Source organism: Onychostoma macrolepis, chromosome 04 (assembly GCF_012432095.1).
Source record: "Onychostoma macrolepis isolate SWU-2019 chromosome 04, ASM1243209v1, whole genome shotgun sequence".
NCBI lineage: Eukaryota > Metazoa > Chordata > Actinopteri > Cypriniformes > Cyprinidae > Onychostoma > Onychostoma macrolepis.
Window position 1 is genome coordinate 7,974,248 of NC_081158.1, and position 133,497 is coordinate 8,107,744.

General features: G+C 37.4%; 5 protein-coding genes and 1 pseudogene across 7 annotated transcripts; 2 read left to right on the plus strand and 4 right to left on the minus strand.

The window, feature by feature from the left end:
- Window positions 1-6,112: 6,112 nt before the first annotated feature.
- On the minus strand, window positions 6,113-7,886 carry LOC131538470 (general transcription factor II-I repeat domain-containing protein 2-like; annotated as a pseudogene).
- A 1,433-nt stretch (window positions 7,887-9,319) lies between these two features.
- LOC131538836 (C-type lectin domain family 17, member A-like) lies at window positions 9,320-11,077 on the minus strand. The gene is made up of 2 exons (XM_058772987.1): window positions 10,291-11,077; window positions 9,320-10,201 (listed from the first exon to the last, which is right to left on the minus strand). Exons 1-2 carry the CDS (start codon window positions 10,322-10,324, stop codon window positions 9,801-9,803), a joined length of 435 nt encoding a protein of 144 aa, XP_058628970.1. The 5' UTR covers window positions 10,325-11,077; the 3' UTR covers window positions 9,320-9,800.
- A 3,073-nt stretch (window positions 11,078-14,150) lies between these two features.
- Window positions 14,151-22,196, plus strand: LOC131538771 (gastrula zinc finger protein XlCGF8.2DB-like). Its single transcript, XM_058772877.1, has 4 exons — window positions 14,151-14,198; window positions 14,351-14,430; window positions 14,917-15,059; window positions 17,688-22,196. The coding sequence occupies exons 3-4, from the start codon at window positions 14,996-14,998 to the stop codon at window positions 18,710-18,712; spliced, it is 1,089 nt and encodes a 362-aa protein (XP_058628860.1). The 5' UTR covers window positions 14,151-14,198; window positions 14,351-14,430; window positions 14,917-14,995; the 3' UTR covers window positions 18,713-22,196.
- A 10,588-nt stretch (window positions 22,197-32,784) lies between these two features.
- LOC131538706 (NACHT, LRR and PYD domains-containing protein 12-like) lies at window positions 32,785-79,194 on the plus strand. 2 transcript variants are annotated; one of them, XM_058772750.1, is made up of 14 exons: window positions 32,785-32,840; window positions 38,209-38,347; window positions 38,623-38,875; window positions 41,178-41,316; window positions 41,592-41,873; window positions 42,791-42,853; window positions 43,954-44,001; window positions 50,191-52,009; window positions 52,477-52,644; window positions 54,861-55,034; window positions 55,179-55,352; window positions 70,328-70,501; window positions 77,387-77,433; window positions 77,720-79,194. In XM_058772750.1, the coding sequence occupies exons 5-14, from the start codon at window positions 41,612-41,614 to the stop codon at window positions 78,238-78,240; spliced, it is 3,450 nt and encodes a 1,149-aa protein (XP_058628733.1). In that variant the 5' UTR covers window positions 32,785-32,840; window positions 38,209-38,347; window positions 38,623-38,875; window positions 41,178-41,316; window positions 41,592-41,611; the 3' UTR covers window positions 78,241-79,194. The 2 variants fall into 2 exon arrangements, with proteins under 2 accessions (XP_058628733.1, XP_058628731.1); XM_058772748.1 differs by lacking the exon at window positions 32,785-32,840 and adding an exon at window positions 36,564-37,247.
- Window positions 79,195-83,887: 4,693 nt separating this feature from the next.
- Window positions 83,888-87,403, minus strand: LOC131538471 (C-type lectin domain family 12 member B-like). Its single transcript, XM_058772345.1, is given in 5 exon segments — window positions 83,888-84,270; window positions 84,376-84,668; window positions 84,670-84,740; window positions 85,755-86,069; window positions 86,584-87,403. Coding segments are annotated over 4 exon segments (633 nt in total). The 5' UTR covers window positions 86,732-87,403; the 3' UTR covers window positions 83,888-84,270; window positions 84,376-84,569.
- A 27,605-nt stretch (window positions 87,404-115,008) lies between these two features.
- On the minus strand, window positions 115,009-123,275 carry LOC131538816 (C-type lectin domain family 4 member E-like). 2 transcript variants are annotated; one of them, XM_058772955.1, is made up of 6 exons: window positions 122,865-123,274; window positions 122,555-122,780; window positions 121,851-122,081; window positions 115,744-115,871; window positions 115,494-115,600; window positions 115,009-115,382 (listed from the first exon to the last, which is right to left on the minus strand). In XM_058772955.1, exons 2-6 carry the CDS (start codon window positions 122,715-122,717, stop codon window positions 115,247-115,249), a joined length of 765 nt encoding a protein of 254 aa, XP_058628938.1. In that variant the 5' UTR covers window positions 122,718-122,780; window positions 122,865-123,274; the 3' UTR covers window positions 115,009-115,246. The 2 variants fall into 2 exon arrangements, with proteins under 2 accessions (XP_058628938.1, XP_058628939.1); XM_058772956.1 differs by having other exon boundaries at window positions 122,555-123,275.
- Between the last annotated feature and the right edge of the window lie 10,222 nt (window positions 123,276-133,497).

A 133,497-nucleotide genomic window follows, 5' to 3' on the forward strand; every position in this document is an offset into this window, starting at 1 on the left:
TCTCCTCTCTTCCTCCAGACTCTGGGACCCTGATTTCCAAAGGAAATGCAAAATTTACTTTCATCAGAGAACATAACTTTGGACCACTCAGCAGCAGTCCAGTCCTTTTTGTCTTTAGCCCAGGCGAGACGCTTCTGACGCTGTCTGTTGTTCAAGAGTGGCTAGACACAAGGAATGCGACAGCTGAAACCCATGTCTTGCATACGTCTGTGCGTAGTGGTTCTTGAAGCACTGACTCCAGCTGCAGCCTACTCTTTGTAAATCTCCCCCACATTTTTGAATGGGTTTTGTTTCACAATCCTCTCCAGGGTAAGGTTATCCCTATTGCTTGTACACTTTTTTCTACCACATATTTTCCTTCCCTTCGCCTCTCTATTAATGTGCTTGGACACAGAGCTCTGTGAACAGCCAGCCTCTTTTGCAATCACCTTTTGTGTCTTGCCCTCCTTGTGCAACGTGTCAATGGTTGTCTTTTGGACAACTGTCAAGTCAGCAGTCTTCCCCATGATTGTGTAGCCTACAGAACTAGACTGAGAGACCATTTAAAGGCCTTTGTAGGTGTTTTGAGTTAATTAGCTGATTAGAGTGTGGCACCAGGTGTCTTCAATATTGAACCTTTTCACAAAATTCTAATAATACTGAATTTGGGATTTTCCTTAGTTGTCAGTTATAATCATCAAAATTAAAAGAAATAAACAATTGAAATATATATGTGTGTAATGAATGAATATAATATACAAGTTTCACTTTTTGAATGGAATTAGCGAAATCAACTTTTTGATGATATTCTAATTATATGACCAGCACCTGTATGTATATATATATATATATATATATATACAGTGAGGAAAATAATTATTTGAACACCCTGCTATTTTGCAAGTTCTCCCACTTAGAAATCATGGAGGGGTCTGAAATTGTCATCGTAGGTGCATGTCCACTGTGAGAGACATAATCTAAAAAAAAAAAAATCCAGAAATCACAATGTATGATTTTTTAACTATTTATTTGTATGATACAACTTCAAATAAGTATTTGAACACCTGAGAAAATCAATGTTAATATTTGGTACAGTAGCCTTTGTTTGCAATTACAGAGGTCAAACGTTTCCTGTAGTTTTTCACCAGGTTTGCACACACTGCAGGAGGGATTTTGGCCCACTCCTCCACACAGATCTTCTCTAGATCAGTCAGGTTTCTGGCCTGTCGCTGAGAAACACGGAGTTTGAGCTCCCTCCAAAGATTCTCTATTGGGTTTAGGTCTGGAGAATGGCTAGGCCACGCCAGAACCTTGATATGCTTCTTACAGAGCCACTCCTTGGTTATCCTGGCTGTGTGCTTCGGGTCATTGTCATGTTGGAAGACCCAGCCTCGACCCATCTTCAATGCTCTAACTGAGGGAAGGAGGTTGTTCCCCAAAATCTCGCAATACATTAAGGAGAGGTCATCCTCTCCTTAATACAGTGCAGTCGCCCTGTCCCATGTGCAGAAAAACACCCCCAAAGCATGATGCTACCACCCCCATGCTTCACAGTAGTGGAATTATGACCAAAAAGTTCTATTTTGGTCTCATCTGACCACATGACTTTCTCCCATGACTCCTTTGGATCATCCAAATGGTCATTGGCAAACTTAAGTCGGGCCTGGACATGTGCTGGTTTAAGCAGGGGAACCTTCCGTGCCATGCATGATTTCAAACCATGACGTCTTCGTGTATTACCAACAGTAACCTTGGAAACGGTGGTCCCAGCTCTTTTCAGGTCATTGACCAGCTCCTCCCGTGTAGTTCTGGGCTGATTTCTCACCTTTCTTAGGATCATTGAGACCCCACGAGGTGAGATCTTGCATGGAGCCCCAGTCCGAGGTAGACTGACAGTCATGTTTAGCTTCTTCCATTTTCTAATGATTGCTCCAACAGTGGACCTTTTTTCACCAAGCTGCTTGGCAATTTCCCCGTAGCCCTTTCCAGCCTTGTGGAGGTGTACAATTTTGTCTCTAGTGTCTTTGGACAGGCCACCTGTGTTCTACACAACTTCCTACGAAGGACAACAAGGACTGTACGGGAAACCCTAGCCCATGTTGGTGATGGTCAGTGCTCTGCACGGGAAACAATGCGTGTGAGGGAGACATTTGTCAAGTACTTCTGTGCTGAGGGTGCAGTTCCTTGGCACCCTCGCTCTCCCTCCTGGCTCCATACCTCCACGCTATCTGCCTGGCTGAATGCTGGGTCTGCCTGGATGCTTGGGACTGACTGACTGCTCGGGACTGATTGACTGACTTGCTTTGCTTTCCACTTGCGTTTTTCTTCAGTTGCCATCATGGGCTCCCTAACTCCTTTCAGGCATGTTGTAACAATTTAAACTTATCTTACTTTAAGTCTTATAGTTACCAAAGGATTATTTTTTGGGTAATCTTGTTTTAAACAATTTGCCAACCATCAATTCAATAAAGCATGTGCCAAACATAAGACTCTCAAGGATTCAATGCATGTATTAATAAACATATAAACTTCAAACAAACAAGATTTTCTGCTAAAAAACCTTCCTCTGGATAACATCATATTATCATCACTCTCTGCTCTTACTCCATCTCTAATGCAATCTGATGGAGTCATTGGAGCTTTGCCCGCATTAGGAGAAGCCTTGCCAAATGTTGTCCCTCCAGAAGATATTGGTAAGCTGGTAGATGCTTCTTCGTCTACAGAGCTACACTGAAGGCAACTGTCGAGTCGATTTAGACTGGTGGAGCCATGTTGCTTCCTTGAAAAAGGCAGAGAGGGATGTGAGGTATCCGACCATGTGCAAGCTAGTTAAAGCTCTTCTGTCCATTTTCACAGGCCCCTTGGTGGAAGGATCATTTAATTTGATGGATGATATCCTTGAAGATGACAGGTGCTCCATGAATGTGGAAACTTAGGAAAGCCTCGCAGTAATCAAGTCTACACTTAAAGCCAGGGACAGGACAGCCTCAACTATGACCATTGACCAGCCTCTGAGGCGAGCCTGCCTTTCATCATTCCAAAACTACCAATTACATTTACAGAAAAAGAAAGAGACTGAACAGGCACTAATGCAGAAAAGGCTGAGTGAGGCAGCAAGGATGCAGTCCTCAAAGGAGGCAAACAAACTGGTTCAACAGGCCCAAAAAATCAAAAGGCCAGCAAAATCCTCCTCTGTGCCAGTCTCTACCTCCTCTGCACAAGCCACCACCTCCTCCCATATATATATTAGTAATTTCACTTAAATGGCAATGAATATGTCCTTTCCAACTGAACATAAACATAGGAGCCTGATAAAAACTTTTTAGAAGATAATTTAAGACAGCACTTTTGTATCTCAGGTCTATATATGTATATATACACACACAAAATAGTAAAATAGCATTGTTTTTCTTGGTTGGGTTTTGCAGATCACTGTAAATTATTAGAATACACACACAGTCAGTAAATAGGTAGACTATATTAAATGCAATTTAGGGAATTAATTAAACTTACTTGATATGCCCACAATCACGGACACGTTTTTCCATGCATCGTTTTTTTTTTTTATGTGTCTCTGTATGTACACAGAGACATATCATAGAGTACTGGGAAATTGCTCACCGCTAAAAGCAGCTTTTCCTCCATCTTGGCACTGACACTCCACTACAGCAGATGAATCACGTGCTCTCCACTGACTTCATTCCCATTGGTTGTCGCTCGCGAAATTCGCTGCTTATTTGCATAAAGTTGAAGAATTCTGAACTTTTGTCGCTTGACCCACGTCGCTTGACACGCCCACATTCCGTCGCCAACGGTCATTGTCGCCGGAAGTCGCCAGCTCTCCATTGATAATGAATGGGATCATGTCGCTCTGTGTCGCTGGCGGTGTGAACGGGGAATAGGCGGCGTGGATGGGATCGCGGACCGCAGCGGCGGGTTGTAGTGTATGACATGATTGACATTTGCTGGCTTTGGCTGCCTCCAAGCTAACACATACATACTTGTATTGAATATGATTACGCATCGCTTCAGTAGAGTTATTGTAAGCCAATTTGACATTACACAGTTTACTCAAAACTTTTCCGTTTCCTTCTAATTCAACATAATCCCACACCTTGCTGGTTCTTCGCGTGCTCATTTCGAGCTCACCGCAACTTACATGAAGAAAAGGCAGGCGAGGTCTGAGGTAAAAATGTAGTTTCCACCCAGATACGTTTTAAAAATATTTATATATTTTGATATTTATTATTTTTCAAAAGTTTTATTTTAGCTTGTTAAAATGTTTTAAATGTAACGTTAAAATTATGGTAATTTTTCTCTCTCATGTAATCGACTACTGATTTCAGTGTCGACTAGCAGGAGCTGTACCGTTTAGTCGACTAGTCGACTAGACCCGCACATCCCTAGTTTAAACCACCAAATACAATTGCTTACACATATTTGACGAGTGGAATACCAGATATTTGATAATATAATTAACACGTTTGTGAATATTTTGAATAACATGAGGAAAAAAGAAATAAAAGCGATACGTCACTCATTCACAGCTTTGTGGCTGCGGAGTGTCACATGACAAGCATGACGCGTCGCCATGGAAACAATAAGACGATACAGTCTGAAATAATGGTTGTCTTAAAACCTCACACTGGTATACTTTAAACTCACTTGTGAAAAGATTAAAGACTTGAGCTGCTAGCCTGACTACGTCAGACTTCGTACTTCCGCTCAATTTCAGTTCGCTTCTGTACTCAGTCTGATATAGCAGACCATCTCCGCAGCAGCCGGCCAACCAACGAACAGAGGGCGGGCTGAGAGCCATGACGTAGACGCTAAGCACTGAATTCAAGATTGTAGTTTAGGTTAGGGAAATCTAAAACGACAGCGGACATGGAGACACGGGATGCTATTCGCTCCGGTATTTCGCTCTATGGTTTTGTTTTCGCTGCATACCTGTGTTTACAGGAAGTTCGAGGCGGCTGAGCCGGCGCGCAACATACGTCATAACCAAACGTTATGTGATTGGCTTACGGGTACACCAATGATTTTAAACTTCAGACAAGCCCACCCAACATATACACACTCACCGGCCACATTATTAGATACACCTGTTCAATTGCTAATAGTGTAAATTGCTAATCAGCCAATCACATGGCAGGAACTCAATGCATTTAGGCATCTAGATGTGGTGAAGACGACTTGCTGAAGTTCAAACCGAGCATCAGAATGGGGAAAAAAGGTGACTTTGTGACAAAGGTGACAAAGTGACTTTGACCGTGGAATGGTTATTGGTGCCAGACGGGCTGGCCTGAATATTTCAAAAACTGCTGATCTACTGGGATTTTCACGCACACCCATCTCTAGGGTTTACAGAGAATGGTCCGAAAAAGAGAAAATATCCAGCGAGCGGCAGTTGCGTGGACGAAAATGCCTTGTTGATGTCAGAGGTCAGAGGAGAATGGCCAGACTGGTTAGAGATGATAGAAAGGCAACAGTATCTCAATTAACCACTCGTTACAACCAAGGTATGCAGAATACCATCTCTGAACGCGCAACACGTCAAACCATGAAGCAGATGGGCTACAGTAGCAGAAGACCACAGCGGGTGCCGCTCCTGTCAGCTAAGAACGGGAAACGGAGGCTACAATTCGCACAGGCTCACCAAAATTGGACAATAGAAGACTGGAAAAAAATTATGAGTTAAATACCATTGATTAAAAACCTGCTAGCAAATGCTTCATTCTACTGGTCCTATTCAGCACGCGCAGCTCAAATGCAGAACATTAATAGGCCTAACTACTGTCATATAGCCTAACATTATAATGAGAGCACTGTTGTAAAAAAATGATTTGAATTCTTAGGGTTTTGCTGATGTTTAATGATAACTTTTAATCAAAACATAAAACATTATTTTTGTATCTGCGAGGCATCCATTACACATTTTCCCTGAGTGTTAACATCAGTAATTATGACTGTTGAATATCTGACTTGACTCTTGGGTAATGTATTTTGCCCCCTGCCCCCAAACATATAATTTGACTATCATATACACACACACACACGTGTGTGTTTGTGTATATATATATATATATATATATATATATATATATATATTTTTTTTAAATATACCTCACAATTCATTAAACCACATTTATCAAAACAACAAGGTTTTAATTTTAGTTTTGAGTTGGAACACATTTGGAACACATGTATGTCACAGCAAACTTTTTTATCTTTATCAAAACAAGAAATAAGGTCTCTGACCAGCATAACTGAATGAAACAGTAGTATAAAACAGTACTTTAAAAACAACAATTTCAATTTCAGAAAAACTGTTTTATAAAGCAAAATAGTCGAATTATGTAAATACCACATGGTAGGTATAGAAAACAAATTATATCTACAATTGTATTATTTGGCTTATTTTGGAAGCTATTACTTTGAAAAGAAAACTTTTACTTGAAAGGACAAATGCTCTGAGGACAATGTCAACTGTCAGTTAAACAAAACATTATTAAACAACTGAAACTTTCAGAAAAACTGTTTGATAAAGCAAAACATGTAACAAATATAGGCTATTATAGATAAATGGTAGATAACAAATGGAATCTGAAATTGTATAGCTTATTTTAGCATAGCTCTTACTTTGAAAAGACAGCTTGAACTTGAAAGGGCACTTGCCAAACTTGTGCCAAACTTAAGCAAATTGGCTTTTTTTTTTTTATTCTTACCAGACACTCTGCATCTTTTCTTAGAAACGATTTTGTCTATTCTAGGGTTAATGTCCTTTGCCATGGCCACTTTCATTACAGAGAGAAGATGCTGGTCCATGAGGCGAGATCTGTGGGATGTCTTAGTCAGCTTCATTATGGAGAACATCTGCTCGCAGGAGTAGGTGCTTCCGAACATAGACATGACGCCTGCAGCGTGAAGGCGAAGCTGTGGCATTGATGCAGGAAGCAGAGGTGCGAACTCAGCTGCCCCAAGTGTCTCGAACTGGGTCTTTAGATGAGTGTTACATTGAAGATCGATGAGTTCCAACTCCAAGTGCTCAGGCGCAGCGTCAGCATCAGCTGCAAATGGATTCACGAACAGGTCAAGGTTGAATTTCTGTGTTTCAAAATCAGCGAATCTCCAGCTGAATTCCACTTTCAGTGTGTTCAATTTGTCGGCATACACTTCTGTCGGGAACGGGATGGCGACTGTGTCACTGACTGACAAATAAGAAAGTGAGACAGGTTGCCTTGGCGCATCTGCCTCTCCCACAGATGCAGTTTCATTTGAAACGCCTTTACGGAGTCTCGCATTTCAGTGATCAACTGCTTTTGGCCCTGGAGTTTTACATTAAGAGCGTTGAGGTGCTCCGTTATGTCACACAAAAATGACAAGTCACTGAGCCATTTTTCATCCTCAAGCTCAGGGATGACCTTTTGTTTGCTTTCCATGAAACGAGCGATCTCAATGCAGGTATCATAAAACCTTCGCAACACTTTACCCCGACTAAGCCAGCGGACCTCAGTGTGGTACGGCACATCCTTGTGCACAGAGTTTTCCTCCTCTAAAAGTGCTCTGAATTGCCTGTGATTCAATCCCCGTGAACGAATAAAGTTTACTATTTTGTTCACAACTGTCATTACATGTCCCATACCCAATACCTTTCCACAGAGGGCCTCCTGGTGAATGATGCAGTGGTAGGCTGTGAGGTTTTCTCCCATGTGCCTCACCTTTTCTCGAACCAAACCGACCAAACCACGGACCCCTCCGCATATCGCAGGTGCACCATCAGTTGTCAGTGCAACAAGTTTATTCCACTGCAAATCTGTGTCATTGACGCACTGCTCAACTTTCGAAATGCCTTCTAAGATTATACTCCTTGAAAACCGCGAGTGACTCTTGTTTAAAACACGTTTATAATGACCATGTTAGTTGGTCTATACCTCGTTTTATTCTTCTCTTTGAATCCATAAAGGAGCGCGCGTGTCGGAAGCATCGCCAATGTTTCCGACATTGCGCGCTCCATTATGAATTTAAAGAGAGTAATAAAACAAGGTAAGCTGTGGCAGGTTTTGTGGCAGCTGCCTTTAGTGGTGGCAGATTTTCAAAGATTTGACCCTTAGTCCGCGCTGAATGCGAGCTATGGGATTTACAACACGTAAATTCATCCTCTCCTCCCGAAAGACATAAGAGTAAACTTTGTAGTTACCTGCACAATGTGTATGATATCAATAAAACATGTTGCCGGATATTTGTAAGGATCGTTATTGCCGCTTTCATAGACATCGGTGTGTATTTTAACAAACTATAAATGTATTTTCGCTAGTAGGCTACTTATGTGTATTTAAATGTCTGAAACCTAAAATAAGCATTATGCGGTTATAACGACTTACTGTGCCCCCCTTTCCATCCTCTCCCCTCCTGCTGAACCTGAGCGATTTCGAAAGCGACTGCACGCTTTCACGAGCATCAGCAACTACACACAATCACCGATTGCACACAAGTTACCACCTGAAAAAAACTGTAGACCTCTTACCACTGTAGACCCCCACACCCACCCCTGAACATCTTCAACAGCATCACCTGTGTCTCAATGTTGTAATTGTGACAGACTTAAACAGCTCACGGGCCACATTGAATTGATTACCAGAATTTGTTGGCGGGCCTGATTAAAAGTTGTGGCGGGCGTGTTTGGCCGTTGTAATTGACACGTGGTCTAAAACATGTGCATTAAATTATGTTGGACTATCATGGACCAGACTCAAGTTCATTTACATATGAAAAATGAAGCCCTTGTAGGTTTGTTGAGATATTGAAGGCTGAAAATATCGAGCTGAATCGCGTCTAATCACTGCTGTATGTTTATTAATAATAATATAAGATCAATTTAGATTTCTAAGATTTTCAGGCTTTAATATCAAGTTTCCATTGTGACAAATTATCACATAGAGAGACAACAGTAGATCAAAGTGTGTTCAGTGAATGAAGTCTTATGGCAAATATTGTGCTGATTCAGAAATTGTCTCAACACTGAAAGTGTGACAAATATCCACAATCAAATAAAATTATCATACTGTTTAGTATTCCATTAAAATCTGGTGTATGTTATATGTAAGGAATAATTGACGACGGGCCGTTGGATTATTAGAAAAATAATGCACACCCGAGGTGGTGCTGCGGTCATGACTGCGGTCCAACGCCTCCGTTGCTAATTCCTAAATGTCATTTTAAACCTAGTAACGGAGACTTGAGCTGTTAATAACAGACTAATGCAGTTAATACAGTTAATAACTAAGTTATGAGAGAGAGAGAGAGATTACCTCTGTGCGTCTCTCAATAGTGTCCGGCAGCAATGTCTCTAGTTATAGTGAAACTTAGTTCCTTTTGTTCACGAACAGCGCCGTTGTTGTTACCTCGCTTGTGAGAAGTCATGTAGTTTTTAAGTTGTTTACTGATAAAATTTTTAGAGTAGCGCTAACAACATTAGCACGATGTATGCTAGTGTGTGCAAACTGTAACTGTTATGTATGTGCGGTCTGTGAAGGAGAGAGAGAGGGAGAGATAGAGTATGTGCTTTCCATACATAATAAAGTGTAATTTTGTGGCAAAGACATGGACATGATCTGTCGTTTTTATCCTTTTGTTTACTATATTTATTTGTTTGGCCAGTGTCGTTGTGGGTTTTGGTTATTTTGCTGTTGTAAGACCATTGAAATAACAGAAATCATTTGGCGAAGTGATATGGTCATGTAATGAGGTCAAGAGCTGCCTGGAACTACGTTCGCCTGAAAATAATTGCACACCTTAGAATGTCCGGCAGCCAATCAGATTCAAGCATTTAACGGCCCTGTAGTATAAGCATAAATAAACTTACTGTTGTTGCAGATGAAATGCCGGTTGTCATTACATGGCAAATCATGCCATTTTCCATTTGTCATCACAGCACACTCATCTCCGCCATCTGGTTGTCCAGGTTCCCAGTTCAGATAGAGCGCAGGTTCACCTGAAGACCAGTGCCATTCATCACGACCCGTCTTCTGCAGCCCAATCCAGACATACTGAACACTTCCATCATTCACACTCTTGTTCAGCTCGTTCATGTCGTTCATGTCGTCAGCGGTGGCCAGATCTGTGTAATTCTCTCTGCAGTATCTCTGAGCTTCAGTCCAGGTCTTCATCTCGTTTATAAAGTGATACTGAAGCTGAACACATTGAGATACGGAGCAGAGAGCTGTGAAAGAGAGGGTCTGATTTAATGATTCTCATAACAGGATCAAACCTAATGAAACTAGAAACCATTAAAAATACAAACACACTAACCAACGAGAAGAATGGAGTATAGAGTTTGGTCCATTTCTGAGGAAGGAAAAAACAGATAAACTCAGATTTCAAATATTCACAGATTCATTTGGTGCAAAAAATTATTTCAGCGATGATTAAAAATCAATCTTAATAGGAGCATAAATGCACTGGACACAATGATAAAGACAATATTAACATGCCAAAGTCTAATTCTAGTTAAAGAATGAACATGTGATTTGTTCTTACTTCAGAGATCGTGTGTTTCTGTCCTGAGTCTGATGTTTCTGTCTGCAGCTTCGAACTGTGTGATTATTATATCTGCTTTTATCCCTCATTCAGCATCACATCATTTGTTTATTCCTCTGAACAAAAGCCCTTTTAATTTAATGTTTTTTTGTTTGTTTTTGTTGTTTTTTCCCCCTCTGTGTTGGTCTCTATTACTGAAATTCTCTGGAAGTGTGTTAATTTGAATGTGGTAGAGACCTGTTTGTTCTGTGTGCACACAATGCAATGACACATGGAAATAAAAGACAACAGCAACAACACATTCAACTCCTTATTTATGGAAATCACAGGCAAAGAGAACATGTACACAGATGATGTTGCTTCCTCTTCACATGATGCCAACTCACGGTCAACATTATAACAGTACATTTCATTTACTGGTGTAACAAAACATGCTTGCTATATGAACCTCTTTCTGTCTCTTTTTTCACTGATTAACATCATATGAAGATCTCCAATAACTATACATGACTTATGTTCACATTCACTTATGCCATTTTTATACTACAACAGCAGCACAGAAGCTACATATAAAAGCACAAAAAGGTTCATAAATCTTATCAACCTCTGAATGAAGACACTGCACAGGGTCAGTGGGTGGGGCTAAACAGGCAACGATGTAGAAGCAGGCTTTGATCTTATGTGGATAAGCACCGCCTCCACAGTATTACATCATAGAGTGTTACATTCCAGAACCTGTCATTTTAGCAGACCGCCTTCAATATGTTGCAGCAGATTCTGGGACTTGTGGCATTTTGATTTTGTTAGATCTCAGTGCTGCATTCAATACCATTTGTCACACTATACTACTGGACAGATTACATAAGTGGATTGGTCTATCTGGTGTAGCTTTAAAATGGTTTGAATCATAGCTCTCAGAACGCACTCAATTTGTCTATTCTGGTGCAAACAGATCTCAGACTGTTCCATTGCGGCAGGGTGTCCCTCAGGGGTCGGTATTGGATCCTGGTGGTGGTTGAGGAGAGACCCTCCCCCTTACATGAAATACACTGGAAATACAGGCCTGGATGAAACAGAACTCGCTACAGTTAAACTGTTCAAAAACTGAAGTTCTATTGATTGGCACTTCAACTGCTGTAAATAGATGTAATAATTTTAAACTTACAGTGGATGATTGCCAGATTCTCCCTTCTGTACAGGTGCGGAATTTGGGTGGGATTTTTGATACACAGTTGATATTTAACACTCATTTTAAGAATGTTACTAAAGTAGCTTTTCATCATCTTCGGAATATTGCACGTATAGGACTGTTTCTCTTTATGCCTGATGCAGAAAGGCTTATTCATGCCATTATAACACCTAGGCTTGATTATTGTAATTCACTTTTTGCAGTAAATTTGATTAAGAGGCTGCAATATGTGCAAAATTCAGCTGCTCGTGTTTTAACTTACTGTACCATCCCACAGTCATATGACTCCTGTGCTTTCTCAACTACACTTGCTTCCAGTTCAATCACATATTGATTTTAAAGTTCTTATCTTAGCTTATAAAGCAGTATGGGCTGGTCCCAGAGTATATTTGTAATTTGGTCACAGTGTCCACACCATCTCAGTTTCTCCACTCTGCTGGTTCTCTTACTCTGTACCAGCCTTGTTGTAAACTCAAAATTATGGGTGGGAGGTCATTCTCTTGTATTTCTCCCAGATTGTGGAATTCTCTACCTCTTCCTATTAGGACTGCTCCGTCTTTGACTGTTTTAAGAAATTACTCAAAACATATCTCTTTAGTGAAACTTTTAAGTTATAATCTTACAGTTTGTTGTTGTTGTTATTGTGTTGTCATTGTGTTTGCTATTATGGAGTAGTTTTTTCTTTTATTGTTGTTTTATACTGTTGTAGCGCCTTGAGTGTAAGAAAGGCACATTACAAATAAAATGTATTATTATTATTAATATAAGCTGTTTTTAGACTAACAAGACAGTTTTGAGTTCTGAAACTTACGGGATGCTTTTATAGTACAGTGACCTCTTATATACCAACTGGTTTCTCAGTTCATGGCCCCTTTAAACTTGAGGCTATCTGTACCGTACTGCTGTGTTCTGATCTGCATAAAGCTTATCACTGTAGCCTCTTTATCTGCTGTATTCTTCATATGATATATTTCAATCAATCAATCAGCGTGTATTTGCATGTATTGGTTTGTTACTAACAAGAAGTGGGTGTGGTCCAATGAATGACTATGGAAACTAAAAAGGGTAGCTATGGAGACAAGCAAGGCACACAGCAGACAGAGGCAAAACACACACAATGGAACGTCACAATTTTTAATTTCATAGTCAATTTCATTTTTAATGAAAATACTGACTAATTAATTAATTATTAAATTTGCAGTGATCCTCTCATGACTACACAAAAATCTCTTTTAAAAACAGTTTGATTTTCTACATTTTATGATGGCCAAAAGGATATTTGACTAATTTGGAAATTACCCTCATGGCAACATTTCATTTCATTGCCTTTTGTGTCCCCAGTAAAGCACATTGAAGATTATATAAAATAAAAGTATAATTATTATTTTAGACATTTTAAAGCATTTTGAATCACCGTATTTTATGGTAAATACAACACTTATATATATTTCAATTATAAAAATTAATTAATTAATTATTAAATTTGCAGTGACCCTCTCATGACTACACAAAAATGTGGTTTTGTAAGTTGTAATTTGTTTGTAAATGTCTGGATCCATGGGTCAGTTAAACAATAAAGCAAACAAGCACAATTGCCAAGTGATACACCCTATAGTGAGCTGTCAGAGGAGGAGTTTGATTGATCAGAGAGTCAAAATTTGGCACAACAATGAACTCAGTGAATACTTGTCTGACAGACATGATAAATATATCTATAGAAAGCTTTAAATTACTACTTCAAAATGAAATAATTCAAAGCTTTAGACTATTGTGTGCGCTAGACACGCTAAATACCATCTGAGCCGCTCTTGACAGTCACAGTCTTGTGTTGTTTCCACCAGCGCGGCAAATCTTTTTCATAGTAAGTAAAGTTTATTTATATAGCACATCTATCTCAGCGAAGCTGACCAAAGTGCTGAACAAAATCAAAGGGTTAAAACATAAAACAAGCAATACAAACGATAAAACAGTAAAACAATAAAAACACAGATGAAGTCAAATTAGAAAGCCTGGGAGTAAAGATATGTTTTCAACATCGTTTTAAAAGTTGTAATACAAGGTGCAAGGCGGATGTTCACTGGCAGTTGATTACTGTGGCGAGTGGGGCGGGGCCGAGAGCCGTGGGAACAGAGCGAGGCCGGTGGAGTGAATGATAATGAGCGACACCTGCGCCGCTCACCGGTCTCGAGTCCCACAGAGGAGCTCCGGAAGGATAAAAGGAGGAGTGACAACAGTGGAAGACGAGAGAGGACCAGGCCTGGACTTTTATGATGTAACACAGTTCATAGATCGGGAAGGAGGCGGGAACCGGCGAACATTTAAACAAAGTTTTAATAAAATAAACAAACATCAAAGTAAAGCGGCAGCCCCTCACGGACGACTGCCGCACATAAAATACAAAATAAAAGTCCAGGCCTGGTCCTCTCTCGTCTTCCACTGTCGTCACTCCTCCTTTTATCCTTCCGGAGCTCCTCCGTGGGATTCGAGACCGGTGAGTTATGATTTCTGATCATAACTGTTGTTGTTGTTTTCAAGATACTCTTTCATTGATAGTAATTTTCAGCACTTAACTGGACAACGTGAATATTTCACCACTTTTTTTCTGCGTGCACATTTAATGGACTTCAACTTTGCACTATACAGGACTTTTATTTTGATACGATGGCGTGACGTCACGAGGCTGCGTCGCGCTCCTGCATTTGTTGTGATTCTGCTGAAGAAAGGTTTGTGTTTTAGGCATTTATTTTACATTAATGAATAATATTTTGTGTGAGTAAAGCGCATCCACACATAAATAACAGAGAAGGTGTAGTATGTAAGTTCGTTCCATACATCGTGAATCAGTTTATCTTTAACACGAGTTTAATCTCTGGAAACTACCGCTGACGGAAGAAATGGAGCTTTATGAAACTCCGAGTCAACTGAATCAATTGATTCACAAAATGATTCAGTGATTCGAAGCTTTCGAATCACCGCTCGCTGACGACTCCTGCTGATCAAAACAACGAGAACACATTTACGACTTTTACAAACCAACTGCAAATTTATGTGAATATTTAGTGTCTATATAATTTGTTCTTTTATTAAGTTGCAATGTTAGTTTTGAGTGTGTTTGGCTGATCAGGCCATTTAAAGCAATTAACTGCACTGTCTACTGGACTAAGGGGATTTAGTTTGCATTTATTTTTCTTTCTGTTAATTATTCTCAGCTTAAACAGAACAGTGTGTGCAAACATACAGAAAAACTCCTGCTGAAGCGACTGAGATCCACGTGACACTATTATAAAGATGGTGTTTATTAAAGAGGAGAATGAAGAGGCATTCAAACATGAAGATACTGAGGAACAAATAGGTTGGTTTTCATTCTCAAAGCTGAACTCACTCCTTTGATCCTGATTAAAATTATTAATATCATGTATTTTTGTAGCTTTATTTAACCCTCTGGGGTCTAAGGGTGTTTTGGGGGCCTGGAGAAGTTTTGACATGCTTTTTTCAGTTGCTTATAAACATATAAATGGCTAAAGTCTTATATCACTGTAAACAGTACAAACTGGGCTACAATAATATGTGAGCAGCATTTATGTACATGATTTTGTTTTTGAGAAAGAAACGTTTATGCGTGGCTAGTGAAAAACTAAAATTTTGAAGTCACTGAAATAAGGCCATAAAACACATACAGAACATTTGAGAACTGGATCTTGTAGCCTAGAATTTTTGCTTCAAAATGATATGTAAATCATCTTGTTTACTTGTTCACAGAAAACAATATATTGATTTAAAAATTCTAAGTCACTTTTTGAGTAGAAAGGGTCTATGCGAGAGGGCGTGACTCACACCTGAGAAGACAAAGGCCCGCATAATGAGCTCCATAATGAGCCATTGAGTCAGGTGTGTGACTGAGAGAGAAGAGTTACAAGAAAGAATGTGAGGAAAAAAGAAATGTGTATACGTATAACTATCACATAAAATAACTTGAGATTCACTTGTGAGTGCAGTTAAACAGTTTATTAGGAACAAACAAACAAATAAACAACAGAAGAGTCAAGACATCGTGGGTGCAATATCCAAAACAGTGGCAGGAAACTGGAACCCAGGAAAACAGGAGACAGCAGAAACTGCATGAGAAAACACAAAACAGACGTGAGCAACACAATGAACGGACAAAGACAAAGCAAACATGGTGACAATACATACACTACCAGTCAAATTATTTAAACAGTAAGATTTGTGTAGAACAGTAACAGTAAGAAGTGTCTTCAGCTCACCAAGCCTGCATTTATTTGATCCAAAGTACAGCAAAAACAGTACATTATATTTATTATAATATATAGGCCTACATATTTGTACTATTCAAAATAAATAAAGCATAGAACATATAACTATCCTCACGTCGTGCAACATTTAAATGCATATATTTCAAAATGTTGCACTCGATTTTACACATTTTGTTCTGGAGTTATAGTTTGGGAAAAGTTCAAATTAATTGCATTGAACTTTGTCACAACAACACATTATCGAATGTCAATAAGAAACATTACTTACTCTGTATAAAGTATCTCCTCCTCCGCGGCTCCAGCTGCGCTCGCGTTCGGTTTGTGAGGTAAACAAAGCTTTTTCCTCTCAGCGCGTCTTCTGGCGGTAAATACAACTCTTTTTTCCTCTCAGCGTGTTTCTGAGGTAAATACAAGGCTTTTTCCTCACAGCGTGTTCTTCCAAAACTGAAAAGTATCCGAGATGAACGCGTTGCTGCTTTGTTTACGGTGGTGTGGGCGTTTACATGCCGCGTGGCTCGCGTGGAGGTTTGTAATAACAATAGCGCGAGCAGCGCGTGGGCGTGACCTAATTAAAGATAATGAGACCAGACGGAAAAACTGGACATGTCCTTGGTTTCATACGGATTACTTTATCACAGAATATTTGTTTTCGGTAAAACTTACTTCATTTAACAGTAGACATGTCAAGCTTTCTATAGATATATGTCTCATGTCTCTGTGTGAAGTATTTGCTGAGTTACAGTTCATTTTAGTGATGTGTTTCAAAAAGCAGTTCGCGGAGACGGAGAAGACAGAGAGCGCACCCTGTTTGTTTTCTTTATTCTTCAAAAGCACAAAGTTTAGTTTTTATTATGAGTGCATACAAATAAAAGTAGACCCCTTACAGATTCGAATGGTGTATTGCTCTTATCTGTACGATCAAAAATGGCAGAGTAATTCAAGCTCATTTCGGCCTTATCAGGAAAATCTGCCTCAAAACGCATATATGCATTTGTCGACCCCAGAGGGTTAAAGGTTAGCCGCTAAGTACAAGACTCCAGACTATCATCAGATTCTACAGATGTTTGCACCAGTTCAACATCATTAAGAGCTGAGAATCAAAATTTCAGTTTGGTAATTGTTTAGCTCAGAGTCATGATAATCTGAGACCATTTTGATGGGATTCTGATCAAATTTGAAGGAGTTCAATACATTTCAAAATGGGGAAGAGCCTATATAAACATGTAAACTGTGAACTAAAAATGTAGTTTCTAGGACAAAAGTACAAATGTTATCAAAAGAAAAGTGAAATTTTGAACTGGTGGTGGCATTAAACAGTTGGTACTTGAGACCCTGGAGTTGGTTAGATTACTGTTCAGGACCACACCTATCAGTATGCCAAATTTGATTATTTTGGAAGGTGTAGTTCTCAAAGCTTCCAAAAACTCCCTTTGGGGAGGAATAAGAAGAAAAATAAAACCAATAGATACAAAAGGGATTGCAGCACAGTCTATACTTGGCCCCTAATAAACGCAAAATAATGATCAACATTAATATTCAGGGAATACAGTCAGACTGCATTTTATTAATGGGGTAGTAAGGGGTCTAAATAATGGGTAGGGGGCGATGGCTGCCAAAACTTTAAGAATAACTAAATGTTTTGATGTCTGCCTCTTTGTGCCTCTGGGGTTAAATTTGTATTTATTTGTATTTTTTTTTTACCTTAGACCTGATGCTGCTGAAAGAGGAGAGTCAAGAACTGCATGATGTAAAGGAAGAGAAACATCTGTATGAGAAACATCATGATTTCATAACTGCAAACGATATTTTAGTTGCTCAGACTAAAAAGGTTTTCTCGCGAAAAAGGGCGCAAACGACTAGATCTAGAAGTTATCGCACCTGCCAACAGTGTGGAAAGAGTTTCGCCAGAAAAGGAGGACTTAACGTTCACATGAGAATTCACACTGGAGAGAAACCTTTCACCTGCCCTCAGTGTGGAAAGTGTTTTATTGAAAATGGAAACCTTACAAAACATATGAGAGTTCACACTGGAGAGAAGCCTTACACATGCGCTGAGTGTGGAAAGAGTTTCACTAGAAATGGAAGTCTCAAAGTCCACATGAGGATTCACACTGGAGAAAACCCTTACACATGTCAACAATGTGGAAAGAGTTTTACTCATAAAGCAACAATTAATGCCCACATGAGGCTTCATACTGGAGAGAAGCCTTACATGTGCCCTCAGTGTGGAAAGTGTTTTAAACATCAAGCAACCCTTAATGGCCACATGAGAATTCACACTGGAGAGAAGCCGTTCATATGTGATCAGTGTGGGAAAAGGTTCAGAAGTAAAGTAAACCTTAATTGGCACATGAGGATTCACTCAAGGGAAAACTGTTTTAAATGTCATCAGTGCGTAAGGAGTTTCACAGACAAGAAACACCTTAAGAATCACGTAATAACTCACATCGGAGAAAAGCCTTTCATGTGCCATGACTGTGGAAAGAGCTGCACAAACAAAGGAAACCTTAAGGTTCATTTGAGAACTCACACTGGACAGAAACCCTTCACCTGCCAACAGTGTGGAAAGAGTTTCACAGTTAAAGGAAACCTAAAGACTCACATGAGGATTCACACTGGAGAGAAGCCATTCACATGTGGTCGGTGTGAAATTAGTTTCACATATATCACAGACCTGAAACGTCATTTGCAATCTCATTCTGGGAAGAAATTGCAGTGTTCCTCAGTGTGACGAGGTTTACAAAACTGAGCAATTTCAAAAATCACCTGTGTATTCCAGTGTCGGGCAGTAGCGTAGCTGTTTTCTTGATCAAAAACAGAGCTTCGCTACTGAAAATCTATTTGATTAAGTAGCGCGGTAGCGTCAACAAAAGCTAATATTACATTTTCCAAAGCATTTCAGAGGCTTCAAGCTCAAATCGAAAATATAATTGCTTAGGATCACTGATCCTGGATCAGTAAGTGACGCCACTGCCACTAAACCTCATAACGCCATTGGCTCCTCAAACTGTCATTCAAACCTCATTATTCCTCCCGCCTCTCAAATGAAATGCAGTGCGTATTTTAGAGCATCTCCGCTTGTTTGCAGTCCGAAGGTAAATCAAGAACTGTTGATTGAATAAGTACAGCGGTTTCTTTACTCAAGAATCACTATATTTATAAAGGCTAATGTTTTTTGTATTTGAGGAGCGGAGAAGAGTGTCTTAGTCTAGCATTTGTTGTCGAGTCAAATAGCTTGTGCAAATCGCTTAATCTTTTATAAAATGATATTTTGGCGAAATAACAGAAAAAAACTGAGCGCCCACATGGCGACAGAAAACTGTATAACCTGCAAGTTCATGAAAACGTATGTGATGCAAGTACTGCCTCTGATGTGGCGGTAATGACGGGAAAAAACATTCGCTGGTCAAAAATTTCGTATTTGAACTTGATCTTGGTAAAATGTTAATAATATAATGACACATGCAACGATGCAAATAAACGTAGCCTATTTGTAGGCCTATACATTTATATGGTAACACTATACAATAAGATATCATTAGTTAATGTTAGCTAATGTTCTAACGTGAACAAACAATGAACAATACATTTATTACAGTATTTATTCATCTTTGTTAATGTAAATGAATGAAAATACAGTCGTTAATTGGTATGTTCATGTTAATTCACAGTGCATTAATGTTAAACAATTTTTGATTTTAATAATGCATTAAATTGAAATTACCAATAAGATTAATAAATGCTGTAGAAGTATTGTTCATTCTTAGTTCATGTTAACTTATACACGCTCACTATTGAACTTTATTGTGAACTGTTACCATTTATATATATAAATCTGTATACAATAAAGCCACAATACCAATTTTCTGCATAGCTGTGTTTATTATTGAAGGTGCCATAGAATGGAAAACTGTATTTACCTTGGTATAGTTGAATAATAAGAGTTCTGTACATGGAAATGACATACCGTGAGCCAGTGGTTGACTGGCCATCTACAGCACCAGGAGTTTTCCCGGTGGCCGCTGTACAATGTTGGCTGGCCCATTGTGTAAATATAAAGAATGGATTATAGTAAATGTAGGTTACGTAGCCTATACATGTCCATCAGCCCAGACAAATGGCCCTTTTCGAATTTCTCAGATTTTAATGCCGTTTACATTATTTGCCAGTGTACATAGAAACACTAACGTAGCCTTTTTCAGCGGACAAAAGATAAGAGTGAATGTTTGTCGTTATATTTCTTCTGTAATTTTACGTGTCTAAGAAAATGTTTCAAAAAATTGTAAAAATATAATTCTCAAACTTACTCTAGAACATTGGAAATCTGAAAACTTTTGCTTTCAAGTGCCGTGATTAGGAAAGTTCTAAAGAAGATTTTAATGTAAACGTTTTAATGGTTTAATGTTTGAGCTAAATGAAATATTTCTGTGATCAAAGCAGTATTTTCAGCATCATTACTCCAGTCTTCAGTGTCACATGATCCTTCAGAAATCATTCTAATATGCTGATTTGCTGCTCAATTAATTTCAATTATTATTTGTGCTCAGTTATTAATAATGGTTCCTATTATTATAAATACTGAAAACTGTTTTTGATTCTTAATATTTTTGTGGAAACGGTGACACTTTTTCAGGATTATTTGTTGAATACAAAGTTAAAGAACAGCGTTTTTATATATAAATAATTTTTATAAGTAGCCAATATATTTACTGTTACTTAAATCAATTTAATGCAACCTTGCTGAATAAAAGTATTGTTTTTTGTTAACTCCAGACTGAATGGTGATGTATCACAGTTTCCACAAAAATATGAAGCAGCACAATTGTTTTCAACGCTGATAATAGTCAGAAATGTTTCTTGAGCAGCAAATCAGCATATTCGAATGATTTCTGAAGGATCATGTGACACTGAAGACTGGAGTAATGATGCTGAAAATTCAGCTTTGATCACAGAATATATAATTATATATATAACTGTGAGCCTCAAACACCTTTGTTTCCTCCTTCTTATGTAAATCTTGTGCATGCAAAAGACCACTGAAAAAGAAGCGAATCCCAACATAACACCGACTGTGACGTTACAGTCGGGATCATTAATGTTTACACCTCCAACATTTGCGTAACGTATACCAGCCCATGTTCTAGGCCAGCCGGACCTGCACAGCTGAATCATCGATGCAGTGTTGCCAGATATTGCTATTAAAACAAACAAAAACCAATAAATTAATAAAAATAAACTGAAATTATTTCAAATCATTTGCAATTAAGATCAGATAAAGATATCACTGACCCTAAACTGCAACATCCTACTAATTTTCTACACAAGTCCAAAGATGCTTATAACAGCTGGATCTGGCAACACAGCCGTGCCCTCACTCACAACTCTCTCTCAAGCCTCGTTCATTCCACCAGCGTCTCGCAGTGATCATGTTCATACCACAGATGCTAAACATTCTTGCAAAATCTCTCAAAATCTGTATCTTCGTCTGATACAGGCTCAAACATATAAGGTTGGATGCCTAATCTCTCCATCGTTCACGGACAGTAGAGATCTGTTTGCTGTGTGAGCTGTGAAACAGGCAATCAGAGCAGAGCTCTAGATTATTATTCATGACCCTTCCAAGGTAATAACAGACCATTTCATTCTAGGGACAAATCCTAGGGTTGTAAATGCACATGTAAAACCATTTCTGGAGATTTTTTACCCTTACCTAAGCCACATACCTTCTATGTAGACATCAGAGAACAATTTAAAATATTGTATTAATGCATTCTATGGCACCTTTAATTAAAATGCAGTATTTATTTGTTTTGTTTTTTTTAATTTCCTGAAAAGTAAAAGTTTAGGCCATAGGAGGTTTCTGGCCGAAAGCAAAAATGTATTTTGCCTATGTCGCAATATGAGGTAAATCCGGCCAGTACATGATACTTATTTTTGTTGCCAAATTGGTTTGGAACAGTTGAATAAACAACTAAACTGAACTATTATGCTTGTCTATCTGCTTGACTGACAGCTTTATTGATCATCACTGAGAGAACATTGACTTTTAGATGTAGAAAACTACTTTCGCCATGTTACCATAGCTTAGCTTGCTACATTTCCCAGGAGGATAGCTTTACCCTGTGTCCCAATGTGCATACTGTCCACCCTATCTGCCCTAAATAGTATTTAAAATTACTACTATCACATAGAATATAGGATGGATAGTGATTGCATACCCAGAAGTCAAAGCAAAGTCCAACTCCGGTTGTGCACTGTCCTACTACTTCCACTGACCGCTTCTGATCCTGTTTTGATCAGGCCCAGCTTTCAAAAACAAACCACCATCATATGTATATTGCTTTAAGTTATTTATTTATATGTATATATTTGTAAATATGTGTCCGTGTGTGTCTTTCTGTGTGATAATGATTCAAAAATCTGTATATAATTGTATGTGGTTTTTTAGGGGTACGCCAAGTAGGTGTATGATTTGTGGGGCTAAAATTATTTATGAGGCTGAGATCCTTAGGTTTAGAAATGATGTGGTTACCCCACTAAGGGGTAAGTTTTAGTGTAGTTGTTGTTTGACCTTAGATGGTTTCAAAAAGCAAGAACATGCAGCGTCCTCACTTGGTGGTTTAATCTTGACCTACAAATTATGTAGAAAGAGTATAATTTGAAGAGTATGCTCAAAAAGATCACTCAAATATTTGTTCCAATACTTAAGGTGTTTATTTGTCTGTGTAATTTCACAGAAAGTTGGAACAGACACACTGAGTCGACATTCAGGAATTCATCAGGAATTTATCACTTGCCCTCATGTTGTTGCTCCATGGGGCACAAAAGATGTTAAGTTTACAGAATTTTTATAGGACAGTGAGATGAATTGTGAATCTGCATATATGACTCTTCATTGTTATCATTGTTGATGACATTTATAATTTTACAGAACAAGCTGAAGGCCCACCTGACATCCACCAATGCAGCCAACAGCATTTTGGAAAACTCCAGCACCAGCAAGATCAGCAAAACCTTGGCCAATGATGGGAAGATCCTCTGGTCATGGAAATGCAATTAGCATTTTTAAAGGGGACATAACACAGTTTCACCCAATCTCATGTTAATCTTGAGTACCTATAGAGTAGTATTGCATCCTTCATATCTCCAAAAAGTCTTTAGTTTTATCGTATTTATAAAAGAAAGATACAGCTTTACGATTCTCTCCGAAAACATCTGAGCTCCTGGAGGCATGCTGTGGGCGGAGCTAAAGAGTGACGAGAACTTGCGCATCGACTGCCAACAAAACACAGACATTTGATGCCGTTTCACTTACCGTCTGCAGTTCTGAAACATGACCGGGATCTTTTATAGCTGGGACCACTCCATCTTTTGATATGAAACGATGTGCAAATCTAGCGTCAAACCAGGCCTTGTTTATAAAACGTTTGTCAACAAACACACTTGCAAAGCTCCGTTGCTGCCCCAAAAAACAAAATGCATCCACTGTTTACGTAACGCTGGGTTCTTCGGGAAGCTGAAAAAGGTTATCTTTGCCGTACAACCAAAAACACACTTTAGAGACATTCTTCCTGAGCGAGTCCCATGCAGTGCAGCTGAATGAAGCGCGTTGATGGGCGTGCTCTTGGTCTCGCTCTGGTCTGTGCACGGGCATGCTCTTCTGGGAGAAATGCCCATATAAGGAGTTCCACCCTTCATGACATCATGAAGAACCACAATGGAAAAAAAAAAATTCTGACACTTGTAAGAAGCCTGGAAGTGTGTATTTGGCACAGATGTACTCTTGTTATACATCCAAATCCTTTTTAGAAACTTTGGCCATGTTTAGCATGAGAATCCAACTCTTTAACAGTGTATATAACTCAACATACATGAAACAGCATTGGACACCCCTTTAATATTGCATAGTATATTGAAATTAATATTAATTGAAAAGAAAATGTTGACACCATAAAAATGAATAATTATGTCCACTTAGCCATATGTTATGTTAAAAAACGCAATTGCCTTTGTGATCCTGTGCACAATCCTGTGGACTGTAGACCGGGGGATGTGAAATGTATTTGCCACTAGTCTGTATGATGCTGCACTTTCTATCCAGTACACAAACACACACACCTGGATCTTACATCTCCATCCTTGGCCAGAAGGATGTCGGAGAATTTCAACAAGGCTGAACAGGGGCTGTCTCGGCAGCCTAAAATCTGGCCCCAAGTCACTGGTGCCAACAAATATTATTTCGAGCTCCAGGACCCATTCATTCACCTGCATGTACGTTACACCCAAAAAATAATCACACCAAACCTGTTTAAACTCTGTTACAATGATATTTTTGGAAACAAAGTTTTTTCGTAACTGACATAAAACTTGTTTTCCTGTCATTTGTAACAAAACAAAAAAAGGGGTTTTGGACATTTTTATAAAACCAATAATTTTAGCTTGTTTTATAACAAAACCAATTTTGTACATGTTAACCTAAATTTATTTCAGTATAGAAATTAAACTTTTAGCTGAGGTAAACATCTTCAGTACCACCACAGACCCATCAACTTAATGCCACTTGAAAACATTTTTATCACAGTGCTCATTGTCCAATAGAACTTGACACTGGTATCTCTGCTGCCTTGCTCGAGCTGCTCTTCTCTGTGCCAAGCGCTTACATAAGATCAGGTCAGGAAAGGAAACATTTTGTTGAACCAGCATAAAACCATTACTTCGAAGGCGGTCCACAATCTTGGTGAGGAACGTTGCCACATACCTCTTGCCATGGTCCAAGCTGACACTCATTACGGTATATATGACTCTGGATCTCCATCAGAACACAGCACAGAGGGAAACACTGTGATCTGTCTCTGATAGCAGTGTGTTGACTTGATCTGGTCTTGATAAACAGTGGTGTAGCATTCAGAAAAATCTACCTGCAGCACCACAGTTTCCTGGTCTGATTTTGCCTGAAATCTTTTGGCCTGAAAAAAAAAGTGCTTTGCTGTCTTTTCACAAAACAGTGATGCCGAAATTTTGTAGCAGCTGTCATAAGAAAATCAAGTACATCACCAAGTGTGCCATGCTTCTGGACCAGGGTTAGGCAATGTCTGTCCTGGAGTGCCAATGTCCTGCAGAGTTTAGCTCCAACCCTGAAAAAAACTCATCTGCCTGTAGCCTTATGCTGCATTCAAGTCCTCCTGGGGCGTTCATACTTACGAGTTGAGAAGTCGTAATTACGACGTGAGGTGCATTCAAGTCACTTTGGTCGGAACAAGATGACAGTGGACAAAATTCAATGATTTTTAGCTCTGCATCTACAAAATGATAAATAAATAATGTGCATAATTGTGTTTTCGCTTTTTTCTGTTTTTATTCAATTCATGAAAGTTATGTAAACTGAATCATTATATATTCTATGGCAATTATACAATAATATAATATTTTATATATGCAACTTATATAGTTTTATTGTATGTAGCATCAGAACGAGTCAGACAAAACTAAGATTCGATCAGAACATCGAAACATGAGGAGCTGAAATTCCAGGAGAACAGGACAACGTCGTAAAGATTCCTATCTCCGACTTCTGGAGCAAGCCTAACCAACAAGCCTCTTCCAGAACAGCTTGCAACATTTAAGACAAAAGAACACTTATTGATAAGTCCAACGTAGGAAGGAGATCGTCAGATTTGGGGTAAATAGTCAAGATTAATGGTCAAAGAGATGGCCATCACATGTGTTCCACAAGAGAAATCACAAGCTTCTTTAGATTGACTTCTCCCCCACACATACAAGACAAAGACTGAGACTGAAATTCCTCTGTCCAAAGAACATGTCTTTTGGTCTCCACAGAAATACACAGAGACTTTCTTTTTCATATGCACGTAAAATCATCCTAAAAGGACATTTCTAGGCATAACACTATATTATGTATGTAACCCACACATTAGATTATCATGTTTTAAGCACATATTATGTATGTCTTTTTAATAACTATTGAATGACTTTAAGGTTTATTCATGTTTGGTATGTATGAGCTTGACAATTCTAGCTTGAAACGTTTCTTCCAATTGATTCTTTGTCAAATGTATCATATTCTGGTTATAGAAATCACATCCGAAATTATACTTTGCAAGAGTGTGTAAAATTCAGACCATGTGACTGATAACATGCTGATTTATGATGGAAGGAACAACCCTAACTAAGATAATAGCCTATCTAATTGGTCAAGACACCAGATGGGATGTGTCCAAAAAGCAGAGTTTAAAACCTCAGGACAGCATCAAATCTTCCTCTTTTCCTCTTTTCGTCCTTTCTCTCTTCTTCTCGCCACTGCGTTTTGACGCTGTTTTAGCGCTCTTTGAGCGTGCTCTGGCCTACAGGCCAGTTGCTACCTAACACCACGATGAGAAGAAAAACCACCTAGTCTCGTTACTCATTTTATTCTTTTACTTTAGTTTCTTTTCTTTCCGTTGAGTCTCGTGTTCAAAAGTTAAGTTTGCTGCAAAGTCCAGCTCCGACTGCACCCGCTTCAAACTTCAACCAGCAACTGACTCCAAGACCATCCTCAGCCAACGCCCAACCATTGGCTACCCAAGACATCACTTCAAAGACTACTGAACTTCCAGCCAATCACCAACTCGGGAAAACCCCTTTCCTGCAACGACGACGACAGAAAGGAATCCCTGTAACACAAGGCAACGCAAGTAAAACAACTGCAGATTCTAACTGAACTGGTGCATTTAATATAAATTTTAGCCTCATTGAGAAACTCAATGCGAGGGTTAATTAAGTGATTGATGGTTGTTCAGGTCTATGCAATAGAACATATTGTTATAAACTTGGGATTTCACTTTCTCATTCTCTAAACTCATCCTTTCTCTCTTTCTGCAACGCGTGAATGTGTGAATGCGTGTGTTCATGTTAGATTAGTTTATGTCTTAGGTTTATATAAATAAAGTCTTATTTATATTCAAAAGAGAAGTATCTTGTGTTTTGTGCTTACAAGTTAATATCTTAATCTGCCAATCTTGTTACTGTGCTTATTAATAGTGTTTTCACTATATTTTGGATTTTAATATCCAGTGCAGAGTTGATGTTATACGGCTCGTTCAGTGAATCGCTGAAGACTCAGTGATCAGCCGTGAAACAGTGATTCTGTTCAAATTACCTATAAAATCATAAATGATTCCCTTTGAGCTAAATTAAAATTATATTTATGTATCAAACCCTACAGTACATTACAAAAAAAAGGTTACACTTTATATTAGGTGGCCTTAGCTACTATGTACTTACATCAAAAAATAAGTACAATGTACTTATTGTGTTTATATTGTATTGCAAAACACTTTTCCTGCTATTGAGGTGGGATACAGGTAAGGTTAGGGACAGGTTTGGTGGTATGGGTAGGTTTAAGGGTGGGTTAAGGTGTAAGGGATGGGTCAACAGTGTAATTATAAATGTAATTACAGAAATTAATTACAGATGTAAATACATATAGGTATTTTTAAAAATATAAGTACAATGTAAAAACATGTATGTACACAATAAGTGCATTGTATCAAATTATTAATTTAAATGTAAGTACATAGTAGTTAAGGCCACCTAATATAAAGTGGGACCCAAAAAAAAAAAAGTTATTCATTTCAACAAATTTACCGTCAATACTGATATTGCATATCTATTGTCTTTGGCTGCGTCCATTGCATCCGACACGTTTTCTCACTGACACACAGTGTCGGTGTCACGAATCTGGTTCGTGGTCTTCTGTCAGACTGCCACAAGAGGTCGCCTCTCCATCATATTGACTCTCACACCACACTTCACACTGGACTGCATTTCCCATCATCCATTGCACTGATCACACAGCTGTCACCAATCACACGCTCACCTGAAAGCTATTACACCCACTGTATAAAACACACTCAAATCCTGATCTACTTGCTGAGTATTGTTAAGCGTTTTTCACTGTGTTAGCTGATAGCTACTTTATAGAACCTGTCCTAGTTTTCCTAGGTTATTCATAGTCTTGCCTTGCCTGTTTTTCCCCGTGTATCAGATTCTTGCCTGTTATTACTCCTTTTAAAAGTAATCAAGTTACTTTTGTGATTACTTTATTTTAAAAGTAATTAGTTACATTACTTATGTTACACTAATTACACTAGTTACACTAATCTTGACAAACTATAAATCGTTGGAAAGCTCTCAGATTGAAGTCTTCATATTTGCCAGCAATTTTGATCACTTTAAAACCTAAAAAAAACTGTCACTCTGTTTGCCCCCATCTAAATTATTTTCTGCATCCTTGTTGTCTACACAGTTATATGTTGTTACATTCTGTTTTTGTCACGATTGTAATTTGGTTTGTCATAATTCTGGTCATTCTTTGCAAAGACACTTCCTGATCCAGCTCAACAAACTGTCACAGAGTCGCTTGCAAAAGGAATTATTATTTTATTGCCAAAGACATGATGCCCTTTCGAGTAGTGGAAAAACCTGGTTTTCTCCACCTAATGAAGAAGGCAGTCCCAGTGTACAAAGTACCATCAAAAATGTACTTTTCCACCAATGAAATCCCTTGCATGTACAAAGAGGTCAGAGCCAGCGTTGAAGAACAGCTGAAGGAAGCTGTTGGTTTTCATCTTAAGTACCATTGTTTGGAGTCTAATTTTTTTCCTGAAGACCACACCTCAGAAAACATCTCAGAAATGTTTGAAAACATGCTCCAGGATTGGAAGCTTTCAAAGGAAAAAGTGTTTGTGGAATTACCACAGATAATGCAACAAATATGAAGAAGGCCTTTTCAGACTTCCCTTGTGTTTGGCTCACTTGTTTTGGCGACAATTTAAATCTGGCCATTAACAAAGCCTTGAAGATCCAAAGGGTGGAATCTGTTGTCAGATCATGTCGACACTTGATTCAAGGATTTTCTCGGAGTTGGAAAAGAGAATTAAACAAAAAAAAACAGGCAGACCTGGAACTCCCTGAGCATGCCTTCATCCATGATGTGATAAGATGGGGATCATCTTTTGAGATGATCTCCAGGTTTCTGGTAGTGACAGGAGTACAAGGCATCTCATGCCAAAAGACAGTGACATTGCCATACTTGAGAATGTCAAGCAGGTCCTTCAACCGCTCAGTGACCTTACTGATGCCCTGGCCTCGGAGAAACAGGTCACACTGTCTTCACTCACACCAGTATTGGAGCACATAGGCAGTGAAATCCTCACTGAGCAAGCTGAAGACAACCAACTCATCAGACAGAAGCAGCAAGTAATGAGGGAAGACTTGCTAGAAGTGAGATACACAGAGCGGGTGGAACGAGTGCTACACCTTTGTGGATGCCCGATTTATGGGAAGCTTCTGTAAAAACCTGGATGACACAGTTGAGGCATGTGTGGAAGAAGCCGTGAATCTTGCAGAAGCAGTTCCTTTAGATAGAAAACATCCTCAAGCAGAAAGGGAAGAAAATGAGGCTGGAGAGGGAAGCGGTACTACTGCCACCACTAAAAGGAAGCAAAAAGGTCGGTCTGGTTTGCTAAAGTGAATTACTTCATCTAGGCAGAAAAAGGTAGCCTCAGGAAATAATAATGTCCGTGATAAGGTGCTGTCTGAAATGAGAATGTACAAGTCTCTTCCTACCACTGACGCTGACCCTCTGGCTTGGTGGAAAATGCATGACGAAGAAATGCCTCTCCTGGCAAATGTGGCCAGGAAGTATCTCTGCATCCCTGCCACAAGTGTGCCTTCGGAGAGGATGTTCAGTACAAGTGGGCACATTCTCTCACCTCAGCGGTCAAGATTGAGTCCTGAAAATCTCAACATGCTTACATTTCTTCATCACAACTTGGACTAAAAAGAAACAAAGAAATACATGCTGCTGAAAAACAGTAACAAACATGGTTTTGCACTTTTTGCTCTCCCATTTATGCTGTTTAAAAGGAAGGAGTTTGGTTTATTTTTGTCTAATCTAATTTTTTTTTTTTTTAAAAACTTGCTTCCTTTTCCCTTCTAATTTAATTTTTATATTTGAAATTTTCCACATTTTCCCCAAAATTTCCTTTTTTTCAAATGGGAGATTTTTAATAGTTTTTTCATTTATTTATAATTTTTTCAGAAGGGAGACTTCAATTCTTTAATTAAAATGGTTTTAAGTTTGTTGTAATAAAGGATTTGTTCACTCAGAAAACTTATTCTTATTATTTTAAGGGTCATTGTTACAGGATAAGAATTGTTGTTTAATATATACCGTGAAACTGATATTTTCTAAGACGATAATCATACTGTGAAAATCTCATACCGTTACAACCCTACTCACTCACAATCATGAAAACTTAGTTTTTTATGCTAAAGATTAATAAAATAAGAATTTATTCTAGTATTTGTACAGATATATCGAAAATATAATTAAATATGTATGTTTATTTCTGGTTTATATAGCATGTTTTCAGTGAACATGTCCATTTGATAGTTGTACATGCATGAAATCCAATTTTTGTGGAAAGGTTTTGTAACAACACACTAGATCAGGGGTGGGTAATTAATTTTCCCAAGGGGCCACATGAGAAACTTGGGCGGTTGCAGAGGGCCGGACCTCTGCACTTAACTCCAGTTCTACCCAATATATTTTATATCTCTTTATAAAAAACAGTATATGAAACATTACAATCATACAATGAAAATGGTGAGCACACAATTATATCACTATTTAATGAACATTCACAAAAACAGTTTTGAAAATGTGAATTTTTTTTGCAGTGTTTCAAAAACTACCATCACAACTTTGTATTTCAAAGATTATGGACGTGACATTCGCAGTCAAAACCTGAAACATAAATTCTCATAGAATGTATTCACTACCAGTATACTGAACCATCTCTTTATATTTTTCTAAACCCCTGAAAGTAGAGTCCAGACATCAGTAAATTATTAGTCTATAAACATATTATTTTAGATGATGAAAATACACATTACGAATGTGACAAAAAAAAAAAGTTTTTGGGAGACAACGTATTTTGTAGACTTTCTGTGATTTACAATGCACAGCCCAGAGGCAACAATATTCACAATTGACTATTCACAAAACATAAAATATACATATTTCAATATATTCATTTTTGTGTTTCAGAGGAAAAATCAATGTTACGAACGGACATTTCTCCGTTACGGACGTGACAGTTCTGAAAGCGGAATTAATCCGACTACGGAAACGCGTAGCTATAAAATGCTTTAAAAACTTTAACAGAGACATCTAGTGGGTATTTAATAGGGCTGCCCCCCTAAAGCTAATAGGCGTAATCCAATGAGCTTCGATATATTCCACGCTCAAGCACACGCATGAAGTTTGCCACCAAGCACAGGCAAAAGTCACCTAATGATTATGAATGTGTCGGGGAAAAAAAGGAGATATTTTAATTATTTATTAATAAACTAGTGTTTATGAGTCCTTGTCGGCTGCAAAGATGAAATACACAATAATGACTCTCATCGCCATTCTGGACGCGCCTTCAGAGAGAAATGCAACCTACATACAGATTGCAATAATCAGGGAATATTTGTTTAAAAGTTTTTAAAACGTTCTATAGATATATTTCACATGTCTGTGAGGTAGCCATACGCTTTGGGGAGTTTCGGGGGGTTTTTGTAACACACTCCAGATTCAGAGATGGCAGAAAGCGCGTCCTGTTTGTTTTCATTATTTTACAAAAGCAGTGTTTTGTTATTATGAGTTTACAGAAATAAATTCAGTTCCGATCTGATTTTAAGTTGTTTCATTGTCAGGAAAAAATGCAACTCATTGCGTGGGCGCCTCCCTGCATGCAGGTGCATTCCATACGCCGCACAAACAGGTTGATTAAAATAAATCTTCACCAGTCTACATCCGAGACAGATGCAGTTATAACCTATAAATTGAAGGCTATTTGACGTTTTAAAATGATCTAAAGGACCTGCTCCAATTAGTTTATCATTATTGTTGATCAAAATTAAACGAATTTCGCTTTTATAAAAAAAAAAACTTTTAATTAGTCTTTTAATTACTAATTTATGGATTAAATAAGATACAAAACAGGTTAAGTAAAATAAGCTGAATATATAATATCTTACAAATATTTCTAAAAATGTTAGCTTAGACTGCAGTTTCACATTTTGCGTCTGCGTAGCGAAGTAAATTAGGCTATTTTCAACATGCAATAATACAAAATATGACCAAACAAGATGTGTAATGAAGAAACATATTTTGACAAAAATAAGATTTTTTTTTTTACGTTAGCTAACATATTTAAGGGATAACGGCAAACTCACATTTCTTGAAAGCTGTCCTACATTGACGCAAACACATTTGAGATACAGTCACACGAACGGACGTAGGCTATATAAATTAAAAAGCCTAATAACAATAACAACAATAATAATAATAATGGGGACTAATTATAATAGCTGTTGCCTTGAAAATAAAAGCAGTGCAGTTGTATTGCATACACTTAATTACACCTATTTGCGATTGACATTTAATTCACGAATTACCTCATGCGGGCCAGTCAAGCATAGCCAGAGGGCCGGATGTGGCCCGGGGGCCGTACAATGCCCAGGTCTGCTGGTTTAAGTGTAGAGTTGGTGTAGGGTGATAGAAAATACGGTTTGTACAGTATAAAAACCATTACGCCTATGGAATGTCCCCACAATTCACAAAAAAACAAACATGTGCGTGTGTGTGTGTGTGAATATTGATGCATGGTTATCATTCCTCTGATTCTCACATCTCTATCTGAAAACCTGTTTCACTTGTTTTACGGAAGTGAAATTAATTTCAGAGCTGCTGTTCAACACAACAGTTTCAGAGGAGGAAATAGAAAAGTCTGCAAATATTATTTGAGGTGAGTGTTTGATCTTTATTTAGTTGTTTTCATGTATGTGTGTCGTCTTATGATGTGTCATTGGTCACTCTGAGCTTCCGAGACTTGCTGTGCTGAAGTCATTTTGATGATTTATGTAAACCTCTTTATATCAAACATGATCAAGTGTGTCTTTGTTGGTGAATCACAGAAAACTGTGTGTTCTGACATTGTTTTTACTGTGTTTAAAAGTGAGTCTGTGATTCTCAAACAGTATTTCTTATCATGCGCTCTTAACTCTTTGAGGCAGAAACTATCACTCAACAGCTTCATGCATCTCCAGACAGTTTTGATTCAATATTGCGTCTATATGGTAAACTCTATAACAAACTCAATCAGTAAAAGCAGCAGCATTTCTACTCCACCAACACTCAATTAACTTCAGTTAAATTCAGTGCAAGTGTTAAAAAACAACAGTTATGGAATAGAAGTAACTGCCAAATATAGAAAACTACTATTGCAATAATGAAGTGTTAATAAATGCGTATAGTTTGTTAATGTGGATCCGTGAAATATGAGTTTGGAAAAGTAGAGCTCAATAGATTTATACTATAATAATGATTTATTATGAATTCAAATAATCTGTTATTTAATGCATGTGCTGAAAATCACCAGTTATTAACTATTGCAGTAAATCATGTATCTTTCCCACAAAGTAAATAGAAATATCAGAAGCAGTAGGAACATATTCATGCATTAACTCCACACATTTCCATTCTTTATTTACACTACCTTTCACTGTTGAGCTGCTGTACTTCATTTTAATTGTCCTACAGTTTTTCATTGTGCCGTTACACTGCAGTACATCAGGAGTCCAATGTAATACAGCTACATGTAAGTAAAGTACAGCTGCAGTTCAGTGCAGTATAAATGTCTTCGATTTCACACAGACACACAAGAAAATGTCTCCTCTCAGCTCAGACTCCAGCTGCTGCACAAACCGCCACAAAAGTTCAGAGTTCTTGAAGCAAACACAGGAGAGATTCACTCTTCATCCTCATGGTTATACTGACTCTACATAAACCATCAGCGCAGATGTCAAATTAACTTGCACAAACCAATGCATAAACTGCAAGCAACCAAAGTCTAATGCAGTAGCAGAACACAGACAGATGCAGGTACCCATATGTCCACTAGAGGTCCTCTTGTCAATGATGACACTGATGTGAATGCATATTATAACTAGTACAGGTAAAGGTTACCAGTCACCTTTTCGCAATCTGGGATAATGTCTTTTTCAGAGAAACAAAGTCAGATTCTTAATGAAGCAGACAACTAAATATTTCTTCTGGTAAATGAGTAAGAGTGTTTTGTTTACTTTGATCCCAGCAAGTGACGATACTCAAAGAATTGAATATTCAAATGAATTAAGAAACAAACCCTGAAAGATGTACAGCCGGTTTACTGCAGACACAGACGGACAAGATAGTCCACCATACTTTACATCACATTACCGCGATTGCTCTTCACTGGATACTGGTCACTGCTCATATTAACTTCAATATGTTGACATTTACTGACTATATATACACTGAACAAAATTATAAACACAACACTTTTGTTTTTGCCCCCATTTTTCATGAGCTGAACTCACAGATCTAAGACTTTTTCTATGTACACAAAAGGCCTATTTCTCTGAAATATTGTTCACAAATCTGTCTAAATCTGTGTTAGTGAGCACCTCTCCTTTGCCGAGATACTCCATCCACCTCACAGGTGTGGCATATCAAGATGCTGATTAGACAGCATGATTTTTGCACAGGTGTGCCTTAGGCTGGCCACAATAAAAGGCCACTCTAAAATGTGCAAACTGTAAAGAACGTATGTGTAGGTATAAGGGAACAATGTGTTATGTTTGGGTAATAAGGGGGTAACAACCAGATATGCAACCTGCAAAGAACTGCGTAAGTAAACTGCATAACAGCGTAACTTTTTTGCAATTATAATGTACCTATTCATTACCTCCGTGTAGGTATTGGGGAATAATATGGCGACGAATAAAGGGGTAACTGTCACGGTGCACACAGCAGGGAGGAATGAGGAACACACAGACGAGGATAAACTTCAAAATAATAGTCTTTAATGGTGACATCAGGACAGGGCAAGACAAGGCAAGGTTGACACAGACAGGAACACCGGGGAATAACGAGTAGACCAGACGAAATCTAACTAAACAGGCAGGAACTAAATACACATGACAATCACTGATAATTACTAAAACACAGCTGGACAAGACTTAACTAATAATCACACTTAACAAGGACAGGAACAAGACCAAATATGGACACAAGAGGCAGGAACACATGACACATACGACAGAGGACTGACAGTAACAACCTGTAAAATTACAAATAATTTATACTGTAAGTATTTTGAAACTAAGGGGTACCAATTCTTATATTACGTGGTATGGCCTAAACAACAATCTTATGTTTGGGAGTGATTTAGAAAGACAATATACTTTTATAATTTTATATTGCTATTTTATTATAGGTCTAGGTATTTTTTAACCATTCTATTATTAAAGGAAACATGATGATTACTGAATGTAGTGACATCTAGTGAAATGAGTTAATGAGTTTCAGCTATAATTCACAAGTCAATTCGTCAATCTCAGCTGAGTCACACCAGCAACTTCCCAACACCACTATCACCAAATAACTTTGCATGATATACCATCAAGGTTCAATGCAGCTTAAAAGAAGCTTACCTCTTTCCAGCTGTTCACAGAAAAAAATGCATGATACAACATTTGTATTTCAGAGGATGTATACTGTGATGTTTTGATAGCAAAAAAGAAATGATTGATTGAGTCAGTGTGGAAGAACTTGACTGGTCTGCAGAAAGCCAAGTCCTAATCCAAGCTGAACACCTCTCGTGTGACTTTAAATGCAGATCTTGAGCCAAAAACTCTTCACCAAACACCAATGACTTGTACATATGGGTACAGTTATTTTAGATACTTCCAAAACTTTTGCAACAGAGATGGAAATACAATTTTTAAATACATGAATTATGTTTCCATCTTTGTTGCCACAGTTTTGGAAGTGCCTTTTTCTGTTCTAAAGTAGGGGGTGTCCCAATACGTTTGTCCGTATAGTGTATGTACAAGTCATTGGTGTTTGCTGATGAGTTTTTGGCTCAAGATCCGCATTTAAAGTCACACCAGAGGTGTTCAGCTGGGATTAGGACTCAGCTTTCTGCAGACCAGTCAAGTTCTCCCACACTGACTAAATCAATCATTTCTTTTTGAACCTTGCCTTATACACAGAGGCATTGTCATGTTAGAATAGAAAAGGGTCCTGTCCAAACTGTTGCTATAATATTAGAAGCACACAATTGCCTAGAATATCATTATATGCTTAAACATTAAGATTTGTACTTATAGAAATTACTAAAGTAGTCAAACCTGTTCATTAGAAGGGGGTGACCCAATACTTTTGGCAATATAGTGTATGTGTAGGCTATAAAAAGGTACACAATGTATGGTTTTGCTAAATTAATTGCAAATATAAGATTGTTGTTACATCATACATACCACGTAATATTAGAATAGGTACCCCTTAGTTTCAAAATACTTACAATATAAATAATTTGTAATTTTACAGGTTATTACCTTTATTTCCACTTCACATATTATTCCCTTATACCTACACGGAGGTTCTGAATAGGTACACTATAATTACATAAAGTTACGCTGTAAATTCTGTTTACGTACGCAGTACATTGCAGGTTGTAATCTAAAGCATTACCGTGAAATGCAACTGGCTTTTGTCTTTGTGTGTATGAAATACTGTAATCATGTCATGTAATCCATTCAGTCCAATACTTAATGGGGTTGCAATTATTTAGCTAGCATTAGCATGCAAGTAAATTCAAGTAGTTTGCTGCCATGTACTGACGTGGATCAGCAAGACTGTCTCTGAGTTACACTGAAACAAGTGAATTTTAGACAGTGGTCTACACAATAATTACTTCACTGATCTGTCATCACATCAATCCACCTCATGTTTGCCGTACAGGTGTTTGTCTTTTGTCTTTTGCAGTCTCTGTCTTCTAGCTTCAGACCTTTTCTGCTTTTTTGGCCAAAAGGGGAACATTCTTTGTTTCCTTTCTGTATATAATTAAATCTAATTTAAATAACAAATGATTTTCATGCCACTAAGAGGAACAATTTGAAGTTGACTGTTTACTCACTGCCTTTAATTCACCGTCACAACATGGTTTATTGCAGCTTTGGCATTAAAGAATGTTAGAATGTACGCGAGTCCTGAACATTAGGATACTTTGGAAGATAATTTTATTTTCAGTCCAGTAATCCTGGTCTAATTGTTCTTTAGTTTGTCCTACAACATGTGAGTGGCAGGAGTTCAGAAACCATTCAGAAATGTAAGTGTAGTGACATAGGGCCTGTTTACACCTGGTCATTACATGCTTTTGCGTTGATCGGTATCTGATTTGTTTAAAATGTTTTGTTGAGTTTATCTCAACAAAATCAAAAGATAAGCGCTGCATTTTATTAATTATCAGCTCATTTCAAGATCAAAGATCGCAATAGGAGAGCATGCGGCATCAGCACTGGAAAGATAAGTTTGACTAACTACTTTTAATGAAGATGATTGTGTGTTGACCGTCTGCATCTTACTTTCAGTTTCATTCATGGCAGCTTGCACATCGACAAACTTGCGCATCAGCTACTCATCCACAGCGATGCGTGTTGCATTAGCGCAATCATATCTGTCTATAATGTCATATAGCCTATAATACGTTCTCATACGTTTATTATTTTAACATTTTGGGAGGAGTAAAATTGACATATGTGGTTTCAACGACCAGATGCATTTACAATTGTCCAGTTTTGTCTGGAATGCGGCCCAGACCTCCTCCTGAAGTGGTTTGAGCGATCAGATTTATATCTGTCTCGAATGCGTTTCGGAGGGCATTTACACCTGGTCTTTTCACGATCAGATAGCTATCCGATCAGACAAAAAGGGGTTTTTCCACTGATGACAACTGCGTGTACAGCGCACACGGAAAAACACGATATTTTCCATTCATTTTAACCGATTAAAACATTGATTGCACCTTTCAGACAAGACTTTCTTGTCATTTTAATTTAATTGGCATTATTTTAATAAAAAATGCCCAGAGTAATGTAACATAGCATAACATTAGTAAATGTATCTGTCAAAAGAAGCAATAATATGCAAGTGCTATGACAAGTCTCAGTTAGACTAACACAGTACACACATTTAACATATATAACATTAATGTGTTAATAATAAGATATATAACATCAATATGTCTTGACCCATCCTTAACTAAACCATAGTTTCCAAAAATGTTCTAGATTAACAGGTTGAAGTTCTGAAGAAAACCCCCTGCAAAGTCCTTTATGAAAATGCAGAAATAAAAAAGAGTTTCAGAAGTTCTGATCAATATGCAGTTCAGCGGAGGAACAGGAAACATCAACATTGTCATTATTCATGGTTAGTAAATACTACATCATGAATTACTAACATATATAAACCTAAAAGTCTCTTGTATCTGTTCATTCTGGACTTCTCAGACAGCACTGAGACACTGTATACATTAAAAGATCATAAATAAACTATTGATGTAATTATAGCAGATTTGTTCAACATAACTTTCTGATGCTTCATATGACTCTGCTCACAGCTTCATTTCATAACGCAAATAACATTTGAACACTTGAGTTCATGCTAAGAGTGAAACTACAGATCTTTTTCTTCTTGTCCTGCAGCTGTGGGTCGGTGAAGGAGGATGGCGTCTGCTGAAGAGCTGCTCGTGAACTCACTGAAGGAGCTGGTAGAAGCTGAACTGAAGGAGTTTCATTGGCACTTAATAAATGCATGTCATAAGCGTATGTCAAAGTCAGAAATGGAAAAGGCAGATATATTCGACACAGTGGATAAGATGATGGTGTGTTTTGGAGCTGCTGTTCAACACAACAGTTTCAGAGGAGGAAATAGAAAAGTCTGCAAATATTATTTGAGGTGAGTGTTTGATCTTTATTTAGTTGTTTTCATGTATGTGTGTCGTCTTATGATGTGTCATTGGTCACTCTGAGCTTCCGAGACTTGCTGTGCTGAAGTCATTTTGATGATTTATGTAAACCTCTTTATATCAAACATGATCAAGTGTGTCTTTGTTGGTGAATCACAGAAAACTGTGTGTTCTGACATTGTTTTTACTGTGTTTAAAAGTGAGTCTGTGATTCTCAAACAGTATTTCTTATCATGCGCTCTTAACTCTTTGAGGCAGAAACTATCACTCAACAGCTTCATGCATCTCCAGACAGTTTTGATTCAATATTGCGTCTATATGGTAAACTCTATAACAAACTCAATCAGTAAAAGCAGCAGCATTTCTACTCCACCAACACTCAATTAACTTCAGTTAAATTCAGTGCAAGTGTTAAAAAACAACAGTTATGGAATAGAAGTAACTGCCAAATATAGAAAACTACTATTGCAATAATGAAGTGTTAATAAATGCGTATAGTTTGTTAATGTGGATCCGTGAAATATGAGTTTGGAAAAGTAGAGCTCAATAGATTTATTTTTTTATCTTTATTTCCACTTCACATATTATTCCTTATACCTACACGGAGGTTCTGAATAGGTACACTATAATTACATAAAGTTACGCTGTAAATTCTGTTTACGTCGCAGTACATTGCAGGTTGTAATCTAAAGCATTACCGTGAAATGCAACTGGCTTTTGTCTTTGTGTGTATGAAATACTGTAATCATGTCATGTAATCCATTCAGTCCAATACTTAATGGGGTTGCAATTATTTAGCTAGCATTAGCATGCAAGTAAATTCAAGTAGTTTGCTGCCATGTACTGACGTGGATCAGCAAGACTGTCTCTGAGTTACACTGAAACAAGTGAATTTTAGACAGTGGTCTACACAATAATTACTTCACTGATCTGTCATCACATCAATCCACCTCATGTTTGCCGTACAGGTGTTTGTCTTTTGTCTTTTGCAGTCTCTGTCTTCTAGCTTCAGACCTTTTCTGCTTTTTGGCCAAAGGGGAACATTCTTTGTTTCCTTTCTGTATATAATTAAATCTAATTTAAATAACAAATGATTTTCATGCCACTAAGAGGAACAATTTGAAGTTGACTGTTTACTCACTGCCTTTAATTCACCGTCACAACATGGTTTATTGCAGCTTTGGCATTAAAGAATGTTAGAATGTCTGTGAGTCCTGAACATTAGGATACTTTGGAAGATAATTTTATTTTCAGTCCAGTAATCCTGGTCTAATTGTTCTTTAGTTTGTCCTACAACATGTGAGTGGCAGGAGTTCAGAAACCATTCAGAAATGTAAGTGTAGTGACATAGGGCCTGTTTACACCTGGTCATTACATGCTTTTGCGTTGATCGGTATCTGATTTGTTTAAAATGTTTTGTTGAGTTTATCTCAACAAAATCAAAAGATAAGCGCTGCATTTTATTAATTATCAGCTCATTTCAAGATCAAAGATCGCAATAGGAGAGCATGCGGCATCAGCACTGGAAAGATAAGTTTGACTAACTACTTTTAATGAAGATGATTGTGTGTTGACCGTCTGCATCTTACTTTCAGTTTCATTCATGGCAGCTTGCACATCGACAAACTTGCGCATCAGCTACTCATCCACAGCGATGCGTGTTGCATTAGCGCAATCATATCTGTCTATAATGTCATATAGCCTATAATACGTTCTCATACGTTTATTATTTTAACATTTTGGGAGGAGTAAAATTGACATATGTGGTTTCAACGACCAGATGCATTTACAATTGTCCAGTTTTGTCTGGAATGCGGCCCAGACCTCCTCCTGAAGTGGTTTGAGCGATCAGATTTATATCTGTCTCGAATGCGTTTCGGAGGGCATTTACACCTGGTCTTTTCACGATCAGATAGCTATCCGATCAGACAAAAAGGGGTTTTTCCACTGATGACAACTGCGTGTACAGCGCACGGAAAAACACGATATTTTCCATTCATTTTAACCGATTAAAACATTGATTGCACCTTTCAGACAAGACTTTCTTGTCATTTTAATTTAATTGGCATTATTTTAATAAAAAATGCCCAGAGTAATGTAACATAGCATAACATTAGTAAATGTATCTGTCAAAAGAAGCAATAATATGCAAGTGCTATGACAAGTCTCAGTTAGACTAACACAGTACACACATTTAACATATATAACATTAATGTGTTAATAATAAGATATATAACATCAATATGTCTTGACCCATCCTTAACTAAACCATAGTTTCCAAAAATGTTCTAGATTAACAGGTTGAAGTTCTGAAGAAAACCCCCTGCAAAGTCCTTTATGAAAATGCAGAAATAAAAAAGAGTTTCAGAAGTTCTGATCAATATGCAGTTCAGCGGAGGAACAGGAAACATCAACATTGTCATTATTCATGGTTAGTAAATACTACATCATGAATTACTAACATATATAAACCTAAAAGTCTCTTGTATCTGTTCATTCTGGACTTCTCAGACAGCACTGAGACACTGTATACATTAAAAGATCATAAATAAACTATTGATGTAATTATAGCAGATTTGTTCAACATAACTTTCTGATGCTTCATATGACTCTGCTCACAGCTTCATTTCATAACGCAAATAACATTTGAACACTTGAGTTCATGCTAAGAGTGAAACTACAGATCTTTTTCTTCTTGTCCTGCAGCTGTGGGTCGGTGAAGGAGGATGGCGTCTGCTGAAGAGCTGCTCGTGAACTCACTGAAGGAGCTGGTAGAAGCTGAACTGAAGGAGTTTCATTGGCACTTAATAAATGCATGTCATAAGCGTATGTCAAAGTCAGAAATGGAAAAGGCAGATATATTCGACACAGTGGATAAGATGATGGTGTGTTTTGGACCAGAAGAAGCTGTGAAGATCACAGTAGACATCTTGAGGAAGATGAACCAGAATAATCTGTCTGAGCAGCTGGAGAACAAACACAAGCAAGGTAACATTAATTCACTGTGACTGCTTACAAGTGTGATTGTTTTTTTTAATTATTATTATTGAGGTTTTTGATAAATGTTCCAACAGAACAAACAAGGAAAAGAAAAGGCAGCTCAGGCAGACCTAACATAAAAATTTCTCCATATAAGGTGTACACAATAAAGAAGACTAAATGAATACATAAAATAATAAAATGAAAGAGATAGATATAGTGGGAAAATATATAGACATTCACAGGCATAGGCTACTTGTTTTAAACCATCACAACAATTTAGAAACCCAGAATCGTCAGTGCCAGGAGGAAAATCAGGATTATTTTGCATTGGTGTAAGACCTGAAGTAAGATGAAACCTACCCTCTAACTTGCAAGACTGCACCCAGGCCTTAAGAGTGTTCTGTATGATCAGATAGAAATTTTTACTTTTTTGGATTGCTAACAAACAAAAGATTCTGAAAGATCAAGCCAAATTGAACATAGATCATAAGATCATACTTTAACCAGTCCGCCACAAAACGAAGTTGACATGCCAGCTGGTACCATCTGACATTGGGAACATCCAAACCACCCTTACAAATTATAGGAAGCTGTAATTTATGCATTTTCAATTTTGGTTTCCTTTTACTCCATATAAAACAAGATAGCCAGCCATTAAGCTCCTTAATAACTTTGCTAGAAAGTAAAATAGGCAGCATCATCATAGGATACATTAAACAAGGTAAAATTCTCCCCAACCATGATACGGGAAGAGCATTACATCTCTGTAGATCACTATGAATTTTCTCCAAAAGAGGAGCAAAGTTGTTTTTAAATAAAAGGGACAAGTGTGAGTGTTTGACTTAAACTTTTCTCTTTTCTGCTCATGTGTTTGTGTGATTTATGTTTCTTAGTCAGTAATTCTCTCTCTCTCTCACACACAGGTCAGGCTGAGGGCCAAATGAAGGCATCTGTCCCTGCTGAAGCTGATTCACAACAGATCTGCAGTAAATAACAATCACTATCTATACATGGAAATAAAATATAACTGCAAGCAGCAATTACAGGGCCAATCACATCAGCAGCAGATCTCTGATCTTATACAAAACAATATGTTATGTTAACCTATTTTATAGGCACATGACGTGTGTGTGCATTCAGCAAAGTGAGCATGCAGAGTTAATGCTAATTCTGTGTCTGTCTTCTTTCTCACACTTCAAACGTTGCCTGTCCAAATATATTACAGATGGTACTGTCACCAAATAGATTTGGTATCATCAAGGCATGATTACTGTCACAAATGAAAAGGTTCATTTAAGTAGGACAAAACATGCTGAAAATACAGCCTCACTTCCTGTTTGGTGGTTTAACACATCAATAATGGTTTAATACATCAATAAACTTTTAATAATTTTGGTCAGCATGGCCTAAAGATGAACAAATGGTGTCAATCCGGTGAACTTTCTGGGACAAATTATTATTATTACTTTGTTTTTATTTTTTTAATTAATAATAATTATAATAATAAGTTATTCAAAATTGTTCAAATTGAGTCAAGTTGTTCAGGAGAAGCAATATTTTAGAATAAATAATAAACCAGAAAACCTGGATCATTCTCTTTTTCATGGTTACACAATATCACAATATAGTTGCTTTTGTTTGATAAATGGTTGTGACTAAAAAATGATAGGTACGTTAATGATAGAGGGTACGTTTACATGACACTGTTTTCAACTAATGTGTATATCACTGTAAGTGGTAATGTATGAAAATCTGTGAAAAAAATTATAAAACACATCTTTCAGCACACAAAGTTTGAATCCAGATGAGAAATAATCATACTGGAGACTGTGTGGATATAAAAGCTGAAACAGGTGAAAGTGTAAATGTTTCTGCATTGACTAGAAACACTATCACATGAACAATAAACACTTATGGCTCAAATGCTGCAGTAAATTCTACATTTACATCACTATAACAAGACACACTACTAATACTAACTTTGGAGTAATTACCTCATACTGATTTAATGGGACTGACATGATTTAGCACCATTTTATCTATTTCTTTCTTTCATTCTTTATGCATATTTTCTTTATCCTCACAGATCAACACAAATACTCAGAGACAGCAGAGAAACACACAGAAAAACAAGGTAAACCAATTTATTTCATGGCATGGCATTCATTAGCATAACAATAAGACTAAAACAGAGCCAGTAAAACAGATAAAGTGATTTACCACCATAAATTTGGATAAAAGATGGTAATTCCCAAGACACAACTACATCACTCTAATTTCTAATGGCAAAAAGATTCTAATCAAGAAAATACTAACCCTAACAATATGTACAGTATCTCACAGAAGTGAGTACACCCATTCACATTTTTGTAAATATTTTATTATATCTTTTCATGTGACAACACTGAAGAAATGACACTTTGCTACAATGTAAAGTAGTGAGTGTACAGCTTGTATAACAGTGTAAATTTGCTGTCCCCTCAAAATAACTCAACACACAGCCATTAATGTCTAAACCGCTGGCCACAAAAGTGAGTACACCTCTAAGTGAAAATGTCCAAATTGGGCCCAAAGTGTCAATATTTTGTGTGGCCATCATTATTGTGTCTTGCCTACAGTCAAGCATGGTGGTGGGAGTGTCATGGTCTGGGGCTGCATGAGTGCTGCCGGCACTGGGGAGCTACAGTTCATTGAGGGAACCATGAAGGCCAACATGTACTGTGACATACTGAAGCAGAGCATGATCCCCTGCCTTCGGAGACTGGGCCAAACACACCTCCAAGACAACCACTGTCTTGCTAAAGAAGCTGAGGGTAAAGGTGATGGACTGACCAAGCATGTCTCCAGACCTAAACCCTATTGAGCATCTGTGGGGCATCTTCAAACGAAAGGTCTCTAACATCCACCAGCTCCGTGATGTCGTCATGAGGAGTGGAAGAGGACTCCACTCCCCTTGGGACTCTGCCCAAGAGGGTTAAGGCAGTGCTGGAAAATAATGGTGGCCACACAAAATATTGACACTTTGAGCCCAATTTGGACATTTTCACTTAGGGGTGTACTCACTTTTGTGGCCAGCGGTTTAGACATTAATGGCTGTGTGTCGAGTTATTTTGAGGGGACAGCAAATTTACACTGTTATACAAGCTGTACACTCACTACTTTACATTGTAGCAAAGTGTCATTTCTTCAGTGTCGTCACATGAAAAGATATAATAAAATATTTACAAAAATGTGAGGGGTGTACTCACTTCTGTGAGATACTGTAATTCGGGTAGCCAAAATGGTTTGGCCACATAATGGCCCAAATCTAGTAGGCCAAAAGAAATATGTTGGTTCATTTGTGGGAATGATTGATGCCCCAGAATCAGCCCAAGTGCACTGGTCTGAGACCGGGTAGTAAATTTGAGGTGACACAGCCAGTTTAAGGCCACAATTTTGGGTACCAACACTGTACACTTAGCTGTTACTGGTCTGAGACTGGGTGGGTATGAAAGGAATATGAACATGAAATACAAACAAAAACATCTGTTTAATAAGAACAACAAAAGACATTTTGTCAAAGCAATATTAGCATATTTGTAAAATTAAGTATACACTTGCTCTTAAACCACAATTTAAGACATTTTTGTGTTTTTAAACTCTACAGTTGTGTTGGTTTGTCATTATTTTAGATCTGTCAATTACGGGTTTTTTTAATCGTTCAAATATTCCTTGTGGTTCACTTATAATGTTAACAAGGTTTTTGCACACAAAACAAATATACATGCAAAAAAAAAAAGCATTCTGACATTGTGAAATGATCTGCTTTTAAGGGGCAGCTTCTTTAATGCTTGTCAGTAAACAGTGTTATGATCGCCTCTTGTCTTAGCATAGAAATAGTACCAATGCTCGATTGACGATGCTCATTATTGGGGAATAACTTACCTTGGAATGTCACAACTGACCAATCGGAGAGCAAAATTAAGCTAGTATATTTAAATATGCTTTCTTTTACACTTGATTAGTTTATTACAACCCAAATTCTGGAAATGTTGGGACATTTTTTAAACTTGAATAAAATGAAAACTAAAAGACTTTCAAATCACATGAGCCAATATTTTATTCACAATAGAACATACAGAACGTAACAAATGTTTAAACGGAGAAATTTTACACTTTTACACTTTTAGAGGATGGGCAATATAATTTATTTTATTACATTTCCTGAATCCAAACAAAACAGAGCAAAATGTCCCTAAGTCCCATTAAGCCCCATTAAGTCACAACTTTCATCTGCTCAAGCAGAACGTTAATGTTATCTTGTGCTTTAACAAGGTATCTCTGGCTAAAACTAGCTAACATTAAAGTTAGTGATGTACAAACCTAAATAGCAGACTGTTCTTGCGTCTTGTACAGTGTAGGTCAAAAACACACAAACGAAGGTCTACATTTCAGTGCCTCTCCATATTAAACTGGTTAAATGTACATTAATTTAATCGTACCCTGCAATACATGAACAGTGTTGATCCTGCATGTTGTCATCCGCGATCGTGATGACCGACCGTAATATGAGACTTCTCCCGCTCGCATTGTGATCTGTAAACCCTCGCTTCAAGTTACCCACCGTATTTATTTTTAAATATTTTATAGATCCCTCCATGGAATATTTAATTCCCATTTGGTGGCCTTCTGTGTCCAAAATTGTGCAACAACATCGTGGGACAAGGTTTTCACACTGTAGCTATCATTGTAAGACAGTGAGCAACTCCCTTTGTTTGTCCGAGGGAGCAACAGTAACTAAGGGGGGCGGGGCTTACGATAGGTCAATTCCAGTTGCCCTGTCTCGCTCTCCTCCTGTTTGCTTTGGTGTGGCTGGTTAAGTGAATGACGCAGTCCGTGACAGACAGATTGTTAACGGCTGGTCTATGTGGTAATACACACTATCATTCATCGACCTCAAATATGGCTTTTCATCTGAAAGATGTATGTAGTAGCAACTTTACATGGCCGCTCAATATGATGTTAACCTAGAGAAATGTGCGCTATTTGAAGTGTTTGTGTGGAGAGTGGAAGCTGAATAGCGCGCTCGCTGCAGGACAGGCGCCGCTGTGCTCACTTTAATAACAACGAAACGTTGCGCTTTAAAGCAAACAAGGTGCGCTTTAGGTCTCTGAGCGAGAAACTTCGAAACTCCGTCTTTGAAAAATATATCTATAGAGAGTGAAATGTCTACTTTCAAATGAAAAAACTAAATTCAAATAGAAAATGTGTGTGTTAGCATGGATGATTTACATAAAATTGAATGTGTGCAATGTAGCCTACACTGTGCATAAACTGGCTTTCAGTTCAATATAATAACAAATAACTACATTTTGGGTTTTTATTCAACTAAGGTGGGCACGCTGTGATCTGTACTAGATTTTTACTGTAACTGACAGATTTCGGCCAAAAACAAAATTTATAAAAAAAAAAAACGGGAGTGGGAGGGAATGGGAGTAATTCTTCCGGGAGTGGAACGGGACGGGATTTTCCCCTAGTTTTTTCGTGGGATTGGGACGGGACTAGATTTTTTTTTTTGTGGGAATGGGACGGGAGAGGTTTGAAAATGCACTCCCGCGTCACCCTCTACTACACGTCTCAAAAAAAGTTGGCAGGGGGGCAACAAAGGGCTGAAAAAGCAAGAAATTTTGAAAAGATTCAGCTCGGAGAACATCTACAGTAGCAACTAATTAAGTTAAAGTTCACCTGCACTTAGATCTGCCTCCCTGTCTACTCAATAGCCGCGTTTCCACTGTTGGGCCAAAAGCAGGCGTGCCAGGGCCGCACGTCCTGATATTGCTGAGTGCGACGTGTTCCTGGGTCAACATCTTTGTTTACCCTGGAACAACATTGTGATTAACCAATCAGATCTCAAGAACCAGTTTATAATTTTTGTAAAGTTTAGGATTACAATCAGTGTTTGGTGCCTGTACATCAGTGTAATTCATCTATCAGTTCCTCTGATTTTAGGGATTACTCATTTGTAAGGTTAGGTGTAGGTGTAGGAATATGGTTAAGAAAATATGTTGACCCAGGAACACATCTAACTATAGACTATAGCAATATCAGGGCGTGCGCCAGGGCCAGTCGTGTTTCCACTGTCACTTCCGGGGCTTGATCGTGCCTCGTCGGTGCTTCCTCAGGGCCAATAGCCAGGGGTTTTTTGGCCCACCGAAAACCTTGGACCAAAGCAGGCCTAAACATCTTTTCTCATAAAAATGAGATGTTATGTCCTTAAAACGATGTTATTATCTTGTTAAAACAACATACAGTATTGTTCAAAATAATAGCAGTACAATGTGACTAACCAGAATAATCAAGGTTTTTAGTATATTTTTTATTGCTACGTGGCAAACAAGTTACCAGTAGGTGCAGTAGATTCTCAGAAAACAAACAAGACCCAGCATTCATGATATGGACCCTCTTAAGGCTGTGCAATTGGGCAATTAGTTGAATTAGTTGAAAGGGGTGTGTTCAAAAAAATAGCAGTGTGGCATTCAATCACTGAGGTCATAAATTTTGTGAAGAAACAGGTGTGAATCAGGTGGCCCCTATTTAAGGATGAAGCCAGCACTTGCTAAACATGCATTTGAAAGCCTGAGGAAAATGGGTCGTTCAAGACATTGTTCAGAAGAACAGCGTACTTTGATTAAAAAGTTGATTGGAGAGGGAAAACCTATAAAGAGGTGCAAAACTTATAGGCTGTTCAGCTAAAATGATCTCCAATGCCTTAAAATGGAGAGCAAAACCAGAGAAACGTGGAAGAAAACGGAAGACAACCATCAAAATGGATCGAAGAATAACCAGAATGGCAAAGGCTCAGCCAATGATCACCTCCAGGATGATCAAAGACAGTCTGGAGTTACCTGTAAGTACTGTGACAGTTAGAAGACGTCCGTGTGAAGCTAATCTATTTTCAAGAATCCCCCGCAAAGTCCCTCTGTTAAAAAAAAGGCATGTGCAGAAGAGGTTACAATTTGCCAAAGAACACATCAACTGGCCTAAAGAGAAATGGAGGAACATTTTGTGGACTGATGAGAGTAAAATTGTTCTTTTTGGGTCCAAGGGCCACGGGCAGTTTGTGAGACGACCCCCAAACTCTGAATTCAAGCCACAGTACACAGTGAAGACAGTGTACTGTGCATCATGATATGGGCATGTTTCTCCTACTATGGTGTTGGGCCTATTTATCGCATACCAGGGATCATGGATCAGTTTGCATATGTTAAAATACTTGAAGAGGTCATGTTGCCCTATGCTGAAGAGGACATGCCCTTGAAATGGTTGTTTCAACAAGACAATGACCCCAAACACACTAGTAAACGAGCAAAGTCTTGGTTCCAAACCAACAAAATTAATGTTATGGAGTGGCCAGCCCAATCTCCGGACCTTAATCCAATCGAGAACTTGTGGGGTGATATCAAAATGCTGTTTCTGAAGCAAAACCAAGAAATGTGAATGAATTGTGGAATGTTGTTAAAGAATCATGGAGTGGAATAACAGCTGAGAGGTGCCACAAGTTGGTTGACTCCATGCCACACAGATGTGAAGCAGTTTTAAAAACTGTGGTCATACAACTAAATATTAGTTTAGTGATTCACAGGATTGCTAAATCCTAGAAACAAAAACGTTTGTACAAAATAGTTTTGAGTTTGTACAGTCAAAGGCAGACACTGCTATTTTTTTGAACACACCCCTTTCAACTAATTGCCCAATTGCACAGCCTTAAGAGCGTGCATATCATGAATGCTGGGTCTTGTTTGTTTTCTGAGAATCTACTGCACCTACTGGTAACTTGTTTGCCACGTAGCAATAAAAAATATACTAAAAACCTTGATTATTCTGGTTAGTCACATTGTACTGCTATTATTTTGAACAATACTGTATGTCAAAATTTAGTTTTAACAAGATGTCAGGTTAATGAGATAATTATGTCGTTTTAAGGACATAACATCTCGTTTTTACTAGAAAAGATGCCATTAAAACGACATAACATTAAATTATTACAACATAATTGAGTGGAAAAATAATGTGTGTGGCAGCAATGCGTCACCGTAAAAAAGAGTTTGTAAGCATGGTCTAGAATGTCTGTACGGTGCGTGCATACTTATGGCAAGTTTATTTTTTACAAATCCCGATATGCGCATGGAATGCGTATGTATATTCTTTGCCCATTTTGTGCGTATGCTACATTTAAAAATGAAACCCCAGGTTACAATTTTCATATAGATTTTATATTGAATTTATTAAAAATATGATCAGCCTTTGCTGTTTGTTTTATTTAATTTTTCTTTCTTTCTCAAAGGATCAGCTTCAGAGGACAGTAAAGCTTCCCTTTATGATTACACAGAAATCAGCTTTAGACTGAAGAAAAAATTAATACAGAGCTACAAGAAGATATTGGTTGGTAGTTCTCAGAGAGGTCATAGGAAATACCTGAACAATATATACACTGATTTATATGTGGTGGAAAATGAGACTGGTGGAAGAATGAACGACCACGAGGTGATACAGATTGAAACAAATCACAACCGATTGACTGCCAAGGAGATGCCTATCAAATGTAATGACTTGTTCAAAGTCCATTGTGACACAGGTCAACAAAATGGAAAAGTGCTGACAATGGGGATTGCAGGAGTAGGAAAAACAGTCTCTGTCAATAAATTCATCCTTGACTGGGCTGAAGGAAAAGAAAATCAGGATATAGTCTTCATATTTCCACTTCCATTTCGTAGGCTGAATTTGATTAAAGAAGAGTTCAGTCTCATAGGACTGCTTAACGAATACTTCTTTAGTTGTCCTGAAGAATTGCCCTCTCTTCCTGAAGGTGATGGTAAGGTCATGTTCATCTTCGATGGGCTGGATGAATGTTGCTTCCCTTTGAGCTTTAAAGAGGGTGACAGATTTACAGATTTTAATGGAAAAACAACAGTGAGTAACATAATAACTAACCTGATCAAGACACATCTGGTTCCTTCTGCTCTCATATGGATCACATCCAGACCAGCAGCGGCCAGTCTAATTCCCCGAGACTACATTGATCAGGTGACAGAGGTACGAGGCTTTAACGATGAGCAGAAAGAGCAATATTTCAACAAAAATAGTAGTCCTGAGGTTGCTGGAAACATCATCCGTCACATCAGGAAATCCAGGAGCCTGTATATCATGTGCCACATCCCCGTATTCTGCTGGATCTCTCTCACTGTTCTTCAGCCTCTGGTGACTCAAAAGAGCAATCCCAAAACACCTACAACTCTCACAGGGATGTACACAAACTTCTTACTTACTCAGCAGCAACAGATGGAGAACAAATACAACCATGATCCTGAATCTAAAGCCAATCCCAGGTCTTTTAATGAGATTCTTCTGAAGCTTGGAAAACTGGCCTTTCTACATCTGGAGAAAGGTCAGCTGATTTTCTACAAAGAAGATCTTGAAGAATGTGGACTAAATGTCAGTGAAGGGTCAGTGTACTCTGGGTTATGCACCCAGATCTTTCAGGAGGAAAAGGCTGTTTCAACAAGAAATGTTTTTAGCTTTGTACATCTCACCGTCCAGGAATTCCTTGCTGCACTCTATGTGTTTTTGATTAGCAAATATGAGAAAACAAACCTATTAATTAAATCATGGAGAGAAAAGCTGACTTGGAAACTGTCCAAAAAGCCAATATTTAAGCTTCATAAGGCTGCAGTCAAGAAAGCTTTACAAAGTGAGAATGGACACCTGGACCTTTTTCTCCGGTTCCTCCTGGGTCTCTCACAGGAGTCCAACCAAAGTGACCTGAAGGAACTACTGCCAGGACTGGAACTGAAAACAAAGAATGTCAAAGACACAACTGACTATATCAAAAAGAAGATAGAGATAGAGAGATCAACAGAGAGGACCATCAATCTCTTCTTCTGTCTGAATGAACTGAAAGATGACTTTGTGGAAGAAATCCAGAGGAATCTGAGCTCAGGAATACTTTCAGCACAGAATCTCTCCGCTGCTCAGTGGTCTGGTCTGGTGTTTGTGCTCCTGATGTCAGAAGAGACTCAAGAGAAGTTTGAACTGCAGAAATACAGAAGATCTGATGAAGCACTGATGAGACTGTTGCCAGTGATCAAAAGCACCAGAAGAGCACTGTAAGGATCTTCTTTACATTAATTTATACACAGTGATTTTAATTGGGCCTTAATTTTACATGACTCGTTGGCCAAGACTGTTCAGAAAAGTGATTCATGTGAATGCATTATTGTGTGTAATGACATTTGTATCACAGTATATCTCCACCATCAGTTATGATGTACTCAAGTCAGCCATTTTATTATTCTTAATTGTATCAAATATTAAGGAAACTGAAAAAAAAAGGTTTGATGGTTATGAAGAGTTGAATTATTAAAGAAAATCAAAATATGAATTAAAGGAAGCATTTCATTTTATAGCCTTACAGTTTCTCTTAAATTCAGTAACCACTGAATACATTTGATGGCTTTAGCTTTGCCTCAACTACAGCATTACACTCAATGGTTTTTGCAAATTATCTGTGCTCCAGAGTATAAGCCCTACTTGAAAACACATTATATTGCTGTTTGTTTTGTTCTGTATACAGGCTACAGAACTGTAATCTCACTGCTCAGTGTTGTGAGAGTTTGTCATCAGCTCTGCAGTTCTCAGACTCTGTCCTCAGAGAGCTGGACCTGAGTAACAATGACCTGCAGGATTCAGGAGTGAAGCTTCTTTCTGATGGACTGAAGAGCTGTAAGCTGGGGATAGTGAGGTTTGAGTTCAAACATTTTTCACTTTTTTGCATTAACCCTCTGGGGTCGACAAACGCGGATACACGTTTTGAGGCAGATTTTCCTGATAAGGCCGAAATGAGCTTAAATTACTCTGCCATTTTTGATCGTACAGATAAGAGCAATACACCATTCGAATCTGTAAGGGGTCTACTTTTATTTGTATACACTCATAATAACAACTAAACTTTGTGCTTTTGAAGAATAAAGAAAACAAACAGGGTGCATTCTCAGTCTTCACTCTCTTCGCGAACTGCTTTTTGAAACACGTCACTAAAATGAACACGTCACTAAAGTAAGTCTTACCGAAAACAAATATTCTGTGATAAAGTAATCCGTATGAAACCAAGGACATGTCCAGTTTTTCCGTCTGGTCTCATTATCTCTAATTAGGTCACGCCCACGCGCTGCTCGCACTATTGATATTACAAATCTCCATGTGAGACACGTGGCACCACACCACCGTAAACAAAGCAGCAACACGTTCTTCTCAGATACTTTTCAATTTTGGAAGAACATGCTGTGAGGAATAAGCCTTGTATTTACCTCAGAAACGTGCTGAGAGGAAAAAGCATTGTTTACCTCACAAACAGAACACGAGCACAGCTGGAGCCGGCGGAGGAGGAGATATTTTATACCGAGTAAGTAATGTTTCTTATTGGCATTCGATAATATGTTGTTGTGACAAAGTTGAACGTATTTACTAGTTGAACTTTTCCCAAACTATAACTCCAGAATAAAATGTGTGAAATCGAGTGCAACATTTTGAAATATGATAGGCAACCTTTCATTGCATTTAAATGTTGCACGACGTGAGGGTAGTTATATGTTCTATAAACAATGATATAAAAGTAATGTCTAAGAAAGTTTAGACCAGTCTTTACTGTGAAGTAGCCTACTCTGGTTGCAAATACCTGCTCAAACATGTTTATAATGAGCTTAACAATAATAATTTAGTTACTCAGTTATAAAATGTTTTTGTATTGTATGATAATATATGATAATAAACATGTGTGCATCTATGTTATAAAATCCAGTGGGCAATATTGGTGATTGCTAATGTGCTCCTGATAAGCCTATCAACATGCTCACTAATTTATTTATTAATTTTAGTGTGTGTGTGTGTGTGTGTGGGGGGTGCTTTATTCATTTTGAATAGTAAAAATATGTAGGCCTATATATTATAATAAATATAATGTACTGTTTTTGCTGTACTTTGGATCAAATAAATACAGACTTGGTGAGCTGAAGACACTTCTTTAAAAAAAAAAAACATTACTAATCTTACTGTTTAAATAATTTGACTGGTAGTGTATGTATTGTCACCATGTTTGCTTTGTCTTTGTCCGTTCATTGTGTTGCTCACGTCTGTTTTGTGTTTTCTCATGCAGTTTCTGCTGTCTCCCGTTTTCCTGGGTTCAAGTTTCCTGCCACTGTTTTGGATATTGCACCCATGATGTCTTGACTCTTCTGTTGTTTATTTGTTCCTAATAAACTGTTTAACTGCACTCGCAAGTGAATCTCAAGTTATTTGTTCTATAACTATTTACATAACCAATATGTGATAGTTATATGTATACACATTTCTTTTTTCCTCACATTCTTTCTTGTAGCAATTCCCTCTCAGTCACATACCTGACTGAATGGCTCATTATGCGGGTCTTTGTCTTCTCAGGTGTGAGTCACAGCATTATCCAGGATAGTTCACGTCCTCTCGCATAGACCCTTTCTACTCAAAAAGTGACTTAGAAAATTTAAATCAATATATTGTTTTCTCTGAATGAGTGAGTTAGATTATTTTCAGATCATTTTGAAGCAAAAATTCTAGGCTACAAGATCCAGTTCTCAAAAGTCTTGTGAACAAATGTTCTGTATGTGTTTGATGGCCTTATTTCAGTTACTTTAAAATTTTAGTTTTTTTCTAACCACGCATAAACGTTGTTTTCTCAAAAACACAATCATGTACGTACATGCTGCTCACATATTATTGTAGCCCAGTTTGTGCTGAATACAGTGTTTTTAGACTTTAGCCATTAAAATGTTTATAAGCAACTGCAAAAAGCACAAATGTCAGGGCATGTCAAAACTTCTCCGGGGGGCCCCAAAACACCCTCAGACCCCAGGGGGTTAAGCTAATTACTAAAACCTCAATACTAAGATTTATTGAGTATGTAATTACTTTTTTTTTCTTGATCAGACTTTCCATATGTAATCTCACTTCGCATTCTTGTGAGAGTTTGTCATCAGTTTTACAATCCTCAAACTCTGTCCTGAGAGAGCTGGACCTGAGTAACAATGACCTGCGGGATTCTGGAGTGAAGCTGCTTTCTGATGGACTGAAGAGTCCAAACTGTAAACTGGAGATAATGAGGTTTGAGTTTCAAGTACTTTAGTTGTTTTTTCTTTATGTGAATTACTAATTCATTCCTAATTCATTTAATTAAGTTAATTACTAATTAGTAACTCACACTGCTAAGATTTATTCTTTGTGCATTGCTTTGTTTTTCTTGTTCAGATTTTCCACTTGTAATCTCACTGCTCATTCTTGTGAGAGTTTGTCATCCGATTTGCAATCCTCAAACTCTGTCCTGAGAGAGCTGGACCTGAGTAACAATGACTTGCAGGATTCAGGAGTGAAGCTTCTTTCTGATGGACTGAAGAGTCCGAACTGTAAGCTGGAGATTTTGAGGTAAATTATTTTCCATAAAATAATTACCAAAATGTTTCCACAATAAATGACTGTTAAATATTGTCACCAAATGTAGCATCTGCTCTCAATTGAATGTTAGAACAAGAGAAAAACGACATTTGCTGACATGTGATATTTTCCCATAATTACACAGACGTCTGTGTTTTTTACCCTGAGAAATATGACCCATGTGTATTGCATTAATCTGAGAAAAATATTTATTTGAGGTGGGGGAGGGGGGGGAGTGGATTGTAATAACCTTTTAACATGCATAGCATCGCCAGCAGCACAGTATTATTGTTGTTCAATATTCACTGCAAGCAAAAACATTTATCACTCTTACTTGATCAGGACAAACTGTGTATCATTAGAAAGAGTTAAGACTCCAGCCACAATATTTGACTACTGTTTATTATAATAAACATGAGAGCAATTTCTTAATTTATGTGAGGAGTACAAAATTGGTCATTATTGATATATGAATAGAATAACTCACATTCATATTCAGTCACATCTACTCTGGTTTATTTGTGTTTACAGAGCTTCATTGAACAGGGTCCATTAGGGCTTTTAGTCCAAAATTGTGCATATTTGGAAAAATATTGATATATTTGCATGCTTACTTCATATTTCTTCATGCAGAATCATAATTTATATTCATTTTTCACTGATTTATGCGATCTGATGAGAATTAGCTGTTTCGGTATGTTTTCACTTCTGCAATTGCTGTTATGAAGAAATTATTCGCTGCAGATCCAACCCTCCCAATATACATTTATCAACTTTTTATCAAAAAGTGTTTCCTTAAAACAAAACAAATTTTATTATGACCTTACACAAATTAATGTGTAATTAGAGGCCTGTTGCATGTTGCAGTTTCAGCTGCTGCCCAGCTACATGGCTAACCTGCTTTGGAGCAGGTTTTATTCTGGGTTAGAGATTGGACCAATTACCTGTTGTCACGTGTGCTCTGTGTCTGTCCTTGGACTTTTGTTGAAGTGTTGTTGCCTTGTTCCCCTCATGTTCCCTGCTGCTCTGCTCCCTTGTTTGTTGCCATGGACACTAATTTGACCACACCCATTCCCTTGTTAGTTTCCATAGTTACTCATTGGTTCCACTCAGTGTATAAATACTCCTGTGTTTCAGTCCTTGGTTGTCAGTCATTGTTGGATGTACTCCATGTTTGTTTCTTGGTTTCTACCCCTAGTGTTTTTCCCTTTGTTGGATTATCTTTATCATTAAACCTGCTGCAAGTGGATCATCTGCCTTCCGTGCCTTCCTTTGTTACAGCTGTGAACAAAGTGACATATATCTGGCCATCTTTTTTGCTGATAATTATTTATGAATTATATAACAGGGATATAACTCTGGACGCAGAGTTAAACGCAGAGTTTAGCTCCAACCTTGACCCCTGAATTGAGAACCCCTGCTATATAAATGATTAAAGTGATTTAAACTGACTCTTACCATGTTTTGTGTGATTGGCTGTTTGCTGTACATGTCATACTTCAGGTGCATGTGCTCGTGAGTTGATCAAAAACTCTGGATCATACCCACTGAACCTGATCTAAACCAGGTTAGATTTGTTTGGTTTTGTCTATTCTAAACCTATTCTGAAAGATTGCACTGTAAATGGCTGGGAACTAATGCTAAGGTCTGAGGATGTTGTAATATATATTATGTGCTAGACATTAGTACAAATCCACTCAATATGAGTCGCTGAACAAAATGAATCTGGAGAACGGAGAAATAAAACAATAAACACAGGTATATAAATCGTAGGGGTGGGAATCTTTAGGTACTTCGCGATCCGATCCGATTCCGATTCTGGGACTCACGATCCGATTCAAAAACGATTCTTCTTTTTTTTTTTTGCAAATACGCTGAATTTATATATGAAATAAAGAGTTTCTATGCTTTTTGTTTATAGTTAAAATCTCTGTTTGACAGTATTCCCATCTTAAAAATGACGATTGCTTTTATTTTAACGAATTCATATTTAGGATGAACAAGCTCTGAATTAAACATGTAAAGGCCATACAATTACTAAGAACAATTGTAAAGAACAAACAGTTCTCAATCCACAAATGAGTATGGCAATATTTCAGTTTGTTTAGAGCCTTTTTAACAAAGGAAGGAATGTCTTTGTTTAGTTTTGTTTAGAACCTTTAGAATTATCTTCAGAGCTGCTATGAATTATCTTTCAAACATACTGCAGAAAAAATATCAGGATACAAATTAAATAAGAAATTAAATATCCAACATCTCTACCATAGTTTATCTATTGTAATTATATTGCCAAGTTCAAGTTTTTGTGAAGGAACAGCAGTTGGTACACGTGTTCAAGAGTAAGTGCTTCGCTGGGCTCTAACAATATCTCCTGCAGTGGAAAAGACTCTCTCTGCAGAGACACTGGTTGCAGGAATGCATAAATACCTCTTTGCCATTTTGGAGATCAAAGGAAAGGACACCTTGTTTACATGCGAGTTGAGGGGGTCCTCAGATAGAGAGAATGGTGGGGTACTCCGATATCTGGTCATCTCCTCTTCAGCTATGGCACGGGCTGACTGATGATGATGTGGTGTAACTGAAGTATCAGAGAAGGTCTGTCCCAGAAGACTGTGAAGCAAAGATGAAGCTCTTCCTGTTAAAGTAGAAGGACGGTCATCCTGATTCTCTGCGACTTCAGGCTGTGGGCTCACTGAGCTGTTGGTTTCTGTCACTATGCAGTCTTCTGGATTTTCCTGCTCTTTTGCCCCATCTTCCTGCTTTTAATCAATCATAAGAGAAGAAAATAAACACATTGTAGGTCAAACATAACTATTCAGTTAAATGATTGAGGTCATGCAATCTACAGTGCAATATTATGAATTGTGTGCACATTGACTAATAGAGATTTAGAGAGATTTATTTAATAAGTTATTTAATAATTTAAGACTGACATGAAATTACACAAAATATCCTTGTAATATTGCACTGTTGCAATTGCTTTAATATTATATGCTAAAACTTTGTCATTTAATATCGAAGATATTGATAATAAATAATAATAAATATATATTGATAATAAATAATCACGGTTTTGTACGCTTCCTCTCTCTTTTCTTCGGAAAGAAAAGGCAGTCCCTTAAAGCGTGGGTCCAGAGAAGCACATTTGTGAAAAAGACTAGTCTCCTGCACAATGGTGTACCTTCTGCTGAGGTCCTCTTATCTCCCTGATCACTGGTGTCCCCTCAGTGTTTTCTTTCATGTCCTGGATCAACTTAGCGTGCAATGGAGCAATCAAACATGCTGTGGGGCTGGTCTCCTCTGACAATAGAAGGATGGCATCTTTTATAGGCTTGAGGGCGTTTACAACATCTTCAGCACATGAAATATCTGATTCTGTAAGAGTGAAGATTTCAGACACTCCTTTTCTCACCTCACCGCAATTTTCCATTCGTTTGCAACACTTTGCAAAAGTTCAGCAACATTCGCACCTCTGTGGCTTCCGTTCATAGCCCACATTTGCAGAACACAAGCCTCGTGCTTACACTCATCCGTGATGTAGTGAGCTGTAATGGTGACATACGAGTCTGTTGAAATTGATGTCCATGCATCGCATGTTATAGAGCTCCGGAGGTTGACGTCATGCAATCTAAACTCCGACATTTTGGCAGGCAATCAGGAGAGCGCTAGAGCGGCCGTAGCATTGTGATCGACAGTTGTAGAACAATAATTTACAACCAAACTATTTAGACTTTACAAACCTTCCCAGATCCCAGAACAGGCGGGGGAAAGCTAGGGTTGCCAACCGTCCTGTATTAGGCAAGGCAAGTTTATTTATAAAGCACATTTCATACACAGTGGTAATTCAAAGTGCTTTACATAAAAGGAAGTGAAAAAGTCATAAAAAAATTAAAAATAAATAAAAGTCACAACAAAACAAGGAATTAAAAAATAAGTATTAGCCAGGGCGTCCCATATATTGGGCTCAATTTATGTGTCCTGTACATGACCTCCCTTGGCCAGTTTCTTGCACCCTCACGCAGTATTTGTACTGAGTACATCAGAAAATCCTGAACATAACTGTTCGAGGAAGGCTGCATAATCCTCTTCTGGCTGGTCGCTAGTGGAAGCTGTCTTTCACTATTGCAAAATAGAGAAAAAACATTTACATTTAAGTAAGCTTCGTAGCCTATCTTATTCGTAAAACACTCAAAATGACCAATAAAAAAATAGAGCACCAAAAGCAGCCCATATTAAATCTATAAATGATCTTTAATTGAAAATATGTTCGTGATTGTCCCATAAAGCAAAGGGGAAATCATTTTATCGTATTCCTAGACAACTAAAATGGTTCACTGCAATAAAACATGCTAACAAACACAACATTTGGGATTAAACGGGTAAGATTTCATGACATTTATGATGTATACTGTACTCACAGTGACTATGCTGGCTACCTACAAAGACAGCTAGGGTCGATTACTTTAGCTAACAACACAGTTGACTTACCCTTCCAGTGACGACATTTTTACAGTCTATGGTTTTAGCCGGCAGACTAAAATTGAATGAATATTCATTAAAAAATTAGATTGCGTCCATTTGTACCCCTTCAAAGAGTCTCCGGAGTAACATTAGGAGGGAAAGTTGATGAGGTAGTTGTAGATATCAGGATACTGCAAGTCAGGAAATCTATCTATTCATTTATTGATGCATGTTAAAAGCACCCCGGGGGCATTATAGGGATATGTTATGTTTAATCTATTAAGTTTTGCTATGTAGAGGTTTATGTCTTTTGAATTAAAGTGCTCAGTGAACTCTGTTGCCTTGAAACTTATGCTGGTGCCATTCATTTCATACATTCATTTATAGTGGTGTAAACAGAACGGGTCACGTGGACGTCCAAGTTCTATTGCCACCCTGTCCGTATTGCTTAGTGATTTCTAAAATTTGAGCTTTAGTCTCCCTGTAGAGTGCGGGTATTGCAGTGTCACTGAAATAACGTCATGAGGGCACACTATATCTTGGCTCAAGCACCTGTAACACTGTGCGAAATCCTTGGTTATCCACGACCGAGTAAGGCCGCAAATCCTTGGCAATAAAACCCACCACTGACCGGATAATTCGCTTGGCCTTTTCAGAATTTGGTGGAAGCTTTGCTACTTGCTCGAGAGTGAAACTGGCAGTGGGCGCAATCGGGACAGAAGGCCGTTTCTTCAGTGCTGAGTGGAACCGTGTAATATGCTTCTTCATGTTAGTCGTGTTCCCAAAATACTTAAATTTGGCGCGACAGACTTTGCACACAGTATGGCTCTTATCAACGACCCCTTTCTCTTTGTCTTCACAAAATCCAAAATGTTGACACACAATTGATTTCAAATTTGATGGTGCAGGCTGTAGTTTGTCCATTGTTCAAAAGAAGTGAATTCGACAGCATACGAGGCGAGCTTTATAAATCCCTAATAAATCGCCTTCCAAAGAATAACACTAATAATAATAATTATTATTATTTATATGCTATATAAAGCATGAGTGCATTTTTAAAAATTGAATTGTTCTAAGCTGCCTTGTAATTAGGCACGTAATTTCTGCATTATAAAAAATGTCACTCGCCGTGTCAAAATATTAACCCTGTGCTCTTATTGTAGTTGTAGTTTTACTAATATATTCTGAATTTTTGCTGCCGTTTTTGCAGTTTTTACACTATATTTACTGTATTGTATGCTAGAAAGGCACTTAGATTAACACTATTGTAGTGTAGTGTTTATAAGTGTAACTGAGAATCTAAAAGCAGCTTCCTATTTAATCTTAGTAACGTGAAGTTAGAGGTTTTGTTTTTAAAGGTTGTCTTTATATTTATTTTCACTACTTTGTCAACAGAAGATTTCAAAAGCAGTATTACTCTACTATTGCCTATGTAAGATCAAATGCTTTAAATATGTTTGCATTTAAATGTAAGAGGTAATATGTAAGAGGCTGTATTTTTTCTAAAGCTAAATGAGCACAAAATGATCTTTTATGAAATGACACAGTGAGAGAAATTTTAAATGTCACTTAAGGTTTTGACCACTGGTATCAAGTGTCAATGTAGAAATATTATGTTCCTGTTCCTAAGTACTGGTGAAGGAACATGACCAAATCGAAAAGCAAGAGACACAGCTTGCAGTCAATATATGAGATTCACTGACTCCAAAACATTGCTGATATTTTTTGAATAAACAAACAAACAATAAATAAGAGCATAAACAGGGACACTAGCTCTGAACCTCCACACAGAGGTCCCTCCAGAACTGCTTTCAGACAGACAAAATGAACCCTTTCTATGTCAGTGTCAAATCAATTCACACTCCTAGTGGAGATAGAAATCATACGTAAATACATGCAAAGTTCTGGCATGAAACTCTAGATGGCACAGTCTGTGGTGGATGACCACAGAGCCTCAGGCAGGTCAGTTTGGTTTATGTATTTAATTAAATTTGTTATAGAAAAGAAGACATAATAGCATTGTATTGGTTCAATAGACTTTATTTAAATTTTCGTTTGGAGTTAAGTGCGCACACTCTTTAACGAATAGTTTAGCTGTGTCCGAAATCGCTCACTCGTTCACTCATTCACTAATCCCTATATAGTGTGTGGCAGTTGAGTGCACTATATTAGAAAGGAGTGAACGAAATGAAGTGAACGGATTCGGACGGTGACGTGTACACTGCGTGTGAGACTTGGCTGTTGCAAAAACATCTTAGATGTACTTTTATATTTCATGTACCTCATTTTAGAAAATAATATTAATAGCAATAACACTTAAAATGACTATTGTAATCAGCTTTGTGGTTTCATTGATGGTATATTATTCATTTGTTCTGTAATATGGTCATAATCATTAAATACTATTAAAATATTGTCAACAAAAATAAACTCACATTAGCACACATTAATAATTGTATGTATTTATTGTTTGTAGTATCTTAAAACTCTCCCGAGCAGCGTTTTTGCACTCAAATAAGATGATCGTAGAGCGCCCTCAGACGACCGTTAATTTGACATCAGAATGAATACACTACCAACGAACATTTTTAAAAATCCACTAAATTAATCATTTTTGCAAATTAAACGGCATCTCTCGTTCAAACTCGCTCGCTCTAACAGCTCGTCGGTTCTCCGCATTGGATTGTGGGAAATAGTGCTTCAGCGAGTGTACATCGGTTGTACACTCGAAATCAGAATGCATTGTGGGTAAAAAGTAGTGAACGAATGAAGTCGTTCACTCAGAATTCGGACAGCACTACAAAATGGCTGACACCCGATATAGTGCACTATATAGTGGATAGGGAGCGGTTTCAGACACAGCTTTTGTTTATTCTTACCATTTCTTTGCTTGTTTGTTATGGCCGAGTCCCGTAAGCTGGTGCACCATCAAAAGGGGCTCGAGCGGAAACTTCGGACGTATATATACAGTTCCAGCCAATGATTGGGCCACAACCATTTGTGTTGCTACTAAGGGGGACTCCAAGGACTGTTTCTCCTCTTTTTGTGTATATATAGGATGTAAAATTATAAAGTGAAGTAATTAGCATTATTTGATGTTTGAAGTGTTTCCTAATGGCCATTATGTGTATGTTTTCTCCTTTTTTTTGTTAATTGGTGCTGGTCACCAATGTATAAGTTTGTTAGCTGTGTCTGTAGTCAGTGAGTCTGTTATATATGCAGCAGAATATTTCTTACATGCTCACAGCAGCATGTTGTGGATGTATTGGCAGTAACAAGTCTCTGTACTTGCTCTGCCACAGCAGCAGCAGCAGCAGCAGCAGCAGCATAGCAGATCTATTCTGCCAAGACCAAATACCTTAAAGGGCACCTATTATGCCCCTTTTTAAAAGATGTAGTTTTGGTCTTGGGTGTGCCCAGAATGTGTCTGTGAAGTTTTAGTCCAAAATACACAACAGATCATTTATTATAACAGCTGGAAAATGTCATTTTTGGGGTGTGTCATCGGCACGGATCAATTGACAGAACTGCGTGACCGTGCTACCAAGCGAATCTCACGCTACGAACGGCGAAAACTAATCTCACAAGCACAGCACTGATCAGTTAAAAAATACTTATTGTATGCACACAAATACGGTTAAAACACTAAGCACTATAACAACATGACATTCACAAAGTCTGGAGTCTGGAGTGCTACACGTATTTAGGTAGATTTTGAGGCACATTACCTTGAAAAATTAAAGTAACCCACAGCATCCTCAGCATTCTAGTCAGGGAGAAAATGATGACTCTTATGTTCAGTCTTACATCCAAACACAGAGCACCGGGATTGCTTGCGAGACATTGTTGACGTTACAGCTGCTCGAACGCGGAGAAAACAGACAACAGTGTGCAACCGTTGAGGGAAGTGTAGGGTTTGATTAGATAAATATAATTTAATTTAGCTCAAAGGGAATCATTTATGATTTTATAGGGAATTTGAACAGAATCACTGTTTTGCGGCTGATCACTGAGTCGGCAGCGATTCACTGAACGAGCCGTATAACATTAATTCTGCACTGGATATTAAAATTCAAAATATAGTGAAAACACTATTAATAAGCACAGTAACAAGATCGACAGATTAAGACATTAACTTGTAAGCACAAAACACAAGATACTTATCTTTTAAATATAAATACGACTTTATTTATATAAACCTAAGACATAAACTAATCTAACATGAACACACGCATTCACACATTCACACGTTGCAGAAAGAGAGAAAGGATGAGTTTAGAGAATGAGAAAGTGAAATCCCAAGTTTATAGCAATATGTGCTATTGCAAAGACCTGAACAAACCATCAATCACTTAATTAACCCTCTGGGGTCGACAAACGCGTATACGCGTTTTGAGGCAGATTTTCCTGATAAGGCCGAAATGAGCTTGAATTACTCTGCCATTTTTGATCGTACAAATAAAAGCAATACACCATTCGAATCTGTAAGGGGTCTACTTTTATTTGTATACACTCATAATAACAACTAAACTTTGTGCTTCTGAAGAATAAAGAAAACAAACAGGGTGCGCTCTCTGTCTTCTCCGTCTCCGCGAACTGTTTTTAGAAACGCGTCACTAAAATGAACTGTAACTCAGCAAATACTTCACACAGAGACATGAGAGTTATATCTATAGAAAGCTTGAAGTGTCTACTTTGACATGAAGCAAGTCTTATCGAAAACAAACATTCTGTGATGAAGTAATCCGTATGAAACCAACACGATGTTCAATCTGTCCCGTCTGACTCATTATCTCTAATGTGACCGCGGCTCGCGCTGTTCATATGTAAATAGCCACGTGGTAAGTGCGCACGTGCAAACGCCCAACACAAACAAAGAGTGAGGAGATTCATCGCGGCTACTGTTCGTTTCTGGAAGACACGCCGAGTAAAAGCAGGATTTCCCTCGAAAGAAGAACACGATTTCATCCAGCAGAGGAGATGAGTAAGTAATGTTTCTTTTTTACATTAGTTACCGTTTTATTGTGATGTAAACTTGAATGGATTTACTAACAGTTAGCTGGGTTTTCCCCCAAACGACAACATGATGAATGCTACGCGTCTAAGAATGTTTAGACCATGTTTATTATTAATACTGTTCACAAATAGATTTTAATAGCGTGCTAAACAATAATAATTAGTTTCTCAGATATAAAATATCATTTTTTATAGTACAAAGTACATCCTTTTATTGTACAAAGCATGCTTGAGTCTGTGGCTACAGAATCATATCATAGGCTACTATAAAATCATACATACTAGACTATATGACTACAAAATCATAGTTGGGTTTTTCCCAAACTATAATTCCTGACTACAATGTTTGAAATCGTGTAAAATATTTTGAATATGATAGGCAGTTCATTGTATTTAAATTTCTTACAGCGCTATGATGTTTTCATGCTCTATATAAAACAATAAAAGTAATATGAGTGTACACTGTAACATGATGAATGCTACGAGTCTAAGTATGTTTAGTACATGTTTATTATTAATAGCCTACTCTGTTCAGAAATAGATTTTATTAACGTGCTAAACAATAATAATTAGTTTCTCAGATATAAGATTTCTTTCTCTTTTTTATGATAGTGATATATATGATATTTATGATATATATACAGATGTTCCTGATATTAACATGCTCACAAATGTTTTTTTGTTTGTATTTTATTGAATCAGATACCAGCACCAGATGTATCCTGATGTCTCTTCAAACTGGTTTCCTCAGAGCGCTGTACCAACATGAGATGTTCAACTACACTGATATTCTATGTTAAAACAAGCTCCTTCTCTACTGATTATGTTTTTTTCTTCTTGAATCCATGGAAAGAAGTAGAAACACTTAAATAACACACGTAAATATCAGGTATAATTTACTTGTTTCACTTGTTGAACAGAATCTGTTGCAGGAATGACTCAAAATCTGTTCACATCTCTGTGGTTAGATCAGTGTGCACAATAATGTGTCTTTGACCTTCATTATGTATGTTTTGATTATACTGTGTTGTAAATAAAATACAAATCATTTAAAAAACCCTTTTTTTTCAATCTCCTCACATTCTCTCTTACCTGCCTCACAGTCACAGTCACACTGATGGGCCATTAGGGGCCCATAGGGGAGGGCCCTTTGTCTCTCAGGTGAAACTCACTTAATATTCATGGCCATTGCCACTCCCTCGCATATAGACCCTCGATGACAAAACATGTCTTGAAAATTTTAAATCAATATATTGTTTTCTGTGAATGAGTAAGCAGAATGATTTTCACATAATTTTGAAGTAAATATTCTAGCCTACAAGACTGATTACTCAAAAGTCTTGTTCAGGACTATTTAGTGTGGGTTTTATGGCCTTATTTCAGCTACATTTTTTTTCCCAAAACTTACAAACCACGCATAATATTTTTTTTCTAAAAAATGCAAACATGTACATCCATCTTGGTCACATATTATTGTAGCACAGTTTGTGCTGAATACAAAAAAAAGTACATGTTGGTCAATAGTATGTTTTAAGTAGCTGAAATAAGCACAAATATCAGGGCATGTCAAAACATCTCAAGGGCCCCAAAATGACCTCGGACCCCAGAGGGTTAACCCTCGCGTTGAGTTTCTCAATGAGGCTAAATTTTATATTAAATGCACCAGTTCAGTTAGAATCTGGAGTTGTTTTACTTGCGTTGCCTTTATGTTACAGGGATTCCCTTCTGTCATCGTCGTTACAGGAAAGGGGTTTTCCCGAGTTGGTGATTGGCTGGAAGTTCAGTAGTCTTTGAAGTGATGTCTTGGGAAGCCAATGGTTGGGCGTTGGCTGAGTATGGTCTTGGAGTCCGTTGCTGGTTGAAGTTTGAAGCGGGTCCAGTCGGCACTGGACTTTGCGGCAAACTTAACCCTCTGGGGTCGACAAACGCATATATGCGTTTTGAGGCAGATTTTCCTGATAAGGCCAAAATAAACTTGAATTACTCTGCCATTTTTGATCGTACAGATAAGAGCAATACACCATTCGAATCTGTAAGGGGTCTACTTTTATTTGTATACACTCATAATAAAAACTAAACTTTGTGCTTTTGAAGAATAAAGAAAACAAACAGGGTGCGCTCTCTGTCTTCTCCGTCTCCGCGAACTGCTTTTTGAAACACTTCACTAAAATGAGCTGTAACTCAGCAAATACTTCACACAGAGACATGAGAAATATATCTATAGAAAGCTTGACATGTCTACTGTTAAATGAAGTAAGTCTTACCGAAAACAAATATTCTGTGATAAAGTAATCCGTATGAAACCAAGGACATGTTCAGTTTTTCCGTCTGGTCTCATTATCTCTAATTAGGTCACGCCCACGCGCCGCTCGCGCTATTGTTATTACAAACCTCCACGCGAGCCACGCGGCATGTAAACGCCCACACCACCGTAAACAAAGCAGCAACGCGTTCATCTCGGATACTTTTCAGTTTTGGAAGAACACGCTGTGAGGAATAAGCCTTGTATATACCTCAGAAACGCGCTGAGAGGAAAAAAGAGTTGTATTTACCGCCAGAAGACGCGCTGAGAGGAAAAAGCTTTTGTTTACTTCACAAACAGAGCGCGAGCGCACCTGGAGCCGGAGGAGGAGGAGATACTTTATACCGAGTAAGTAATGTTTCTTATTGGCATTCGATCATGTGTTGTTGTGACAACGTTTAACGCATTTACTGGTGAACTTGTCCCAAACTATAACTCCAGAATAAAATGTGTAAAATCGAGTGCAACATTTTGAAATATGATAGGCAACCTTTCATTGCATTTAAATGTTGCACGACGTGAGGATAGTTATATGTTCTATGCTTTATTTATTTTGAATAGTACAAATATGTAGGCCTATATATTATAATAAATATAATGTACTGTTTTTGCTGTACTTTGGATCAAATAAATGCAGGCTTGGTGAGCTGAAGACACTTCTTACTGTTACTGTTCTACACAAATCTTACTGTTTAAATAATTTGACTGGTAGTGTATGTATTGTCACCATGTTTGCTTTGTCTTTGTCGGTTCATTGTGTTGCTCACGTCTGTCTTGTTTTCTCATGCAGTTTCTGCTGTCTCCTGTTTTCCTGGATTCCAGTTTCCTGCCACTGTTTTGGATATTTTGGATATTGCACCCACGATGTCTTGACTCTTCTGTTGTTTGTTTGTTTGTTTGTTTGTTCCTAATAAACTGTTTAACTGCACTCACAAGTGAATCTCAAGTTATTTTATGTGATAGTCATATGTATACACATTTCTTTTTTCCTCAGATTCTTTCTTGTAACTCTTCTCTCTCAGTGACACACCTGACTCAATGGCTCATTATGGAGCTCATTATGCGGGCCTTTGTCTTCTCAGGTGTGAGTCACGCCCTCTCGCATAGAGCCTTTCCACTCAAAAAGTGACTTAGAAAATTTAAATCAATATATTGTTTTTTTCTGAATGAGTGAGTTAGATTATTTTCAGATCATTTTGAAGCAAATATTCTAGGCTACAAGATCCAGTTCTCAAAAGTCTTGTGAACAAATGTTCTGAATGTGTTTTATGGCCTTATTTCAGTGACTTCAAAATTTTAGTTTTTCACTAGCCACGCATAAACGTTTCTTTCTCAAAAACAAAATAATGTACATAAATGCTGCTAACATATTATTGTAGCCCAGTTTGTGCTGTTTACAGTGATATAAGACTTTAGCCATTTATATGTTTATAAGCAACTGAAAAAAGCACAAATGTCAGGGCATGTCAAAACTTCTCCAGGCCCCCAAAACACCCTTAGACCCCAGAGGGTTAACTTTTGAACACGAGACTCAACAGAAAGAAAAGAAACTGAAGTAAAAGAATAAAATGAGTAACGAGACTAGGTGGTTTTTCTTCTCATCGTGGTGTTAAGTAGCAACTGGCCTGTAGGCCAGAGCACGCTCAAAGAGCGCTAAAACAGCGTCAAAACGCAGTGGCGAGAAGAAGGGAGAAGGACGAGAGAGGGAAGAGCTGATGGTGTCCTGAGTTCTTAAACTCGGCTTCTGGACACATCCCATCTGGTGTCTTGACAAATTAGATAGGCTATTATCTTAGCTAGGGTTGTTCCTTCCATCATAAATCAGCATGTTATCAGTCACATGGTCTGAATTTTACACACTCTTGCAAAGTATAATTTTGGATGTGATTTCTATAACCAGAATATGATACATTTGACAAAGAATCAGTTGGAAGTTTCAAGCTAGAAATGTCAAACTCATACATACCAAACACGACTAACCTTAAAGTCATTCAATAGTTATTAGAAAGACATACATAATATGTGCTTAAAACATGATAGTCTAATGTGTGGTTACATACATAATATAGTGTTATGTCTAGCAATGTCCTTTTAGGATGGTTTTATGTGCATATGAAAAAGAAAGTATCTGTATAGTTCTGTGGAGACCAAAAGACATGTTCTTTGGACAGAGGAATTTCAGTCTGGTTCTTTGTCTTCTATGTGTGGGGGAAAAGTCAATCTAAAGAAGCTTGTGATTTCTCTTGTGGAACACATGTGATGGCCATCTCTTTGACCATTAATCTTGATTATTTGTCCCAAATTTGACATTCTCCTTCCGGCATTGTACTTATCAATAAGTGTTCTTTTGTCTTAATGTTGCAAGCTGTTCTGTGAAAGAGGCTTGTTGGTAAGGCTTGCTCCAGAAGTCAGAGATATGAATCTTTACGACGTTGTCCTGTTCTCCTGGAATTTCAACTCCTCATGTTTCAATGTTCTGATCGAATCTTAGTTTTGTCTGACTCGTTCTGATGCTACAGAAGAAACTATACCAATGCAGGGCTATCAATCAACCCCCCTGGCCCGGCCTTATTCATTGTGACGTCAAACTGCTTAGAGAATCAAAACGGCAGGCTTGGTGAGACTGATTTGGTTTACAGGGGATTAAAAAATGAGGAGTGGGTGGATTTTTATCATTGTAGGGTGGTTGTGTTCACACACTGCCAGCACACATTTATGTCCAAACACAATGTAAAAGTGGATATTGCATAATAGGTGACCTATTTAGACTACGCCTACATTATCCGTAATTCTTCAGGATAGCATAAAATTATTAAACAAACAATGGTAAATTATAAAACTAAATAAACATTTATTCAAATAATTCACCAGTTTATGCATGCATGTAATCAGATATTGTACAATATGCTTATTTTGGTTTTGTCTGAGGGAGGGCTCTGAGCTTGGAATTAGGCCCAGAGGTAATGGCGTGGTGGATCGTCATTAAGAAGCAAACAAACACAATGTATATAAAAATTAGGGGCAACTTATGACATTGTCACAGCTGGCGTACAAATGTTTCTGTTAACTTTACCTTTGTTTTACTTTTGTAATTGTAACTACAGAAAATAACAGCTACCAGGCAAATGTGTTAGTGATGTCTGACTGCCAAACTAATGTCATGTGGACTGTTGCTGTGTGTTTGTAGATTGTCTGGCTGTATGGTGACAGAAGAAGGCTTCAGTTATGTGTCTTCAGCTCTGAGTTCAAACCCCTCACACTTGAGAGAGCTGGATCTGAGCTATAATCAACCAGGAGATTCAGGAGTCAAACTGCTCTCTGAAAAACTGGAGGACCCAAACTGCTCACTGGACAAACTCAAGTATGTCAAGCAGGAACAGTTTTTAGGTTTTATTATTTCAACAAAATGTCTCTGTATAAAAATGACACATTTGAAGCCATGGTTTGATAAATTTTCAGTACAGCAGGGAGCAAACTTTTTTATTATATAAACATTAATTTTTTTATTGAACAGTAGTTTACTGATTGTGACGAATGTGTGAATTGAGTGATTACATGAGACATAATATGTTCATTCATGCTATAACTAGTAGTAAAGAAGAAGGGATGATCATGTTCACTCGTGCTCTGTGTTGTCATTTATATCACCTGAAACAACAACATAAAAACTGGACTTGTTTAAGAGCTGTATGTGTGCAAAACAAAAAAAAACAGAGGTAATAGTTCTGAAAAAAAAAAAAAAACATTAGACAACCAAACAAAGTAACATAATTTATGAATAAATGACTCAGCTACTCACTCTTAAAGACTTTACTTTTTCCTTACTGGGTAAATCAGCATGAGTGTATCTCTTGAATGAATGATTCAAAGACAAATACATTTTAACAGTCACTTGTTGCCACCTACTGGCATTACAACGTAATTGAAACAATCTTTATTGGAAGTGTCAAATTACTTTTAAAAATGGCATTTACTATATTTTGTTAGCAACAATACACATCAGCAGGGTGCAATTTGTGAAGACATTTTTTAGAAAATAAATGAATAAACCACAGTGACTATGAAGGCTGTTTTTGGAATCTGATACAGTAACATTTATTGAATCACTTTTTTTTATTGAATTCTTATTTAATCTTGAAAAGTTTTGAATCAGATAGATTAGATAGCTTTGATATTTGATCACAGTTTATGATAATACTCAGTTACACTGACAGTTACATTAACTCCTTAATTTCTGTCAGGAATGCAAAATTATTCTGTAGTTATTGATATTCAGAATATTGAGACACCTGTACATATTCACTCATGTTTGCTCCTGTTTATTTCTGATCACAGGGCTCCGCTACATAATATCAATTGTGTAAAATATCAATTGGGCTTTTAGTCTAAAAGTGTGCATATTTGGAGAAAGATTGATGTATTAACGTTTACTTCATATTTCTTTAGATAAAATAATTTATTTTCATGTTCCATTAATTATGCAATCTGATAAAAAGTGGCTTGAATCACTTGATCCACTCCAACCGTCTACCTCTTACTTAAGGCACTGATGACTCGCAGAAAGATGATTCTTTCATCAAAACATTGTTTGTACACAACTCCCACCTTCCGGTAATGGTAAACTTCCGTGTTCTGTCTCTGAATATAACTACCACAGATGAAATATGAAGCCTATATATATACACAATTACAATAGTATTTGGTTTATTTTTATAAGAATAAAGTATTTTTACATGAAAAATTATAAAGTGATGTAGTTAAAAGCTACAAATATACAATAATTTCCAATAATCTCTATGGATATTTTTTTAAATTTGGCTTTTAGTGAGAAGTAAAATTGTTTGTTTTATTAATATTTAATTTTCATAGAAGATAAATTATTCAAAATATAAAACATTTGTGCATTTCTAAAACCCATCTGGTTAGCAGGGGCGTGTCTAAAGGGGTGGCACAGGCCTCCCACAAAATATGCTTGGCCCCCCCATTGTGCCCCCCCCCCCCCAACAGTGCAGACTGATCAGATTATAACATCTGCAGTGTGTGAGCAATTTGGGTGCATTTAAAATCTAACACGCTGATGTCATGTGCTAATCGGCAGTGTAGCGCCGCTTGAAGTAGAACACACCTACTCACCGTCTCGTTCACTGGGAATTATTTCCCATATATTTACGACGCCATTGGATTAGAGTGCTGTCAATTTCACAGCTCAAACAGGAGAAGCACGATTTTGCAGACTGCAGACCTCGTCTCTGTTCATTGTAAGTATTAAATATATATATATATATATATGTTAATGTACAGTATTGTTCAAAATAATAGCAGTACAATGTGACTAACCAGAATAATCAAGGTTTTCAGTATATTTTTTATTGCTAAATGGCAAACAAGTTACCAGTAGGTGCAGTAGATTCTCAGAAAACAAACAAGACCCAGCATTCATGATATGGACCCTCTTAAGGCTGTGCAATTGGGGAATTAGTTGAAAGGGGTGTGTTAAAAAAAATAGCAGTGTGGCATTCAATCACTGAGGTCATCAATTTTGTGAAGAAACAGGTGTGAATCAGGTGGCCCCTATTTAAGGATGAAGCCAGCACTTGCTAAACATGCATTTGAAAGCCTGAGGAAAATGGGTCGTTCAACACATTGTTCAGAAGAACAGCGTACTTTGATTAAAAAGTTGATTGGAGAGGGAAAACCTATAAAGAGGTGCAAAACTTATAGGCTGTTCAGCTAAAATGATCTCCAATGCCTTAAAATGGAGAGCAAAACCAGAGAAACGTGGAAGGAAACGGAAGACAACCATCAAAATGGATCGAAGAATAACCAGAATGGCAAAGGCTCAGCCAATGATCACCTCCAGGATGATCAAAGACAGTCTGGAGTTACCTGTAAGTACTGTGACAGTTAGAAGACGTCTGTGTGAAGCTAATCTATTTTCAAGAATCCCCATAAAGTCCCTCTGTTAAAAAAGGCATGTGCAGAAGAGGTTACAATTTGCCAAAGAACACATCAACTGGCCTAAAGAGAAATGGAGGAACATTTTGTGGACTGATGAGAGTAAAATTGTTCTTTTTGGGTCCAAGGGCAACAGGCAGTTTGTGAGACGACCCCCAAACTCTGAATTCAAGCCACAGTACACAGTGAAGCATGGTGGTGCAAGCATCATGATATGGGCATGTTTCTCCTACTATGGTGTTGGGCCTATTTATCGCATACCAGGGATCATGGATCAGTTTGCATATGTTAAAATACTTGAAGAGGTCATGTTGCCCTATGCTGAAGAGGACATGCCCTTGAAATGGTTGTTTCAACAAGACAATGACCCCAAACACACTAGTAAACGAGCAAAGTCTTGGTTCCAAACCAACAAAATTAATGTTATGGAGTGGCCAGCCCAATCTCGGACCTTAATCCAATCGAGAACTTGTGGGGTGATATCAAAATGCTGTTTCTGAAGCAAAACCAAGAAATGTGAATGAATTGTGGAATGTTGTTAAAGAATCATGGAGTGGAATAACAGCTGAGAGGTGCCACAAGTTGGTTGACTCCATGCCACACAGATGTGAAGCAGTTTTAAAAACTGTGGTCATACAACTAAATATTACTTTAGTGATTCACAGGATTGCTAAATCCTAGAAACAAAAACGTTTGTACAAAATAGTTTTGAGTTTGTACAGTCAAAGGCAGACACTGCTATTTTTTTGAACACACCCCTTTCAACTAATTGCCCAATTGCACAGCCTTAAGAGCGTGCATATCATGAATGCTGGGTCTTGTTTGTTTTCTGAGAATCTACTGCACCTACTGGTAACTTGTTTGCCACGTAGCAATAAAAAATATACTAAAAACCTTGATTATTCTGGTTAGTCACATTGTACTGCTATTATTTTGAACAATACTGTATGTTGAAAGCTCCTTAGAGTTTGTGCTTAGTTTTGTTATTCAGCCGTGATGCACCATCGCCGAATAGATCGTTAAAATAGATCGTTATGTTACATTTCTTCCTGTTGTTTGTTGTCTGCAGTAACGTGGTAAATGCTAAAATGTGGGGTTTTAATAATGTTAGCATTCTGACACTTGGATTTTTAAGATGTAGAATAGTAAACACCTGTTTGTATTGAATAAACAAACGTTTTTGCGTGGTAGTCTTTCATTTGCAATGTCCAAGAACAGCTTCACATTTAAAACCCGAATTCCGGAAATGTTGGGAAGTTTTTTTAAATTTGAATAAAATTAAAACTAAAAGAATTTCAAATCACATGAGCCAATATTTTATTCACAATAGAACATAGATAACATAACATAATGTTTAAACTGATCAATTTGACAATTTTATGCACAAAATGTCCTGCTGAAATACACAAGGCCTTCCCTGAAATAGATGTCGTCTGGAGGGGAGCATATGTTGCTCTAAAACCTTTATATACCTTTTAGCATTCATAGTGCCTTCCAAAACATACAAGCTGCCCATACCATATGCACTTATGCTCACCCATATCATCAGAGATACTGACTTTTGAACTGAACGCTGATAACACGCTGGGAGGTCTCCCTCCTCTTTAGCCTGGAGGACATGGTCTCCGTGATTTCCAACAAGAATGTCAAATTTGGACTCGTCTGACCATAGAACACTTTTCCACTTTGAAACAGTCCATTTTAAATGAGCCTTGGCCCACAGGACATGACAGCGCTTCTGGACCATGTACACATATGGCTTCCTTTTTGCATGATAGAGCTTTAGTTGGCATCTGCAAATGACAGGGCGGATTGTGTTTACCAACAGTGGTTTCTGGAAGTATTCCTGGGCCCATTTAGTAATGTCAATGACAGAATCATGCCGATGAGTGATGCAGTGTCTTCTGAGGGCCCGAAGACATCCAACAAAGGTCTTCGGCCTTGTCCCTTACGCACAGAGATTTCTCCAGTTTCTCTGAATCTTTTGATGATGTTATGCACTGTCAATGATGACATTTGCAAAGCCTTTGCAATTTGACGTTGAGGAACGTTGTTTTTAAAGTATTACACAATCTTTTTATGCACTCTTTCACAGATTGGAGGACCTCTGCCACTCTTAAGACTCTAAGATCCCTTTTATAGCTAATCGTGTTACAGACCTAATGTCAATTAACTTAATTAGTAGCTAGATGTTCTCCCAGCTGAATCTTTTCAAAATTTCTTCAAGAAGAAACCATGTCAAAGACAGGCAGATGCAGTACAGTGCAGTGCAGGTCAGAGCCAATCCAAAAGGCAGGGCCAAGTTGGCCAGCAAATTAGCAGCCCTGAACTTGGCAGCACAGGTAAGAGCCAGCCAGAGAGGGCCAGTGAGGACTACACCAGCAGCCATCTATCTGCAGCAACAGAACATGAGCAATTTTTGGACAATAAAAGAAGTTGAGAACAATTATTGTCTGTTCAGTGGTTTTTATTTATAAAAAGAGAGATGCGTTATCCAGGCAGTTGTGCAGTGCCATTTTTATGTCATCCCACTTGTGTTGGGGCACATGACTTTTCCCATGGGCCCCCCCTGACTGGTTCTTGGCCCCCTTTGTGCCACCCCATTAAAAAAATCCTAGAATCGCCCCTGCTGGTTAGATACAAAAGTGGAAAACTTTACTAAATGTTATGTATGGGAAGAGCCTTTACCATTCAGTGCTGTGATGTGTCTCTGAGACGTTATTCCCTAAAGTTATTACTTATATTACCGATACCTTATTACCTATAAAGTTATAGGTAAAAAATAACAATAAAAGTGAAACCATATTTTTACAGTGAGTCATTTCATAATAAAGTTATAATATCAAGATAAAAAAAGAAGAAAAAAAGATCTCGTTAACAATATTGCTCAAAACTGATATAAATGCTTACCTTTATTACAACCAAATGAAGATGCTGAATGAACGTCTGATTGTTATCTGGGTAATCACCATAATGCTGAGTTCAAACTAAACATTTTCAACTAGATAAAGTTCAAAGAAAAGTATGATGTTGGCTTCACAACGCCTTGTCTAAAAGTTTAGTAAGTTAAAAAATAGCTTTCCAAATTTTGGCATGTTTTAGCACAGTGGTTCCCAAACACATTCCTGTAGCACCTCCAAACCTGCACATCTAGCATGCCTTCTTAATCAAACACCACTGTTTCAACTCATAAGCTCATTAGTAGAGATTGCAAAGTCTGGAATGGGTGTGTCAGACAAAGCAGATTATGTTAAATGTGCAGTGTTGGAGGGCTCCAGGAACGCAATTGGCCCTTCGTAGGGAGTTTTAATGACAGGCAATCTGACCAATCATAATGCAGAATCTGCCATTTTTGTCCAACAAACAAACCAGACAAGAGAGTAGATTACTGTCCATGGACTTGAACTTGAGAAATGGTGCATATTGACATCTTTCCACAGTTGAAATAAAATACCTTCAGATGTTCATTCATGGTTATTTTGTGCTCTAACTAGTACAAAGGAAGAAATGATCGGTTTACATGGTGCTACAGCGATTTGTCACAACACATTAATGAGCCACAAAACAGTATTTATTGTTAGAATTTATTACAAAATTTTACAGCTGAGACTGTTTCATACCTAAAGTAACCTGTTCTGTCTTTTCTGTCGGCGTGTTGTCAGTGTCCTCATTGCTCGACAATGTATTTTTCACTGCGTGAGAACATGATGTGTGGTGTGAGAGGGGCTTGTCGGACATAGCAATAGTAACTAAGAAGGGGGGGGGGTCTTTGCAAAGGGTCAAATGAGAACCACTGCTTTAGCACATTGCTGTAATTTAAAATGTTCTAGCCTGTTTTAGCAAATTGATAGTTTGTTTCTGTATTGACAGAATGCGTTGCAATATAGTACCGCATTGTTTGATGCATAGGCTACATCCAAAAAAGATTGCTTTTTTTTTCGCCCATGACATTATTTCATATTGATTGACTTCCAATGATCATGAAAACAAGATAAAGTCATAATTGTGTTTGGTTACCTAGATAGTACATTTACATCTGCAAGATGTCTGTTAAAGACCACTTCATTTGAAAGCATCTGCTGTGTACAAACATCTGATAAATGTCTTTAAGATTTTCTAAACATCTCTTTGATGTCTGACAGGAAATGTCTTAAGAGACATATTGCAGATGGGCAAACACTTTAAAAAAATGTCTTCCAGATGTAAACATGTACATCAAATAGATGTCCCTGAGATGTACGTGTGCTATCAGTGAACTGATTGAATGTGATTGTGTTTTTGTATTTTATAGTGTGGATCATGGAGGAGAATCCAGGATTATAGCAGGACTAAAGAAATGTACATCCACACACACAACACATTTGTAAAGCTATCTTTGTGGGGACCTGCCATAGTTTTTTATACTGACCTGACAATATTTTTTCTATCCACTAAACCTAACCTTAACAGAAACTTTTTTGCAGTTTTATATTTTCAGACAAACTTCCATCAGTATTTTTTTTATATTTTCCCCTAGTGGTGTTTTTTCCCCAGGTTTTACTGTTTTTAAATATCAGGTTTTACTGTCCTTGTGGGGACATTTGGATAAATCTGTACACACAAATGTCTCTGTTCTTGTGTTCAGATGCCTGTTTTCTCACACTGGATCCAAACACAGCAAACAAGCGTCTCGTTCTGTCTGAGGAGAACAGAGAGGTGACAAATGTGGAAAAGAAACAGTCGTATCCCGATCATCCAGAGAGATTTGGTCGTGCGTATCAGGTGTTGTGTAGAGAGAGTGTGTGTGGACGCTGTTACTGGGAGGTTGAGTGGAGTGGAGATGATATTGTGCTAATATCAGTGTCATATAAGAGCATCAGCAGGAAAGGATGGGATGATGAGTGTGTGTTTGGACGTAATGATCTGTCCTGGAGTTTGATCTGTTCTCTCTTAGGTTACTCATTCAGACACAACAAGATACAGAATGATCTCCCTGTAAAGTCCATCAGCAGGAAAATAGGAGTGTATGTGGATCACAGTGCAGGAACACTGTCCTTCTACAGTGTCTCTGACACAATGAGCCTCATCCACACAGAACAGACCACATTCACTCAGCCGCTCTATCCTGGGTTTAGTGTTTATAAGGGATCAGTAGCACTGTGTTGATGAATCAGAATAGAATGCCTTTGGCCCTGCACCCATGTTTGACTATGTATTCTGATATGCCCATGTGTTGTCCAATGCCTGTTCTACCCATAATATTTTGAGCTGCATGATAAATCAGCAACAGTGAGATGTTATAAATTCTCTTCTCTTCATTGAATTAATACTGCAGCTGTGTCACTGAAATAACATGTCAGAATAAACATGTCTAATAAATCCTCATATAGTCAGTAAGTATAGTGTGTATGTGTGTGTCATGTGTATCTGTGCTTTTCTCTATTTGTGTTGATGGAAATACTGTCATTTAGCTTTATTACAGTGTCACAAATAATTTGTTATTATTACCATAAAAATTACATTTTAATTTTTAAAGCACTTTTCATAAACTTGTCTTTTTAAAGAACATAAAAAAAATAATTGAATGCAAATAATAAAACAATGACGAATCAACCTCTTATTTTAATTCATGTTGAATATTTAAAATGTTACTGACTGTAATGTATCATTACCTGCACTGTGAAATATAATCAATACCTCAAAAGACCAAAATGACCTTTATCGGAATTTCTGGGTATTATAATCAAGAGGGGAAAAAATCAGAATAATCATAATGAGCTTTATTTTCATATGTTTACACATGTGTAGCAGTTGTTCCTCTGCGTTGTGTTGATTTTTGTGTTGTTAATAAAGAAATTTTCACACGAAGCTGGTTTTTGTCACAGGTGATTTAATTTCAGTACCTGAATAGTAAAACACATAAACACACAGCTACTGCTCTCAGCGATGCTTGCTCTGCATTGCCTCTCTCCTCTAATGTCATGGCCAGAAAGAGAGGACACAATTCACAAAACATTTACATTATATGTAATAATATTAATAGTATAAACAATAATATTAGGGACTGAGTCATTGAGTGACACACTGTGCCTCATCAGACTTAACCCAAATCCTTCAATTTATTGTACAACCACAATTATCCGCTGCATTTGCAAAAATCTTCCCTCAACTATAAAACTATTCTATATATAAAAACGATAATCAAGAGGAGAATTTTTTTTTTGCAAAAATCAGCTAAACCTAACAAATAATCCACTAATCCATTAATTTTGGGTTGGGTTTTTCATTGGTCTAAACAGATTCTGATGGTAATACCTGCCTTGTGGAGCCTCTTGTCACAACGGAACCCAAGGCAGTTGTAAGCAGCCTATCAAAAGACCAGAAATTATGCCAACTAGTATTATAAAGTGTGCTAAACCCAATGCTCATCTTCACAGGACAACAGTTTCTGCTGCCACAGAGAGACCTACAAAGGTAACGTTACTGTTATGTTTCTACACATCACAAAATCTACACATTCACATTTCTTCACATTTTTATGTGAAATAGCCTATAGAGTGTAAGAAGTTTCAGAAGAAGTACGCCCCAGGGCATTCACCAACTTGTAGGAGGATGTGGGGCGTGATAGTTTAATTTGTCCCAAGGCCATCTTGTCAAGCACAAGACTCAGGGCCAATTCAACTATCACTGGAGTAATGGATATGGGAAGGGAATGTTCAGCGATGACACCAAGTACCATAACATAGTAAATTACACCTGAACAATTTAAAGGGTTAGTTCACCCAAAAATGAAAATTCTGTCATTAATTACTCATCCTCATGTCGTTCCAAACCTGCAAGACCGTTCATCTTCAGAACACAAGTTAAGATATTTTTGATTAAATCTGAAAGCTCTCAGAGCTTCCATAGACAGCAAGGATATTACCACGATCAATGTACAGAAACGTAGCAAGGACATCTGTAAAATAGTCCATGTCACATCAGGGGTTCAACCATAGTTATATGAAGCTACGAGAATACTTTTTGTGCACTAAGGAAACAATAATAACATAATTTATTCAGCAATTCTTCTCCCCGAGTTAGCATCTTTCGCCATTTTGGAGAGTACCCCAGAACGTAATCAACGCAATCAGTGCTGTTTACATTCAGTAGCACGCTTATGCTGAATGTAAACAATGCTGATTACGTTCGAAAGAAAAACAATATTATTCATTACATTTTTTAACTATTTTAAACAGGAAAAAAATACACCCCACATACCTTTTTTATCTGGAAGAAAGAAGCTCCAGTGAAGTACAGGGAAGCAGATAGCTGAAGGTTGCCAACAGGGGTGCTGCAAACACTGGTTTGGCTCTTCCACCGTCTAAAGTACTCACAGTGCAGGCAAAGTTGATCAATGGTCACAAAAGTCCCATTGCTACGAGGCTGAATATCACAGGGTCTTGTCTTCCACTGTCTAAAGTACTCACAGTGCAGACAAAGTTGATCAATGGTCACAAAAGTCCCATTGCTACGAGGCTGAATATCACAGGGTCTTGAATATACTGGACAGCAGGGCTTGACATTAACTTTTTTGCTCACCGGCCACTGTGGCTAGTGGTTTTCCAAATTTACTAGCCACTCAGCATTTTCACTGGCCACAATTTTGTTATTGGGAAATTACATTTTATACGTATACTGCATACAAAAAAAAAATTATTTAAGTTGATTTCCAGGTCATTTTTTACCTATTAAAGGGCATTTTTCCCTAACTGTATTAAATGCATGCATCATAATTCATATCAAATTCTTACAGTTTATTAATAATTTAACTTAATGTAACAAGATAATATAGGGCTGTTACCAATCATATGAAATCAGTATCTACAAAACCGATCTTTCCACTGCAGAAGAAACAGAAGTGACTGAGCGGCATTCAGATACATTTACACAGACAGTTCAATATATAGCACAAATGCATTTACACTGCATGCAAAATTAAAACAACATGATGTGAGCTCTGTGTTTTATTTATTTTTTTAATATACAAATATGAAATGTTGGAAAAAATGCAGATAGGCTACTATAAAAGTAAACCGCCAGTAGGTGGCAGCAAGTGATCTTAATCAATGAGTTATTGAAGCATGCCTTCAAACAATTCGTTCAGACAGCTGATTCATTCAAGAATGAAGCGAGTGCCTGTCCTTGTAAATGGACCACTGAATCATTGACTCAAAATTCAAAAACGCGAATCATTCATTAACGAAACACCGCTGTGTGTTGCTCAGACATGCGCCGCTGTTCTGCTGTGAACTTTGTTTGGAACTACTTTCATTAACCAAATGGAGCAAAAACAGTCAACGTTGACAATATATCCTTTCAATAAATTAAAATTCAAATATTGAACTAAAATGTATATTAACTACTCGTTTGCAATCGTGGTTTTCAGGGAACTTCCTCTCTTGGTCATGTCATGTTAGTTAACTAGGCTGTATGTTATAAATATAAAAACTAAGTTACATTTTTATGTTTCTTCTGTGTGCAGTTGCATTCATTTGTTTTAATTTCTCCACGAGATTCTCTCACAAACAGGCTGCGTGAGCTTCAACTGGCACGACCTTGTTGTTACTGATTATCCATTATCAATACAAGCACTGGTCGTTCACACCTCAGATTTGAGAAAGACTCAAGAAATGGGCGTGTAAATGTGTGGAAAAGTGGGAGTGTAGAGGGTGGGAATAGGGGAGAAAACAACCAATAAAACATAGACCTACAACACACTCATTATACAGACAAATGAATGTTAAAATGTGAGCAGAGAAAGAAAGAAAAACTATCAACAACGGCGATAGGGCCGCCTTGATATATTTAAGAAAATATAATAATGATAATGAACTCAAGAAATCGTATCATTAGAGACTACTAACAATTTATCATGAACAAATCCAATGTTTTGCTAAATTATTATTTGAAATAAATAAGCAGAGATACTGGTCTTCATGAAAAATGAAGAGGAACATTTAAAAGTTCCAATAATATTTTCACGTTTCCCAGCACTACAGTCTCAGAGCAAATAACACACGTCAGTCTAAAACAGAATGAATAAAGAATGCATAGTTACTTTTTGTTTACTCTTCTTTTAAGTTTTCCGTCTATATCTTTGTTTGCTGTGTATCACAATAATCTGTCATGTCATCGTGGTCATGATCAGACGTACCGCTGTATCAGAGCCCTTTTATTTTAAGATGCGCGCATCTTTTATTTAAAGAAGACATATGTGCACATGCTAGTTCATGTTTGGAGCACGAGAGAATATGAAATATGTTCGCTGTAAGACGACCTCATGCATAATACAGCGCAGTGACTGGATGGTAAGAGTTCATTCTCATGAATAATACTCCAGATTAATGGATATACGTCACTTTTTGTGACGTAGGCTCAACTTTTCTTTTTGAACCGGAAGAACGAAATTGCACCAAAAAATAAAAAAAATAACCACTTTTCACTTAATAATAGACATAAGGAGTGATATTATTGTTTTCACTGATGTGCAACCTGTTCATATATGTTAACATATCAAAAAATGTGTTTTAGGGTTTCATGACACTTTAACATGGTAAAGACAAAAACGTTTCGAATAATTTGGATGTTCAGTCACACTGGTGACAGACTGAGTGTCGCAGACTTCTTCAAAAGACACACTTTCGTCACCCTCCACCAATTCAAAGCAATGTTTTTTGGCAGGCCTTTCATCTTTTAAAGGTATATTCTTATGAATATAATTATAATGACACAAGGTATGATTATATAAATAATAGCTTTGCTATGTACCCACAGATGTCCGAGTGGGTCGGTCAGTTTGACAGCCTACAATTTTTAACACGGGACCTGAACACGATGGACTCTGAAAACAATATGCAAGTAAACTAAGTAAAAACACTGCAATTACCGTTTTAAAAAGTAGTTTTTACATGAAATACGTTACTTACGGTTGGCGGCGGCGGCATTGTTGGGTCCAGAATAGTTGGCACAGTCTGATCTTTGAGCAAAAGTGTTCAGCATCATACTGCGATTTGTGCTCAAAACAGTCATTGGTGAATTGTACTGAACACACGCATAAATTAACACTGATGTGACTGGGAAGTTCGTTAAAAATAAAATGAATCAATTTTTCTCTGATGTTGGGATCCTTCGGCAGCATATTCAAACATGTTACTTTACCACAGCCAGGAACGGCACATCTGCGTAGCATCGCAGTCTTATTGTAAACAAGCATAGCTGACAATCAACAGTCATAAAAATATTTTAAATTAAACAATTTAATACTTGATGTACGTAATGGTTTCATATAGTGATAATTATAGTGACTATATTTAGTTGTTGTACCATATATCATATTAATCCTAGAATGTGCTTAAGCAGCATGTATTTATAAAAAATACATACTTTTTAGACCATATAGTGATTTCCACAATCAGACTATAATTGTTCATATTCTGAGTGAAACATTAGGAGCTGTTTGTGTGATTTGCTTCTGCAACTTTCCATTTAGATTCATCTTCACATGGTTCAGGAAATATGTCAGTTAGTTATTGAAAACAAGTAAATCATTGTCATACTGTAGTTGTGCAAAAAGCTGCAAGAAATTTCAAAGATAATCACAGTTCAAATTAAACTTTACTGATGTCCTGAATAATACAACTAAAATCATGATCATTTTGGTTAAGAGTATTTTTAACAATGCTTTTTGTATGGACATTTATATTATATCAGTGTATTGCTGATATTATAGTTCATAGAAACATCACTGTTGTTTTTCATATGCATATTTTAGTTTAGATCTTAAGATGTGACAAAGTTTGACTGAACAAACAAAAAGTTCATTTAAATAGTTTAATATGAACGTTGTAATATTACAATGGTTATTTTGTTTATTTTACTTAAAAAGTAACAGAATAACCTAATTAAAGGGTTATCCAAATAAAAAAAACAGGTAAAATTACTAAACACAAGACATGATATTTAAAAGACATATTTAGATGTTCAAAATGCACTATATATAAATATGTATCATAATGAGTCATTTAAAAAATACTCTTCTCACAGATCCATTGATACTTATCACCACATGGATAATCAGCCCATCCTTGTGAGTGAGTTACAGCACAGTCTTAATCTGGTTTCGGGAGTATATTCGGTTCTCCAGTCTGCCAGAACCTGCATCAACAGATCAGCATTAGATGTTCAGAGCTGTTTCTGTGTGATATGATACTGACTGTGAGAATCCTTTATTAAATAATAATCAGTTCAGTGAATTCTCACCTAAAGGTCACATCGCTGCCATCAACCCATTTCCATCTGCCCTCCACATGACTGTCAGTCAGACCAATCCAGACTAAATCACCACCAGAAATGTCCTTCACAAAATCCTGAGAAGTGAAACAATAACACAGTTTATAAAATAAGCACAGACCCATTTCAGCACATTATCTTTCATTTCAAACTAAACACCACAATTACACACACACACACACACACACACACACACACACACACACTTGTTCCTCTGTGTTGTTTATGATGATCAGATCTGCTCTTCTGTCTGTACAGTTTTTTTCTGCTCTCAGTCCAGCTCTTCTTCTCAGAGGAAATGAAGTAAAGACTGGATTGATGGCACTTCCATCCACCTGTAAACACAGATAAGCATACTAAAATGTATTTGAAGTACATTTATTTCATGCTAAGTATAATACAAATACATTTACATATTTATGTACTTAATAAAATTATCCTGCAATTGTAATTTTAGTATACTGAACTGGTATACTTAACATCTGCTAAATGTTGTACTTAATGTACTTTAATTATGCAGAAGTGGTGCTGAAGTATATTTGATTGTGCTAAAGTGGAACTATTTCAAGTATACGTTAGGTATACCATAATATTTTGTATTTAAAGGCCAATATTATTCAAAGATCATACAATCCTCATCAGTAGTGACATGAAAACACATTTTAAGTTTAATATTAAGAAATGTGCATTGTGCACAAGTAGTACTCCAAATAAAGTTAATAAAGTTAAAAGTAAATATGTTAATAGGTTTGAACTATACTTTATATGAAATAAATGTATTTTAAATATATTCCTTTGTCTTTTATTTTACTAGGGCATGAACTAAATGTGAATCCAAAAAAAGTGTTAGTGTTAGTTGCACTAATAGCGTATTAATTAATGTACAATAACTGACAGTATACCGTAACGTGTGTTCATATTCAGTCTGAATCGATCTCACTCTCACTGCTATTCTGTAGATGTCTGTGTATTTGTCAGGTTTGTGTGTCATCTAAAGCCAAAGATTAGAATCGGATAAAAGATAATATGTTTTTGACTAAAATATTTGATTTTGACCTGGAAAATGTTGAGGTTTGTATAAATTGGTGTGTAGTTTTGAGATTATGTTTATAGTTGTGAGATAATGGTGAATTGTTTCATGAGTTGTGTGTCAGCAATCAAGAAAAACTGTAATGAAATGCTTATGCTCAATGATATGAATATTGACTTGTTGCCACTTGTTGCAATGTCAATTTAGCTATTTACTCTTCTGCTACAATAATATAATATCTTAAACGATCTAAATTATTTATTACAACAGATCCGATACAGTCCACTTTAAAATCTGAGTCTGATGTAAAGCAAGTTACCATTTAGACTGAAGAACTGGCAAACACCAGCAGAAAACTTCTGAAGTTCACTTTTTTCTGATTTCAACCGGTCTCTCTCTTCTGTGAGGTTCATGTTGTTAGTAAGTAGCTGCTTTCTCTCTTCTGTTAGGTTTGTGTTGTTAGTTAGTAGTTGTTCTCTTTCCTCTGTGAGGTTGGTGATCTTAGTTAATATCTGTTGTCTCTCTTGAGTGAAGGTGACACACAACACTATGACTGCAGTCAGCAGAAGAACACACAGCAGCACCAAACACACCACAGCTGCTCTGCAGCTCCTGATCTTCACACCATCACTTCCTGAAGATGATATATATGATGTTAGTCTCTTCACTTCCTCATTTGACATGGCTCACATCAACTGAAAACATGCCAACTGTAGAGTAACTTTACCCCTTCTCAGATATTTATTAGTGTAGTTTTTGTCCTTGTGTTTTATGAGTACATGCAGAGGAATAGTTCACTAAAAAAATGGTTTTTGATTATTTAGGTTATCCAAGATGCACTGTTTATGACTTTATTTCTTCAGCTGAAGAGAAATTAAGCTTTTGGAGGAAAACATTCTAGAGTTTTCTCTATCTAATGCAAGTGAACAGGGTTCAATGTAGACCATTTCTAATGGTCCAAAATCCATATATAGGCAGCTGTAAATTAATCCACATGGCCCCAATCTCTAGCAAAACGATCAGTCAGTTTCGTTATATTTAGAAGTGGAGCATGCAAAGACTTCATATCAGATCATACTGGATGACCTGGAGGGGAGTAAATAATCAGAAAATGTTGATTTTGGGGTGAACTATTCCTTTAATCTTACCTGTGTGTTGAGGTGTTCGGGTTGTTGTTGTGTTGAAGTCCTCTGTGTCTTTCTTTTGTTTCATGTCTCTTACAGCCTCTGCGCCGATGTAGATATCAACAGTCCTTTCTATTCGGTCATCTGAGTCCATTATTGAACCTTTATTCATACCGTCATTCACAATTCCAGACTTTTATTTTTTGGTGCACTTGAAATGGTTACAGTTGTTTATCTATGAAACATATAATTTTACAGTAAAAAAAAAAAAATATATATATATATATATATATACTGAAAATATTGTTGATTAATCTCAGTAGCTGTGAGTTCAGATGACTGGACTCTCCTCACATTGAATATGTGATCTCTTTTCTGTCTTTACCTCTTACAACACCCACATATTCTATTTTATCTTCTCTACAAATGTTCTGAGTTTTAGCCTTTTCTCTATTTTCATGTATACTACTGGACAGCTTCAGTGTCAGCAAACTAACCCTAGTTTCTCTCCTGTAGTAGACTGTGTTGTGTTCCTCATCTGTGTTTGTGCAGCTAATATTTATGCAGAAAGGAACTGTTTTTGTGGAAGTATTTCAAGTATTTATGTAAAAAGGAATTTCAACTCGCTGCAGGAGGACATTTAATTTGTTTCAACAATCGGGATTGTGTTCATTTAAATGAAGTTTAAATGCATGTATTCATTTTACCAGGTGGTGTTGGAAACTTTTTGGAAATATTTAGGTTGGTGCTGTTACATCAAAAGTCCAGTCAGCTGATCAGTTTATGGTTGAAGCAGACCTCCATGAAGTTGGCAACCCATAACAATAAATAATCACCAAAACTATGCCATTCATTTGTGCTACAAAAACGAACGTTTGTGCTGGTTTGGTGTTTGAGATATTAAACATTCTTGTTTCTCGATCCCATGTTGCCCAAATCGCTCCTGTAAGGATGCACTGGTCGAAGGTTTAATGTGTGTTCGGTCTTTTACTTGCGCCTCTGAATTTATCAGGATTTGGTTTCGATTTTAGTCTAGCTCTGTGTTCAATCTGACTCCAATTTCAAGTGATCATTAAATTTAGGCAATATTCTTAATTAAAAACTGATCACAGATATCGATTGTACTGTATATTAATTTAGATATTTGATTATTCTGGAAATTCCATACTTTCAATTTTTTGTTCATTAGGGACCAGGTATCGCACAGGAATTACACTTCAACCGGTTTTAGTGAACCCACGGACACAAACTCGTCAGTTTGGAAGACAAAATCATCGTCGCTGTATGTGGATACCCGGAGCTGTACGATACATCTTCATACTTTTACAGAAACCGGAATAAAAGGGATCTGGCATGGAAGAAAGTGAGTGAGGAGGTCGGACAGTCTGGTAAGTTTTAAAAAACGCTCTTTACTCAATTTGAGCTAGCTATATTATGATATATATATATATATTAGTGGTGGGCATAGATTAATTTTTTTAATCTAGATTAATCTCACTGTAATCTTGGAATTAATCTAGATTAATCTAGATTAAAATGGCTCATTTGAATTCTGCCAAGTAGATCAGAATAAGTTCACTACTAGTAGTAAACAACTAGCAGTCATCAAGAATTTAATATTGATAATAACATTGAAGACATTGTATAATTATTCCTTAAAGATAAGGTTTTAATAGTTTTAGTAGTAGTAGCCTATTACGTTCTGCCCAATGTTTTCAAGTGAAACCGAACTTTTATTTTGACGGGTTGCCGTGAATACCTTTACATTTCTGTATATGATATGAGGATAGTTTTTCTCAAATGAAACGGTCAAATGCTCATGAAGTGACTCTCAGAGCAGTTCTGGAGATGTTGTTCATGTATTTATGTCCTCATTTAGTGAGACGACAGACGTTAATATCGCCGCAAGCGTCACGCGGGCTTCTGTATGAGTAAACAAACCCGCGCGTCTGCGCCATACATTAACACAGAGACACACAGAAGTCATATTTAAATAGACGTTTTGCGGCTTAATATTTATAAATAGGAGTGGGAGTGTGCTCACTTGTGTGTGTGCGCTTGCGTTTGTGTGTGTGTGTGTGTGTGAACCGGGGCGGAACTCCTCTGTGCGCACGATACAGAGTATGTAAGACCATGTAACGTAGAGACAGAAATGACTTGCCGATTTCCCGGCGGCTTCATAGCTGCATCCATGTTAGCACGTCACGTTTGATGTGGTAATTTCACACAGGTTCGAAGACTCGTTCTCGCCCCCTACAGTGCAATTCTGCTAGGTATACATCCGCGCTAAAATATCAGGGTGAAAGTCATCATAGTTTGCGTAGTATAGACCCAGCTCCCAACCCAACTTTGAGGATAGATTAACGGCGATATTTTTTTTATCGCCCGATAAGAGTCTCACGTTAACGCAGCACGTTAACGCCGATAACGGCCCACCACTAATATATATATATATATATATACATATTGAGTTGATGTGTTTATTCAGAGGAAGTGTGCAGAAAGAAGTGGAAGAGTCAACAAAATCCATGTCAGCCATTTCGCAACGAGACTGGAGCCGCCTGGCAGAAGCCCCCTCCCTGACGCAAATTCGTGTCTGTTGTGAAGTGAATTTCATGCGTGAATGAAGCGAGTAAACTCAAAATGTTCAAGCATCCAACTAGGCGCGAATAGCGTGATTTATTCGCGCAAGTCACGTCTGGTGTGAACGCACAGTAATGGTGTTCCTCATGGTTCATCCATCGGTGCTTCAGTATGATCTGTCCTGGACGCAGATTTGCGGAAATACCACTACACATTAATCTACTTGAAAAATGATTTCTGAAGAGATCCAAATAAGTCAAATATAACAATTTATTATTAGTCAGGTAAAGTTGTATCACGCCAGTTACATAACAAACAATCAGACTTAAATTCAGTTCCAATTCAAAATAAATACATAACATAGATTGCTCAAAGATTTAATTTAAGAAATGCATACCTGACCATAGAGACACACAGCAGCATGTGAGTTCCAGTGCAAAGCTCCAGAGACTCTCTTACATGGTGTGGGGGGTTTTCCGACTATAGAATCCCATTGTAATGTTTTGTCACTTCTCTTATATACTCAGACCAAACAACAAATAATTTGTAAAAACATAAAAGACCTTTTGGTTTTTTAGGTTCCTGTGCTCCAGGGTTGCATCTGGCTGGAGATAGATAAGCATTCTCACAGACCCCTAAAGGGGGACACACCCCTCAGCAGAAGAACACAATTCTACAAAAGTTTTCAATCTTTCTCATAATATAAGTGACTACTGTGAAATTGAGACCAATTTACCAGTCGCACAGAGAACTTTAGAACAATAACAAACATGAAAGGGTTATGATTATGAATTCTGAAGATACAGTAAATGCACGATATAGGTATAGTAACTTGAGTTCTTGACACTCCTAAGTCAACTTTTGGTGACCTGGGCCATCTGTCCAGGAAGGGGTGGAGATGGTAGGTTTAGGGTGGGGATGGGTGGGTTTAGGGATCAGGGGGTGTAGACGGCTAGGTTTAGGTAAATTTAAGGTGGGAGTAGTTGGATCTAGATACAACCACGCCCCCTGGATCTTGTGTTCTGCAGTGAGGACCATCTCGAATTTACAGTTAAAACCCAAGTACCAGGTGTGTTAAATGAATACCAGGAGTCAGAGATGCAATCAATTGAAGAAAAAATTTACTGAAGAAAATAGTTTGCAGTTTCATCAGCAGAAGCAAGCTTCAATACTCGCGATGGAGTTCGTAGGTCGCTCTACGTACACTCAATACAACAAGAATTATACTCTAACAGAGGTCACTAACTACGTCATTACTTGGGTAAAAAGGATTCTGGTTGGTTGAAACAGATAAACTCTACACATGGACATATAGTTTGAAGCATATCTCCGGTGATTATTAGGTGACAACCGAGATCTGGTCTTAGGATCGATGTGACCCACCGAAAGCATATATCACCACTTCTTGAGTCTTGTCTTCATTGTCTGAAGATGTCCATTCTGTCCTGGAGTCAGTTATTCACACACATAGAGAGTATGCAATTCCTTCCGAAGGGCAATACTAAATGGAAAAAATATATATTTCTACAAAATAAGAAAAATTTGGACATTTTCAGACTGTTCAAAAGTTTTCAACCCCGGCTCTTAATGCATCGTGTTTCCTTCTGGAGCATCAGTGAATGATTGAACCTTTTTTTAATAGTTGTCTTTGAGTCCCTCAATTGTCCTCAGTGTGAAAAGATGGATCTCAAAATCATACAGTCACTGCTGAACAGGATTCAAATATGCAAAAGATGCTGGAAAACTGAAGATTACGCAGGACATACGCAGGATTTTTCTGAAGAACAGAGCTCAGTTTAACTGTTCAGAACAAACAAGGGACTCATGAACAACCATCACAAAACAAAAAAACAGTCGTGGATCATCCAGGTAACCACACACAGTATGAAGAACCAAGGGTTCCCAAACTTTTGAATGGGGTTATTTTAATTGGGGCTATTTTTTTGTCTTGTGGACTAAATGTAATCATCTTTTAGGTAAAATATCTTACTAAGGACAGTACTAAATAATAAATAACATGCATTTTGTATGATCTCTCTTAATTTGTTAAAATTCACAGATTCTGCAAGGGGTTCACAAACTTTCAAGCAGCACGTGACTAACAAACTAATTCAAAATCTATAACCACAATGACATATTACTTTACTATTAGTTCTGTGCCTCAGCAAGTAAAGTCATAACATAATGATAGCTAATGATTAAAGCAGACAACTGGAAGTTGAAAGGCATGACTTCGACCCAATGTGTTAATTAACATGAATTTACTTCATTGGTTAATATAATATGTTATTAGGGAATTAATACATTATGACACATTTAACTAATAACAATTTATTGATGACTTAATCTATGAATCATGTTCATTAGTTGCTGATGCAGTAATCATTAATAAATGGTTTAGTTCATCATGAGTTATACTTTAACTCATGATTATCTGTGCATTAGTTAAGCATTATTTAATGCATATTTGTAAACCCGTATTGTAAAGTGTTACCGAGAAATGAAAGAAACATAGCCAAAAAAAGAGCAAAAGTTAGAAAAAAGAGACAAAGATCTAACCTGACTCCTGAGAGAAACATCACATTAGCGTGGTCTTTTTCAGTCTTTGAGACTTTTTAAAGTTTTTTTTAACATCTGTCAAATCTTAAGTAAATTTTTATACGAGTTATGTTTTTCTTTTTATTTTAGGTCCTTATTATAACAGGATTGTCATGACTGAAAACGCGAAAACAAGTTGCAAGTAACTCTCCGTTTATTGAATTGGATAGTGACGATAGAAACAGTTCAGAGAGAAAACAGGATAGTGATGCAGGGACGTCGATGGTCAGATGAGTGTTGTGAAGAGAAGTGCTGATGGTAGGTGACAAATCCAGAGTGATAATCCACAGGAAACACGAAACAGGAACGACGAAGACACCAGGCTGGAATGAAGACGGGCAACACAACCGGAGACTCACAAACAACAATCTGACAAAGGAGATGAGAAATGGGTGAGTATTTATAGGTGGTGTGATGAGCTGCAGCTGGTGATGGTGATTGAATCAGCTGGAGCGTGATCAGCGCCGATGAGTTGTCACGCCCACACACACACACATAAACAACGAGCACGAGACAAGGAGAAAGCATAGGATTTCTGAACCGTGACAGTACCCCTCCCCCTAGAAACGCCTCCTGGCGTTCCCAGGCTCCCTTACCTGTCGATTGTAATCATCGATAAGGGTGTGGTCCAGGATGTCTCTAGCCGGAACCCAACTTCTCTCCTCCGGACCGTAACCTTCCCAGTCCACCAAGTACTGAAATCCACGTCCCCTCCATCTTGAGTCCAGAATACGATTGACCGAATAAGTCGGTTCCCCATCTACGAGTCGCGGCAGGGGGGGAACCGGGGCCGGCGGATTAATGTGTGAATGAAAAACGGGCTTTATTTTAGATACATGAAAGACGGAATGAATTCTCCTGTACACTGGAGGGAGGTTGAGGCGGACTGCCACCGGACTAATGATCTTGGTGACAGTGAACGGGCCAATGAATTTGGGTGCAAGTTTATTAGACACGGAGCGGAGAGGAATGTTCTTGGTAGAAAGCCACACCTTTTGACCAGCGACGTATACGGGAGGCCTAGACCGGTGGCGGTTGGCTTTGGCCTTGGTGCGTGACCCCACTTGGAGTAGAGTCTCACGGGCTCTAGTCCAAGTGCGGTGACACCTCTGGACGAAAGCGTGGGCGGAGGGGACCGTGACCTCGGATTCCAGACTAGGAAAAATTGGTGGCTGGTAACCTCTGCTACACTCAAACGGAGATAGGCCCGTGGATGACACTGGTAACGTATTGTGGGCGTACTCCACCATAGAAAGTTGTTGGCTCCACGAGGAAGGATTCTTGGATACCACACGTCGCAGCGTTCTCTAGATCTTGGTTGGCTCGCTCAGTTTGACCATTGCTCTGGGGGTGGAACCCTGAGGACAGACTGACAGTCGCCCCCAGTAACTTACAAAATTCTCGCCAAAATTTGGACACAAATTGGGGTCCTCTGTCGGAAACCACGTCCATCGGGAGGCCATGTAACCGAAAGACGTGGTTAACGACAACCAACGCTGTCTCCTTGGCTGAGGGTAATTTGGGCAAGGGAATGAAATGGGTCGCCTTCGAGAACCGATCCACCACGGTCAAAACTACCGTGTGACCCTGGGAGGGTGGGAGGGCGGTGACAAAATCTAGAGCGATATGGGACCAGGGTCTCGAAGGCACCGGCAGCGGTTGTAGTAACCCATCTGGGGGTCGATTGGAAGACTTACCAGTGGCACAGACTGAGCAAGCCAAGACAAAACTGTGAACGTCCCGAGCCATAAGAGGCCACCAGAATCGTTGCTTGACTAAAAATTTAGTACGACTGACTCCTGGATGACAAGCCACACTGGAACAATGTCCCCACTGAATAACGCTGGACCGTAACTCCTCAGGCACAAATAAACGGTTCGGCGGACAACGGGCCGGAGGCGTTACCCCTTCTAAGGCCGCTTTGACCTTCGATTCGACCTCCCATGTGAGCGTAGAGACAAATAGTGTCTCAGGTAAAATGCACTCGGGAGTAGACGGGCGCTCGGAACGGTCAAAAATACGCGATAAAGAGTCGGGTTTGATGTTTTTAGAACCCGGGCGGTACGAGAGAGTAAAATCAAAACGACCGAAAAAAAGAGACCACCGAGCCTGCCTGGAGTTTAATCTTTTAGCCGTTCTAATATATTCTAAGTTCTTATGATCGGTCCATACGATAAAAGGTACCCCCGACCCTTCTAACCAGTGGCGCCATTCTTCCAATGCTAACTTGACTGCCAACAACTCTCTGTTACCAATGTCATAATTGCGTTCGGCTGGGGACAAACGATGAGACAAAAACGCGCAAGGGTGCATCTTGTCGTCTGAGAGAGAGCGCTGGGATAGCACTGCACCTACCCCCACCTCTGATGCATCGACCTCCACCATGAACTGACGTGAAGGATCAGGGGTAATAAGGATGGGGGCTGAAACGAAGCAGCCTTTCAGTTTGGTAAGCGCAGCTTCGGCTGCGTCTGACCACCTGAACGTCGTTCTGGGGGAGGTCAAGGCGGTCAGAGGCACGGCTAGTTGGCTGAAATTGCGAATGAAACGCCGGTAGAAATTGGTGAATCCCAGAAACCTCTGTAGGGCCTTACGGGAATCTGGGCTTGGCCATTCCACCACAGCCTTAATCTTCTCAGGATCCATACGCACTCCCTCAACCGACACGATGTAACCTAAAAAAGGAACAGACTGTGCATGAAAATCGCATTTCTCCGCCTTGACAAAAAGCCCATTCTCTAGCAACCTCTGGAGCACTTGTCGGACATGCTGCACATGTTCCTGGAGAGACGCAGAAAAAAATCAATATGTCATCCAGGTAGACATATATGAACTGATCGACCATGTCTCGCAGCACGTCGTTGACAAGTGCATGGAAGACCGCAGGAGAGTTGGATAGCCCGAAGGGCATAACCAAGTATTCAAAATGCCCCCTGGGAGTGTTAAAGGCGGTCTTCCATTCATCCCCTGCCTGATGCGAACCAAATGATAAGCATTACGTAAATCCAATTTAGTGAAGACAGAGGCTCCCTGCAACCTCTCGAAGGCTGAAGACATCAATGGCAAAGGATACGTATTCTTTACCGTGATGTTGTTCAACCCCCGGTAGTCAATACAAGGTCGCAGGGACCCGTCCTTCTTCCCCACAAAAAAGAACCCCGCCCCCGCTGGAGAAGAGGAAGGACGGATGAACCCTGATGCTAGAGAATCAGAAATATATTTCTCCATAGCCTCCCTCTCAGGAGCGGAGAGTGAATATAACTTGCCTTTAGGCGGAGATGTACCTGGCCGTAACTCTATGGCACAGTCATAGGGACGATGCGGGGGAAGAGAAGCAGCCCGAGACTTACTGAACACCTCCTTCAGGTCCAGGTACTCCGCGGGCACGTTAGATAAATCCACTGCCTCCTCCTGAAACACAGGGACAGAAACAGACGGACAAGCAGACACAAGACAAGACTTATGACAATGACTGCTCCATGCTGACACAGATTTCGAGAGCCAGTCCACTTTAGGATTGTGACGGGTAAGCCAGGGGTGACCAAGGACGATGGGTGCAAGGGGGGTGTCAAGTATGTAAAAGGAGATTGTCTCGGTATGATTGCCTGATGTGATGAGGGTGACATCCTCCGTGATCAATGAGATAGTGGGAAGTTCCTGGCCGTTAAGAGCGTGGACGGCGATCTTGTGTGTGAGGTGTCTGAGGGGAACTTGGAGTTTGCGTGCGAAAGTGTGGTCCATGAAATTACCTTCTGCCCCAGAATCCAGAAGTGCTTGATGGTAGGTGACAAATCCAGAGTGATAATCCACAGGAAACACGAAACAGGAACAACGAAGACACCAGGCTGGAATGAAGACGGGCAACACAACCGGAGACTCACAAACAACGATCTGACAAAGGAGATGAGAAATGGGTGAGTATTTATAGGTGGTGTGATGAGCTGCAGCTGGTGATGGTGATTGAATCAGCTGGAGCGTGATCAGTGCCGATGAGTTGTCACGCCCACACACACACACATAAACAACGAGCACGAGACAAGGAGAAAGCATAGGATTTCTGAACCGTGACAAGGATAGTACAGATATGAAAGAAAAAGATAGTGAGAAAAGTGTAGGGTGACATAAGCCAGGTTTGAGCTATTTGAGAAATGCTAGGCTACTTGTACCCATAAGGCTGAGTCTCTTAATACTTACTTAAAATTATGAGAAGAGGTCCAATGAACCATCTTGTAAATGTGAGGTAACTGATCGCTGTAAAATTAAATGTCAAACTTAGTGTCATGTCAATATCAGCTGTACAGGACATTAAAGCAATATTAAAAATCTCACACTTGGTTTTTAGTTTGGATTCATTTAGTGTATATTAAAAACGTTGATTTGCACTTAACTGTAGCCTTGAGACTTTGAGGGAAGAAAAAAAAAGGACTTAACCAAGGCTGGACAATAATAATAAAATACCCGTCTTGGAGCGCATCCTCGAAAACAGTCAGTTATGCCATAATTGAAAGTAAAAAGTTGAGAAAAATCGTATATGTAATAATGTATTGGACGCATGCACATCTAAAGTGACCTCACTGCTGTCAGTGTACTTAATGTAAAAAACCCCCACTCATTGCTCTTGACTGATTAAGTTTTGTAGCTTTAACAATGATTCATCTATATTTAATTCATACAGTGAAGAACATGCAATGTTATTACATTTGATTATTCAATTTCCGTACCTGATCACCTACAAACCTAAAGCAGTGTTTAATAAGTATCTTTGTTCTATTTATTTATTGTGCTATTGTTTGTATAACTTATATTTAACTAGTATCTAAATTTTTGCCATAAGATTATTTATGAGAATACATGATAAGGATAAAAATATATATATTTTTGTGGCAGGGCCAGTGAAAATGTTGTCTGGGCAAGAAAAAATATATATTATTATATATGTATAATATTGTACATATATATTGTCAGTAATATAATACATTGTCAAAATACTCACATTAGCCTTTCTCCTAACCAGACCTGGTGCATGTTTAAGGGTCTCAGCAATCTGGCTTTCAGCATCCATGCTAGTAGACCCAGGCTGTGATTTCTTTATTGCCCCTAGATGGTTTAAGTAAAGTTTTTAGAGATGAACAAGTATACTTTACATTTGAACAAACAGGTATTCATCCCATTTGCTAACCATGTAGAATTCTGTCAGTGTAATGTAAAGCCACTTGATATCAAATCTAAGATAATTGAAAATACAATAGAATGTATACAATAAAATATATGCAAATACTGTTGTTTTTCTTTTTTTTCTTATTAGAACTCGATAAACAAACAGAGAGTTCTTCAAGTCCCTTCCTTTGAGGGTAAACTGTGACCAAACTTCTGAGGAAGTGACATTTCTCATGATTCGCCACACTGTCTCTCCGTAGTTTGGTCCTCCAATTGTAGAAAGGTATTTAACCTGAATTTAATTTCAATGGAATTATCAAATCCTATGCATACACACAGAACAGTTCAGTTGTAAATAAGAATGTCAAATTCTTAACCGTTTTTCTTTGGAGCTCTTCGTCCACCCTCAGCTTATCCTCAAAGGAGAGCAAGTCAGGTAACTGACCAATAGATGGGATAGGGTTCTCTGGCCCTGTGTCTTCCTCTCTTGTCTGCAGTAGCCGCTGAAGCAAGAGAGAATGCTCTTCCTGTTTTGCAATTATTTTATTCAGTTTCATGAAGACATTAAACTGGAAGTCTGTAATATAATATCAGTTTGTAAGAACTTCTGTTGGTTTGACATTTTATTTAAACAAAAAAAAAAAAAAAAAAAACTTTTATACATAAAGGTTTATATAAAATATAAAACCTCTTATAAATATTATGGAGTTATTAATATTGCTTACTGTTAATTGATGTACAATTTTGCCCATTTGAATTGAAGTCATCTTCTTGTATATCAAGTCCTTTCTTGTATACACTTTACACAAACGACAACATCAGCCCATCACCCAGCATAAAATACTCTGACGACAGCCATTCTTGTCCTGCTTAAATACAACAACTCTGGTATGGACTATCACACCACTGTCCATGAGGATAACCACCTGAATCATAATGTCAGCAAGACAAAAGAGCTGATAGTCAGTTCCCCTTCACCCCAGCACCCTATTGTTAGTCTGTCAGTCATTCACAAACTCAAAAGGACTTAATGTTGCTCCTCGATTATTATTGCTACTTTATCAAAGCATCATTCTGCCAATTGTATTGTATTGTTCTTCCTGTTTTTTTCAGTATGCTTTCTGTTAAAAACCGGAACAAACTTACAAAGGTGTCCAATATTGCTGCAAAAGTTATAGGTCTTTCAACACCCAACCTCACAGAACTCAATAACAGACCACGCATCGCAATTTCAATAGAACAGGACTCCACACATCCACTTAATGAGTATATAGCCCCACTGCCCTCAGGGCGCAGGTACAGGGCTATGAGGTGTAGTTAGGGCCCGCTTTGGAAGAAGCCCGATTCTTTCAGCCATCACATATCTCAACAACAGACATCGCTGAGGGTTATCATAACCGGGTTGCGTGTTAAATAAGTGCAGTGCAGTGGAAAAGAATTTCCCTCTTGGGGAACGTTCTGTGTTTGTTGGGTTAGCTACAACTAGACAGGACATGCTAAGACTCTTCTCTGCTCTTTAAACACACATTAGCCTTTATCGACAGCATTTCTGGAGGAAAGGAAACGCTGTACTTATTCAAACATCAGTTCTTTATTTACCCTTGCATTGTGATGAAGTAGACCGACGTCTGTTTTCAAACTGCGCTAATTCTAATATCTTTGACTGCGCGCCGCGTTATTCTGAATGGAGGCGGGGTGGAGTTACGAGGTTTGACTGACAATTTGAGGATCCAGTGGCGTTACAAGGTTTAGTCACAAGCTCTTTTGAATGCTTTTCATTGGTTAAATATTTGTAAAACCCACAAACGGACATAACGATGACCAATAGCTCTGATTAAAAATAATAATAACAAAATATAATAGAGACAAGGAAGTTTTAGATAATTTTCCACGGCACACCCGACAACCTGTCAACGCACACTACACTCTCAGAAATAAAGGTACAGAAGCTGTCACTGGGGCTGTACCCTTTCAAAAAGGTACATGTTTGTACCTAAAGGGTCCATTTTGGTACTTTAAAAGTACATATTAGCAGAGGCGGACAATCCAGGGGTCAGAAAGTAAAAGTCCTGCCATATTTTTGTTCCACCCATGAACTCAGCAGCTGACTTCACCAGAGGAGGAACCAAGTCATTCCTTTCAAGTCACAAGCAAGTCTCAAGTCAAATCCCAAGTCCTCAAAGAGTTAAAGTTAATGAGATAATTAAGTGTCTAATTAAATGATGATTGTGCATTAGTGATGAACACCTGCTGTTATTGAGAATCACAGAGGATCAGATGTTGATGTTTTATTGGTTAAAATGATGCCACCATCACAGAGATCAGTGTTTGCTTTAGTTGGGCTCTTGACCCTTTTAGTAAACCAAAGTAATTTGCTTTTAAGCAAGTGCAATATTGTTTCACAGCAAACATTTGTGCATTGCTGAATCAAGAACTTGATGTAGCAGATTAGCTTATGCTTTCTGCTTTTAAATCATTTGAATGAGCATCATGAAGGTGTCTCGCTTTGGTTTATTGAGTGATATTCGGCTATTACTGAATTTCAGGGAAAAAGTCCTATCAAACAAATGCTACTGTAGTGATTACATATTAGGAGGAAGAACTGCATCAGCTCAGGCTTTTAGACATGAACACTTATCATACGATCCTCAAAGGTGGTGACAATAATAATTCATACTGCAGTGCATGATGGGAGTTTTTACTATGGTCTTACCCAACATGCATGAAGAATTTTGTTGGTTGTCACCATTGTTGAGATTCATATACTGGTTCATTATGTCTGCATGTGTCTAAGTACCAGAGGAGTTCAAGTGTTTATATGCATTAAATACAGTCGATTTCAAATGAATTCATCATAACTATTAGAACAACAAGTTCCTTGCATGCTGTTTCACAGGGCTGACTTCTCAAAACCTAAACATACAACATAAAGAAGAACAAAACAAACAATCAGTACAGCTGTAACAGCATGGTTGCTCATTGTGCAGCCCTGATCTCTTTACTTTACAGCAACACATGTATTGCTGCAAAGAGAGATCTAACACAGGAGTCAAAGGCCAAGAGCCCAACTAAAGCACACACTGATCTCTGTGATGGTAGCATCATTTTAACCAATAAAACATCAACATCTGATCGTTTGTGATTCTCAATAACAGCAGGTGTTCATCACTAATGCACAATCATCATTTAATTAGACACTTAATTATCTCATTAACTTTAACTCTTTGAGGACTTGGGATTTGACTTGAGACTTGCTTGTGACTTGAAAGGAATGACTTGGTTCCTCCTCTGGTGAAATCAGCTGCTGAGTTCATGGGTGGAACAAAAATATGGCAGGACCTTTACTTTCTGACCCCTGGATTGTCCGCCTCTGCTAATATGTACTTTTAAAGTACCAAAATGGACCCTTTAGGTACAAACATGTACCTTTTTGAAAGGGTACAGCCCCAGTGACAGCTTCTGTACCTTTATTTCTGAGAGTGTACGCGGCACAGTGGTTGGGAAACACTGTTCTAAAGCATTTTTGAAAAAATACATTCCCCACCTTTGTGACCAGTTTTAGCTACTTCCAATAGACAGCAATTGGCAACACTGGTCAGTGTTTTCTCCCTTCCTATTTTGATGGTTTAAGTGAAATATGGTGTCAAAAAAAAAAAATTCCTCACATCACTTTTGGCCACTGTTGTGTTTGGTGGGGTTTGTCTTACAATATGTAAGACCCTGCTTACAGTGTCATCACCAGTGCATTGCTGCATTTCTCCAATTTTCCAGCCTACAAATTTAATTACTACTTTCATTTCTGCAGTTAGAGCATTGACTTGTTGAGTGGAAGAGGTTATTACATTTCTTACTTTGTCAGTTACAAAAACAAATTGACTATCTTGACAATCAAGTTTGTATCATTTTATCAATTCCATATCATCATATAACTCTTTTCTGGAAAATGTTTGTCTCCTCTTTGCTGCCATCTTGTTACTTGTAACTAGGTTAGGATACCTCTCCAGCTCTCTTAAATCATTTAGGAGCTGAGGCCTAGTCTTAAAGGGGTCGTATGATGTACGATATGATGCGCTTCAGAAAGGCGGGGCAGAGATGAGCAACAATAATGTACAGTATATGGAAAATAATGTGTTTTTGAACCTTAAACCACGTAAACACATTGCATCCCTGATCCCTTTAACACTTAGGAACCTTTATGGATCACTGTTATTCTCAAGTCTAGGAATGAGAGTAAAATTACATAATTCTTAGAATTTTGACACACTTAAGACTAAAATTTTACCACGAAGCAAGTGACAAGATGGCGCCTGTGTATTTGGCATGCCGTCTGCTGCTCTCATGTTTGTCTGGTTGTCTGCTCTGTCTTTAAACTGCTGCACATTTTTAATCTACGACCGTCAAGCACTCTTGGATATCCGCAACTCTATTGTGGACACATTCATGAACTCTTACAATCCGGATATGGACTGCTCCTTTGGCAATACGAAGGAGCCGTTCCGAATGGTTATCCCGGAGTGTATCCGCCGGTGGCCCCTTAACATCTCGCGGAGAAAGCGAAGGAGGAAACGAGGTAACCGCGGAGGTTACATCGTGAAGCTGAAAGCTCAACTGCGGGCGAGCTTTCTCTCGGACTATGAATCGTTCTACGGCGGCTCTGCTACCTGGCGCCCGCTGGACTTGACCTACCGGTGGCTTTGTCCTGTTCTCCCCGTGCACCCAAGTCCTGCTTCTCGTGATGGCCTCCACCGAATCGGCCTCGGCTCTCGACGACGGGGAGTAATTCACGGAAATCTGCGCTCACTGAAAAGAGCGGCCTCATCTCCTGTTATTCTGTCTTCACCGAAGTTGGCATTATTAAATGCCCGCTCCTTGGTGAATAAGACCTTTTTATTAAACGACTTCTACTCATCTCATAACTTGGATTTTATGTTCATCACAGAATCCTGGATAAAGGTGGGTGATCTAACTCCTTTCTCTGATCTGATCCCTACTGACTGCTCATTCTTTAACTCCCCTCGTCTGAGTGGACGCGGGGGTGGGATAGTAACAATTTTTAAAAACTCTCTCTCTGCACGCTGTCGATTGGTCCCTGTAACGGCTTTTTCCAGTTTTGAAGCTCAGTTTCTTCAATTAGACTGGAATGGTCCTGTATGTGTAGGGGTGATTTACCGTCCTCCGCACTCTTCCAAGGACTTTATACAGCATTTCACGGAACTGATCGGCAATATTGCCACTAATTACGATCGCTTTCTATTGGTGGGTGATTTTAATATCCATGTCTGCTGTCCGTCAAACCCCCTATCGCATGACTTTCTTAATCTTATTGACGTTTTTAATCTATCTCAGTGGATCAGCGACTCTACTCACATTCAGGGCCATACGTTGGATCTTGTACTGTCGTATGGGCTTGATGTGACTGACATTGTGCTCTCAGATTTTATGATTTCGGACCATAAGCCCATATTACTTTCACTGACTCTTCCAGATCTCTCTCAAATTTCTACTACACCTGCAACTCTGTCTCGTTTATACTCTCCTCAGTTTAGCACAAATTTCAACTTGTGCTTTGCTGAATGCTGTTCACAGATGCACTTGGATCAGTCATTATCTGACTTGGATGCTGATCAACATCTTAGCCTTATGAATTCTGCCTGGCTTAAGGTAGCAAATGCAACTGCCCCCCTTAAGCCACACAAGCACAAATCAAAATCTGATCTATGGCAAAACTCTGACACTTGTCTCTTAAGACAAAATTGTAGAAAGGCAGAACGAAAGTGGAAAAAGGACAGGCTGCATATCTCTCTTCAAATGCTCAGAGACTCTCTTACATCTTATCAGACTGCAGCTAAGTCTGCAAAAGCTGCATATTTTTCTAATCTAATTGAAACTAATCACTCTAAACCTAAGGTATTGTTTTCAATTATTCAATCTGTCACAAATCCCTCTGTTAACACTTTACCTGTTGCTTCTGTTGTTCTCTGTGAAAGCTTCTTGAGATATTTCAGTGACAAAATTACAAACTTAAGACTTTGCGTCTGCCCCACTTTAACTGTAACTGTCTCTCCAATCATGTCATCTGCCTCTGCCATTTTTGATGCTTTTGAACCTATCAATCTTCAGGAATTGAAGGAGGTGATTAGCAAGCTTAAACCTTCATTCTGTTCTAGTGATATCATTCACCCGAGATTTTTAAAATTAATTACAAATTCGATTGGGCCAGGTCTGGTGTCTCTTATTAATAAGTGTCTCCTAACTGGCTCTGTCCCTGCAGATCTTAAAGTCGCTACGGTCACTCCTCTGCTCAAGAAGCCTTCACTGGATTCCTCTGTCCTAAAAAATTTTCGGCCAATTTCTGTCTTGCCTTTCATTTCAAAGGTTTTGGAGAAAATTGTGCTGAATCAACTTCAAAGTTTTCTGTCAAGTAATTGTATTCATGAGGTTTTTCAATCTGGTTTTAAGTCTGCTCACAGCACTGAGTCTGCCCTGTTGAGAGTGTTAAATGATATTTACCTCTCTACTGATTCTGGAGACTCTGTGGTTCTTATCCTTTTAGATTTATCGGCCGCTTTTGATACTGTAGACCACTCCTCACTGTTATCCAGATTGGAGTCTTGGGTAGGTCTAAAAGCTAACGTCCTGAAATGGTTTCAATCCTACCTGTCTGACAGAAAGTTTTTAGTGAAGCTGGGTAATTTTACTTCTTCTTCTGCACCTCTGACCTGTGGCCTTCCACAAGGCTCTATCTTATCTCCTTCTCTATTTTCTCTTTACATCCTACCTCTGGGCTCAATTCTACGTAAACATGGTATGTCTTTTCACTTCTATGCAGATGATACTCAAATCTATCTACCAATCAAAAAAAACAATTCCACTGCGATTACCTCTCTTCTGCAATGTTTAGAGGAGGTAAAATCATGGCTAGCCCAAAATTTCCTCTTCCTAAATGAAGACAAGACCGAGGTAATTGTTTTTGGCCCAAATGAAAACTCTCAGTGTATAAGCCCTGAGTTAGAAAGTTTATCCGTTTTTAGATCCTCACGGGTGCGGAACCTAGGAGTTCTTGTTGACCAGCATTTAAAATTTGATAAACATATTTCTTCTGTTATTGGATCCAGTTTTTATCAGCTTCGTTTACTGTCCAAAATTAAACATTTTCTCACTCCGAAAACTCTCGAAATGGCTGTTCACGCTTTTGTTACATCTCGTCTAGATTACTGCAACTCTTTATATTGCGGTATATCTAAGTCTCAAATTGCGTCTTCAGCTTGTTCAAAATGCTGCCAGACTTCTTTTAAAGTGTCGTAAACATGAGCACATCACTCCAGTTCTTAAATCCCTACACTGGTTACCGGTCTGTCAGAGAATAGACTTTAAAATTCTCCTCTATGTATATAAATCCCTACACAATCTAGCCCCTGTCTACCTCTCTGAACTTCTTCATCTATACTCTCCGTCAAGAAGCCTACGATCCTGTGACCAGGCTTTGTTGGTAGTCCCTCACGTTAGGCTTAAGCGTAGAGGTGAGTGTGCTTTTGCAGTGGCAGGGCCTCGACTTTGGAATACCCTGCCTCTAGAGATTAAATTGGCCCCTTCTCTGTCTGTTTTTAAGTCTCTGCTAAAAACGTATTTATTTTCCTTAGTGTATTGACTACTGTGCTATGGCCAGTTTTAATTTTTAAATTGTTGTATTAAATTCTGTCGGGTTGTTTTCTGTGTATGTGGTAGGCTTTAATCTTGCTTTTCTGTAAAGCACTTTGGTCAGCCTGGTGGCTGTTGTAAATGTGCTATACAAATAAAATGAACTTGAACTTGAACTTGAACCTGTCACACTCTGAAATGTAATATTGGTTTGGGTAAGAGCTTATTAGAAAATAAATAACTTGAATTTTTATATTAAGTAAAGCATGATCTCATAAACTGTGGATACATTTTTAATGTGTGATGAGAACCTTTTCGATATTTAAAAAAAATGTGTGGTGATGGAAATGACGGGATGGTGATGGATATGACATGTTGTTGTGGAAATGACTATGAATTAACGTGAATGTAGAGAAACAGAGATATTTATTAGAAAAAGTCTTAAACTCATCACACTCATTAAACTCAATTCACAAAGTCATTAAACATAGCAATTGTACTTTGTAACCATAAATGTAATTTCCAGCACAGAGGCAGTGTGGTGGAAATGACATTTCTGTAGTTTTTTTGTGAAAAAATGGAAGATAGCTTCACTGATTAGCTTTGAATTAATACTTAGCATTTCATGTATGCAAAATACTCTTATTTAACTTAAAAGTTTTGTAAAAACACCCTTGAAGGTACAGCATGTTTGGAAATGACGTAGAATAAATATATTAACTGATCAAGCAGTAAATACCTTGATTTTTCTTCCATTTGTTGTTGATGAAAATTTTAATTTCCTCCATGTCCATGTGCTCTGATGTCACTGAACATTTCCATAGAAACCACCCAAACAATCTTTCACACAAACTTTTTAAAGGGACATTACAGCGTTGTGGTGGAAATGACACCAATACTGTGTGACAGCTATATATTGTATAAAAAGTAATATTGATAGTGGTCTCACATTAAATACTATAATGTATTTTAATTATTTTACTAGTGCTTAATTCAGGTACATTAATAGTTACCAGATAAGTCATATTTTTAAACTGTATTTTCATTGTTGAAGTTTAAAAGTCGGTGTGCGACAAGGAGAAAATAGTGATTTTGACACCTATAAGGAGGTTAAAAAATATGAAAAAATCATAATAGAAAGGTAGTAAAAAGTTTTAAAGGTGTTTTTATGACAAAGAAAGAGGAATTTGTCCAAAATTATATGTATTTTTAAAAATATGACCAAAGAACATAAAAGTGCCCATAGTCTAAGAATCACCCATATATACTTACAAAAACCAATTCACATGCACAAAATAAGAATATATATTCATAAAATACATTTCACAAATGCAATACACAATTCACAGATGTACAACTGTGTACAAAAATTGAGTGTATCATGGACTGTGAATGTGTGAATTGCCTTGGATGTGTGTGTGTATTTTTGAGACTTTCCTGGCAGTGAACTCCTTCCACGTGGGACACACATACTCTTTAGCCAATCAGATTTGAGCCTGTCAGTCAACCAATCATAACCCGCCCTGGGCGTGCCTACCTGGATGTTACGTCATCAGCGCGAGACCACAGTTCGAGTCACGGTTCAACAGAGGTTTGTGCAGTTGATCATTTCATTTCAGTTAACTAGCCAAGTAAAGGTGTATTGTTTTATTTTTAAAAGTAGCTCTTAAAAATATTAACGCAAATACTGTTGTTTTTTCCTCTGGTGATTTGTATTTGTTGTCATTGTACGCTACTTTCCGTGTCCTAAAACATGGCGGCGGCGACTACCCAGAATGCAACGCGCAGTGACGTATATTCCCATTCTCTATAGTCATAATTAACGACTCTATATTTAGTTGATGTACCATATCATATTAATCCTAGAATGTGCTTTAGCAGTATTCATTTATAAAAAATACATACTTTTTAGACCATATAGTGATTTCCACAATCAGGCTACTGTTAATATTCTGAGTGAAACATTAGGACCTGTTTATGTTAGGGATGCAAGATATTATCGGACTGATATCGGAATCGGCCGATAATGGCTTTAAATGTAAATATCTTTTACATTTTATCGCTTATTTATATTTATTTTCAAAGCTTTAATGTACTTTCAAAAAACCTTCATTATTGTTTATTTAATTCTAACAAATAAGTTCTTGTTAAAAACTAACCAAAATTAAAAATATTTTGCTAAAAATATTATATCATTTCTGCACAGGAGAGACTTGGTGTTGTTTCCAAACAAAAGGAAATATATCGGCATCGGCCAAAATTAGTTGAAAAATATTGGCTTATCAGATATCGGCAAAAATCCGATATCGTGTATCCCTAGTTTATGTGATTTGGGTCTGCAACTTTTCATTTAGATTCATCTTCACATGGTTCAGTAAATATGTCAGTTAGTTATTGAAAACAAGCAAATCATTGTCAAGTAGGTTTATTGTCAGACTGTAGTTGTGACAAAAAGCTGCAAGAAATTTCAAAGAGAATCACAGTTCAAATTAAACTTTATTGATGTCTAACTATAATTTCAATTAAGTAAATTTTATTTATAGAGAACATTAAATTCAGCTTACACTGACCAAAGTGCTATACAAAACAATCATAAAATACAGTAAAGTATAAAATAAAATACAAATTAAAATCCAAGATAACAATACTAATCCATAAATTAAAAACCAGTAAAGGGAGAGCTTCCGGTTATGGCGAGGTGCTAAGAGGTCGCAACTTTTTGGCTCTGCTGCTAGTTTGTAATTAATCCTACAATACCAACCAGAATAGTATTTAAAGTCAAACAACAAGAACATAAGATAACAGGGAATTAAAATGTCACGTAAGGGTGGCAAAAAAGACAAGAAAAAGGCAAGAAACAAAGATGAATATTCCGAGGGTGAGGAAACCAGCGACGCCATGGCGGTTGCGGAAGATGGCCCTGACGAAGGAGATGACGAAGAAGTAACTTCGGGTGAAAAAAATAACCAGGATATTATGAAAGCCATAATGTCCTTGAAAAGTGGACTTTATAAGAAAATCGATGGTGTGCAAATAACAATTACGGAGGTAAGAAAGGAGATACAGGAATGCACAGGGCGTATAGCACAAGCAGAACAACGTATTTCTGATGCTGAAGACAACGTTAATGGGCTAATGTCCAAAGTGAGCACGTTGGAAAATACCGTCAAAACTCTTTCAAATAAAGTCGAAGATTTGGAATGCAGATGCCGACGGAACAACGTCAGACTGGTCGGTCTAAAAAGAAAAAGCAGAGGGCCATGACACTGTTGCATTTCTGGAGAAGTGGATACCGGAGGCTTTAGGAATGGAATCGCGAGAGAACTTTGTAATTGAGCGGGCTCACAGAATCGGCACTCCAGCATACGACTCATGCAAGACACGCCCAAGGACATTGATTATGAAGTTCTTGAACTTTAAAGACAAGGAGCGGGTACTAAGGGCAGCCAGAACCAAGGGGAATGTTCTGTACAACAACGAACAGGTCCGTTTTCATCCAGACCTCTCCGCTGGTATACACAAGATGCAACGCGACTACGATGAGGTGCGTAGAAGGCTGCGAGACAAGGGCATCCTTAAGCACAGAATAATCTTTCCAGCACGGCTCCTGCTGACACACGGGGAAAGATCCTACACCTTCCAAACTCCGGCTGAAGCAGACAAATTTGTCCAGTCTCTCTGAAGTATCAAGGTGAACTTACAGATGGAAAAGACTAACTACTCAACCAGGAAAACGTAACGACATTATTGGTTAATTCATTTTATATCATTTTCACGTAGAGAATGTGACAATTCTTTTAGCTTATTATTTAACGTTAAATATTACTACATATTGTTTTCTTTTAAGTTCTCATGGCCAAATATGTGTTCATTTTCATGGTTACAATAATTAAAAACGGACATAGGGTGGAAGGGGAAAACATGGCCATGAATCACATTTATAAGGGACGTTCAACCCATAAGGCACGGCCAACAGTATTATTTGATACTTCTTTTATACGATCCACCCTTCAGCTCAGGCCTAAGATAGGCCTGCTGGTTATTATTGGTTATTGGTGCCTGAATGTTCCAATGTAATTAACCCTTTAACGGTTATGTTTACAAATGTTGCTTAGTTCTAATCTTTAACTATTGGTAAGGTTGTACTTGGTAATAGCAGAGACAGCTAAAGAGAAGGAAATAATTAAAAGCAAGAGACAGAAGGCTCTTTGTGTGTGGACCCATATCGGTCATAAGCCATTTTCCCTTTTCTTCTTGCTATATATGGGTGTATTTCCATCAAAATATCTTATTGTATTAAAATAAATCTTAAAGATACATTATATAACTAATGTCTAGTAGTTTGAAGGTGAAATTTACCTCATGGAACTGTAGGGGTTTAAATAAAATTACAAAGGTTAAGCAAGTGATGAATAGGATAAAATTCTTGCAATCAAAAATATTTTTTTTTGCAAGAAACTCATTTATTGAGTGGGGATATTTCTAAAATAAAAAGAAGATGGCAGGGTCAGGTGTTGTCTGCTCCGTATACCACTCATGCTAGAGGGGTTATGATATTAATTCATAAATCTGTCCCACTACAAATTAAAAATATAATTAAGGACCCTGCAGGTAGATATATCATAGTTCAGGGTATGCTATTACTTGAAAATATAAATCTGATAAATGTATATGGTCCTAATGAAGATGACCCTAAATTCTATAACAATCTGTTTCTGACTGTCTCAAATCTCCCTGGGCAATATATAATAGCTGGTGATTTTAATTGTACATTAGATCATCAGGTTTAGATAATACTCATACTAGATCGAGGAAGACAATAAACAGTTTTATTAAAGAATTAAATTTGTGGGATATATGGAGACATAGTAAACCTAATGCAGTAGAATACTGTGTTACTCCAGCACTTATAAAACGTACTCACGTATAGACTATTTTTGGTCTCAGCACAACTTGTTTCAAAAATTGATGACTGTTACTATAGTAGTATAGTAATATCGGATCATGCAGCTGTATCACTTATTTATACAGAAACTAAACTAGTGTGTAATTCACTGAAATGGCGCCTTCAACCAGGATGGCTTACAGACCCCACGTTTATAGAATATTTAGATAAGCAAATTGACATGTATTTTGCATGTAACACTTCTCAAACATCAGTTAGCATAAGATGGGAGGCATTTAAAGCCTTTATCAGAGGTCAAATAATTAGTTTTATCAGCTCAAAGAAAAAGAGAACAATAACTGAAATGAAGACATTAGATGAGAAAATAAAAAAACTTGAAACAGATCTTTACAATAATAAATCTAAATCTATAGATGCAAATGCACAATTACTCCTACTTAGATCACAATACAATGAACTGTCAGCTAACAAAGCAGCAATTCATTTATTGAAACTTAAACAATCCTACTATGACCAGGGGGAAAAACCTGGGAAACTTTTAGCATGGCGAATTAAACAACAACAAACAGAAAGATCTATTAATTACATTGAAGATCCAAGCGGTAGAACCATAGTAGATCCCACAGAAATTAATGAGGCCTTTAAGGTATTTTATGAGAAACTGTATACCTCTGAGGGTACTCCCAGACTCGATAAGCAGACACAATTTCTAAATAACCTTAATATTCCCAAAATGAAAGTAAAGCATTAGATGGAGAATTAACAGAGACAGAAATTGCAGAAGCAATTAACTCTATGCAAGCTGGAAAAGCGCCTGGGCCAGATGGCATACCTATAGATATTTATACAAAATTTCAATCCAAATTAATTTTACCCCTTTTGGAGATGTTCCAGGAGTCTTTCAGGAATGGTCTTCTCCCTACATCCATAAGGAATGCCCTAATAACTTTTCTTCCAAAATCGAGAAAACCGAATACTAAATGTGAAAATATGCGCCCAATTAGCCTTTTAAATTCAGATACAAAAATACTTAGCAAAGTTCTTGCAAGAAGATTGGAGTGTTTACTCCCTCGGTGGTGGGAGAGGACCAAAATGGATTTATTCAAGGAAGACAGGGCTTTCATAATGTCAGACGAGTGCTCAATATTTTGCATAGTCAGAGAGGGGCGAAAGACACGGCTTTACTCTCTCTTGATGCAGAGAAGGCCTTCGACCGTGTCGAATGGCACTACCTATTTGAGGTGCTCACACGCTTTGGCTTTGGTGATACATTTTGTAAATGGGTTAGATTACTTTGTACTGGGCTCACCGCGGAAGTTTTGACCAATAATGTGGTCTCTAAATCTTTTAGTATCTCTAGGAGTTGCCCACAAGGGAGTCCTCTTTCACCTTTATTATTTATCCTTGCAATAGAACCATTCGCCATAGCGGTGAGGGCGCATAATGATATTTATGGAATCCGAGAGAGTTATCTGAAACATAAAATAGCATTATTTGCAGACGGCATTATTTTGTTATTTTGAAAAATTTGAGTAGATCTGTCCCTGCACTCCTGGATCTCATTGAAACTTTTGGAAAAATATCTGGATATAAAGTTAATCACTCCAAATCATCTATAATGTTATTTAATGAATCAGAGAGGAAAAATAACCAAGATTATGCTTCTATCTTCAATTCAACAGATCATTTTACATATTTGGGTATAAAAATTGTTCATGAGGTGAATAAGATTGCTCAAATAAATTATGACCCAATTTTGGAAGCAACTACCTCATCAGTAGAACGCTGGACATCTTTACCCATCTCAATTATTGGTAGGATAAATATCCTAAAAATGAATATACTCCCAAAATTTCTCTATTTGTTTCAAAATATTCCCCTCCCTCGTCTTTGTTTGCTAGAATTAAGAAATTGTTTACTAACTTTATTTGGCAAAATAAACGTCCCAGGCTACGTCTACGTTTATTATACCTGCCATTTGATCGAGGAGGACTTAAATGTCCAAACATCCAGTGGTATTATTGGGCAACCCAATTGCGTACAATAATGTTTTATTTTTCATCTAAAAACCTTCCTGCTTGGATGGAGTTGGAAGCATGTTCTATTAAACCAAAATTACCATTGCACTTATACCTGTATTCGGCAGATCGCAAATACTTAAGAAAAAACACAGACAACCCTATTGTATTGAACATGATTAATATTTGGTTTGATTCTTGTAAATATTTGAACATAAACCCCTCCTGGTCACGTTTCAGTCCTATTTGGGGGAATGCTAATTTTAAACCAGGGAAATGCGATGCAGGATTTCGGATATGGGTTGAAAAAGGGTTAAGGAAAGTGCAAGACATGTACAATGAGGATGAAGTATATATGTCCTTTGCAGAAATATCCAAATATGGCATTCCGAAGACCCATTTTTTTCAAATATCTTCAACTTAGAAGCTTTATATCCTCATCTCAAAATCATTCATTAGATATTCCTGTCATCTCCCCATTAGAGGCCGCAATCACAGGTCACTGTTATGATAAAGGTTTAATTTCCTCTTTGTATGAATTGTTTGTATCTGGGTCCAACGAATCTTCAGAATCTAAACTAAGATTATGGAAAGAAGATATAAATGATGAAATATCTCTAGAGGATTGGAATGAGGCATGCAAGAAGGCTCAGATACAGACAGTCAACAGTAGTTTGAAACTCATACAATATAAATGGCTGATGCGAACATTTATATTGTTATATATATATATATAACAGGAGTTATATAACATATATAACTCCTGTTATGTTGCACAAGTTTAATGATAATATTCCTGATACCTGTATAAAGTGTAATGAGGCAAGAGGTACACTGTACCACTGTATATGGGAATCCGAGAGAGTTATCTGAAACATAAAATAGCATTATTTGCAGACGGCATTATTTTGTTATTTTGAAAAATTTGAGTAGATCTGTCCCTGCACTCCTGGATCTCATTGAAACTTTTGGAAAAATATCTGGATATAAAGTTAATCACTCCAAATCATCTATAATGTTATTTAATGAATCAGAGAGGAAAAATAACCAAGATTATGCTTCTATCTTCAATTCAACAGATCATTTTACATATTTGGGTATAAAAATTGTTCATGAGGTGAATAAGATTGCTCAAATAAATTATGACCCAATTTTGGAAGCAACTACCTCATCAGTAGAACGCTGGACATCTTTACCCATCTCAATTATTGGTAGGATAAATATCCTAAAAATGAATATACTCCCAAAATTTCTCTATTTGTTTCAAAATATTCCCCTCCCTCGTCTTTGTTTGCTAGAATTAAGAAATTGTTTACTAACTTTATTTGGCAAAATAAACGTCCCAGGCTACGTCTACGTTTATTATACCTGCCATTTGATCGAGGAGGACTTAAATGTCCAAACATCCAGTGGTATTATTGGGCAACCCAATTGCGTACAATAATGTTTTATTTTTCATCTAAAAACCTTCCTGCTTGGATGGAGTTGGAAGCATGTTCTATTAAACCAAAATTACCATTGCACTTATACCTGTATTCGCAGATCGCAAATACTTAAGAAAAAACACAGACAACCCTATTGTATTGAACATGATTAATATTTGGTTTGATTCTTGTAAATATTTGAACATAAACCCCTCCTGGTCACGTTTCAGTCCTATTTGGGGAATGCTAATTTTAAACCAGGAAATGCGATGCAGGATTTCGGATATGGGTTGAAAAAGGGTTAAGGAAAGTGCAAGACATGTACAATGAGGATGAAGTATATATGTCCTTTGCAGAAATATCCAAATATGGCATTCCGAAGACCCATTTTTTCAAATATCTTCAACTTAGAAGCTTTATATCCTCATCTCAAAATCATTCATTAGATATTCCTGTCATCTCCCATTAGAGGCCGCAATCACAGGTCACTGTTATGATAAAGGTTTAATTTCCTCTTTGTATGAATTGTTTGTATCTGGGTCCAACGAATCTTCAGAATCTAAACTAAGATTATGGAAAGAAGATATAAATGATGAAATATCTCTAGAGGATTGGAATGAGGCATGCAAGAAGGCTCAGATACAGACAGTCAACAGTAGTTTGAAACTCATACAATATAAATGGCTGATGCGAACATTTATATTGTTATATATGTTATATAACAGGAGTTATATAACATATATAACTCCTGTTATGTTGCACAAGTTTAATGATAATATTCCTGATACCTGTATAAAGTGTAATGAGGCAAGAGGTACACTGTACCACTGTATATGGGAATGTGAGAAAGTGAAACCTTTTTGGCAAGATATAATTGATATGATTGACCAAATTCTATCAAAGAAATTACCACTGGATCCTAAGCTTTTTATTCTGGGTATATATCCTATCAGTCCTATCTTACAAAGCAAAGAGGTCAGATTAATTGAAATGTGTATTTTACAAGCCAAACGAATAATTGCTCTTAATTGGAAAAATATCAATGAGCCAAGAGTTGGAAAGTGGATCAAAGAAATGGCGTCAAACATGTCAATGGAAAAGATCACATATATTGTCAAAAGAAACAAAACATGTTTGAAGATGTCTGGAGACCTTTACTAATTTCTTAGGCATAATGTTAATGTTGATAGCCTGCTACAACAAGATTTGAGGGAGTAGGGTAATATCATGATCTACTTTACAAACTTGGGAAACACTCTTTACTCGATTTAGATATCTTTAAAATTTTAATTTAAAATTTTTTTTTTTTTAAATGTTTTTATTTTTATTTAAATTATCTTATGTATTTACTTATTTATTGTTATTATTTAATTTTTCCCTTCTTTTGTTCGGGGATGGGGTGCTGGGAGGGAGAATAGGGTGTAAAATGTTTGCTGTGGTTACAGGTTTGTTACTTATTGTGTAATCTGCTGTAATATGCAAACTGAAAATAGTAATAAATATATTGTTAAAAAGAAAAAAAAAAAAAAACCAGGAAAGGCCTTCAAGTCTAGACTTGAAAACCGAAATAGACGGAGCACTCTTAATGTCAGGTGGCAACTGATACCGTGGAGCAGCTACTGCAAAGGCTCTGTCACCTTTAAACTTAAGTCGTGACCGTGAATACTGGAACTGTTTGTATGGACGTTTATATTATATCAGTGTATTAATGATATTATTACAGTCCGTAGAAACATCACTGTTGTTCTACATGCATATTTTAGTTTAGTTCTTAAGATGCAACAAAGTTTGACTGAACATTCAAAACAAAGTGAATTTAAATGAAAGGTTGTAATATTACAATGTATTTTTTTTTTTTATTTAACTTAATTTTATTTATTTATTTTACAAAATAACCTAATTAAAGTGTCATTAAAATAAAAACAGGTAAAATTACTGAACACAAGATTTAATGTTTAACAGACATATTTAGATGTTCAAAATGCACTAAGAGTACTGGAACAATGCTGTTTGTATGGACATTTATATTATATCAGTGTATTACTGATATTATAGTTCATAGAAACATCTCATCATTTTTCATATGCATATTTTACTGTACAGTAGACCTTAAGATGTGACAAAGTTTGACTGAACAAACAAAAAGTTCCATTTAATATGAACGTTGTAATATTACAATGGTTATTTTATTGTTTATTTGACTTGCTTTTAGTTTTTTTAATTATTTTATTTAACAGAATAACCTAATTAAAGGGTTATTCAAATAAAAAACAGGTAAAATTACTAAACACAAGACATGATATTCAACAGACATATTTAGATGTTCAAAATCCACTATATACATAAATATGTATCATAATGAGTCATTTAAAAATACTCTTCTCACAGATCCATTTAGATGAATAATCACATGGATAATCAGCCCATCCTGGTGAGCGATTTACAGCACAGTCTTCCTCTTTTCCCTGGAAGCTATTCGGTTCTCCAGGCTGCCAGAACCTGCATCAACAGATCAGCATTAGATGTTCAGAGCTGCTTTCTGTGTGATATGATACTGACTGTGAGAATCATTTATTAAATAATAATCAGTTCAGTTCAGTGATTTCTCACCTAAAGGTCACATCGCTGCCATCAACCCATTTCCATCTGCCCTCCACATCTCTGTCGGTCAGACCAATCCAGACTAAATCACCACCAGAAATGTTCTTCACAAAATCCTGAGAAGTGAAACAATAACACAGTTTATAAAATGAGCACAGACCCATTTCAGCACATTATCTTTCATTTAAAACTAAACACCACAATTACACACACACACACACACACACACACACACACACACACACACACACACACTGACTTGTTCCTCTGTGTTGTTTATGATGATCAGATCTGCTCTTCTGTCTGTACAGTATCTTCTGCTCTCAGTCCAGCTCTTCTTCTCAGAGGAAATTAAGTAAAGACTGGATTGATGGCACTTCCATCCACCTGTAAACACAGATAAGCCATCCCTTGTGAAAATAAATATACTATAATGTATTTTAAATAATTATTTTTTCATGCTTAATATACTACAAATACATTTACTTATATACATCTAAATACATGTACTTAATAATAAACCCTGTAATTGTACTAAACTGGTATTCTCAACCCTAAAACAGGCAACATGTACCACAAGATACTCTTTAGTCTCTTGTAGGAGGCACGAGGAAGAATTTTTCATCCAATACTACTATCATTATCATAGTTGAGGTTGTTTGGAGTATGGAGTCACATCACTTGGTTAAAATTTTCTGAGCTTGTTTTGTCAGTTTGACCTAAAGCCAACATCAGTTTGTCATAGCACATAATGTACATGCATATGCACATATACACTTTATACAGTATGTATAACTGATGAATTTTACAAAGTTATGCATCTGAACTGAATCAATACTCAACTGACTTGAGCTGTAGAATCACACCATTGACTTTGTTAGAGCTGCTTTACAGCAGAATGTGAATATGATGCTATTGTGAAGCTGCTGTGAAACAATCTATACTGTATAAAGCACTTTAAAAATAAAGTTGACTTTCTGACTTGGATTGTATGCATGTTCAGGATAGATAGACAGAAAGAAAAAAAAATATATAGTGCTGCCAAACGATTAATCACATTCAAAATAAAAGTTTTTGTTTACATAATATATGTATGTGTACTGTGTATATTTATTATGTACAAATATTTGGAAAATATTTACATGTATACCCATTTATATTTATATTCTTATATAAATATATCATATCTGTTTGTATTTATACATAATATATGTGTGTATACTCTGTATATTTATTATGTAAACAAACTTTTATTTTGGATGTGATTAATTGTTTGGCAGCACTAATACCGTATTGTCCCCAATATAAGACGACCCTGATTATAAGACGACCCCCCTTTTTCCAGATGTACCTTTTGGAAAAAGGCTTTTTGAAAACCAAATCTTGTTTTCTTGTTTGTTTGTTTGTTTTTCTCTTTGTAAAACACATTTTTTTCTTAAATTATTTTCAAATTGCATATTTTTCCTATTTTAATTTTTGTTTTGAAAGTATGGTAAATACTGGTAAAATGTACCAACAATGACATTGAAAAATATACACTTTTTGATATACCATAAAAATAACAGGTAGCCCATCTGATTTATATAACATTTAGGCTATCCATCTCATAGTAGCCAACCAAAATTTTATTAACAGTAGAAGTGAAATCTTATTGTAGTCTTCAAATCTGGGTACTGTCTTATGTTTTAAAATCACTTACAGAGGAAGTTTGGTCACATCAGGCTAACATGACAGTCACGACTTTACATTACATATTTCATGGCACACTCGTTATATTTTTTTTTTGGCGCCACCTATTGTTGTGGGTGTATTACTGACATGTCAAAGTCTAGACCCCGAATAAAGACGACAGCGTTTTTTCAGATGTATTTCCAAGAAAAAAATATCGTCTTATATTCGGGACATGTTTCTAATGTTTGTTTATTTTACAGTATTTCTGAATGAAATGATAAAATGTTTCTTATACATCAATCGACTTGTAACACCAATGCAACTCATCTGTGTGTCATAAAGTGCTCATGAAAAATAAGGAAGAGACGGTACAAGAATAGAACTGCCATCTGTGTACAAGTATACATACAGAACAGTAGTGAGTGTCAATTTACTGAAAAAAAATACAAAAAATACAAAGCTTCATTTGTCATACACATATTATGCGGCCCCTCACTTGGTGTGGAAAAGTTGATGTGGCCCTCGAGTCAAAAAGTTTGCCCACCCCAGAGTTAGAGGGTCAAATAAATAATGGAAGATGGAAGACATGTGTTTTTAGCCAATACTTGATGGCTAAGGGCTTAGGACTTGGATTGAGTTGGGCAGGTCATTCCACCAGGAGGGAACATTTAATGTAAGAGTCGGTGAAAGTGATTTTGTGCCACTTTGGGATGACACAATAAAGTGACGTTCACTTGCAGAACGCAAGCTTCTAGAGGGCACATAAGTCTGAAGTAATAAATTTAGGTAAAGGGGTGCAGAGCCAGAGGTGGTTTTGTAGGCAAACATCAATGCCTTGAATTTTATGCGAGCAGCTATTGGTAGCCAGTGCAAATTGATAAATAGAGATGTGAAGTGCATTCTTTTCGACTCATTAAAAATTAATCTTGCTGCCGTGTTCTGGATTAATTGTAAAGGTTTGATGGAACTGGCTGGAAGACCTGCCAAGAGAGCATTACAATAGTCCAGCCTGGACAGAACAAGAGGTTGAACAAGGAGTTGTGAAGCATGTTCCGAAAGAAAGGGCCTGATCTTCTTGTTGTTGAATAAAGCAAATCTGCAGGACCAGGCAGTTTTAGCAATGTGGTCCAAGGAGTTATGGTTGATGAGCCTAACTGGATGGTGAAATTGTGATGAAACGATGGGTTTGATGGAACCACAAGCAGTTCTGTCTTGGCAAGGTTGAGTTGAAGGTGATGGTCCTTCATCCAGCAAGAAATGTCTGTTAGACATGCTGAGATGCAGGTAGCTATCGTCACATCATCAGGATGGAATGAGAGGTAGAGTTGAGTGTCATCACCATAGCAGTGATATAAAAAGCCATGTTTCTGAATGACAGAACTTAGTGATGCCATGCAGACAGAGAAGAGAAGTGGTCCAAGAACTGAGCCCTGAGGCACCCCAGTAGTTAGATGTTGCGAAATGGACACCTCACCTCTCCAAGAAACCTTGAAGGACCTACAGTATCTGAAAGGTAAGACTTAAACCACCACTGGAGTGCGGTATATATATATATATATATATATATATATATATACATACACACACATTATATATTTATGCATATTCAGTGTGTGTGTGTTACATAAATAATCTTTTTGTATTCTATTTGTTTTCTTTTTATTTATTATACAATTAACAAAAGCAAAAATGCCTCTAACACTAACTTGCTCTATTCTTTTTTGTATTTTATCTGTTTTCTATTTATTTATTTATTATATAATTTAAAAAAAACTTGCTACGTGTACTGCATTAGGCTAATTGAGACTTGTCATAGCACTTGTGTATCATTGCTCTTTTGTTGATTTTCAAGTCAAATCACCTTTATTTATATAGCGCTTTTAACAATACAGATTGTGTCAAAGCACTTAACAGTATCAAATTGGAGGATAGAGTGTCAGTAATGTATAATGATGAGATTAAACACTCAATTTTCAGTTAAAGGCATTTCATTATTGAATTCAGAGATGTCATTGTCTAGCTCAGTTTAGTTTAAATAGTATCTGTGCAATCAAATCGGCGATAATCGCTAGAAATTAAGTGTCCCCAACTGAGCAAGCCAGAGGCGACAGCGGCAAGGAACCAAAACTCCCTCTGTGACAGAATGGAGAAAAAAAAACCTTGGGAGAAACCAGGTTTTCATTCCAGGAAACCATTCTTGGGAGAATTTTGATTGATTTCATTTGTCGCTTTGGATAAAAACGTCTGCTAAATGACTAAATGTAAATGTGTGTATGTGTGTGTGTGTGTGTGTGTGTGTGTATATATATATATATATATATGTATATAGTATACACACACACACACCGAATATGCATATAAGCCAAGCCAGAAAGTCAGCTTTATTTATAAAGTGCTTTGTACAATATAGATCAAATTTAAACACAAATGTCTTTCTAAAAAAATGAGTTTTGATTACTAAGTGAACAAATTATGTATGTTTTTTCAGACATGATCACTGTGTGTAGGTCATCAGTAAATGAGTGTGGCATTAAAATGGCAGTGTTTCCCAAATGAAACAAAAGAGCTGTTTCTGTTACGGGGCTGACAAGACGTGAGACGTACGGATCCATATGCAGACTTTATTAGGCAGAGACGTGGTCGTACAGGCAGGGTCAAACAATGGCAAACAGGTATAATATGGACGAGACAAAGAGTAGCCAAAGACAAGCATGGGTCGACGATCGGCAAACAGTATCCAAAGGGGTGAGACAGGAGAGGTAGCGATAGTCCAGGCAAGGGAAAACAATCCGAACAAAGGCAGGGCTGGGCAAGGCAAGACTAGGAAAACTAACGGAGCTCTGTAGGGCAGCGATAATGCATGCAATACTCGGCAACGAGGGAGAGAATGTCCAGGGTTGAAATAGTGTGTGTGATTAGTGATGCTGTGTGATCAGGTGTGCGTGTGATTGGTGCAATGAGTGATTGGTGACAGCTGTGATCAGTGTTGGATGATGGGAATTGGTGTCCATGTGATGTGTGGTGTGAAAGTCCATGTGGTGAGCGGGTGACCTCTAGTGGTGAGTGACCGGGAGTGCAGACCAGATTCGTGACAGATAGTTTCAAATGATGTGTGTAATGTAGAGAACTCTGTTTAGAGTTTTGCAAAAAGTTTGTTTTACAATATCAAACTGAGTTTAAAGCATGTAATGTGCTTGTAGTTTTGCAGACTTGGTCTAAAGATTAGGTATATGAGTGAATGGTTTCAATAAGTGGGCCTCAAGTATTACGTTTAGTGTCTATGAAATTTTAAACCTGAAGAAATGTACATTGTGCACAAGTAGTACTCAAAATAAAGTTTAATTATAATTTTTATACCAGTAAGTCTCAGTGTTTGCTCATCTGCAATACGTCTATAGGACATTTCCTATCAGACATTTATTAGATGTCTTTAAAATGCTTATGATTTAGAATGTATGTAAAACTGACATCTTAAAGGTGGCTATCAGATGTTTGTACACAGCAGATGCTTTCCAGATCAAGATTTAACAGACATCTTGCAAACATACGCATACTATCTGGGTGGATGATCAGTAATGTTAATAGATTTGAACTATACTTCATATGAAATAAATTACTTATTACTATGGCATAAACTAAATTTGAATCCAAACAAAATTAAAAAGGTAATTTATGTTAGTTGCACTAGTAGTTTATATTGTTGTTGTTTATAGTATTAATTAACGTATAATAACTGACAGTATACTGTATTGTGTGTTCATATTCTTATGTGGCCCTGGACCCATACATTGTATGGGTCAAAATTATTGATTTTTTTTTTATGCCAAAAATCATTAGGACATTAAGTAAAGATCATGTTCCATGAAGGTATTTTGTAAATTTCCTACTGTAAATATATCAAAACTTCATTTTTGATTGGTAATATTGCTAAGAACTTCATTTGGACAACTTTAAAGATGATTTTCAGATAGTTGTATCTCGGCCAAATATTGTCCTATCATAACAAACTTATTTATTAAGCTTTCAGATGATGTATAAATCTCAATTTAGAAAAACTGACCCTTGTGACTGGTTTTGTGGTCCAAGGTCACATATATGAATATGTTCATATTCATGCTTTTCATCTACTGCACGATCTCTTTACTGTAATGAAAATAAACATTTCTTAGAGCTTACTGCTGAATTTCACTATATCTGCACTGTATCTCTATTTATGCTGTATACTGCAACAGACATTGACCTGCAAAATGATTCATATTGTTGTTGTTTCACAATAGGAGGTTTTTGTAAGAGTGTTTTTAATTGATTTCACTAATGTACTCTCAGCAGTGAAGTTGTCTTTGTATTTGTCAGGTTTGTGTGTCATCTAAAGCCAAAGATTAGAATCTGATCAAAGAGAATGTTTTTGACAAAAATATTTGATTTTGACCTGGAAGTTTGAGGTTTGTATAAATTGATGTGTAGTTCTGAGATTATGTTTATAGTTGTGAGAAAATGGTGAATTGTTTCATGAGTTGTGTGTTGGCGATCAAGAAAAACTAATGAAATGCTTATAAAGCCACTTGGTGCAATGTCTAATTTAACTATATACTCATCCACTACATAAATAATTTTGATAATTTAAGTTATTATATTAATTACAATAGATTCAGTACAGTCCACTTTAAAATCTGAGTCTGCTGTAAAGCAAGTTACCGTTTAGACTGAAGAACTGGCAAACACCAGCAGAAAACTTCCGATGATAATTTTTTTCTGATTTCAACTGGTCTCTCTCTTCTGTGAGGTTCATGTTGTTGGTTAGTAGCTGATTTCTCTCTTGAGTGAAGGTGACACACAGCACTATGACTGCGGTCAGCAGAAGAACACACACCAGCACCAAACACACCACAGCTGCTCTGGAGCTCCTGATCTTCACACCATCACTTCCTGAAGATGATATATATGATGTTAGTCTCTTCACTTCCTCATTTGACATGGCTCACATCAACTGAAAACATGCCAACTGTTTTCAATTTTACTATTTGTCAAATGTTTATTAGTGTAGTTTGTGTATTTTTGTTTTAAGAGTAAATGCAGGAGAATGGTTTACTAAAAAATGTTTTTGGATTATTTAGGTCCTCCAAGATGCACTGTATATCCTTTATTTCTTCATATTTCTCTATTTTTTCTCATCTACAATACGTCTATAGGACGTTTCCTATCAGATGTCAAACAGAGGTTTATTATATGTTTATGATTAAGAATGTATGTAAAACTGACATCTTAAAGACGTCTGTCAGATGTTTGAAGATTTAACAGACATCTTGCGAACATACGCGTACTATCTGAGTGGATGACCTGGAGGTGAGTAAATAATCAGAAAATGTTGATTTTGGGGTGAACTATTCCTTTAATCTTACCTGTGTGTTGAGGTTTTCGTGTTGTTGTTGTTGTTGTTGTTGTTGTGTTGAAGTCCTCTGTGTTTTTCTTATGTTTCATGTCTCTTACAGCCTCTGCACTGATGTAGATATCAACAGTCCTTTCTATTCGGTCTTCTGAGTCCATTATTGAACCTTTATTCATACCGTCATTCACAATTCCAGACTTTTATTTTTTGGTGCACTTGAAATGGTTACAGTCATTTATCTATGAAACATAATTGTAAAGTGTTAAAAAATATATAAATATATATTGTTGATTAATCTCAGTACCTGTGGGCTCAGAATTTACCTCTAACAACACCCACATGTTCTTAGACAATTTGTTTTTTGTTTATATTCTCAGCATATTTTCATCTCTACTATTGGACAGCTTCAGTGTCCACAGACTAACCCTAGTTTCTCTCCTGTAGTAGACAGTGTTGTGTTCCTCATCTGTGTTTGTGCGGCCAGTATTTATGCAGAAAGGAACTGTTTGTGTGGAAATATTTCAAGTATTTATGTAAAAAGGAACTTCAACTCATTGCAGAAGGATGTCAAATCTGTTTCAGCAATGTGGATTGTGTTCATTTAAATGAGGTTCAAATGCATGTATTCATTTTAACAGTTGGTATTGTAAAGTTTTTGGAAATGTTTAGGTTGTTGCTGTTACATCAAAAGTCCAGTCAGCTGATCAGTTTATAGTTGAAGCAGTTGTCTTTTTTTTTTTAGAAGGTGTTTTTTTTTTTTGCCAATTACAGAAACTGAAAAGAGAACTCTTAAAGAGTTCACATAGTCATAGGTATGGAAGCGGATTAGACTCAATAATAATTCACGCAAAAAACATGACGCATGCATATACCAATTCACGTGCATGAAACCATAGACTGTATAAAGTGTGAAACCCAATCCACGTGCACGAAAAAAAAATGTATTCACAAAAACAAATTCACATGCACAAAATAAGAAAATACATTCATGAAATACATTTCACAAATGCAAAACACAATTCACAGATGTACAACTGTGTACAAAAATTATGAATGTTTAAAATTCACGAGTGTATGTGTGAATCGCCTTGGATTTGAGTGTGTATGTTTGAGACTTTCCTGGCAGTGAGCTCCTCCCACGTGGGACGCTCATACTCTTTAGCCAATCAGATTTGAGCCCGTCAGTCGACTAATCATAACCCGCTGTGGGTGTGCCTACCCGGATGTTGTGTCATCACCACAGTTCGAGTCACGGTTCAACAGAGGTTTGTGCAGTTGATGTTTGATTTTAGATCATATATCTGTTTTTACTACAGAGATTATAGCAATATATCTAGCTCTTCAGTGGATAGAAGAAGTACAACCAATAAGATCAGTAATTTGCACTGAAATTGCATATATTAATAACTGTGAAAACTAAACCCATTTAGTGCATTTAATTGCCATATTACATTCAAAATGCAAATACAAATACAGGTGCATCTCAATAAATTAGAATGTTGTGAAAAAGTTCACTTTTTCTTGTAAGTTATTTCAAAAAGTGAAACTTTCATATATTTTACATTCATTGCATATAAAGTAAAACATTTCCAAAGTTTTTTTGTTTTAATTTTGATGATTAGAGCTTACAGCTCATGAAAGTCAAAAATCAGTATCTCAAAATATTAGAATATTTACATTTGAGTTTTAGTTAATGACCATCCCTACAGTATAAATTCCGGGTATCTCTTGTTCTATGGAGACGACTGCTGACTTGGCAATGATCCAGAAGATGAACATTGACGCCCTCCACAAAGAGGGTAAGTCACAGAGGGTCATTACTGAAAGGTGTGGCTGTTTACAGAGTGCTGTATCAAAGCATATTAAATGCAAAGTTGACTGGAAGGAAGAATTTGGGTAGGAAAAGGTGCACAAGCAACAGGGATGACTGCAAGCTTGAGAATACAGTCAAGCAAAGCTGATTTAAACACTTGTAAGAGCTTCACAAGGAGTGAACTGAAGCTGGAGTCAGTGCATCAAGAGTCAACACGCTCAGACGTCTTCAGGAAAAGGGCTACCAAGCCACTTCTGAACCAGAGACAACATCAGAAGCGTCTTACCTGGGCTGTGGAGAAAAAGAACTGGACTGTTGCTCAGTGGTCCAAAGTCCTCTTTTCAGATGGAAGTAAATTTTGCATTTCATTTGGAAATCAGGGTCCCAGAGTCTGGAGGAAGAGTGGAGAGGCACAGAATCCATGTTGCTTGAAGTCCAGTGTGAAGTTTCCACAGTCAGTGATGATTTGGGCTGCCATGTCATCTGCTGGTGTTGGTCCACTGTGTTTTCTGAAGTCCACAGTCAACGCAGCCATCTACCAGGAAATTTTAGAGCACTTCATGCTTCCTTCTGCTGACAAGCTTTATGGAGATGCTGATTTCATTTTCCAGCAGGACTTGGCACCTGCACACACTGCCAAAGGTACAAAAAGCTGATTCAATGACCATAGTGTTACTGTGCTTGATTGGCCGGCAAACTCGCCTGACCTGAACCCCATAGAGAATCTATGGAGTATTGTGAAGAGGAAGATGAGAAACACCAGACCCAACCATACAGATGAGCTGAAGGTTGCTATCAAAGAAACCTGGGCTTCCATACCACCTCAGCAGTGCTACAAACTGATCACCTCCACGCCACGCCGAATTGAGGCAGTAATTAAAGCAAAAGGAGCCCCTACCAAGTATTGAGTACATATACAGTAAATGAACATACTTTCCAGAAAGCCAACAATTCACTAAAAATGTTTATTTTATTGGTCTTGTGAAGTATTCTAATTTGTTGAGATTGAATTGGTGGGTTTTTGTTAAATGTGAGCCTAAATCATCACAATTAAAAGAACCAAAGACTTAAACTACTTCAGCCTGTGTGCACTGAATTTATTTAATATACAAGTTTCACAATTTGAGTTGAATTACTGAAATAAATGAACTTTTCCACGACATTCTAATTTATTGAGATGCACCTGTATATAAAAATCAATTTCAAATTACTTGAAAAAAGGTAAACACGGTACAATCTAAAACTAAGACATAAATCAAAATAATAGTAATAAAAAAATAATAATAAAACCTAAACATTGTGCAACTTAACTTTCAAGTTTCATCCTAACTACAGCTCAGTTGTGACATAAGCCTTTACTGTCTTCTTAGAAGGCTTTGTGGCTTTCGTAAGAGGCAAAAATCTGTGGGCAGGAAGCTAACGTGGAACAGAAACAAGAGTCCATACACACAACATTTATTAACATAATTTATGCAGTTACAGGGATGCACCGAAATGAAAATTCTGGGCCGAAACAGATTCTGGATGTGCTTGGTCAAAACCCAAAACTGCTTTGTAATAATTATTTATTTTAGTCAATAATATAAAATAGTTTTGTAAGACTTTTTAATTCAACTCAATTTTAATGACGCAGAATTAAAAAAACACAAGCCAATAATATAACCACACTTTTATTGAAAGAAAATTGGACAGAAAATATATTAATATTAAATATCAATGTATTATTTTTATTCACTTCTATGCAACAGAATCAGACATAACTGTTGCTGTTTTTGACTAATTATCCAAATAATGTATAGTCCTGCAAACAGGGTTTTTCCTTTCTCAAAATGCGGCAGAGGTGGTATGATCCTGATCATGTGCACACAATGTACCCACCCTTCAAGTGGATGAAACAAACACTTTTTACACGTGTAAACATATTTGAGGTGTTATTATAATTATAGCTATGATTAAAGAAAATGACAATTATAAAGTTATGTTTTATTTCCTCTCACCTAATGTTTTATTGTTATTTATTCTTAAAATAGCCTCATGAAATGTTTTATTTTTCCTCAGAAATTCTGTGTTGTGTATCTGGTTATCAAATGAAGGCATAAAACATTAATTTTATTTATCTTTAAATTATTGAAAATTAAAATGTTTAGCAAACAAAGGGGATTTACCATTAAAATTAAAACATGGAAGAAATGTTGTGTGATCATTTCTTAAAAAATAAAGTTTTCATAATTTTAGTAGTAGTAGTAGTATGTACATTCTGCTGAACAATAATAATATATTTCTGCTGCAATGTCTTCAAATTAAACCAGACTTTTAGTTTGATGGGTTGCCGTGAATACCTTTAAATTTCTGTGTGAATATGATATGAGGCTAGTTTTACTCTAACCCTTATGAAAATGAACTATGTTTTTTTTGTAGTAACCATGGTTTAACTATGTTTTTTGTAGTAAAACCATAGTAATTGCAAAATGAACTATGGTTTACCACAGCATTTGCAGTAGAACCATTACAAAATAACCCATTGTTTTTCAACAGTATTAACCACATATTTAGTTATTTCTTACTCAGGTGTGCGTGTGATTAGTGCAATGAGTGATTGGTGACAGCTGTGTGCGTGTGATTGGTGAGATGGCTGATGGGAAATGCAGTCCATGTGATGTGTGGTGTAAAAGTCCATGTGGTGAGCGGGTGACCTCTAGTGGTGAATGAACGGGAGTGCAGACCAGATTCGTGACAGTTTAACTATGGTTTTAGTAGTAAAGCCATAGTAACTACGAAATTAATCATGGTTTTACTGCAGTAACCATGATTTATCTATAGTTTTTTAGTTATTTCTTACTCTTTAAAAAAAAAATAGGGCTCAATAAAATAATCATAATTAATCTCATGATTTCTGAAAATGAAACAATCAAATTTGGCAAATGTGTGGTCAGTTATTACAAAAAATACACTCTTAAAAAATGGTTATTTGGCAGGGTGTATGGTTCCATGAAGAACCTTTAATATCCAAAAGAACCTATCCATTGCACAAAAGGTTCTTTAGACTATATAATGGTTCTTCACAATCAACATTTTTGTAAATATTTTTTTTTTCTGGAAAGTAAGATCAAGTGAGCTAAATGTTCCTAGCTTACCATGTGACTAGTAAGTAAAACCTCAAACATACAGGACACTACTGTTCAAAAGTTAGAGGTTGGTATGGTATTTTAAAATGTTTTTTGAATGTGTTTTTTAAGTAAGTCTTCTGCTCACCACTATTGCATTTATTTGATTAAAAATATTATCATTTAAAATACCACCTTTTTATGTGAATATATTTTAAAATGTATTTTTTTTGCTGTGATCAAAGCTGAATTTTCAGCATCATTACAGGAATAAATTACAATTTACAATATATTAAAATAGACAACTTGTTTTTTTTTTTAACGTGTAATTATATTTTGCAGTATTACTATTTTCTCTGTATTCTTGATCAAATAAATGCAGACTTGGTGAGCAGAAGAGATTTTTTTCCCCAAAAACACTGTAATGTTTCCAAAATCTTGACAGTTACTGTATAACAATTGTTACTATATTGCTTAAATACCATTAATTGGATGGATTTGTGGCCCAAGATGCTGGGATAGGTTTCAGCCCCCAAGACCCTAGAGAGGATAAGTGGTTTGGAGAGTGAATAGATGGATGCATGAACTTCCAAAATACTTTGATTTTGTTTATATTCTGACTGCTGTTCAGCTTAAAAATACCTTTCCATTATCGTTGTTTGTCATTTTGCATCATTATACCTGTGCTAAACCCATTAAAATTAAGAAACTAATGAAAGGTTGTTTTTTTTTTACAGGATCCTATGTACCCAGCCTCAACCATTCATCAGAAGGACTGTGAAAGCGGGAACTCTTTGAACCACCAGTGGCAGTTTCCATGGGATGAAAAAGGGCATAGTAGTGGATGATGAGGTACGGACATTAACCTGCCAAAAAAGGTTCCTTTATGACATCGCTGCAAAACCCCCTTTTTGGTTCTTTCTGGCATCTTTTTTTAAGAGTGTAGATGAGAGTGTGCAACTGACCAATAACAACTGAATATTCCAGCAAGCTGTTTATTAATATTGTGTGTGTGTGTGTGTATATATATATATATATATATTCTTCTCATTTTTAGGTCCTGAGACCATATGGGGTGAAGATCAAGACAACCAAACCAAAGGTGGACTGTAACCTGCTGAACTATATATATGATAGACTTCATACTGACCACTACTGCCATGTATGCAGCATGAAAACTTTTTGAAAAGAGGGGCATTTCCTTCAAGTAAAAGTGTGGAGGATTCATCTGGCCTTCATCGGCCCCCATGAGGTGACTCGATGTAGAATAAATCAGCTTGCTTTAGGCTTGAAATGACTGAAATCTTCTCATGCGAGTTGATATCATTTTAAACAATCTTAAAAGTACTTCTCATTTCTTGCGAATGTATTTTGTAGTACTTGTAAAACTTTTTTACCTTCATTGATATTGTAATCAAGGTTGTTAATGCGATGGACTGCACACATCTGTCTGTGTTGGGCTTGTGTTTACAGGTTGTATAAAACTAGGCCTGGCTGCGACAACTAATCGATAATTAAAATAATCATCAACGAATTTGAATAGTGCATCAAAACAAACAGACCGCTCATAATTCTGCCTAAAATACACATTTTGCTCAAATATTTTTTTGTTAGAAATTAAGTGTAGGTTTAAAACCCTACATGTAACACAAGTAATCATATTTATGAGAGCAGTAACAGTAAAGGCACTATTGTTGGAACTGTCCATTAATATAATATAATATAATGATGAATGAATGATTGTGTTTGTTCCTCATACCTCTTACAAGTTAACATTGTGTTTTTTTGTTTAAACTGTTTTAAATTCTGTTTCAAAATAACAAGCAATCTGTTGTTTTTAGGTTTAGAATGTAATGTTTGTATTTTAACACTTTAATGCTTATAATGAACAGCAGAGCCTACATAGAGACATTCTTTATATTTGTTTTCATAGGCAGGATATGAAATGACATTCTTTAAAATAATGGATTAAAATTATTTTAATAAAAAAATAATGGATATATTTTATTTATTTACTTATTTGTTATCCAATTACTAGTATTAATTTTTACAAAAATCTACAAATAAATTGGTTATCAAAACAAATTGTTAGTTGCATGCAGCCCTACATAAGATATTGTTAAAGAGGTCGGCGGTATAATGTTGTGTGTGAACACTAAGTCATGTTTATTTGTACAACATGTAATTAATTTCTATAGAGATAATGCATTATTACGGTGAAACAATTTGCTATTTTTATTTTGTAAATTAGCAGAAAACCAACTCTACCACTGCAGTGCTTCATCACTATTTTTTAAATAAAGTTATAGTTCATAGTTCTGAATCATTTTGACATGTGACAACAGTATTTTCTTTCAGATGATGCAACTGCTATAATAAAGCCTGTATCATAGAATAGCAACTTGTCATTCTGTTTTTATTTTGTAGATGTTTGTTGAATAACTAGGCTTAAATGTAATTTGAGGTACTTTAGTAAAACCATGGTTCGCACCAAAAAACCACGAGTACTACAGTCATGGTTAACTACAGTTTTACTATAGTAAAACCATGGTTAATTTTCATAAGGGATTGGTAACATGTCCCTATCCAGTTCAAGAATACTTTGTCCAAAATGTGAAACACACTTCAAATCAACAGCAATATTAAAACGTCTGGAAATCTCACTATGAAATCTATCTCTGGACAAATTTTTTTAAGGAGAATTGGCAATAACTTTGTCTGCACACTTGTAGATCTTAAACATAGCAGATCTGCTGATGACATTATTGATGCTCTTCTCTAACTGCCTCAAATGAAAGTCACAACACACAATGACTTTATAATCAAAATTGAACTCATGAATATTGCTTCACTGGACACCGGCACAGCTACAAACACTGATCATGACACTGGACACATTGAGCGAGATATTGAAGATCTGGAGTTTGACCAAACTCTACTGAGCCCCTTTCACACAGAGATTCCGGAAAATACACGGATAATGTGTTCCGTGATTTGTCCCGGGATCATTTGATTTTGGTTCATTCACACTGCCAGTGATTTTCCGTAATATATGTGTGTGCGTTCACTAGTGATGGGTTGTTCTTGAACAATTCGTTCATTTTGAACGAATCTTTAATGGGACTCGGGAAGAACGGGTCGTTTCGGGGAATGATTCGATCAGTCGCGCATGCGTAGCATCCTATAGGTTCTGCACTGAATTATTCACCTGTTTCGAGTCTTCAGGTTTTTTGAGTCATTCGTTCATCACGTGACAGCCCCATACACGTATCCTATGCAGTCTGAGCCGGAAAGAGAATTGATTAGTTCATCTCTCGAGTCTTCGGGTTTGAGTTGTTCGTTCATCACGCGACAAGCCTCATAAGCTAAACCTATGCAGTCTGAGGGAAAAAGACTTAATAATAATAATAATAATAATAATAACCAACTCTTTAGTTTATTACATTTGTTACCACATTCAGTGTTATGGGAAAGAACCATCATGACAGAAATTCACACATTTATAAACTGTAATAAAAAGCTACAATTTGAGACCAGAAACGCATCACGTAACTGTAAGTGTAAATAATAATAATAATAATAACTATGCACCCGTTTGTAAGGAAGGTTGTAAATTAATTAATTTATCTATCCAATGCTCTCACGTCATGTGACAAAAGAAAGAATGACTCGAAAGAATCAAGAGATGAACTAATCAATTCTCTTTCCGGCTCTGGCTGCATAGGTTTAGCTTATGAGGCTGTCAGGTGATGAACGAACGACTCAAACCCGAAGACTTGTCAGATAAGAGGTGAGGTGAGCCATTCATAAAGACCCAGGTAAACAATGAATTAATCTTTTCTGTTTCTTATACCATTATAGTTTTGTATTGTTTGTAGTGTGATCAACGTTTGCATAAGTAGTAGATGTGTTTGGGAAGTAGCACGTAAGATTTTGATTATATTTTGCTAAAATGAACAAAATGACTCGAAAAAGATTCGTTCATTTTACTGAACGAGACTCAAAGGTCCGAGTCAGTAAAATGATCCGAACTTCCCATCACTAGCGTTCACACACATCCCGTAAAGACACGTGACATTACGATGTGACGGGTAATGTGGCGCGTACCGTTTCACTAAAGCTGGCGACGATCTCAGCTTCAACGCGAATAGTGGGGAGCTCCCTGATCTCTGCTTCATTACAGTTTGCACATATTTTTTCGTCAGGAACGTTGATCTGCCTTCAAAACACCCGGTAAAACAGTCACACAATAACGTGCTTCATCACTACGACACACCCTTTACGGCATTGATTCGGCATTTGTTCACACAGTGCTCGTTCCGGAACTGAACCCAGCAATGTTACTAGGTCCCCAACCCGGGATCGATCCCAGGGCGTGTTTGCATGTTTGTTATGCGTGTTTGTTAAATTGCACACAGAAGGCACTCCAGCAATTTTCCGGGACCAACGTGCAGTGTGAAAGGGGCTCTAGAAATGCATACACAACAAATCCTACACCCACACAAACCTCTCGTTTTGCTGTCCAGGACACACCAACTGACACACCCATAGAGCAACCCTGCAACTCAGCACATGTTCAAGTGCAGGAACATATAAAAAGTAACAATCAGTCCAGTTTAAAAAAGGAAAAATTTCAATGTAAACATAGTTTGTATTTCATGTAATAGTTCTGTGTGCGTGTGTGTACAGTGCACAGCATAAATGAGTACACCCTCTCTGAAACTTAAAGGTGGGGTAAGCGATTTCTGGTAGCCAATGTTGATATTTGAAATCACCAAAACAAACACACCCCTTCCCCAAAAGGGTCTCGCCCCTATTTTGATAGCTCCGCCCCACACATACAGTGAGGAAAATAAGTATTTGAACACCCTGCTGTTTTGCAAGTTCTCCCCTTAGAAATCATGGAGGGTCTGAAATTGTCATCGTGGGTGCATGTCCACTGTGAGAGACATAATCTAAAAAAAAAATCCAGAAATCACAATGTATGATTTTTAACTATTTATTTGTATGATACAGCTGCAAATAAGTATTTGAACACCTGAGAAAATCAATGTTAATATTTGGTACAGTAGCCTTTGTTTGCAATTACAGAGGTCAAACGTTTCCTGTAGTTTTCACCAGGTTTGCACACACTGCAGGAGGGATTTTGGCCCACTCCTCCACACAGATCTTCTCTAGATCAGTCAGGTTTCTGGCCTGTCGCTGAGAAACACGGAGTTTGAGCTCCCTCAAAGATTCTCTATTGGGTTTAGGTCTGGAGAATGGCTAGGCCGCGCCAGAACCTTGATATGCTTCTTACAGAGCCACTCCTTGGTTATCCTGGCTGTGTGCTTGGTCATTGTCATGTTGGAAGACCCAGCCTCGACCCATCTTCAATGCTCTAACTGAGGGAAGGAGGTTGTTCCCAAAATCTCGCAATACATGGCCCCGGTCATCCTCTCCTTAATACAGTGCAGTCGCCCTGTCCCATGTGCAGAAAAACACCCCCAAAGCATGATGCTACCACCCCATGCTTCACAGTAGGGATGGTGTTCTTGGGATGGTACTCATCATTCTTCTTCCTCCAAACACGTTTAGTGGAATTATGACCAAAAGTTCTATTTTGGTATCATCTGACCACATGACTTTCTCCCATGACTCCTCTGGATCATCCAAATGGTCATTAGCAAACTTAAGTCGGGCTGGACATGTGCTGGTTTAAGCAGGGGAACCTTCCGTGCCATGCATGATTTCAAACCATGACGCCTTAGTGTATTACCAACAGTAACCTTGGAAACGGTGGTCCCAGCTCTTTTCAGGTCATTGACCAGCTCCTCCCGTGTAGTTCTGGGCTGATTTCTCACCTTTCTTAGGATCATTGAGACCCCACGAGGTGAGATCTTGCATGGAGCCCCAGTCCGAGGGAGATTGACAGTCATGTTTAGCTTCTTCCATTTTCTAATGATTGCTCCAACAGTGGACCTTTTTTCACCAAGCTGCTTGGCAATTTCCCCGTAGCCCTTTCCAGCCTTGTGGAGGTGTACAATTTTGTCTCTAGTG

Excerpts from the sequence above, each read along its gene's own strand:
- LOC131538836 (XM_058772987.1), bottom strand. The coding sequence starts at position 10,324 with ATGGACCAAACTCTATACTCCATTCTTCTCGTTG. Across the intron at positions 10,202-10,290 it reads ATACTCCATTCTTCTCGTTG|CTCTCTGCTCCGTATCTCAA; the intron begins GTTAGTGTGTTT and ends TCTCTTTCACAG.
- LOC131538771 (XM_058772877.1), top strand. The coding sequence starts at position 14,996 with ATGGTGTTTATTAAAGAGGAGAATGAAGAGGCATTCAAACATGAAGAT. Across the intron at positions 15,060-17,687 it reads AGATACTGAGGAACAAATAG|ACCTGATGCTGCTGAAAGAG; the intron begins GTTGGTTTTCAT and ends TTTTTACCTTAG.
- LOC131538706 (XM_058772750.1), top strand. The coding sequence starts at position 41,612 with ATGGCGTCTGCTGAAGAGCTGCTCGTGAACTCACTGAAGGAGCTGGTA. Across the intron at positions 55,035-55,178 it reads TGTAAACTGGAGATAATGAG|ATTTTCCACTTGTAATCTCA; the intron begins GTTTGAGTTTCA and ends TTTCTTGTTCAG. Across the intron at positions 77,434-77,719 it reads TATAGCAGGACTAAAGAAAT|ATGCCTGTTTTCTCACACTG; the intron begins GTACATCCACAC and ends TCTTGTGTTCAG.
- LOC131538816 (XM_058772956.1), bottom strand. The coding sequence starts at position 122,717 with ATGAATAAAGGTTCAATAATGGACTCAGAAGACCGAATAGAAAGGACT. Across the intron at positions 122,082-122,554 it reads ACGAAAACCTCAACACACAG|GAAGTGATGGTGTGAAGATC; the intron begins GTAAGATTAAAG and ends TATCATCTTCAG. Across the intron at positions 115,601-115,743 it reads TAAACAACACAGAGGAACAA|GATTTTGTGAAGAACATTTC; the intron begins GTCAGTGTGTGT and ends TTCACTTCTCAG.